General features: G+C 48.4%; 3 protein-coding genes and 1 long non-coding RNA gene across 13 annotated transcripts; 3 read left to right on the top strand and 1 right to left on the bottom strand.

Moving 5' to 3' along the window:
• Window positions 1-5,534: 5,534 nt before the first annotated feature.
• LOC128083847 (uncharacterized) lies at window positions 5,535-20,690 on the top strand. 3 transcript variants are annotated; one of them, XR_008208221.1, is made up of 3 exons: window positions 5,535-5,585; window positions 11,836-15,656; window positions 19,710-20,690. It is a non-coding gene; the product is annotated as an uncharacterized LOC128083847 (long non-coding RNA). The 3 variants fall into 3 exon arrangements; XR_008208224.1 differs by having other exon boundaries at window positions 11,836-15,722; XR_008208222.1 differs by lacking the exon at window positions 11,836-15,656.
• An 18,276-nt stretch (window positions 20,691-38,966) lies between these two features.
• JADE2 (jade family PHD finger 2) lies at window positions 38,967-95,156 on the top strand. 3 transcript variants are annotated; one of them, XM_052689911.1, is made up of 12 exons: window positions 39,246-39,337; window positions 44,824-44,881; window positions 46,606-46,691; window positions 54,875-55,032; window positions 66,638-66,807; window positions 74,076-74,287; window positions 76,888-77,055; window positions 77,942-78,058; window positions 83,408-83,869; window positions 85,946-86,063; window positions 89,657-89,785; window positions 91,360-95,156. In XM_052689911.1, the coding sequence occupies exons 2-12, from the start codon at window positions 44,824-44,826 to the stop codon at window positions 92,202-92,204; spliced, it is 2,523 nt and encodes an 840-aa protein (XP_052545871.1). In that variant the 5' UTR covers window positions 39,246-39,337; the 3' UTR covers window positions 92,205-95,156. The 3 variants fall into 3 exon arrangements, with proteins under 3 accessions (XP_052545873.1, XP_052545871.1, XP_052545872.1); XM_052689912.1 differs by lacking the exon at window positions 39,246-39,337 and adding an exon at window positions 39,498-39,639; XM_052689913.1 differs by lacking the exon at window positions 89,657-89,785 and having other exon boundaries at window positions 38,967-39,337.
• Window positions 92,997-117,060, bottom strand: SAR1B (secretion associated Ras related GTPase 1B). 6 transcript variants are annotated; one of them, XM_052689924.1, is made up of 9 exons: window positions 116,498-116,617; window positions 112,290-112,363; window positions 109,472-109,591; window positions 108,710-108,775; window positions 108,038-108,141; window positions 107,423-107,554; window positions 100,464-106,266; window positions 95,748-95,869; window positions 92,997-95,648 (listed from the first exon to the last, which is right to left on the bottom strand). In XM_052689924.1, the coding sequence occupies exons 2-7, from the start codon at window positions 112,345-112,347 to the stop codon at window positions 106,150-106,152; spliced, it is 597 nt and encodes a 198-aa protein (XP_052545884.1). In that variant the 5' UTR covers window positions 112,348-112,363; window positions 116,498-116,617; the 3' UTR covers window positions 92,997-95,648; window positions 95,748-95,869; window positions 100,464-106,149. The 6 variants fall into 6 exon arrangements, with proteins under 6 accessions (XP_052545884.1, XP_052545888.1, XP_052545887.1 ...); XM_052689928.1 differs by lacking the exon at window positions 116,498-116,617 and adding an exon at window positions 116,922-117,060 and having other exon boundaries at window positions 92,997-95,869; XM_052689927.1 differs by lacking the exon at window positions 116,498-116,617 and adding an exon at window positions 116,842-117,059 and having other exon boundaries at window positions 92,997-95,869.
• A 200-nt stretch (window positions 117,061-117,260) lies between these two features.
• SEC24A (SEC24 homolog A, COPII coat complex component) lies at window positions 117,261-139,708 on the top strand. The gene is made up of 23 exons (XM_052689907.1): window positions 117,261-117,442; window positions 122,311-122,826; window positions 124,460-124,627; window positions 125,329-125,406; window positions 125,728-125,891; window positions 126,450-126,622; window positions 128,241-128,343; window positions 129,050-129,176; window positions 129,485-129,594; window positions 129,960-130,072; window positions 130,839-130,957; window positions 131,542-131,597; window positions 131,889-132,095; window positions 132,286-132,406; window positions 132,905-133,063; window positions 133,281-133,454; window positions 133,946-134,056; window positions 134,275-134,450; window positions 134,873-135,010; window positions 135,354-135,458; window positions 135,592-135,684; window positions 136,204-136,307; window positions 136,683-139,708. The coding sequence occupies exons 1-23, from the start codon at window positions 117,370-117,372 to the stop codon at window positions 136,795-136,797; spliced, it is 3,303 nt and encodes a 1,100-aa protein (XP_052545867.1). The 5' UTR covers window positions 117,261-117,369; the 3' UTR covers window positions 136,798-139,708.
• The last annotated feature ends 673 nt before the right edge of the window (window positions 139,709-140,381 follow it).

Below are 140,381 nucleotides of genomic sequence, written 5' to 3'. Positions count from 1 at the left end.
CGGTCAGGTCCCAGCCGCGCTGCGATCCTGAGATGGCCAAACCCGGTGCCAAACCCAAGGCACGGGACCCAGATCCTCACAACTGCCATCAGCTCACGGATGCAGGCAGTCCCAGTGGGATTCTGCTCTGTGCTGCAGGCTGAGGGGTGTAACTGCAGCAGCTTGAGGTGCTCTGAATGCAGCTTCGTTTGGGTGGATTTGTATTACTAGTTAATTCAGCGTGTCAAACATACGCACCTCCAAACTCCAGATCAGGAGCTCCCTAATACAGAAATTACACAAGAGAGGAAGGTTCCCCGGTGGTTATGCTGGCATTTAGTTAATCAAACAGATAGGATATAGACAAACAGAAGAACATTTCTGTGTTTTGCCTGTGAAGGTTCTGTGGGAATACTGTTGATGTCTATCCAAATGGAGAGGAGAGGAGGAGCCTTATGATCTCAGACTTCCCTACCTAGCGTTTTTACTTGAGCATTTTTCTGTTTGTGTAAGCTCTCCCGGGCAAATATCATGCTGTATTTGTTTGGAGTTGGTTTTGGTTTTTTTTTTGAAGAGGAAGGATATAATCAACAGATGATCTGCTGTAACGTGTGAGCTGGCGAGGAGGCATTCTCCACCTCTGCTTTTGATGGAGCTCCACAGCACAGGAAAGAATGAAAGAGGCATCCCTGCAGTGACAAGAGAAGGCAGTGACCTCCAGCTACAGACCCACGGCTCAGGCGTTTGTGTGCATGGAGCCTCAGCTCGGGTCTCTGCTCCACAACTCAGCTTTGGCTTTTCTTTAAGCCACTGGATAAATCCATCATCCATGTGCCAGGGTGTAAGGCTGAGCATTGCACCACTCACTGCTATGAAGCCCGGCTTGGATCTAGCCCTTGGGCCACGAGAAAGTCATGTCAGCAGTGCTGGGCAGTTTAGGGTTTTTTATTTCATAAAAGCTTTTGGGTTAAAAATGGTCAAAAATAGGAGAGCAACATAGAATTGCGTGTCATTGTATATCTGTGGGCAGTTCTGTTCAACATAAGCCTTCTTTACAGTTAATCTCTAGACACTCATATTTTTTTTTCCTTTCTTCTCTTGCTGAAACAAGGAAACAAATACAAAAATTCATTGCCTTGATACTGAAAGATAAATGATGTAAAGGGCAACAGAAAAAGGAGCTAAACGGAAAGAAAAAAGCAAAACCAAAGAAGAAAACCCATTACAAAACCAGAGGCTTTTCTGCTTCTGAGATGGCTGTGAATTCAAAGGACTGAAGTTGTCATTTTAGAAAATAATATACCCTGGATTATGTGTGTGTGCGTACGTAGGAGAGGAGAGAGCTTTGTGAGCTGATTATGTTAGAACCTTAAAAAAAAAAGTGTGAGGTTGTAATACTGAAATTGGGTGGGACTCAGGATTTTATTTTTCTTTTTTTTGTGTGCAGCTCCAAACGTTGTTACTGCACCTTGAGTTTGTCTCATTGCACAGCTGCCGGGAGCAGAGAACAAAAAAAACGCAGAACTTTTAGACTCTGATAATGACTGTAATTAGCATCACAAGGCTGTGGAAATTGCAGTATTCCCTAAAGGTTTCTTGTCGTTCTCTCATGTTTCTGTGCTGGATGTGAAGATTTTCAGCCAGGATACGTGCTCGGTTTGGTGCTGTCCCACTAGTGGTAGCATTGCAGCCTCCATGGCTGTGTTAATCCATTCTTAATGCCTGTATCAGTGTCGTGTTTCTGAGCTGGTCTGCGTGAAAGCTGTATCCTGCCAGAAAGTAAACTGACTGCTCTTAAACACTGCCCATTGTTCAGCATCCAAATGAAGCCTTTTTCTTTATGATGTGGTCAAAGCACGTAGCGTGGGATTTTCTGAGCTAGTGAAAATGTTAGTCAATGAGAGTGTATTTTAAAATCCCAGTATGAAAATGTTTTAATCAGGAATTCGGTGATGTCATAAATTATTTTTGCCCTTAAACGTGTGCCAGGGCTGGGTCAAAGCCCAGCATAAAGGCAGCATTATGGAACGATGGTGCTGACTGATTTATTAGAGCCGCGCAGCGGAGGCCGTCAGCATTGGAGGTAGATGGGCCCAGCCTCCACCTGTAGCGTGGAGCACTCGGTCCTCAACCCTCACAACTGAAAAGATCGTGTGTTTCTTGCCTTGTTTTTTAACTTTGCCTTATTAACTGCCGTGTCTGATTAATTTCCAAGCTGAATAATTTTGACAGCTGCCGATTTGGTACACATGCCACAGGCAGAGCCGTGGCGCTGGCAGGGGGGCTGCAGCCCCAGCAAGGAGCACATCTGCACACCTCACAGGAGGACCTCAGTACACGTGGAGCAGGGACCTCTCCATCACAGCCAGGTCAGCCCGGGCTCTGAGCCCCGCGTTGGGCCTGACCCGAGATAAACCACTGCTCACAGATCTCTGAACCAAGCCTGAGCTGAACTTTGAACTGCTTGGTCTCAGCATCAGATTATTCATAGCTTTTCATTGCTATCATCACCATTTATTCCTTTCCTTACGTTGCTGTTCAGTCAGTCCTCACAGCCGAGGAGAGAAGGTTGGGTTCAGGATGGTGTTCAGAGCTCTGCCCCACAAACATAGTGCCCAGTGAACACTGATGTTTCTCTTGTTAATCTGTGGTCACTGCTGTTGTGATGAGAGCGGAAGGAAGGAATTTCGTTCTGATATACAGCACTTCACCCCGACTGAGCGAGATTGTCTTCAGTGGCTGACCAGAGCCAGCAAGGAGACAGCACTGCCATGTCTTTTGAATTAATTATGAACCACACAGCTCTTGCTGTTATCTGCTTACACATTGTCTGCCTCGTGATGGGCTGCTGAGGGATTTCCATTCACTGTCTGGTCCAAATGTACTGTAAGTCCAATTTCATTAATCAGCCCGCTCGCTTTACTTGTTAAAAGGGTCATTGTGTTTGTTATTACAGCGTTTTCTTTGTGCTCGCTTTCCCCAAATTCCAGTAACTATTTTGTAGAAAAGTTTGGAAGTGAACTTTTGATGCCTGTGAAAACTGCTTCGTTGACTTTATTGACTCCAGAGCCTCACGTTCTTTATCCACAGAGATCTTTAAAAGGACACAAAAAAGTTGCAGCCAAAGCTTATAGAATTTGGTACTTATGGTTAAGTATTATAGACCAATGTCGTTCCCATGGAGACCTAAAGGAATTTTTCCATTGGATTAAGTGGTAGCAAAGCATACCCTTTATTAAGTGGGATAAGAAGTAGACCAGAGAGCTCAATTTGTTTTTGCTGGTTTTGTTTGCCTGCCCTTCTGTAGCACGAAGTAAACCAGAAGAAATGACAGATATTTGCGCTGTGATTCATCTGTTTTGTCCTTGCTGCGTTTGGAGATAAGGCTGTGTTTGTGGTCATGGAGCAGCAACCCAGCAGGCGAGGGCAGCTCTGTTTCACTCCTTGCTAGTGCCTTTCTCTGCAATCTGGAGGTGAGGGGAGTGTTTCAGACACTGCTGCTGTTAGGGAGAGGTCAGCAGGACTGCAGCTGGGCGCTGCGAGGTGCTGTGCTGCCTGCAGGTCGTGCACCAGGTGTTCCTAAGGGCTCCTGGAACAGCAGATTGTTCAACCACTCCAACTTGTTAGCAGTGAGATTCCAAGTATTTACAAAGAAATCCCAAATATATTCACATTTAGAAGGAGTTCTTCTATTCTGGAAGGTTGAGCTGTAGCTCAGCAGCTGCCAGAAGTCCCCAGTGAGTGGTGGGTGAGGTGCGGCCATGTGCTGCTGCTGACCCACAGCCAGCTCCTGCAGCTCATGTGGGTGCAGACCCTGAGCGTTCCTGCACAGGAAATTGTAGAGGACTGAAATTGTGCATTTTGGTGCTGAAATTTGTTGTATTTTTATTTGTTTGTTTGTTGTTGGGACTGTAATGAGATCCAGAACTACTGAAGCCAACAGATCTGTGATTGATTTAAATGGATTGAGGATTTCCTCCATAATGAAGTCCTTTCACTTTGGATCACTGAGATTTCTCTTGTTCTTTCTTAGTGCCGTATGACACATTCACTCCATCCTTGCCTCAAACAAAGAGAATTTTTGCTATCATAGCTTCCCTTTAAATATTTTCTATTTGACAGCCTACTGAAAAGGCTCCAGAGGCAAATTCTTGGTTTAGAAGTTGCTATTTATGTCTGTACACATCTGAACATCGTTATGGTTTGCATGTTCTGGATTGCTTGCCGTTTTCTTTGTAGAGATGTATGAGTCTAGTGAGAGAGCGCATTATTTTAAATGAGTTTGAAGCATGCTTTAACCGTCTCAGGGTTCTACTTGTTGCTCCTGACTCCCTTGATAAAAATTCATATCAATATAAGCAACACCGCAGGGAAAATTTGTGTGTTGGTGTTATAAACAAGGGGAAGATGCTCTCAGTGCGTGATGTTGGATTCTTTCAGCATATGGCACTGGAATAATGGTGGGCTCTGTGCAGACAGGGCTGCTGTTCCCAAGGGCTTTCAGTTGGGGTGTAGGGCAGGTGGTGAAACTCCATAGGGCACAGAAGCACAAGAGAGTAACGAAATGATAAGGATGACAAGGATAGTGGCCTCCCTGGTCCTAATCAGCTATCCCAATTGTTAATGTTTGTGGGCTTTGTGTTTTATTTTGTTTTTTATGCTTAGCAATTGCAGCAGAAATGCTAAGTCAGGGCCTGAAGCAGTGATGGAGCACCTGGTGGGAAGGCAGGGCCAGCCCAGGGGAGCTCAGGTGCATGCAGTGCTGCTGAGCTACCTGAAAGGCTGGAGTGAAGGAGGATTCACTCCTTCCCAGACCTCTTTTAAGGGGCAGTGGAGGTGAGGGGCTCTTGCTGGAGTTTCCTGCCTACCAGAGGCTTTCCAAAGGTAAGCAGCTTTGTTTCTATGTCCATGGCTGCTGCATTTGGGCTTGTCCTCATTTGCTGCAGCCAGAGACTTTGCCATCCCACTATCATCTCTGTACTTTCCATCGCATAATAGCATTACAGCATTTTGTATGCTTAATAAGAGAGCCCTATGGAGTTTATGCACACCTGAAGTAAGAGCCTGGACTGCTCTCAGTGAATGCATTTCAGCTCCAGGAACAATCTACACAGTGTGGTTTTCCAAGACCAGAGGATCTCCCACCTCTATTTTTGTACAGTTCTGTAATTTTAAAAGGATTCTGTGAAGCATTCTGGAGTGCTGGGAATTACACTGCTGCATGGTTTTGTTCTTTCTTAGAAGCTGTATTTTCATATGACATAGGTACAAGTTCTGGAGGATCAGCATGAAAGCAGCCTGGCTCTCTCTCTGCATGTAAAGGAGCTTGTGCATCCATTTAGAGAAGGATGGACTCAGAAGTCTTGTAATTATGTCTGCCTCGATGTTTTGTGTGCATGGTAACTGTATGGGAACTGCTGAGTCCTGACCTGAACCACTGATGGAGCACCTGGGGAAGGACCTGGGAGCACAGGTGAAGGCAATTCAGCTGTGATTGGAAGGGCTGCAGCCTGGCTGCACCTCTCACACCCCATTTAAAGGCTGACAGCCAGTAAAGCTCCCTCCTTGGTGAAGCTTCCCCTGCAAACCTGGAATCTTCTGATACGGTGAGCAGTTTTGTTCCCTTCTAGCACCTCTCTATCGTGTTGGTCCTTCCGTCATCACACCCTTGTTGTGACATCGTTCCCATCGTATTGATCTGTCATGCAACTCTATGTGTCAAGTTAACTATTAGAGGATGTTCTGATCCATTCTGAGAGATGGACCCTCCGTGCTGATACGACTTGGCACCAAGACTGGTGGGAAGCTCCAGTAATACCAGCAGGGGCATTGAGCTCAGGTGTGTGTAGGAGAGGAGGGGAATTCCTTCATTTTGCATCACTGTAAAGCATGCAGTACGTCATTGTAAAAGTCTGTGCATCAGTTTATCCGACATTAATTGTCTTCCTGCTGACTGCCTTCTGTTGCATTCATTTTTAAAGGATGAGGAAAATATTTCAAGTGAATGATCAAAGGAATATTTTACTCCCTTCACGTTCAGAGTATGGAGTCTCTGAAGGATTTATTCAGGAAATGAGTTATTAGGGCCTGACAGCTCTCTGCAGCAGCACTGAGTGAGCAGGTTATCTACAGATTGCGGGTACAAACATCCCGTGCTTTGATGAGTACATGAGTAACGCCGTTAGAGGAGTTGGAAAGCAAGAGTAGGTTGGGGCTGGAGCTCCAAGTCACTTGAGCAATTACCACGAAGCCTGAAATTTAGCAACCTAGAGCAGGTACTGCCAGGCAAATGGACATCTGACATCATTCTTCACTGTTGGGTTTCTTAACCAAAGAATGACAGTGTTTTGCTTTGTGGGGAAAGCAATATTGGCTCGGCTGTGCAGTCTGTTTGCCGTCAGTTCTGTGACTGGAACTCACCTGGGGTTTGGATGCTTTCTTTTCGCTCAGCATTGCCATCCAAATGATAGAGGCCCTATCTGTGAGCTTTGGTGGTTGGAATCTCTGAGACCTTTGATTGTAATTACGCTGCTTGATGCGTCGAGATCCTCAGAAGCGTATCGCTTCTGGAGATATCAACCTAAGCTGCTTAGGTGATATAAACCTAAGTAGCTTAATAGCTTCACAATGCCATATAATGTATTGGGGATCTCCCCGCACAGAGAATCTGATAGGGGAAATCTGAATTGTGGTGACAGCTTTAACAGCAAGGAAGGCAGCGAAGGGAAGCGTGGTGTGATGAGCCAGGTTAGGTGAGCATGGGGCTGCCTGCAGCTGCGTGAGAGGCTCCAAGCAGAGCTCAGGGCAAGGATGAGGTTGGTGCTGGGGGCAGTGGTTATTCTTTGGAGCTGCGGGAGGAACAGCTGGGAGCTGGCATGGCCTCCCAGTGCTGTGACTGTGCAAACACGTGGATGTGCCACAAAAGCAGCTTTTGGTGACAGACTGAAGTATGGCACATGTCAGTAATACAGACTACTGAATTCTCTCTGCTGTGCATCTCTTTTCCCGTGTCTGAGCCTTCACGCCAGCAGCTGTTCCCTCTCAGTACTTGAATGTATAATTCCAGAATTCATCTGGCCCAGTTTATTTTCTGATTCTGACACCTGAAACTGGAGTTACAGGACTCCCCTACGGCAGTGTCCTCTTGGTGTGGGATATGGCTGCTCATAGCACCCAGCTGTGCCCAACAAACTGCCTCCAAGCTCTGCCTCTGCATGGAGCTGCATGGTATGGGCAGCCCAGGGCCACTGCTGTGCTGACTGCAGGGATGCTGCAATGGGATGCAGGGATCCCCAGGGCCCAGCTCTGCAGGTGTGCCTGTTCCTAACCCCATGAGTTCCTGGGTGCTGCAGGAGCTCAGATTGGAGGTGGTGGGGCTGCACTGAAGTCCATGTCACATGCTTCAGAGGGGCAGCTACTTACTTATAAAAACCCATCAGAGCTGAACTGTGCCCTGATTGAGGCTATACTGGGAGCCAGACACGTGACTGTGTTGGTGTTTGCATTATTTCCTGTGAAGGTAAAATCCAGGCATTTATTTTTCATGTTTTTGCACAACACAAAGCCAGCAGGCTGATTTGTATTCAACTGCTGCATATTGAGGCTGGTCATCAGTCTTGTAAATGGTAGATAGGAGGAACAGCTACAGCAGAGAAATATTTCCTCTGGTTCAGTGTGGCTCCTGAGCGGGGTCCTCTCACTCCCTGTAACCAAAGCAGAGTTATCTGTCTGGCATTCCCTGTCCCACACTTGTGGTTATTTATTCTGTGTTGGGCAGGAAGGAAGGAGACGTGTGCAATCTCCATTCTTGTTAACAGGAATTGTGCACCTAATTCTCTGTGCATTGTGCCGAAAATGAACTGGTAAGACGTGTTCTGCATCAGCAAAAAGGCTGCCTTGTTCAGCTGGAATGAGAGCATGCATGCTATAACTTGGGAGTGAAGAAAATCACTGTAAAGATTTCTTTAAACACAGCCTGTAGGGTTTTTCCCTAAATTTCTGCTGAGGATGAAGATTCTGCTGTGTTTTTTCCCTCCTTTCTCCCACTCGATTGCAAAGCTTAAAGCTTTCATTGCGTGCGTTTCTGCTGCTTGTAGCACTTTTCATTCAGATGGCAATTTTTCATCTCCTCGCTGGCTTATGGCTAAAACAGTCCTAACAGGAATTGGTGTTATTTACTCCCCAGAATCAGTATTTCCATTTGCTCCCGGTCTCTCATCCTCAGGGGAAGGGTTTCCTTCTGTCTCACCTCGATGGATCCATCTTCCCAGCTCCCCTCCTTCCTGCAGATGATGGCTCTGCAGCTGTAAGCATCATCTGAGAGCACCTTTGTGAGACATTTCCAAGTTGTTACTAGCTAATGCGTTGCCGAAATCAGGGCTGAAATGCTCCAGACTGGCTGCTCAATTAATGAAAATGCACTGGAGTGCCCGTACATGGTAATGCTGAGATGTGTAACTGATTGACTGTGTCCGAAAACTTTGCAGAATGCTTCACAGAAGTGCTGTGAAGTGCTGATAGTCACATTGCAGAGGCTGCAAACAAGTGTGAGGGATGGACAGAGCCCTCAGGGAGCCACCAGAGTCCAAGGAATAGGAAGTGAAGGTTGTGGACGTTTGTTGCATCAAATGTATGAATGAATTCATGGAGCTGTTGTATTATTTAGTGCCTTGCTGTGTAATGACTTGGATCCATGCTCTGTAAGGGATGAAAAATCTGCAGCAGGAAGGAGCAGAGACAAATTTAAGTGCTGTCAAGAGGACATGTGGCTGCTGGGTGCAAACACGCTGAGGGCAATGGAACTGGAGGACTTGTGAGCAGGGAGCCCAGCAGGCATCCGGCATGATGAAAGCTGAGTGATGGCTTGGGATCTGAAGGGCCTGGAAGTGCCTGGAAATGTTTAATGCTCTGCTTGAATCTGTGTGTATGCTTGGGTTATCTCTGAGTAAATGCCTTGTGATTCTTCTGGATTCCCCCGGGAGCCCTGCTTGTAGCATCCTTGTTCACTCATTGTCCCTGAAGGGTTAAACTATAAACTGAAGTACCCTTAAGTGCAGAGCTCAAGTGAGGGTGGTTTCTGAGCACCCGCAGCCCGATGGCGGCTGGAATGCAGCATCACTCCCCAGCAGTGAGAGCAGCGGGGCTGCGGGAGCCGCTCACAACAGCCCTGTTCTGTGGGCATTACTCCTGGTATGGGTTGGGGTTGGTCTGAGGGCTGGTGCTGGTGTGAAGTGGAGAAGTGGCATTTGAGGGCTAGGTAAAAAAAAAAAACCACGTGGATGTCACCACAGCTGGGATTTTCCCTTGGCTGGGGAAAGTGCCTCAGTGCTCGTGGGTTGTAGAGCTGCTCCAGGATGGGCGGCTGTGCAGAGGCTGGTTGCTCTCTGTACTGCTCTGATGGATCTTATGTTTCTTCCTGTGGACGAGCAAGTGAAACTCAGACCTCCGTTCTTAGCTTCAGGCTCTACCAAAGCCACTCGCCTGCTGAATCCTGTTGGCTGGGCATTCCTGGCGCTGGGCACGGGGCCCCAGACCTTCCCAGGCAGGTTGGAGCTGTGGCTCTGTGAAGCCAGGAGGAGCTCCCAGCAGCAGAAGCCTCGTTAGTCTGTTTCCTGCTGATGGACACAGACCTAGCAAGGTGCTTTGTGCCTGATGCCGAAGAGTCTGGGCAGGCTGCTGGGCTGCCTCCCTGCTGGCTGTTTGGGGAGGGTGGCTGTGCTTCTGCTGGTCTCAGCAGTTCCCTATGGGAAGGACAAGCTGCCTTGCTGCTGGGGTTTAGCCCCAGACGGGGCTTGTTGCATGTATGGAGAAGGCAGGTTATCAGCAGCCTTGGGTCCCCCTGGAAAATCAGGATGACTTCGAGTGAAACCATGGATGGGAAATGAAGACAGCTCTTCCCTCCAGCTCCACGGCTCCTGCAGGCCATAATTATAAGAGGAGTGAAGCTCTGCTTCCTGGCACAGGAGGCTGGGAAGCCAAGTGCAGCTGCGGTTATGCCTGAAGTTAGGTCCGTCAGACATCAGCATCATCTCAAGACAGATGTATCTGTAAAACCTGACTCTCAGATGGTATCTGGTGAAAGGATGCTTTGCCTTTTACTTCTGAGCTTTTCAGTGCAGTTACCCTCCTAGCTTGAAGAGTTGCTGCTCTGAGACTGCATTCACCACATGCCCATGCAGATGGACCAGTTTTATTTATTTTTGTCTGCCTTGTTTTTTTGTCTTTGTCTGGCAACTGCACTATAAAGGAAGGCTATTTGTGAGGTACCTCTGTAGTCACAGTGCTTTCATCCCGCTTGCTTTCCTTTGTGCAGGATGCTTGTTACTGATGGGCCGATTCCACAGTCACTAATTATCAAACATCCACTACAAATACTTTCTTCTTTGCCACCCTGGGGAGATTTTTAGAATGCCAGATTTGTTTGTTTATTTTCAAATCAGTGTAGAGCTAAACTTTCTGTGTTGCCCCTGCAGAGGTGGTCAGCCAAGCATGCAAAATGGGTTGAAATCAGCCCCAGTGAGCGGCTCTGACATGTGGCTTTCACTGACCAGAGTTCTCTTCTGCTCACAGTGGTTGCCCAAACTCAGCACACCAGGCTTCATAATGATTAATTGCTCTAAACAGGTGTTGAAAAAAAGTGGTATGGACTGACTCCATGTATGCATATCATTTGAAAGCACTGTGTTGTGGTGCAAACTGTCAGTAATCAAATTTCCATTACCTGGCAATGGGTGTGAACAGGCAAAAATACTGAGTCAACAGAATGCCAATTCAAGATCTGCAAGTATCCTGCTTTAAATATGGCAGCAGGGTTAGGAGATGCTTTCCCAGGAGGCTGTCTAGTGAGTAAGCACTACTCAGTCCTTTGTATTTTTTTCCTTTCTCCTGAGAAACACCTATTTCTATCAGAGCACGTCATTGGATAAATGAGATCAAGGTCTCTTGTCAGAGCCTATAGCAAGGATTTGGCATGGGTAGAAGTAGTGAGCAGGGCTGTTCTCTGAAGGTGGGAGGGAAGGTGATTTACCCTAATCTTGCTCTAGAATTGCTCTAGAAAATCAAGGATAATCTTCAAGAATCTTGGGAGAATGATCAGTGATGGGCTTTGGTTGGACAACAGTCAACTATGGAATCATAGAGTGGTTCTTAGTGCTGGGCTTGTGGTGTGTTTCTGTTCCCTCTGCGCCTTCGGTTTTGGATGCAGTGCAGTTGCAGGTGATTACTGGTGCTGGTGAAACCTTACCTTCTCATTGAGAAAACATGAGCAGCAGCTGTCCCAGCAGCTTTGTGTTCACCTGATCCTGAGCTCTGGGTCACCAGGAGGGTGGATTGCTTCTGAGTTCATCACAGTCTCTGTGTCTTTTTCAGTTTTGTAACTTTTCTGGTTTTTGCTTCAAAGCTGGATGTCTTAGCTACATCACTCAGGAGTTGTGAGACTTAATTAATATTAATGGAGCCCATTATGGGAAGTTAGCCATAGACAGGAGTTTCTTTAAAAGGTGAAATCATAATAATAACGATGAGAGTATCTGTGTTGCTTGGATACTGAGAGCTGCCCTAGCCTGCTCCTCGGTGTTTGCCTTTCATTACAGTTATTTTCCCCCCACCTTGTGGAAAATGACTTTTAAAAGAGGGTAATTATTCCATTGACAGTCATGACTACAAAGACGAGTCTTTTCCCTGAGCTTCATTTTCTTGCCATTTGGTGTTGGCTCTGCCAGCTGCAGGCTCCACGGATGCTTGTAAGCAATAGTCCAGTGAGAGCCACAGCTGGCAGGCAGTGGCAGAGCGTGCTGCATCATTGCTGGTTTGTTTTGGGAGCATCTTAGGAGTGATCCTTGCTTCTCATTTTTCCAGTCTGTCTTCAGGACTGGTTTCCAAGCAGACAACACATCTGCCAACCCAGCCATCTCCCAGCACAGACCTCGGCCATTCATCTGTGAACACGTGTTTCATCCAGATCCACAGCTGCATGTATTCCACAGCTTGTAGATACAGCCTGGAAAGAGAGCGACTGCTTGTTCTTGAGAGAGCTGCAGCAAGAGTACGTGAGCATCAAAAGAATCACGAATCAGCTAATCAGGAGTTCCGATTGTCTGGGTATCAAATCAGTTGTATTTAGTGGAATAAAGTAGGTAGTCACCACTGGAGCCTGATTACCTTTTTAAAGAGTGCTGCCTGATTAGGTTAAACTTTGTGCCATTTATGGCTGATTTTGGATAAATGGGAAAAGTCAGAGATGGGATCAGACATGTAAGCTGGTCCAGATTTTGAGAGTGAAAAATTCAGACTTGAAGCCAAACCAAGATCCATGTTCTGCTCCCAGATCCTCCAAGCTGGAGCTCTTTGGTGTTCTTGTGTAGGAAATTATTTGCTACCATGCTTCATGTAGAGCCATGGAACTAACTTAACTCTTTAGGCCTCGTGAAGGCATGTGTCCTCAGTACTGAGCTTTAACCAAATAAAAGGTGCTGAAATACTGAGTGGTTTGGATGCACACAGATGTGCATAAGAAGGTATTTCATCAGTTCCATGGCTTTCAATCCAGCATCTTTGCAGGTCACCACATGTATTCTGTTTAAGCCTTTTGATTAATTACGCCGTACCCAAACCATACATATTTATAGCTTGCAGAACGAGATAAATTCTCCAGATGTGGCTTCCTTTTAGTTAAGTGGAGATGAATGGAGATCAAAGCCTTTGATGTGCAGCCTGCCTCCAACTCACTGCTGACACCGGCCGCTGGAAATCATGCACTGAAGGGAGCTGGGCACTCCAAACTTGGGTATGAGGCAGCTAAAGCAAAACCTATGGGGAAAACGGTTTGTGGAGGATAAATCTATGTGCGCCATTGGGTCCCTACTTGTGAAAGTGGAAGGCAGTATTCAATGAACCCTTTACTCTTAAACAACGCATTTAAGTAGATCAATTTTATGTTCCAGCCCAGAAATGATTTAAGGCTTTTCAGTGCATGGATATCCTCTGTGATACACAGAACTGGCAGAAAATGTCATCGTGAGCTGCTTTATAGCCTCAATTAAGGCTATTTCCATTGCTCCAGATGCGTAAAGCAGACTTATAGCTGAGTTCCTGCTATAGAGAAATCCCTGGTGTGTCCTCGGATCAGAGCTGCCAGCTCAATGATGTCTTCTTCACAACCCTTGGAAAAAATGATGGATAGCCAGGGAGCTGCAAATTCAGATTGAGCTCTCACACTACGATCACTTACAGGAGTCTCAGCCGGTTGGAGCCATAGCACAGTGCTTACCCAGTGGCCAAGTGGCTGCTCTGCCCGTCTCTGCCACTTTGGAAGCTGCCTGCATGATGTGCCAAGGGAGCTCTGGCTGCTGTGCTTTGCATCTTGAACTGCTCTGTACAATGAAGCTGATACTACAAAAAAAAATCCAACCCAAACTCGAAGGCACCATGGAAGCATTGGCCTGAAGTGACCCCCAGCAATCTGGGCCAGAACCTGAAGATGTGGATTGAGGGCTTTCTCTGAGACTTATGGGCAATTTTTGGATGTAAAAGATGAGCAGAAGTGTTGAAGGTGGAGCTCTTGAGCACCTCATGTAGTGAGAAGAAAGGAGATGAAAATCTGAAAGTGGAAGACTGGTGATGCTGCCAAAGGACCTCTAGTGTTCATGGTCCATAGAAGGAAAGGGAAGCTGGTCTTAACAACAGGGAGTTCCATGAGCTTGGGGAACTGATGGCTTCCATGGGAGGGAAGAGGCCAAAATGCCAATTACTCCAGTGCATAGAAAATACAGGAGATGCAGCTGGTCTCCTGAATCAAATTCCTTATTGGCATCAGAGGAAATAACCGTGAAAACTGGTTGGTCTGTAAGATTACTGCAGATGATCGTAAAGAAATAGCTCAAATCTGTAAAGGAAAAACATAAATGAAGAAAATCCAATGTAGCTAGTAATAGACTTTAGGGGTAACAAGAAATGGTTCTTGAACCCACTGATAAGAGGAGGGAGAGCAAATTAAAGATTTGTCTGTTACTTCAGCGAGAGAAAGAGCTCCTAATCAATGAAAATAAGGAGTTTATGTTCCTTCTGTCCAGTCTTCAATAAGAAACAAATGGTGTATAAGCATGTGCCACAATTAATATTAACACATGAAAAAATCAGTCTAGATGAGGGAAGAACAGACTAAAGAGCTCTTAGATAAGTCAGAGGTTTTTAAATTGGCTGGGGCTGCCTTAATCCTACAGTACTGAAGAACTGGCTTTGGTAATCTCAGAACTGTTAATGGTATCTCTGAATTCATGGGAGGACTGGGGTGATAGCAGAAAACTGATGTATTGCTTATCTCTGAAAGGTGGGAGAGGTGAGGGAAGAAGGAGCAGGAGAGTAATGCAACAGTCAGCTTACCCAGAACATCCAGAAAACTGCTGCAACAAATAATCACCACCCTGGAAAATAAGATGAGCAGCAGCCAGTACAGGTTTGCTGAGAACAGATCGTGTCAAAGCACTCTAATTTCAGTTTAAAGACTAACAGACCGTGTGGCTAGAAGGAAAGCAGTAGATGTCAAATATATTGACTTCTGTCAGGCATTTGACAGTGCAGATATTTTTTGTCCTCTTGCAGCACTTTCATTTCCTTTATATTTTTTAGGAAGATAATTTAGAGGAAAATTAAAACTGGGCATCACCCAATTTAAAGCATCCTTTTAAGCCTAATGCTCCAATGTAATGTCCGAAGTTCATGGTGAGCCTCAGAGCTTGTAAAGGCTGCCATGGTAAGCTCTTCCATGCCTCTCAAGAGCTAAGCTGGGGGCTCAGATCACCTGTTAAGTGACAAAGTGTTGTGTCTTTGCAGTCAGTGAGTACAGGGAAGGGAGCAAGCCATAAAGCATCCTCTACTGCAGACCCACCTGGAGCAGTGTTTGACCCTCCAGACAGTAGCTAAAAGTCAAAGGCACTGCCTGGTAGTGATGGATGTTATTCATTGCCAGGAACTCTGAGGCTTCTGCAATGCCACAGGTGCACAGCCTACCCCAAGAGAGGTGCTCCAGTTTTGCAGCGATGCTAAGGTTGCCATTTCCCATCAGCCTGTACCCTCTGCAAGGTGCCTTTACTTCTACCATCCAAGAAATGCCTACAACCAAAGCTGTACCCCCAGAGGTGGCTGCTTCTCACTGTCATAGCAGTGGGCAGCACCAAGCAGCACATCTGTCCAGGGCAGCCCTGCTCCTTCCTCACCTGGGCAGTGCTGTGCTGCAGGCAGCTGCTCGTGGCCTGGCCCTTCCTGTGGCAGGCAGCAGAACAAATCAGACACTTTGCATTTCATCAACCTTCCTGGAGAGCGCTGCACAATTGTTCCCACAGCAGGATGCTGAGCAAGCCGGCCTCAGTGAGCACCACCTTCCTCTGCATCGCTTCATCTGTCTGGAAGAAAGGAATCAAGGGAAGGAAATGAAGACGTTACATCTGTAATCATATTTCACAGCTGCACAGCAATTTTCCTCCCGGTGCATTCAGCAGCTGGGATGCTGTGACCTCTGCCATAGCAGGCAGCAGCCAGCCCATGGCTTACTGTGCAGCTTATGGAGGAGTGCTTTGCTTAGAGCAAAAGACATCCTTTTTGTTTTCAGGTGTTCTCGCAATATTCCCTGGCAGAGGTCACCTTGCAGTGCTGGAGGGTCAGGCAGTTGCTTCCCTTGTAAGGTGAAGGGCAGCTGTGCTACTGCCTGTCCCCTCCCTGGCACATGTTGGCTGGCTGGGGCCTGGCAGGTAAGTGCAGTGTGGGGGATCCTATTCTGAATGAATACCCACTCCAGCTGCTCTCTGTGCTGGGATGGGCTGTAAGGTAGCAGGCTGAGCTGAAGACAACATTTGCTAAGGAGGTGAGTGCCCCTGTGCTGCTTTTCTGGCACAGCTGAAGTTGGGATGTTAAAAATGAGTTAATTTCTTCACAAGGCTCAAAATATAATATTAAGTGATAAGGATAATGTATCCAAGCTGAAGCCCTGCATACAGATCCACATTTGTAACTTCTCTTAGCCACACACTGCAAATGGTCACCTAAATTTTGAGCATTTCAATACTGGATTTTAAACCTATTTGGTTTGTAATATATGACCCTTGTTAAAAAGGCTCAGGTTTATTTGTCTCAGTTATGTATCATCAATGCGTTGCCAAAATGAAGTAGACTATAGGGTGAGATATTACCAAAGTGTTCTTAACAATACTTGCACCTCGTACTTCACCAAATATTTATGGTATGGCTTTCTTATGCCTGATTCCTTTGTTGAGTGGAGCAGAGCAGCAGATCCCATGTGACACACCATGCGGGCACTGGCTGCAACCCAGCGGGGCTGCGGAGCTGATGGGCATCGGTGGGCAGACTTCTGCTGTGTTTGTTGGGGAAGCAGTGAAAAGGATTACAGCACAATGCAGAGGACCAAAACTTCAAGATCACTTTTGCTTGCCTCTGTTGCTCCTTAACTGGGCTGCAGTTGTGGTGCTTGAACAAAATGCCATCTGTATGATGAACAGCCTTTGCTGCTGGGTGTGATGTAAGTGCTGCTGGACTTAGGAGAGCTGTGGTTTGTGAGAAGTCAGACTCCTGCTCCATTGCATCTGCATGTCAGCAGCACTGGAACGCTCATCAGGGACATTTTTCTCCTTAACAGCCAACTTCTGGTCATGCTTAATTACAGCAATCACTTTTTATTCTGCTTTATGATGATCCGGTATCATAAATCTTCTCTGCAGTTAGTAGAGAGGTGGTTTCTTGTCAATCCTGCAGTGCAGAAAGACTCTTTGCCTTAACTCTAGATGGAAGGAAAGCTGAAAAATTCCCTCTGCCTCTTGGAGCAGTTTCTTGTTGGTGCAGTTCTATCCTGCTGGCAGGAGATGAACAGCAGTTCCCCCTTCAAACCCTCCTTTGCATGTAGGTTCCTCAGGTTGCTCACTTTGGTTAGCACTGTTCCATTGGATGCTGCCAGCTGAGGTGCAGGCACACAACCAGCTGTAGGTCCATGTTGGGGAACCTGTGGCTCCTGACTGCTCTGTTCTGAGTACCCCTCGTGGAGACCCCTGGAACTTGCAGGTGTGAGTGGCAAACAGGTGGGACTGTGGAAGGTCATAGAGTAGCTTGGGTTGGAAGGGACCTTTAAGATTATCTAGTTCCACCCCCTTGCTATAGGCAGGGATACCTCCCAGCAGACCAGGTTGCTCACAGCCCCATCCAGCCTGGCCTTGAGCACCTGCAGGATGGGAGCATCCACAATCTTGCTGGGCAATCCGTTCCAGTGACTCATCACACAGTAATGAATTTCTTCCTAATATCTAGTCTAAATTTTCCTTTTTCCAGCTTAAAGCTATTTCCCCTTGTCCTGTCACTACATGCCCTTAGCATGATGATCTGGTTTGTAAAATGGGTGATGCAGTATGGAAGTAGGAAAATCTCTCAATCGCCTTTTGCAACGTAGCCAGCAGTCTGCATGCCTCTGCCTGGCTCTACCTGTGTGCAGCCTGCGTCCCTGGGGGGGACCATTGGCTTCATCTGTAATGAAAAAAGCATACAGCCTAACAAAAGCCCCAAAGCCATATGGTTCAACATCTGATTTGTTTCAAGTCACTCAAGTGACAAGCTGAAAACCCTCCCTTTCACATATGCTTAGGAGTTGGGGTGTGGATTTCTCCAGAAAAAAGCCTTCTGCCTGCCTTTGAAGGCAGGGCTCTGCCTTTGATGTAGCAGTGAGCAAGGAGGTGGCCGTGTGCTGCGGCACAGCGATGGCTCTGCTCCCTCCCAGGTAACTGCCCTGCTGCCTTATTTACAGCTCATACAGAAAATGAGAAGCAGAGCCTTACAGAGCGCTGCTAATCTTGACCAGGCCGGGTTTATTGTAATACGAAGCACAGTGTATGCAGTGTCATATCTGCTCTGCTGTTAAGGAAAGGGAGACTTTTCATTCTAACAGACTGAAGGGTCAGGTGAGGGAACAAGTGGGCACTTCTGGCCCTGAAATAGCTGCTTCTGGAGGCTGCTTGGGGCAGGTTTCCTTACAATGGGAGCAAGAGCAGAGGGATGTGATGTGCAGCCCTTGGGGTTGGGCTGCAGGGAGGAGCTGCAGCCATGGCTGTGGGGAGCTCAGTGCTTGGGGCAGTTAGGAGCCTGCAGGAAATGAAGATTAAAGAAGTGATAGGGATGGTTCCATTATAGGAATGGCACAGCGTGAGAGATGCTGGGGCAGGACCTTGGGGCATAGCAGGGCCTTCCTGGGTGTGCAGGAGGGCATGGGGCTGATGTCCTGCAGCAGAGCTGTGCCCAAATGGAGGCAAAAACAATGACATTCAAATCCCAACTTGGACAAAGCGATGAATCTAAATAACATGAGGCTTATTGCAAATTGAAATTCGAATCTAAATTTCAACAAACGCTGCCAGTCGCTGCTTTCTTTGGTATGGCAGCCCTCTCCTTCTCCCCAGCTCCTTTACCAAGTGAAGCAGCACCGTAACCATCCTCAACCTACTGTAGTGTGGCTGCGCAGCCATGCACTGCTCATCCCACACCAGGTCCAAACCCAGTGCTGTGCCCAGGGCCATGCGCTGCCTGCAGGCTGCAGCTCTCTGCACTCTAGTGCTGGCATGGAGCTTTGTTTTTCTGAGGGGGAAATTTCCCTCTCTTTTGGTTATTAAATTGTCTGTCCTGAGTTGAAGAGTGTGTTGCAGCTGAAATGCTGAAAAAGGCACAAAGCTGCTAATACAGAGCTACAGCAGCAATTTGGTTTGCTCTCACACGGTAAATAAGAGTTACCTGCTATTCTTTGATCAGCCTTTTTTTCTGTTACGAACTGAATGTGTTGACAAATCGTGTCACCAAAAAGAAATGCAGGGCTTTGATGAAATGAAAGGAAATGAGCGTGTGCTGGAGGCTTGGAAATGCACCTGGGGAGGCTGGGTGGGATGCAGTGTGGCTGGGGGTGCCGGGGAAGTGGCAGAGATGGAATCAGAGTGCGCTGAGGGCAGTGCCTGTAAGAGGGAAGCAATGGGCACTGCAATGCTCTGTGGTGAGGGAGCAGGAAGGGATGGGGGTTGGACCTGTGGCTTTGCAATGGGAACTGCGTGAAGCTTTAGTAAAGTGCCAGCAGCAGTGTTGGAAGGGTTTGGTGGTGGTCAGCATGGGAAGAATCTGGGTTTCTGTGAACCATTCCCCAGAATGCTGGATAATGCCAAACTGAGAGGTTTCTGTGTCTGCTTCTTGAAAAGCTTGGTGTTGGTGCTGGGGGACAGAGGTGCCACAGAGGAGTGGATGCTGGGGGGCACTGCTTTGGGCTGGAGCTTTGCACAGCTGAAGGCACTGAGCTTCCAGCACTGCGCTCACCCCAGCCAGCTCCACTTTCCTCCTGCAGCTCCAGGCTGTGGGTGCAGGAGATGTGCTGTGGCAGCATGCATGCAAAAGTCTCTTCCCTTGGGTCTTCCCCAGATATATTACTCTAATATTTAGGGAGTTGTCTAAATCTGACTTGCTGCCCAGCTGGGGGCATGGATGTGCTGACCCAGAGGGCTCTGCTCTCTCCTTGGCTGCTGTTGCTTTGCGAGCACCAGCGACCACTCCTAGCAAATCTAATAGCACTTCTTATCAGTTCTGAGTTTGTCACCTCACCTTAATGAACGCTGATTAATTAATCAGTATTAGTGAAATTATCCTTTACATAGTCAGATACTCAAATTAGTCAGTATTAAGTAGAAATCTTTGTTGCATTTTTGCAGTGGTTCCAGCATGTGAAGCGCCAGGAAAATGCAGCATAGTTGAATCCCTGTGTAGTGTGAGAGAAGCTAAGTTATGGAACAGGGCTGAGGAAAACTGAGAGATGTCCTCTGCATGTGAAAACATTCAGGAAATCATCCTTTGCTATTTACATCTGTAGTTGCTGGGTGTCATTTGCAAGGCACGTTCTGCGTTCACCATGCCCAGGTCAGCCTTGTGTTTGAATGCTGTCCACAGGAGTGTCAGCCCAGCAGGACTTATGCCTGCACAAACAGAACAGCAAGGCCTGAACATCCCTTCCCATGCCATGTGCTGGGACAAACAGCCCGTGGAGAGCAGCAGGGCGTTCCCAGAAGGGCTGAGGATGTGGCCAAACAGTCCTGGCAGCAGGTGCCAGGGTGGAAGTGGCTGTGGTTCCAGATAAGATGTCAGGTGCAGTGTGGGACTGCTGGGGAGCACTCAGGGCAGTGCTGCTGGGGCTTCTGCAACGTCCACACACCTTTAAAAATCCATTTCTAAATACTTAATATGAATTGCAAACGATGTAGTTGACACTAATATCTATTTCTCTTGTCTGTAAAGTGTGGTACTCCAAGCTGAATGCCTGTTTTGCACCCTGTGAGTGGGGCTGCTGCTGTGCTGTAGCACATTCTTGCACAGTTCATTGCTGGAGCATGTGGTTTCAGCACGTCCTAATGCAATAGGTGCAGATTGTTCCTTGTTTTGTGTACATATGTGTGGAACTGAGAATGATAATTAAATTGATCCTTTCTTTCTCACTGAAAGCTGACAGTTGACCCTCGTGTATAGATTCATTACTGCATATACTGTTTCTGTGCTGAGGCACTTTTTTTTTTCCACCAGTCTGAGGGCAGCTCTGCCCAATGCTTTCAGCTCTCATTGCCTTCTCTTGAAAACAGAAACAGTCATATGAAAATTTGAAAGTACTGAAAAACTTGAGATGCTAAATGGGAGCTCTCTAAGTGGAACGACACCAGAGTAGGTAGGAGCATGCACTGCTCCTTCCCCAGGACACTCCATCCTGCCTTGTGCCAGCAGCCCACCCTGAGCACATTCTGTTCCTCAGCTCCACTGGGTGACGTGGGCAATCAGGCTCTGCACCTCGTGGCACAGTTGTACACTCCATCCTGTACGGCTCAACAAATGCATTTGAGCGCAGCTTTGCTGCAGCTCTGCCAGTTTTCCACTTGCACAGGTCCTCAGCAAAAGGTATGGATCCATTTGTTGAAAACAGCTGAATCAGGAATGGAACATCTGCCCAGGAACAAACGTTTTGATGAGGCCATGGGTGGCAAAATGTTTTCTGTGGTACTTTTTTTTTTTGCCTGAGGCACCTCCCTTTTGCTGTCAACATAATACATCATCTGTCTGGGAGCAGTAGCAGTGAGATGGGATTACTGACAGCTTCTCTGCTTCTTTATTCCTTGCCTCTCATCACAGCCACTGCACAGCATGGGGAATGACAGAACATGGAGCTCCTTTGCTGGTGCTTTGCTCAATTAACCCACACAGGGCTGGGGACTGCCCTGGAGGAGGATGGAGATTAGCCCTGAAATCCTTCTGATCCTGCAGGAGTCCTGTGTACTGGAGGGGCCTTTCCACCTGCAGTGAGTGCAGAGGTGTCCCTGGGCTCCTTCCTAGGGGCTGGGAAAGGGAGCTGTGGGAAGCCCACCTGCTGTGTCCCAGGAGGTGCCGGGGCTGCAGGAACCAACGCATCGTCCCAGGGGGGAGATGCATTGCTCCATCTGAGCTTTGCTGCACTGCCTATGCAGAACAGCTCTTTCTCCTCCCCTCGCCTTAAGGTTTGCACCTTTGCTTTGTCTGCATCTACTGGATCTTGCAGGAAAGTCCCTGGAGTAGGGTCACAGCTGTGCAGGAGCTGAGCACCTTTCGCCATGGAAAAAGGGTCAGAGCTGGCAGGGGAAAGCCTCTGGGTGATGTGAAAGGGCCTTGAAGCTACCTGACTTGAGGAGAAAGCCAGGAGGGGTAAAACAGTCCATGACCTCTCCATGCTGGCCTGATTGGAGCTTGAAAAGGAGCTGTGAAGCCCTGCTGCTCGCTGCTCGAGCGGTGACCTCCTCCCTATGGAAGTTAATTCAGCCAGGAGCAGCCTGAAAGCTCTCGAGATCCGTATCTGTAAGGGGCAGGGATGGCCCTCAGCCTTCAGGAGAACAGCAGTGCTGTGAGGGAAGTTCCAGGAGAGATTTTGCAGCTTCCTGGAGTTATCTCAAACTTTCATCTCCAAATGCAAAGGCTCATACAGACTTTGTATTCTGTTAGTGTAATACCAAATGTCCTCGTTCTTCAGGTATTTATAGCAACTTACACAGCTCCCATAATAGCTTTTTTGGCTCAGCACCTCACAACAGAGTGCATTGTTATCCCCTTTCCATGGATGTGGAATTAGGGCACAGAGATTCAGCCATTTCTGCTGGATTTCCCATAGCCCTTGAGCAGAGCCCTGACCCCACAATGCTGTGAGATGCCCCAGATGTGTTCAGAGCTCTTGCTCTGTGCCTCAGTTTCCCCATCCGCAAAAGTTGCATTGTAACAGGTTAACCAGCAGACTGAAGTGGTTTAAAGCTGAATTACTTTCTGCTAGCATCATTTCTTGCACCCTGATAGCGCAATCAGCATGATGCACTTTTGCATTATAATGTGGTGATGATGTTATGCTGCAGTGTATAAATTAAACTCTTCAGTATTATCCCCTACTGACAGAATAACTTGATAGTGGGAATGGAACTCAAGCTTGTCCTGGATTTGACTGGGAGCTCGGGGAAGATGGGTCCCCCCGTAGAACCAAAGTGGTGATACAGAGGTGGAGCTCCATAATGTTTCCATTAATGCTGCCATAGGAATGTCTGCAGCTCACTGTGTCTCATCCTGCTGGTGCTGAACACACGTGTAGCCATGCGCCTCCTCCTGCAGGGCTGCAGCCCAAAGCTGTGCCTGCTCTGCAGAATTGTGCTCCAGCACATGTAGATCAAAGGTCTGGAAGGCCTTCGGTGGAGATGTGCTGTGCAGATGGGAGCTTAGAATTTCTAACGGGGAGGTACAGATGCAGGACCCCTTAAGGATTGCATTCAGCGCAGTGCAACACCTCTCTATGGCCAGGGCCTTAATGTGCTCCGTTTCATGGTGGTGATTGGTTGGATTAAGTTGTACTGATACAAGCAAAGTAGGAATGAGACAGTTGCAATAAATGCAATGAGCAGCACTTGCTCTGTGCCAGCTGCAGAGCTTTGGACACAGTGGGCATGCAGGGCTGGAGGTGCTGGGCAGCACTTGGGGTGCCAGGACAGCCAGCTCTGTGCATCTGCTGCTCAGAGCAGACCCTGCTGGACCAAGGGCTGGGGGCACCCCTGGGCAAGCAGGGCCCTGCAGTGCAGCATCAGTGTTTCTGACCTGCGGGATGCAAAGGAGGAAAAGGTGAAACGGCGAGGGCAGCAGTAGAAGGAGGCTCAGATTACATCAGGGCTGCCTTTTAATTGCATCGTTGAATTCCAGTTTCTAACTCCCCGAGACGAGACATCAAACAGAGTGTTAAAATTGCTCGAAACCAAGCTGCAAGTCTCAACACCAGAATGCCTATTACACTTATCTGTGACCTTTTTAACGTTAAAACCACCATATTATTATTATTTTTACATCTCCACGTTATTATTAGGCTTCTGAAATCTGCTGCAGCTTGATTTATAGAAACTGCTTAGTCACTGGCACCGGTGCTGTGCTGTGAGGGAGGGATGCTCCGAGGTACCTTGGCAGCCCAGCAGCCCCATTGCCTGGGCAGCCCTGTGCCCTCGGCTGCTCACAGTCTGCCTGCTGGCAGCCTTCTTCTGTGAAGGCTGTGGGGAAAATGACCCCACACCCACTTAATGAACCTCGCTGATCAACAGGGTCACACGAGCTTCATTCTTCACATGAAAAGCAAGCTTTGGTTCTGCTGCATGCTTCGCCAGGAACTCTGCCCTAGATTTTAGACAGGTTGTAGGCTGGTGAAGTTGAGATTTGGGTTTTGGAAGAAGCGCCTTTGGTGACAGAAGCAAGAAATGCTGTTAGAGAAACCTCCTGCTTTTATTCTGGAGCGCTGCTGTGTCCTCTGCTGCCATCCAGGAGCCCTTGGAGTGCTTCCCCACAGATCTGTCTGCAGAGCCAGGATGGCGTGGGCTGCCTGGTGAGGTGCAGGCAGCCAGCACAGGCTGGGATGAAGCTGTGGGTGTCCCTGCTCATTGCAGGGGATTGGGACCCAAGGGGCTTGAAAGGTCCTTTCCAACTCAGCCATTCAGTGACTCCGTGGCTCTCAAAGCCCAAACAGGGAAGGGTTCTGTGCTGAGCCATGTGCTGCTGTCTGTGACCCTGCTCAGCTGAGCTCATACCCGGAGCAGACGCTGCAGGACAGGCCCTTACATGACAGCACTCACCCTGGGTTTTACATACATGAGACCATAGTAAGTGCTAATAATTGACTGCAGTCTAAGCACACCAATTACAGACCTGTTTCTCGCTATTATTTGCTGACTAATGGCTGTGTTGAACTCTTCATAAAGCAAATGCAAGATCCCAGACCTCAGCTCTGCACCATGCGTGCCTGTGTGGCTCCAGAGGGATGGCTGCTCCCCTTCTCCTTGCTCACACCTTGCTGTGCTACAGAGCTGCCATCTGGACCTCAGCAATAGGCAAAAGGAGAGGGATAACAGATCCCAACTGCCTTCATCCCAGTGTCTTCTGTGGGTAGGTTTGAGGCTCACTAATGGAGCGTGCCTCCTTGCAACACACTGCTGTCTTGGAGGTCCAAATGGGAAGGCCAAAGAACACCCCTTGGAGTAAGGAGCTTAGGCTTACATGTCCTTTGCACTGGAATAAGCCTTTGTTGAACATACTTAAGGAGCTACCAGAAGTAAAACAATCATTGTGCTTGGCAGAGTCTGGTGGACAAAAAGAGGCACAGATATAAAGTCCTGAACTGCTGAGAGCAGTTGGAAATAACGGATTAGTTCTTCTCTCCTGACTCAACGCCTTTATTCTTTCAGACACGATTTTTTATTGCCCGTGCTCCTGTAATGTGTTGTGGTGACTCAGTGAAAGGTCTGCAATAATGTTTCATTGCTGGGAAGTCACCAGATAGCCACAATTCATCGCCCAGCTCACACAGTTACAAGTGCTTAGAATACAGCCAGAAATGGGCCGTAATCGATAGCAGAGGATAACATAAGAGCTGGGGAAAGCATTGCAGAGCAAGTATTGAGGAATTACACACTCAGAAAGCAATGTTCTGGACACGTTCTGGGAATGACACGAGTTATCCAATGCAGTACCTGGTGGGATAGCTGTGCTGTCGAGGTGTACTCTCACCTTTCTATTCCAACAGACCACCCCAGCCCTGCCTGCTCTGTATGACGGCAGGGATGTCTGTGTGCTTCCTGTCGAGCCCCTTCCTGGGGACCTGATTCAGTGTGCTCTCTCTGCAGGGCCATCTGAGAGTCACGAGCTAAGCTTGGCTTTGTAGCAAACCTGTCGACTTAAGGCATTTGGGGACATAAATCCAAACAGATCCGCGTTTTGTGTAACGTACTGTCAGCCAAGTCCCTTTTGCTAAAAGGAATTATATTCTAAAGCAAACACAAAACAGCAAAACTGGGAGAATATAAAAATGGAGTGCTGGCTGTGCAGCATCGTACAGCCCTGTCCCGGTCTGGATCCATTTCTCAACTATTGTCTGCTTTCAGCCCAATAGTAAAGTCATATTTATTTACTTGGCTCCGCTGCGTTAATGAAAAAGCCACTTAACAAAACAAATAGAAGGAAGGACATTTGCAACCAATTATGGTATTGCTGATCAGTCAAATTGTGCTGGAAATTACATGTTGGAGTTCATTCGAGGCAGCTGATCAATTACCTGGTAGTTTGGCATCGGCGCGTGGTATCAACTTAATAAATCAATTTAATTTCAGCCGCTGTGCCAGAATATATATATGTATATTCAATATGACATCAATATTATATAATGATGGTTAAAACTAATTGGCCGAGCGCTGCGCTTTCTTATCTGCTTTGCAGCCCCGCCGCAGCCCAGCGGTGTTCCAGCAGCCCAAAGCAGTGTGGAATTTGGCTAGCTATTCTTTAAATATACCCCTGGGCACCATTTAAAATGGTGTTTTTAAAGCCTTTCTTTTTTGTGTGACCACAAGGGAAGCTCTCACTCCAGCATGTAATTCAGGGCTGGCCCAACTGCCGGCGCGCTGCAGTGGGAACGCATTGCTGCTCTCCTGCAGCAGCAGATGCACACCTTCATGGCTTTGTGCACAGCTTCCTCCTCTAACTTAGCCAGGACATTTCGGCTGCCATAACACAGGCTTGGTTTAGAGGTGAAGGCTGAAAGGAGCAGTTTCTGCTGAAAACAAAGTTTGCTTGAAGTACAGGGAGAGATTCTGAGATGCGAGGGCCAGGAGCGCAGTGGTGTGCAGGCATGAGAGGGCCTCTCAGAGCTGAGCTGCAGGTGCTCACCCAAAGCAGACAGGACAGCCCTGCAGTTCTGCAGGCACTCATACCCGTGGGGATGGGGACATAAAAGGATGGAGTGCGAGGATCTTCCTTGGGTTGTGGTGGGTAATGCTTTGCCGAGAGCAGAGAGAGAGAACAAGGAGAGCAGGAAGGAGAGGATCAGCCCATCCATCGCCTGCTAAAAGGGAGGCCAGTGCTGTGTAGCTTTGGGGGCACAGAAACCCCAAATGCTGCGGGCTCTCTGCAGACAGGGGTGGCTGATCCACGTCCTTGTGCTGCTCCTCCTCCAAACAGCCCCAGAGCACCACTGGGCCCAGTGCTGGGAGACACAGTGGCAGCAACAAGGGAAGGGTGGGAGCGGGGATTTGGGTTGCTCTGCTCTGTAGCTGTGTTGCAGTCTTTGGGGGATATTGGAGTATTTTTCCAATTTATATTTTGATTACTGTGTATTTACTTTGATGTCATTACCAATTGGCATCACAGAGCGTGGGTGGCACCCTGGCTTTTTGCTCTGCCAAATGCTTTATCATCTAACAGCAGCTTCGCACAGATGAGGCTTCTCCTGAGAGTTCCAGAACTTCCTAGCAAAAAACATGATGAGAAAGTCTGGTCTTGTGGTGGTTTATCCTTTCTGACTCTGCCCATCACTCAAATCAGAAATGGCAGTGGTCTGTGGAAAAAAGAGTAATAATTAAAAAATAGATGCTTACTTGTATTTTTCCAAACCACCAAGCCAGTCTGCCCATTCCTGAGAAAAGACGCAATCAAGTCATGGTGTCCTTAATGCCAGAATGCAGAATAATGCCTAGATGGGGTTTTCAAAGATTGTTTTGCTTGTTCTGTCAAATGCAGATGATTATCAGCTGGTCTTTCCTCTGCCCCAAATCTCTCATCTGCCTGCATTTCTTTGCATGGCTTGAGAACATTTTCCTTTTATATCAGTTTTCTTTCACGTGAGAGTTCAAAGATGAGATGTAAAAGCGTTGGATTCAGATGGGGGAGTTGGATCTGTGTATGCACACAGTTGGACTGGGAGAGCATCCCATCCCAGTGTGGTAGGATGTGCAGGAGGTGTGAGATCCTGAGTGCAGAGCAGCAGCACTTCCTTAAGGTTTCATTTGATGTGAGTAATAGAATAACTCAGATTCTTTCAGGAGCAAATGCAGACGTCTACAAAGCAGCTTCTTCTTTCTGATTCTCTTCAAACTGAAAGCCACCATCACACTGTCTTAGCTCTCACCCGCCCCAGCAGCAACCGCCTTTCTCTCTGCAGAGAGCCCTTTATCACGGCTTTGGCTTTGGGTTGGTGTGTTTCCATGCAGGTGGGACAGACACTGAGGAGCGATGCACTTTCTCCTCCCAAACACTCCACGTGCAGTGGGGAGCATCTGCCAGAAGTGCACGTGTTGCTCAGGTTTGGGAACATCAATGGGAATGCTGCTGGAGGTGGCACTCAAGGTCCCATAGGGTGCTCTGCTGTCATGGGTGTTAGCAGGGAGCAGTGGCTCTGTGCACTCACTGCATCTCCTCCTGACACTTCTCTCCCAGGCAGCACTGCAGGTATGCTGGGAGCTCTCCTAGTTCTCACCTTGCAGAAGTGGCTGCGTACAGAATCTCAGAATCACAGAATGGCCAGGGTTGGAAGGGACCTCAAGGATCACAAATCTCCAGCCCCCCGTCACAGGCAGGGCCACCAACCTCCACGTTTAATGCTAGTCCAGGCTGCCCAGGGCCCCATCCAACCTGGCCTTGAACACCTCCAGGGATGGACAGGGCATCACAGCCTCTCTGGGCAGCTGTTCCAGCACCTCACCACTCTCTCCATAAAGAACTTGTGTAGCTGTGTGTGCTCCCACGTGCTGTCACAGCTGCTGCCACTCAGCACATGGAGGTGAGGATGATGAAGGTGAAGGGACTCACTGAAGCATGCAGCTCCCGGTGCTCCAACAGGGACAGCTCTGCCCAGAGCACAGCACCGGAGCCCCGAGGCAGCTCTTGGCTGCAGGTGCCACGGAGGGATGGGTATCTCCAGCAGCACTGCGCTCAGACGGTTGGTCCCTGATCCCACTGCTGGCACGTTTGCATAAGAAGGCAACTGGGTGAGTAATACCTGCTCTGCTGGAAGGATTTTGCGGTAAACCTGTTGCTGGGAGGACGTGCTTTACTCAGAAAACCAACGATGAAAGCCTGGGTGGCAACATCTGTCCTTTGAAAGTGACAGAGCCCAATCTCTTGTACAAGCAACTGTGTGATTATCAGAATAACTGATCTCACCGGTGCCTGCACGAAGCGGAGCGGGCGCAGCCTGCAGCCTTACTGCCTTCTGCTTGTGCTGCTCCGACAGCAACTGCTGCTAATTGCGGTGTGTTTCTTAAGTGGAGATAACCAGGCCGGTCCTGAAAAGTGCTATTAAAGAGCCGTGCCGTGCTGAAGGTGGTTGTTGTGCAGGCTGAGCAGCATGCAGGGCTGGCGGTGCGTTTGCTGGACTTCCCTGAGGAAGGTGTGTGTCTGCACAAGGGAAGAACAAACTGCAGGAGGATTTTCTCATATGTAAGCTGAGGAAATAAGTCATCTGCGAAACAGCCAACAACTTTCAGTTACTGTGAAGATCGGAATCTCACTCCCAATTTCACATCATGGTAAAATCCAGGCACTTCGTTAACTTAATGCTCCCGAGGTTTAATTACCGCCGCTCTGTAATCAGAATCAAATGCAATCTGCAGCTCTGAGCTTCAAGAAGAAATGCGGGTCTGCACCAAGCAGTCAGTAAAAGAAAGGTGCATGCATGGCACCTGCTCAGGTTTTGTGCTCCCTTCACAGCTGGACTCGCAGCTCTGCTATTGCTGAGCATCCCGCCAGGCCCTGAGGTCACCCCAGCAGTCACTGAGCTCCAGAGCTCCTTGTTACTACATTTTCACTTCATCTGAAATTTCTATCTATGTGTCTCTTCCTCTGGAGACCTCAGGGCTCTGACACCACACCTCAGCCCAGCCTAGGTCTCACCTGGTGCTGACCTCCCTCTACAAGTTATCTCCTCTTTTCCAGTGCACTTTCTGAGCCCAGAGCTCTGCCTTCATCCTCTGGTGAGAGCTGTGATGCTCTGTGTTTTACTCATCATTTTGCACATTGGGTTTTAGTGAGCAAAGCCGTTATCCCCAGCACACTCATCCCACAAGAAGCAGCTCACTTTGCAGGCAGCCCCTCCCGGCTCAGGGAAGCAGGAGATGCCCTATTAACAGTCCTTACACAAACACAGTGCTGGCCTGGCCACTGCCAGCACTTTCCATCTAGGAGCAGTATTTGTTTTTCCATCCTCTTAATCTTACAAATTGAATGGAAGCTGATAAAAGGGACTTCCTGAATATTACGAAACGTTTGGTGTCTGTCAGGATGGAAGACAAACAAACCTGACCTTGAACTTGGAAGGTCTCCCCGTGGCAGGTAGCACTTCCAAAAGTCCCTGTGAGCAGCAGCTTCTCTCGGGAGCAGCCTCAGCCCCCCCCATGCCCATGCTGCAGCCGGAGCAGCACATCCCTGCTCCAGGGGAGGAATCCTGTCCATATCTGGCATCGTTTAGCCTCCGGGGATTAATTAAAGGCTTTTTCAGTTTTTCTTTCAACCCCCACAACATTCGTCTCTGCCTCACTGAATAGGGAAAAGGGAGAGGCATTTTCTCTGGTGAATCACCAGGCTGTTTCAATTTTCGGTTTTACATTGCAGTAATATTTTGTTCCTAGGGGAATCCCACAGGAAGGCCCAGCTCCAGCCTCTCAGCATCACAGTGTTATGTCACTAACCCGAGCTGCAAATCTGCAAAGCAAACATTCCCTGCACTTGGCAGTAGTGGCCCTCCTTTCCTTCCTGCTCCTTTCCCCTCTCCTTGAGGTGGATTTGGGGCTGTGCTGTGGGCTGGGGTCTGGGGCCCTGTGTGCAGTGATGCTGCAGGAACAGGAGGGTTTCCTGCATCCCAGAGCTGCTGGGACTGAGCCCTGAGAGCAGCAGAGCTCTGGAGCAGCAGGATCCTGCCCAGCTCAGGCTGCTGCTGCTGGATGCGATAGGGAGAGAAGAAGCAACCCAGCCCTGGAGGCTCCCTGGCTTGATGTGTGTTGTCTTCCACCCTGCCTTCTTCCTTTTAGGTCTTTCCAAGAGCAAGGCCCCAGGCAGGACATGTGGAGTCTTCCACACAGGATTCCAGTTGCCCAGTGCTGGAGGAGCGGGGTGCTGAACTCCTGGCTCATGCTGTGCCCTGCCTGGTGCCCCACAGCTCCTCTGGCTGCACCGCTTGTCTTCTGACCCCATTACCTATTCCAATGTGGATTTCAGCTGCTTAGACATGATTATTTTAAACCCCTTCTATCTGATTACCACCAGCCCAGCCAGGGCAGGGATGCTGCTTCCTGGGGGATCCCCAGCAGCACTGCAGGAGGATTTGCCTCAGCTGTGCGCCTGTGGTGCTTGGCCAGCGCTGCAGGGACTGTGAGAGCCTCGGGGGGACCCTGCTGTGCTCCTCGTGCTGCATCCTCACAAGGCAGAGGGTTTCCTCCTCGTTGCCACGGATAGCACTGCTTACCCCGGTGTGCATCAGCACAGGGATGCTTCTGGGAGCAGGGTGACGGCCAAGCGGGGCTGCAGCGGGTCAGTGAGGAAGCGATGCAGCCCCGTGCAGCCTTCCCAGCTCTGTGCCTCACGCCTGTTTTTAGGTTCCCTATTGTCATCCTAAAGCTGTCCTCCTCCTCCTCCCCCTTCAGCGGGCTGCGGGAGCCTCCAGCTGGCCCGGGAGCTTATCAGCTCTGTCTGGCTGAGTGTTAACAGCTATTTGCATAAGTACCTGTCCTCATCATATGCTGCTCTGTTTCGTGGCTCGCTGCATTTGTTTATTTTTGCTTGGCAGCGAGGCACTGTGCGCCTGGTGTGCCCAGCAGATGCCAACACCCCAAGGGCACACGCTGTTCCCCTGATCACCCTCTTCATACGCCATGGGAATCTGCTTGAAAATGAACCATGAAACTTCCTGGGTCCTGTTTTCGCCTGGCTGTCCCCCTCTTTCACACCTTGACAGCTGTCCCTGTCTGGATGTTGCTCCCAGGAAGTTTATTGCAGGAGAGGCATTGCACCTGGCAGGTGGCTGCAGGATGGGCTCCTGGTTGCTTTCTCCCTGAGATCCTTGCAGCCCTTTCTGCACCCAGTTGCACCCAGCACAGCCATCACTCCAGTCCTGCTCCCAGCACCAGTGGTGACCATGGAATCACCTCCCAGGTAGAAGCCAAGTGCTCCTGTTTCTGCTCATTAGCTCTGAAAGGTTTTTCCATCCATACTAAGAAAGTCATTAATGTTAAACTTCCATTGCCAGATCCAACCGATTCAAAGATTATAACCACTGTAAAATGCAATTGTTTGAAGTCCTGGCATGCAGTTGTTGCCTTGATGGTTGTCCGTCATCCCTGGAGCTCACCAGAAAAGGGCTCAGCAGCCCAGCAGTGCTGGGTAAAGACTTATTTCCAAAAAGCAAAGGTAAATTTAAATCAATGGCTGCAAAGGGGCTGAAATCCTATCCTACAGGACAGCTGACTTAATGAGTTTTCATCCTGTCCTTGCTGTGCTATTTTACAATCTGAAGTCCTCTATGCTTGCAGGACGGCAGTGCTCAGGGTGAGATCCTTCCCAGCAGCACTGGGAGACATTTTTTCCCCAGCAGCAGTGAGGTGCTGGCACTGCTGCCCATCCCTGGTGTTTTCTGTGGCCGTGGAGGGGCTACGGCCCACTGTTCTGGTGGGGATATCCCTGCCCATGGGTTGGGACTGGGGGGGCTATCAGGTCCCTTCCAACTCAACCATTCCACGATTCTACTATTCTGAGTGCAGCCATGGAAGCAGTCCTGCCTGTTTGTTCAGCCACCCAGCCGCTCCTTGTAGGTAGAAGTCGTTTATTTTAGACGCCGCACCTGCAGAACCGTGTGTTCCCAATGTGGCTCACATTCGTCATTTAAAAGGCTTTTGGCAAAAGCTCCCTTGAGCAGCACTTGATGTGCATCGCTGCTCTGACAGCAGCAGCGGACAGAGAGAACTCTGAGGAGAAAAACGAATAATTCAGCTCAGCTCGGCAACATCCAGTGTGAGGTTCTGACGTGCTGCCTGGGATGTGATGTGACAGGGGCAGGCTGCAGTGTGCTTTTCAATGCAGGGAGGTGAGTGGAGGAAATAAACAGCAATTTGCTGTGAATGCGGCTGCTGCAGAGGACCAGCGGGTTAGATTGTCCAAAAGAAAATGCAGTGAGCAGCAGAGGGAGAAAACAGAGAAGGGAAAGAAGTGAGCAGACGATGCACCACAGACCATAGCTAGAACAGGAGCAGAGCCTCGGAAGGACGCGTTTATGAAGCCAGGAGAGCCATGCAGGAATCTCACTCCTTCCTTTGGAAGAGCAATGCCTGACAGCTCTGGGGTGGGCACAAGCTAAGCAGACAGGATCAGCAGCTTCATGCTTCAGAGGAGCCTGAGGTGGAGATCCCGCATCTGAGACCTTATTGACCAGCCCTCTCTGACAGCCCCTTGTGCCCTGTCCTCATAAACAGCACTGCACGTGCACGCCTGGATCCAGGCCCTGCAGAGATCACTGGGCTTCAAGAGCCAGCTGGCAGGAACGGTATGCCAGCACATCTTACCACGTCCTGCCTATAGGCAGACCTGATCGGTTTTCTTCAAAATGAATATTGTATGAAGTTGTAAGTCCCAAGAACCATCTCGCTTCTCATCCCTTCCCTTCCTGCCCAGTACTGCCCCAGCACAGTGCTGAGCCATGCATGCACCGCGTGCTCGCAGCCAGCCCCATGAGCAGCCCCTCTCCTTCTTATTTATGAACTCGGGATGAGATAATGGTTTTCCACTTTGAAAAGAAAGCTCTCTCCTTCAACATTTATTTTCTATAAGTGCCTTGGCATTTATATTGCAACAGGAGACTCTTCGGTGACATTACCTGATAAATATCACGTTATGCAGCTGCAATTTACAATGCATATATTTTTTACGGCGCTTCTAAGCTAAATTAAATGCTGCTAAAATACAGTACTTATGGAAAACAAATGTCAGTTGGAACGGTTCTGTTTTTCAGGGTACACTATTTTTTTAAGAACCAGATACCATCTTTATCCTGTCAGGCAGTAAATTATGCACTTGCACTTTCATAAACTCCCCCCTTGGGAACTCAGTCAATGAAATGGAAATGTCTTTTTCACACCCTCCAAGTGCAGAGGCACACAGTGAAACAGCTAACTTGGTTACAAGCCGAGCGTCTGGAGGGAATCCGCAGCACGCGTGGATTAATTGTGGCCTCGGTGTGTATTGTTCAGCACGTGCTCACGTGGTGCATTGAGCCGTGAATCAGACCTTTCATCTTTTCTGGTTTGTTGTTGTTTGTTTTTGTTTTTAACTGGGGGTAACTGTGTGTTCTGCGAGGCGGTGAGACCTGCAGGTAGGGGCTGCCTGCTGCACTCAGAGTGGGATGGGACCGGAGGAGGGATAAACCTGGGGGGGGCTTTGGGCACTGCTGAGCAGCGTGGAGCAGGGGAAGGAAGGGCCAGGTGACAGGGGGTACAGCCTGGGATGGGAGGGAGAACTGCTGTGCTGTGAGGGCAGCAGAGCCCTGCCACAGCTGCCCATACAGGCAGGGAATCTCCTTCCATGGAGACGCCTCAAACCCACCTGAGTGCCTTCCAGCATAGAGCAACTGCTTTGGGTACCCTGGGAGATCTTCAGAGGTCCCATCCAACCCAACCATTCTGTGTTGCTGTGCTGTCTCTCCAAATACACTCTGCCCTCAAGGGCACTCTGTAAGCCATGCTTCTCTCAGCCTGGGGTCTGTGGGAAGAGCGTGCCATACTTCATGTCCTTCCAGACAGAACAGAACCCACAGAAAGCAGAGAAACCGACCGGAAGGGAATCCTGCTATCGGGCAGAAGAAGTTCAGCACACAAAAACATGAGCATCCTTACACAAAACCACTTACGGAGGCATTCCTTAAGGACAACCCCTCTGGGCAGAAGGAGCCTGCCATTTCCCTGGAAGATATTAAAGCAGCTGTTGCTAGAACATAGCGAATTTTGAGCTATCCATCAAGAGATGGACTTTGTAACGTTGTATCTGAGGCTTTTTGTTTGTTTGTTTGTTTACAGTTTATTTGGATGCCAAATTTCCAGCTAGTGGAGGTAATTGAGACTGCAAACCAAATCTCTCTATCCACTGATCTGCCAAATCAAATTCTCTTCTCCTGTAAGAACAGCATTTTTCCTTAGCTTCAGAGAGGAAAAGAATTACGCAGAATGACTGACAAAGCAAAAGGATTCGTTTGTGTAATGACCGTAGCAGCCATCTCGCCCTTGATCTTTCTGTAGCAGTTCGTTCTCGAAGATGGGAGTGATAATTATTATAATTTAGAACAGAGCTTGCTCTTTTTCCTTCTACTGCATCTGCTTGCTGTTCTCCAAATTAACACGTTTTAATCAAAACTAGATATCCCAATTACAGCTGGGGTATTGGAGAGCCCCACTTGGGGTATGGATGCAGTGAGATACGTGCACCTCTGTGCTCCCCCTGGAACAGCCACGTGCTGCCCTGCTCCTTGGCAGGAGCTGAAGTGGCCAAGGGGTCACTCTGCATTCTCCTGGCTACTGGGAGAGGATTTCTAGGGGAGTAAGTGAGCAGCCATGTGCTTCTGAGGGTCCTCATCCGCTCTCTGTCACCAGAGCCGGTCCTCCAGTGTGCCAGGTGAATGCAGCAGCTAAGGAGCCAGGCTTTCCCAGCACTTTCTGACTAGCTAACATAGGGGTAAATTGATTGTTAGCAGAGGTCTCCAAAATAACACAGAGTTTCCATTGTATCTGGGGACTTCCCACACTCCCTTGGACCTGGCTGCCATAGCAGATACTGCAGAAACCCAGTGTGATGGCAGCAAGGCACTCCTCTCCTGACAGCACAGGAGTTTTCAGGGCTCTCAAATCCTCCTGACAAGTTTTACCAAACACAAGTGTTCTGACATGAGCTCTAACATGAAATGCCCCATCTCTGGAGGTGCTCAAGACCATGGATGTGACGCTGGGCAGCCTGAGCTTTTTGGGTACCCAGCCCAGGGCAGCACGTTGGGGATCAGTAGGGTCTCTTTGTGCCTAGCCATCTTATGATTCCATTACACGCTCATTCTTCAGAAGTTTGAGCAGCTCTGTAATCACAGCTGTATGGTGAGCCCACTCACCCATGAAATCAATGTATTTCCTGCAGGTTGTGCCACACTCTGCTCTCTCCACATCCCAGCAGCAGCCCCGAGGCGATGGAAGCATCGTGGTGCTTCGGGGGACTCTTGTAGGTACGGCACTGAGCCCTGCGGGTTCCTTCACTTAAACAGCTCATAATTCAACATAGGTGCTCACTGTCGAAAGGCTGTCTGTATTTTTCTCTTAGGTATGCAAAAATAAGCACCGGTGAGTGAAGATGAAAGGAAAAGGTTGCTGGCTCCTTCCCCAGAGATCGTATTTCTTACTTGTTGCATAACTGCTTATTTTAGCATCCATCAGCTGAGCCTTTGTTGTGTAGACAATTCTGTCCTTTTAGAGGATTTGTGCAGTATTATTTCTCCCCAAATGCTTTTTTTGTTGCTTTTATTATTAGATTTATCTCTTCTCTGACAACACCGTGTCAGAGCTCTCTGTAACGCGTGCCATACATGCTATGAAACAGAGCATCATATATATCATATGCTTGTGACTCTCCTGTAGTAGAACCACCCACAGGGCATAAGCTCTGTGTATACTCTATGTATGTGTTACATATATAGACTCGTATACAAATTTGGGATCAATGGACATATATGGTAAGCAAAATCTGGTCGGTGATCAAATGCTCAAAAATGAGAAGCGTGAGAGTTCTTGGTGCTGGTGCAGCTCCAAGGATGCTCATTCGTTGAAGCAGAGAACTCTTTCACTGCAGGTTTCCTTCTGTGCCACTGGGTCATGTGCAGGATGGGCACTGAGGGGCTCAGCACTTTGGTTGCATTGCGATTGCTCTGCATGCAGTCCTAGGCCTTAGCTCAGCATGTGACAGAACTCACAGCAGCAGAAAATGCAGTTCCAGCATCTCAGTGGGCAGTTTTAGAGCCAAAACAAGGCACTGTTGGACAGGGAGGTGGCTTAGTGAGCGTGGGGTCAGCAGTTGGACAAGGTGATCTCAGTGGTCTTTTCCAACCTTGATGATTCTGTGCTTCTGTGGTTTGCACTGAGGCTGTGTCTAGGGGCACTCCAGACCCAGGGTTCTCAACCACTCTGCACAGCTTGGCAGCTCTGCATTTCAACATACTGGAACATCCTTTAGTGGTTTTGCCCCCAAACCCTGCAGAAATGGCCAGCAGGGGGCTATGGGGCTAGAGGTGTGCATGGGGAAGCCAGCAGGCAGCCCTGAAGACAGAATTATTAATTTTCCCATTGCTTCTCCAGTGGTGCTTTCCACTACACTGCATCAGTGCTGCATCCTCCCCAGGCACCCACTATGGAGATGGGTTGGGACAACATGTGGATGGATTAAGGTCAGTTTTGACTAATTCAGGGCACTCCTGAGCAGCAGTGTCTGCATTCCCAGAGCGCTGAGCGTGCTCTGGCACTTCAGACATGCAAGCACAGCACCCACTGCTTCCAGCTGCACCACAGCGGGTGTCAGCAGTTCAGTTTCAAGCTACACAACCCTCAGCACTTCCATGTTTGTTTCAATGACTTTGTTAGCACTGCCCCTGTGGCAAGGGCAAGGAGAGTCCTGTTCTTTGGGACAGTCCCTGTAGCTCTTGTTGCTGGGGCAGCTTTTGGCTCAGCAGATAAAATGGGACTTAGTGGCTGTAGGTCTTCCTCTTGATTTACCTACAGAGCAGGTCCAGCATTGTATGGAAGAGTGTGACAACGTAACTCAGAACTGCATTAGGATTAATGAGAAGTAAATAAAACAACCAAAAAAACTCTGTACAGAATGCCTCCATTCTAATTTGGGCATTCCCAGCCTTCTGGCTGTGTGGCACAGTGAGTTCACACTTCCCAAGGGCAGCAGTGGGATGCTGGGGGTGCTGGGAGCCTGCTGAGGTCCCACTGCTCCCTGCTGCCAGGAAAAGCTTTTCCTAACCAGTGCCTGATGGTCCCCATTCTTCTCTGGGGCCGCATCCCAGCAAGCAGGCTCCCCAGAGAAGATGACAACATCTTATTTCCAAACCAGAAATAAGCAGAGTGCTGCTCCATCTATGGGGAACTGGGAAATATCCCTTGTTCCCCCAGTATCCCCACACCATGCCCCGTGGCCATCCCAGCACCTCCAGGCCCATCTGCTGCTCACCGACCCCCAGCCTCCTCCCAGGCCTCATTCTCCCCCCTTTTGCCATTTGCTTTCTCCTTTCCACCCACCTTCTGCTCCTCATCCCAATCTGGGGTGCCTGGGGCTGCAGGTGCCCCCAGAGCAGCTTTTAGGAGATGCCAGCAGCCAGGATCAGGCATGTTTATACCATGCATTGTGAGCTGCTTTTTTGAGAGACCTCCAACACCACCAGTTTGGGCACCTTTATCTAAAAGCTCATATAAGGCTGCCTCACGGTCCAATTCAGGGCTGTATTTCCAGAGCTACAACACTTAAAAGCTGATAATTAAATGCAGCAATCCCAGCTGTGACCGAAGCAGTGCTCTTCTCCTCCTCATTCTTCATCCTCAGAAGAGCCACTGGACTTTAAACCATCAGGAAATGCCCAGCACAGGTTCCTGAGAGAAAAAAACCGCAGCCCAATTCATGGAAGTTTGGGAAATTCGGGCACTCAGTGATGCTCGGCGCGGTGGTCCCAGCGGGCGGCTCGGGGTTGTGCAGCTGCCCGCTAAAGGTGCCCGTGGATGGAGAGCCCAATTTTCACCTCCTTCTGGAGAGCATTGCCGGACCCCTCCCGCACAGTGCGCGCACACCACGGACCGTTCCATCTCGACTCCCCGTTTCCATCTCTAAACAACCCCCCCCCCCTTCCCCCCGCGCTATGGGGGCAGCCTAAACCCCCCCGGGCTTCACCGCTCCGCACCTCCGGGGGCACCGCGCAACGCAGCTTTGCTCCCCCCAGGGGGGGCCGTGCCGCAGCTCCGCTGCCCCAGCCGTGCCCCGCTCCGCACCGCTCCGCACCCGCGGAACTCGGCCGCGCATTGCGAAGTGTTGCGTTGTGTTGATGGGGGGGGAGAGGGGGGGAAACAGCTCCGCGCTGCCGCCCCCGCCCGCTCCGCGCCGGGCAAGAACCGTCTTTTTGACGCAGGAGAAATGGCAAATTTTAAGTACGTCATTAATATGGCGCCAAAAGGGTTTTTTTTTTTTTTTAAGTATAAGCCTTTTTTTTTTTTTTTTTTTTTTTTTTTTTAAGGTTGCAGCAGCAGCCCCGTGTGTACGCCTGTGCGTAACCGGGAGAGGGGGAGTGGAGCGGGGAAGGAAGAGGGAGGGCGGGTGGGGGGGGAGAGGAGGTAAAGAGTGAAGCGGGGGGTGTGTGCGGGGCGGCCGCGAACGGGACGCGGGGCGGTGCGGGGCGGTGCGGGCAGCGCGGGGCTCCGGCCGCAGCCATGGGGCCCCCGCGGCCCGGCGGGGGCTGAGCGGGGAGCGGAGACACCTGGCCCCGCGCGGAGCCCCGGAGGGGGGGGGGGGGGGTGAAGAAATTAAGGGGGAAGATTTGGGGCGGGAGGGAGGGGAGGGTGGGGGGTTGGGGGGAGCGGCAGCACCATTATCCGGCCCCGCTCCGAAAGTGGCTTCTCCGCCTCCCTCCTCCCGGAGCCCGAGCGGCGGGGCGAGGAGATCCTGAGGAAGTGCGGGGTGAAAAAAAACCCAACAGAGAGCACCCGCGGCGGGCGGGCAGGGCTCGGCGGGCCGCGCTGCGAGCGGCCATCTCGGCTGGGAGCAGCCATGGAGTTCCCGGGCGGCCGCCCCTGAGCAGGGCCGGGACGGCGGCGATGACAGCGGCGTGAGGGGCTCTGCGCATCCCCATCCCGTCCCCGTCCCCATCCCACCCGCCCCGCCCCTCCCCGCCGCCCCCCGCTGCCAGGCGCAACTCTCCGCGGACGCTGCTCCGGCAAAGGTGAGGCTGCGCGGGGGGAGGCGGATGGGAAGGGATGGGGAGGGGGGGGGGGGGAGAGGTTGGTGCTGATGGGGGGGGGGGGGGGGGGCATTTCGCAGCGCTTCGCTTTTTTTTTTTTTTTTTTTTTTAATTATTTATTTTCCTATCTCCTCTATTTATTTATTTATTTACTCGTCTCTCTCTCCTCCCGGCTGGGGGATGTGCGGCATTTCCAGGGGGCGGATTGCGCATGTTGGTCCCTTCCCCGGTTTTAAAGTGCGCGAGGCGAGAAGCGGCGGGGATGTAAACACGAACTTTTCCAGGTTCGCCCCGCAGCTTTTTCTTCCTTTTTTTTTTTTTTTTCCTTCCCCCCCCGCAACCCCTTCCCTTGTATTCCCCCGAAATTAATGACTGCGGCAACGGTTGTGCGGACGGACCGCTCTCCGCGTTTCCAGGGGGCTCTGCGCGTTACCGGTGGCGGGGGGGTGGGGGGGAGGGAAGCTCGGGGGGGGGCCGTAGGGGCTGTGCCCGGCGGCGCGAGGATCGGAGGCGTGGCGGCCGCCTCCTGCCCCCCCCTTCCCCCGCCCGCCCCAGCGCTCCGCCGCCCCCGGGGCCGCCCGGCCCCTTCCCCACCTGCCACCATCGCGGGGGGTGGGGTGGGAATAACCCTCATAGCTGTGAACCCCGAGCGCTTGCGGAGCGAGGAAGGGGCTGAAGGCATCTGGAGGAAAAACCCTCAGCTCGTCCCCCCCTCTGCCCCCCGCACCGAGCGGTGTGGAGTTAGGGGCGCTGGGATGGTCGGGAGGGAGGGGGTTTGCTTGGGAAAAATCAGAGAGCTCCGGCTTTCCCCCGGGGGTGAGAGGAGATCGTAGGAACGGGGTTTGACCTTTAAGCGTTTATTGGCTACCGAGGTTAAAATAAGCTCAGATAGGAGCAAAAATAGCTCGCAGAAAGGTTACATCAAAGGTTACGTTTGTTTTCCTTAGGAAAATTGAGGCTGATCTCTAAAAATGAAGCCTTGGAGCACAGAGTGGGAAGGGGACGTGCGAGATTTCAAAGCGGGGAGATGAAATTCATGTGGCTGCTGATGGGGTTTGGGCACCGAGTTCGGAAAGTCGGGCAGGTGGCCCCGCACAGAGGCGGGCACAGGGCCGGCGCGGGGCACTGAGTGCGGGGTTTGGTGCGGGGGGCTCCAGTGTGGCTCAGCCCCTTGCGGTGCGGAGAAGCGGGATGGGGATGGCCCCGGGATGGCCCGGCTGATTGCCGGTGCTGTGTCGGAACACGCTGCAGGCAGAATGAGTAATGAGAGGGTAACAAGTCAGGAAAGGAAAGTTAGAAATGTGAGTAATAAAGTTAGAAGAAAAAGAAAATCCCCTGCTAGATTTGGGGCAAAAAAATGGCAAAGCACAGGAAGTAAACGAGGGCTTGTTTTCATTTAAATTTAAATGAGATTAAATGGTGCCCCTAGGAACCGAGACAGCGGCGCAGCTGGAGCGAGAGGCGGCTCCACCTGGGCGCGGGGCTGCGCCGGCAGCCCTTAACCCGCACCCCTCCATCCGCCGCTGCCGGCTTCGGGCTGCCCGGGGCTGCGCTGCGCTCCCCTGAGGGTTCGGGACGGAGCAGCGCTGCTCCCCCCGCCCCGGGCGCGGGGCTGCGAGCCCACACGTCCTGCTGGGCTGTGGGCACTCTGCGGGGGCATCCCCGCTCGGAAAGTACGTCGTCTCGTCGGGGAAGTGGGGCCGTCCGGAGCTCCACGGTCGGTGATGAAAAAAGGCAGCGCCGCCAGGACAGCGGAGCGGGGCTGGAAGCTTCCCACCGCCCCCCCTCCCCTCCGTGAGCAGCTTTCTAACAACGTGCCGCTTTCCTAGACAGAGCCGGGAAACGGTTAACGCGGGGGGAGCGCCGGGGGCCGCCCCGTGGCTCCGTGCCCCCCCTCAGCCCCCGCGCCGGGACACGCCGGGGCGCACCGGGATGCGCCGGGACGCGGCGGTCCGGAGCCGGGCGGGTGCGCGTGCCGCTGGGGGCACTATTTTCTGTTTGTGTTCCTATTTCTGTGCCGGAGGAACAAACAGGGAAGTGGTTTTCTGCAGTCTCATTGCAGCTCGCAAACACAGCGCATATCTCAGCCGCTGTTGTTGCTCAACTGTCACCGAGCGGAGGTCGCGGTGCGGGGAGCGCGGCGCATCCCGAGCGCTGCCACGAGCCGATGGTCGAGCTCTGCTTTTCCTGCGGATTGTGCGGATTTCTGTGCTGTGTTCCCTGTAGAAGCGACAAACCTGCGCGAATTTCTCTTATCCCAGTTCGGAACCGTTCCCTCGGTGACCCAAAGGGCCGCCGCACGAGGTGCCACCGGGAATTCCCGAACGCACGTGTGATGCACAGGGCGCGGAGCTCGCAGGGAGCTGGGAAACCTCCGCGGTTCCCCTGAGCGAAGGGGCTGAGAAGGGGCTGGCAGAGGGCGAGGAGATGGCCTGAACCCTTTCCTGGTTACGTGGGACCTGGCGAACGGCAGGACAGGAGCTCAGGGTTTGGGCAGGTGCTTCCGAGTCTGCCTCCGCTTCTCTGCTCCTCTTCTTCCCGTGGGCCGGGCAAAACAGCATCCCCGAGAACTCGCCCTCGTCCCATAGCGGCGATGGGGATGCTTCACACCGGCACTTCCCTCGGCGGGAATGCTCGATGCAGCGGCACGGGGTATGGCAGCATCCCCATCCGCCGCTCACCCCAGCTCCGTTGCCCATCCCGTGGCTGTTTCGCCCCAGGTCCTGCCGATTTAAATTTGTTTAGGCTGATGGTTGGCCATCGCGTTCCTGGGTTTTGCATTTATTTGCCTTTTTCAGCTGGAACAAAGGCGATGCTGAGCATGTGTTAGTTCGCAATCAGTCCGGTTTTCGGGTTTTGCAGGCATTGGCGCAGTCCAGTCGAGTTGCAGACACTTCAGGGGGATGTTCATTTGTTTATAAAAGAAACCCACATCTGTTTCTATTTGAATCTTTTAAGCGAGCATACATAGAAACCTTTCTCCTGGTTTCTGGCTCTGTAAAAGCCAGAGTTTGGGCCAAGTTTGACCTAAGAGCGACCTTTTCAAAGTATTACAAATTTTTTTGGTATTTGTTTATGACTTTAATAATGATGCCATGTGGAGAACGGGTCAGTTAAAGGTGAAATTAGCTCCTAATGTAAACGGAGGATTAATTTTGGAGCAATGCACTGCGTTTTGTGGAGACTTTGAATGGCTCTGTAACACAGAGTTGGAGGCTGGTGGGGGGAGGAATGGGCAGAGAGAGCTCCGGGGTGCGAGGGCTGGGATGCGAGCAGCAGGGGTGGAGGGATGTCAGCAGGGTGCCCAGCCACCATCAGACCTTATAGCCCTGAGCTCCAGGTGGGGAAATTGCCCAATTACCCTTTTTCTACAGTAAATTCCTCTGTTAAGTACCGCAGTTTACTACTGTTTGGTGGGCTCTGGAAGATGAGTTCTTCAGGAAACTGCATCCTGGAAGTTACTTTCTGAAAGGTCTGCCCGAGCTTTGGGTTTCAGCTTTGGGTTTCGTCCCCTGTTTCTCTTCCTGCAGGAGGTTGGTGCTGCTTTGTGCTGTCCCCTGCCCGGGCTGGAGCTGCCTTTTGGTGCTGCTGTGTTCAGAGATGCCCATACTTGGCTCAGTCAGGGGTTTCATTCAGAGCAATTGAAATGCAGTTTGGTTCAGAGGATGCTCTCTTGATTCCTGTCATATGGGGGCAAAAATGATTTGTTGAAATAGAGCCACAATTTAACCTGTGGTGTTGAGCCGCTTCTGCATGTGAGTACAAACTCATCCCACAAATACCCCATGGTCACAAGCAGCCCCAGCCCTGACCCCTGTGCTGGGCTCTGAAGATGCATGGCAGGCAGTGATGCCGATGGTGCTGCCTTGCTATAAAGCCAAAGATAGGAGAACTGGAAATATCTTTGGGCCTCAGTAGCATTCCTGTGCTCCAGCTCAGGTGGTTCTTTCACCTGTTGGTGTTGGTTTATGGGCTATCAGTGTTGGGCAGCTCCATGGATCAGTAAGCACAGCTCCATCGCTGTGCTCCAAGAGCCAGCCAGTGGAGCCAAGCACGCAGGCAGCATTTCCACTGAAAGAAAGCAAGCTACAAATAAATCTGCCTTCAATATCCTCTTTCCCCAAGCGAAACCTAACGGTTGCTTGGAACTCAGCTGGTTTAGTAACAGCTGCTAACCTGGGAATCACTGGAGGAATGCATCAGCATTGCCATATTCTCAAGGAACGTTTTTAATGGCTTTTTGACAGGGCAATGCCTTGCAACAGCCCCAGTAGTTAAAATGTTTATGGTGGTGCTTTGTGGTATTATCCCTTCTATTGGCGTGGTGAAGCACAGTGTACAGATCGTTGGGTACAGGTGCTGTGAGGGCCTCATGGGAGCAGTGGGAAACTGTGCCCAAGTGGAACTCCTCTGGTGTGTGTGGTGTGCTGCTGCTGAACCACACAGGGCACTTGTGTCCTTCCCCTGGAGCACAGAGTCTCTGTGCCTCATGTTCTTACAAAGCGTTCTTACAGAAGGCACCAGGGAGGATTCCATGGGGTTGGTGCCTGCAACCTGTGGCTCTCAGCAGGGTGGTCCATGCATAGCGCTCCATCAGAGCCCTGGAGGTGGGGCCATGCTGATCACCACCTGCTGAACCCTGAGAAACCAAGCTCTTCACAAGTGAAAACCTATGCTTTCATTTTCTTTTTGTCCTCCTTTCCCCCTCCCTCCCCCCCATCCCTTTTTTTTTCCAAGCACCTGCTAACACAGGTGCTCACACAGGTGCTTCCCCTTCAGCTCTGCCTGCTCAATTCCCAGGTAGAGGGAGTGCTGCTCTCAGGTATGCCTGCCTTGTTCTGAGACCCCTGCAGCGCTGCCCTGTGCCCATCTCATCCAGGAGGAGCAGTGGCAGCAGCTGGGAGCTGCCCAGCAGTGCTGGAGGAGGTCCGGGCTGCGGGAAGCATGCTTCAGGCTGCAGATACATCACAGCTCTTAAAAGAAGTCAGTGCAGCCCGAGTGGGAAGATGACTCAGAGGGTAAAACCCCAGGCTCGTTGCACAGGGGTCCTCTTGAATTCAGTGCTGCATGGACTTCCCCTACAGAAATATGAAGAATGCACAGAGTTTCCATTCCTGTAGCTGTGCACTTCCCACAAGCACAGCCCGGTAGTTCTGGGCACAGCCTCCGGGCCCTGCAGCCTCATGGGGCATCACTCAGTGTGGAGCTGCACGGGGCCCTGGGGCTGTGTGTGCTGCAGAGCACTGCTCTGAGCAGTCACTGTGTGTTCGCTGTACTGCCTGGGAGCAGGCAGAGCTGGGGAAGAAGTGCAGCCACGTGCTGATAAATAAAAACCTAGTGGGGATTTTGCATGTCCTTTTTGGAGCTCTGGGTGCCCTGTTGGGGGGGTGGCACCCAGGGCAGGCAGGCAGGGGTGCGGAGAGGGGGTCTGGGCGTGGGGTGTAATGTACTGTTCTTTTTTGTTGCAGATGGAAGAAAAACGACGGAAGTACTCGATCAGCAGTGATAACTCAGACACCACTGACAGTAAGACCTTTAATTTGAGACTTTGGGTGAGACAACTGAAGTGGTTCACCTCCAGGAGGGAAAGCGTTGGAATAATTACTTTGTGAAGAGCTGAGGAAGCTGTGTTTGCTCCATTTGCTGGAGATTTGCTTCACAATGAATTGCACGTGGGCTTGGGTTTGTCAGAAGTGCAGCACTGATGTACAGCAGAAGCTGATAGCAATGGAGATGTTGGGCTGTAGGCTTCTTGTTCTGCTGGAAGTCCCCCACTCATGCAGGGAGCTGTGCCATGAGCCCCATCAGGCCTCAGCTGAGCTGTGCTGGGAGGCTTCTGCTGGGGTCAAGGCGAAGCCCAAGCCTTCCAGTTCCCTTCCTGTGAGCTGAGGAGGGATGTGGGAAAAGGGACAGGGCTCAAGCCAGCAAAGCTTGCAAGCCCACGCTTGCTGTCAAGCACATACCTCACTTCATCCTCATTCAGCAGAGCACAGAAGCATGTGCTCAACAATAAACATGTGCAAATGTGCTGAATTTTGGCTATAAATAGAGTGCTTTCCTCTCCTACTTATTGCAGGGCTTTGCCCGCTGCAGCAGCACCGCTGAACCACGCTGGGGGTTGAGGCATCTTTAGCATGGCATAAAACATCGTGCCCTTATCTCTGTTGGACTTTGATACTTGTGCTGCAGGTGATAGTGAAGCTGTTGACAAATGCTCTCCTGCAGGATAACTGTAAACAGAAGGATGACCTCTTTGCTGTGCCTTTGCTCAGAAGGCGTGGTGGTAGTGGTGATCTGAGCCTGTGTAATTGCAGTGCCACGTGGCACTGGTTTGGCATTGGCTTATAGGCACGGTGTGGTTTAGCCCTTCAGTGGTAAAAGCAATGTTCAGTAGACCTATTGACAGCCAATTTGGTGTGCTCCCAAAATACTGTTATGCATCTGGAGGGATCCAGTTGTACAAAAGATGCCACCATCAATTAGTTTATCATTTACTGTCACCAAATGAAAACAGCTTTTTTCTTGGTGCTGGCAGTAGTAGTAGTAGTAACACAGTTGAGCTGGAAATAGTAATTAATAACAGAGCTCCCATTGCATTTCAGGCTTCAGCAGCCATTGCCTCATGGAGGTGGTAGCAGCAGTGGTAGTGCTGCACGAGTCAGGACAATGAGAGTCCATTCATAATAATCCCGGAGAAAAGCAATCCCAAATCCCACAGCAAATACTCTCCTACTACTGATGTGTGCTGTCGTGTGCAGAGGGGGCTGCTGAGCTGCACACAGTATGGAAGTTACTGATCCTGCTGCTGGCGAGGAAGTTTTATACTCGTGGTCAATATCTTTTCTGCCAGAGTCTGAAGTCCTTGAGTGGTTCAGGGCCTTCACTTGGAGCATCCGTGCTGGAACAGTTCAATCTCCTCCCTGAGTGGTGATTCCAGGAGATCCCTGGCTTACTCCCTGATGGAAGCCATTTGTTCTTATGGCTTTGGGCAGTTCTGATGTCTTCTCTTGAGAACAGTTTTCTTAAGTTCAAGGGGCTCTGTTTCACCATCTGTGGCATCAGAAAGGGATGCTGATCTGTTCTGATGAAGCACCCTGAGATGTGCACAGCTGTAACGCCACACTGGGGTTTATCATCTCCTAGCATTGTCCAGGGTTGGCTTGGGGCTGTAGGGGCAGCAGTGACACAGACAGTGACGCAGACAGAACTTGGTCTCTTTGTCGGGTAACATCTCTTCTGCCTTCTTGCAGGTCACACCACATCCGCGTCCAGATGCTCCAAAATCCCCAGCACCAAATCCAGCTGGTCCCGGCAGAAGGAGAAGAAGCCCTCTGAGGTATACAGTGTGAAGTGCTGCCCAGGACCTGATCTCCTGGTTCTCAGAGGGGCCCTGTTCATGCAGATGGGGTTTGGAGGTGGCCCTAGGCTGATATCCCGGGCTTGGTGCCCACCTGGTGCCCTTTGGCTGTGCCTTGCTGCCCTTGCATGGCTCAACTCCGTTTCCAATAGACATAGAAACTATACTGAGCACAAGCTGTTATTGTAGCAACTGCTCTGCTTAGTGGCAGTCATCTTCATTCCCAGAGCGGTGTGAGCAAAGCCAGAGTGACATTGCTCACACGTTTCCATCCAGACCAGTGTCCAAACAGAGCTAAGTTTAGCTGAAGGTGGAGCTGGCAGGGCTGCAGCCTCCCTGAATGCAGGCTGTAAATCCTGCCTCTAGCTGCTGCGCTGTGCTGCTCCTGGGCTGTGGCCCGGTGAGCACAGACCTTTGTAACATCCCCCCTTTGTTTTGAGCTGAGATTTTGAGGTTTTCCTGTGGTCACTGCCTGAGTTACAGCTGCGCTTAGTTTTTATCGCTGTGACAGATTTACACTGATGTATCTAATGTGTTGGCAGTGGACAGGGGTTTAAAAAGCCCAGGTTGCTTGTGCCTTAAGGGCTAAGGAGCTGCTGTGACTGCTGAGGTACTTGGGAACTCTACAGCAAACAAAGAGCCCAGGTACAGGTGTCAGTGCCTGCTGACAGCTGGGAATGTTGCTTTGTGGTTATCAATGTGTCTCTCAGAATGAGCGATGGGGGGTTCTGTGAGCTGAGGCCCGGGTACAGAGACGATGTCTGGGGTATCTCCCCCTGCTGAGACACCATCACCCCTCCATGAGATGGCATTAAGGATCGGGGTGAGCCAGGTGTGCACCCTGGGGATGTTACTGGGCTGTGTCTGCTGCACCCAACGGGACGTTAGGGCCTGTGAGGACCAGGTTCAGAGCATGCAGCCCTGGAGCAAGGAAACTGGAGCAGAGCTTGGCAGTGCAATGCTGGAGGACTGTTCTGGGTTCATGTAACTGTTGAGGCAGAGTGATCCACAGCAGCACATTAGCATTGGAACTGCAGGGACCTGGGGAAGGCGACACGCAGTGCCTCACGCTGGAGATGGGCCAGGACGCTCAAGCTGACAAACCAACTATAAAAGTTCAGTGGGAACCTGAGCAGATGTGAGCTGTCTGGATCTCAGCTGGAATTCCCCATCTTGCATCTTCCCTGCAGTTGCTGGGTGCAATGCCAGCTGGGTTCAGCTCCGGGTGGAAGCCAAGGGCTTGGCTGGGCATCATCGGCACGGCCCAGGGCACACAGCAGGGGTGTGGATGTCTCCTCAGTCAGCGTTGGTTTGTGGATTTCCACTGCAATAGCATCTTCCAAACCATCCCCAGCTGCCTCGTGTCCTGCTGTGGCCTTGGCACCCTGGGCATGCTGTGCCAGTGCTGAGCTGCAGCAGTGGCCCGTTTCTGTCCATTGGACGTGCTGCAGGGCCTTGTGCAGGGAGATTTTTGGGCATAGAAGCAGGTGGGCATCCTATGCTGGAATGGCAAATGTGGAGAAGAGCAAAACTGTCAACGCGCTGCTGTCAATCCTGCTTAACATGAAATAGCCAGGTGCCTTGATCATCATACTGAGGTTGGAGAAGGTAACAGGGAAAGCACAGTGAAGCTATTGAACATCACACGCTGCCATACAGCCTGCCTCGGTCATTTTGGGGTGATGCAGCTGTTTCAAACACCAGCCTAGACTGAGATTTGCACATGGCTGCTGGCTTTGCAAGGATCCAAGCAGCACTCTGTGCACTGCCAGCTCCCCAGCACAGGCAGCTCAGGCACAGCTTGGGATGCAGGGACAGTGGTGTTGGGGGACAGCCTGAGGATCACCCCCGACTTCTGCTGTCCCTCCCAAAGTTGTGTCCCTGTTTCCCTGCAAGAGGGCTAGAGAAGGAGCTGCCATCTGCATTCCCCTGGCAGCGTTCACAGGAGATAAAAAAAAAAATCAGAAGCATTAGTGTTACATAGTTATTAGCTGGGTCAGGGGGTGATGTTTATTATGAAAGACTCTGTGAGAAGGGATTAACTACGCACATTAAAAACCACCCAATACGAGGCATCTGGAAAAACAAGCTTCTTTACATGGAAAAGTACTGAGCTGTTTGTAAACATCCGCGATGGTGGCCATTGCCAGGGAGGGTGATTATATTTATCTGTGCATGTCACTGGGCTCTGTCCCGATGTGTCCCAGACTTTGGGCTCTGTGAAAGCTCACAAAGGTGGCAGCCGTCCCCGTACCCACCAGGCTGCTGGCAGGGAAGCCTCGGGGCTGAGGATGGAGTGAGGCAGCTCCTTGCATCAGCAGTGCCTGATTGCGTTAATCTCCTGATTGCATTTATCTCATTAGGGCTCATTCATCCCTGGACATGGGCTGGAGAGAGCAGGGTTCCTGCAATCCCAAGTGCTGCTGCCCCAAGCAGTTCTGTGGGGTGCAGGGATGCTGCTGGTGGCAGCAGGGTAGAGGATGTGCTCTCAGCTCCTCCTGGTTCTTGATGCTGAATCTGGAGCAGGGATGAGATGTGCCTGAAGTATGGATTTTTGCTTCTCGTGCAATCCTGCCCCAGCCATAGGGCTGCGGGGATGCAAGCATAAGCCTCGCTGGGTTTGATGGCTGTCGTCAGCCCTCTATCCTGTTTCTGGCAGGGAACAGTTGTCAGTGTCTAAGCAGAGGATATAAGAACAAGGCAAGTGTGTAATGATGCTCGCCGGTTACATCCTGCAGCTCCCAGCCATCAGCGGCCTGGGGACTCTCTTGGATGCTACATCTGAGTCACTGCATTAGCCAGGATGTTAGTCATTAGCTTCTGAACTATTCGGGATCCAGAGCGCTGCCACGAGCTGCACTGCTGGAATGCTTTGTGGGGGCAGAGGTACCTGCTGCCCTGGGTCGCCCTGCTGCCTGCCACAGCTCTGCTGTCAGCTCTCCCCGTGCAGCTGCTGCTCATCTCGCCCAGTGTCAGCACTGCCCCTCTCGCTCAGACCCATCCTGTTGGGGATCTCAGTTCTGCAGCTGCATGCTGTCTTCAGGATGAGAGGGAAGCTGTGGATTTATGCAGTTTACATTATTTTCTGCTTTTCTCCTTTAGATATGACTTCCGTGTTGGGGAAGATGTCTTTTTCCATCTCCTTACAAGCACTTAACCCTTTTTAAACGCCCTCATTTTTATATCATTTACCTTCTAGGAAGCAATTATTGTTGCACCGCTTCTCTCTGTGTTGAAATCTTTTCCCATTGCAGTAGGTACGTGCTGCTACAGGGCGCTGTGAATTTAGTCCCTGGGCTCTCCGTGCTTTAAGAAAGACATTTGTAAGAGGCCATGTGGCCAGGCAGGGCTGGATATACTTCTACTGTGCTGAATGAAGAGAAAATATGCCACTGTTGAAAGGTTGGACTGCGGTGCCTTTGTCGCTTTTCCCAAGCCAGCGTGGTTCTAACAGATTAATGCCATTGTCTTTTGAATGCTGAGAAGGGCAGGATGAAAATGCTTCTAGTTCCTATTTTAAATTCTCTTGTTCGTTGGGTCTTTAACATTCAGCATTTCAAGAGGAAACAAGAATAGATTAAGAGATAGCGGCCTGGATCCCAAATGAACACGAGAGTAAGTATTTTTCTCCCCACAGGCAGATAATATCACGGCTTACAGACACGCATCAGGCACTGCCACGTTTCTGAGCCCTGCTACTGCACATTGCTGCTCTGCTCCTTTTGGAACGGGCCAGAAGAGTGTGACAGAATGCCTGGGAAATGAGATGGGGTGGGAGCCGGGTGGGCAGCCAAGGGCTGGACCCGCAGAGGTGCCAGCTCCAGCTGATACGAAGACAGTTTGTCCAACCAAAAGATATTCCCAGGGCTCCCATTGTTCTCATTGTTTTCTCTTTCTCTCAAAATCCTTGTGACTCATGAGCTACAGCAAACAATTTTCTGCTTGAAAGAATGAAGGGCTCGTTGCATCGCTGAAGGGAGGAGAGACCTGTGGGATGGGTGAGACCTCGTGGAATGGGTGGTGATGAAGGAGTGGTGTCGAACCAGAACCTCAAGAAAACCTTTCGTCTGAGCTTCCAGAACTGCTTCATGCTGAGAACCAGCTGTGGCTGGTTGTGTGCTGCACAACCACAGAAGAAACGGTGCCTAATGCTCCCAGTGCTGCTTTGGAGCTTACAGGGATGCTGCTGCACACGCTGGTTGTCGGAGAGGGCTGCGCTCTGCAGCGTGGAGCACTTGGGAGAGGTTCATTTTTGCAGAACCTTTGGGGATGCAAACACCAGTGTGCACAAACAAGAACCTGTACAAGGATTGCCACCACTGTGCAGAACCCGGCGTGGTCCCCAGGCTCGCTGCACTTCTCATAGCTAATTAAAAGCAGCGCTAGACGAGTGTTTCTTTAGTTTAGATTTAAAGACCAAAACAGATTCAGCTTCTTGGCTCTCGCCCAGCAGCTGATCTCATATAAGTGGAAAGCAGTTAGTAAAGGATGTGAATCTGATGTTCTCGGGTCAGCGTGTGGGGCTGGTGGGGTAAGTGGCAGCTTTGGCCCCGCTGTGTGCTGCCTCTAAAAGCACAGTCCTCGCGTTATGTGGAGCTGAGCAGTGGTGAGCTCGGCTCATTGCTGAATTGAGGAGGTTTGTAGGCGAGTGTAAAGACCTTGACATTGATATGGGGATCTCAGAGAGGCTGTGGAAAGGTACAAAGGCAGGGCTGATGGGCAGAGATGAAATGCAGAACTGGAGGAGGATGCTTTTTGTGCAGTGCAGGCCCACACTGGGCTGAGCCCTGGCTACAGCCGCAGGTCACAGGAGGGGACATTCGGGTTGCTGGCGCAGTCACTCAAGAATACCCTTCTTGGAGCCAGGCGAAGTGAGAAATTAGAATGTCAGAATCAGAAGTTATGTTGTTTCTCATTAATGTAGTCTTTGGTTTTAGTTGAGAGAGATCAATGTGGCTTTTGCTTCACAACAGTGAACTGCAGAAATAATAGCAAAGATGGATATATCCTTGGTAATGTGATGGTTCTTGAATTGCATTGATTTCTCATGTTTCTGGTCCTCTGGGATGGGCTGCCAGCCCAGCATTGTGCGTTGAAGGGATGAGGAAGTGGCAGCAGCGGGGGGTGTGGGCAGCAAGTGACATGATGGCCCTATCACCCTTTGGGAAGTCACCACTGCCCTGTGTGCCAGCGGCGTGGGTTGATGCCTTGTAGGTCAGCTGGAACCCAGTGGTGAAGCTGAGGAACACGGCAGAGGACAGGTGGAGGTCTCCATGATGGGATTCTTTCCTGGAGAAGCTGTTGTGCTGCTCGGGCGGCTCTTGGCAGCACATGGAAGGAGGCAGGTGCAGGTGTGGCTTCTTCACATTGTTCAGCGGAGCATCATCCAGAGGTACCTGGTGCTCCCAAAGATCCATGGGACGTGTATGGCAGGACTTGATTTAGCTAACAAGAGCTACAGGAGCCTGTAACCCAACGGTCAGGTTGACCGGGTGTTTCTGGATGTAAGAGCTCTGCTGGCCATTGGAATCACACAGTACCATGAAAGCAAAGGGAAGTAATTCACATCTGTAATTCTTGACTGCTGGTTCCATATGGTGTATGACAGTTGGCTGCTCGGTCCCTCTTGGTGCTGCCATTGGCTCCAGGTGCCACTGAGGTGAGCACCCACCGGTCCCTGCAGCATGGCTGTGGCACAGGGCAGGTGGCAGCCAGGCTGCTGAGACAAATTGTGGGTTCCTACGAGAGGGAAGAAACAGTAAACAGTGCTATTGAGGGAAAATTGCTTGTTTTCTGGTACACAACTTTCTCTTCACCGCCAGGTCCTCAGTTCATCAGTGCCCAATTTGTCCTTTATTTAGTTTTCATAAATAATTCAGAAGAGTTTGAGTAGAATAATTGAGTCTTTTCCCAACTCTAATCCCAGACAATTCAAAACAAAAAGACATTTAGATTACAATTTGTGCGTATTAGCTGTTGGGAGATTTCCAGACAACTGATCTGCTTTCCTTTACAATTTCTCTGGCGTTCTATCATTTCTAAAGTGTTCTGCTTTGATAGTTAATAATTTGAGCGTTTCCAGTTCTTCATGAAGAGACAGAGGCATCGCTGTGATAAAGTGCTGGCGTGCTCACTGCCTTTGGAAGTGCGAGCTTATCTGTTTTCCAAGAAGGACTAAATAAATGAAGTGGTAAGATTGCACATCCAGCCCGCGATGCGCCTTATCATCTTTGGGGAAATAGATACAATCGTGCTTATTTGGCTTAAAATTAAAACTCTGCTTCTTCGGGGATGCGAGCTGAAGAGTCAGAAGGGGTGGATTTGGGGAAGAGCCTGTGCTGTGCGGGGGGCAGGAGCTGCAGGGAGGGCTGTGCAGTGGTGAGGTGTGCGCAGTGTCCTGGCCGGAGCGTGGCCGCATGCTGCCATGTAGCAGGGAGCTGCAGCAGGCTGACCTTGTTTTCTTCTTGCTGCCTGGTACACCAACACGCAGCTCTGCGAGGATTATGACTTCTTGCAGACTCCTCGTGCTTAATTAGTGTTGATCTTAATCTTTTTTTTTTTTTTTTTTTTTAAATGCACTGACAGCACAGCAAAGCGTTTCTGTGGTGCTTGTAGCAAGGAATTTGTTGCAGTGAGAGGCTTAGAGGAATTTGATCTTTCTGACATGGAGCCCCTGTGTGACTGCAGTATGGAGGCTGTTGGTTGTGTTCATTGAGGGATGTGCTGGGGCTGTGCTTGGGCTGCTCAGATCTGCTTTGTAGGGTTCTGAGCATCAATGGGATGGAGGTACCTGCACAGTTCCAGGAGGTCCCAACATAGAAAAGGTTGTTTATTGTGTTTAACTCTAATTGGGTTATCAGCTGAGGCTCTGGGGATTAAACAAACTGACCTAAATCCCAGTCTGAGTGGTCTTAGTTAATGTCTAGTTTCCTACATCTTAGCTGATTTAGTTTCCAAAACACTCCAAAGAGTGTTATCACTGAATTGAAAATGCAAAACCATCCTCTGGCCTCTACTGTGGCTCTCACAAAGCAGCCCTCGATCTGAGGCTGACACTGGAAACGGGCAAAGCAGCACTGAAGGAAACACCTGGTCTGTCCCAGTTCTGCAGAAGGAGCAGTGCTTGGAGCTCGGTGGTGTCCCAGTCTGGCTGCTGGCATCATTGACATCATTGCAGCTAATAGCAGATGGTAGAAAGGAGAAACCATCCATTTTCATTTACGATTTATTTTTACCCTGCAATAGACAGGATTGCTCGCGCCGTTGCTGTCCCCTGGAAGGAAAGCCTTATTTACCGCAGTGGGTTATTTTGGAATGCTTTTCTCATCGCAGTGCACTGGGGAAGGCTCTGCAGGGCCAAATGAGAGATGGGAGAGAGCCCATTCCCTGCCCAGGAGTGGGGGTTGTCACACGGAGGGCTCTGTATCTTCAAGCGGGTTTAATGGGTCAGGAGAAACCTCTGCGTGTTTGGCTGTGGGCATGGACACAGGCATCTGTATCACCATTTAGCCAGAGATTTTCCTGTTCACTAAGCAAAGAATTTTTTTCCAAGACTGTAAACTCAGCTTTGCCCTCGGGTATGAGGGAGACAATGAGCAAGTGAAACGGCGTTACAGCTCAGCGATGCCTTTGTGTTTCCACCGACCCATCAGGCGGCGGGGAGCCCATCTTCACGTACCAGCTCCAAACTCCTCACCCAACCCCAGCCTAGTTTTCCGTAGCCACGGCTCCAACTGTGGCCGGAGCAGCAGAGCTGCTGTGGGGATGTTCTGATGCTGATGCTCCCCACTGCAGCAGTTCTGGAGATGGAATTGCTGTCAGCTGTTGCCATATAAATCTCTCCAAATGCCTTCTGTTGATTCCAGTAACATCTGGAGTTACCTGCAGGTGTGCAGTGCCAAAACTGGGACAGGGTCACCCAGTGAGGTGGGCTGTGCTTGCATGCCTGTGGGTGTGCAAAAGCTGCTCATCTCCTTTCATGTCAAGAGTAAGAGGAGCATCTCTTGCCCCAGTTAAAGTGGTAGAAAGCCCATTGCTGTGAGCACCCGGAAAAATGCAGCCCATCACGGCGTCAGGCCAGCGTGGCACATCTGTCACACTGTTGCCCATGGCCATGCCCCATTTCCTGCCCTCCACCCAGTGTTGGTGTTTTCCCTTCGCAGGTTTTCCGCACGGACCTGATAACGGCCATGAAGATCCCCGACTCTTTCCAGCTCAGCCCTGAGGAGTACTACGTGCTGGCAGACCCCTGGCGCCAGGAGTGGGAGAAGGGCGTGCAGGTCCCAGCCAGTGCCGAGGCCATCCCTCAGCCCGTGGTCAGGTAAGCAGCATCCCTGCGCCTTGCGTGCTCGTGGCTGGGGGTTCTGAGCTGGGAAAACCAGAGGGAAGCTGTGAAGATAATATTAGGTTGGATATTGGGAATGATTTCTTCTCAAGAAGAGCGGTCTGGCATTGGAACTGGTGCGGGTGTTCCAGAAACATGGAGATGTGGCACCGGGGGATGTGGTCGTGGGTGTGATGGGGTGAGTTGTGTTGGACCTGGGGATCTTAGAGGTCTTTCCCAGACATAATGGTTCAGTGATTCAGTGCTCAGAGATGTGGAGCTTCTCTCCTATGGAGAAAGGCTGAGGCTGTTTGGCCTAGAGAAGGGAGACCTCACTGCAGCCTTCAGAACTTGAGGGGTGCTTGTGGACAGAAAGAGGGTGACTTCTTGCATGGACAGTTAGCAATAGGACAAGTGAGGATGGCTTTAAATTAAAAGAGAGGAGATTTAGATTGGATATTAGGAGGACATTCTTTACCCAGTGGTGGACAGTCACTGGCATTACTGTGCAGAGCTCTGGATGCCTCATCCCTGGGCAGTCTGGCCAGCACGTGCAGGGTGGGACTGGGGAGGCTGTGAGGTCCCTTCCAATCCAGCCCCATTCTACGGCTATGATGGAGCTGTATGTCATGATGTGGGGGTGCAGGAGCTGGGCCCTAAATTAAAAACTTCTGTGAGCTGTTCTTCTGTGTTGTGAATGTGATGGGGATGCAGAGATTAGAGGGCTGGGGAGCCCAGCATTAGTCAGGCATTTGCGGGACCTTGCACTGGCCTAGATCGGGACCTTGTTAGCTGTTTTAAAATGGGGAAGTTTAAAGGAGGCACTAAAACAGCTGCTGAGGCACAAAAGAAATATGGACGAGCCACTGCCCCATCACAGCCACGGCTGAGGATGCTGTGGGGGGAGCAGGGGGAGCCATGGCACAGGCATTGTGCTGCTGTGGGGTGGGCTGGGGCCGTGGGCTGCTCACAGTGAGGGGTTTGGGGCAGCACTGGTCCCATGGAAGCTCCATTCGTCCACAGCTGCTCTTGCAGCTGCCGGCCCAGGGTCTGATGCAAACTTTTGTGCATACCCCCCCAACCCCCCAGCTCTCCCCAAGGGAAAACAGAGAAAGAAATGAAACTTTAATGAGTCTGAACACATCAAAAGGGAAGTTGTAAAGGGGGCTGTTGAGTTGATTTAATCCTTAAGAAAAGAGGAGGAAAAAAAAAAAAAAAAAAAAAGGAAAAACAACAAAAAAAAAGCAGCAAGTAGAATATCTTTTTAAAGTTGTCTTTGATAGCTAACCGCAGCTTGTGCTCGTGAGTGCTCTGCTCCCCAGCTGAGGATCATGCTGGGGCTATTTCCAGCTGAGAAGTGATAGCTTGGCAGTGCCCTGCTGGAGGTGCCCTTCTGCAGCTGACCCCAGCAGCATCTGCCTGGCAGTGCTGTGTCTGCTCCTGGGTAGCCGGCTGTGAGCTCTGTGGGCAGATCACACCTCTGTCTGCTCCCCTCCCCTTGTTTCCAGGGCTCCTGAGCGCTGGCAGCTCTGTCCTGCTTCCTGTAGGGTTTCTTTGCAGACCAGAACCAAATCACAGAGGCCTTCTGCTCATGTTGCTCTGTCTCTGTGTGGGTCTCTGCCCAGAGGACAGCTGCATATTTCCCACCGCAGCAAGATGAGCTCATGGCTGTGCAGGTGCCTTTTCTGATGCATCCGTCCCTTTTCTGTCAGGGCAGCACACATGGTGTGGGGTACTCTGTCCCTCTGATGGCATCACTGCCCTAAGTCCTACATCAGTTAGTGCTGTGGGCTGGTGATGCACTGAGCTTTTTGCAGGCTGGAAGCTCAGAGTCCAATGGCTGCTGCTCCTCCAGGGCAAGAGCTGGCACAGCTTCAGGTGCAGCACTGCCAGGGGCAGCATTTTGCTTTGTGCCGCATCTCAAAGTGGTGTCACAGAGCATTGCCCATAGAAGTGGGGGGAAATGCACTGAAAGGTGCGTTGCACAGAGCTGCTGCTCTTCTAATCTCTTGCCTGGGTGCTCAGAAGTGCACTCTTCCTCCTTGCTCCTTGCCTCTAGGTTGTGCAAATCCAAAGCTGAAAATGAGATTTTGAAACGTTTTATTTTGCTGGAGCTCTAAAATGTCAAAGCTGTGGGTGAAGCAGAAGGGGAAAGCGCTTTCTTTTAAGGCATGCTTTCCTCAGAAAGCAGCTGCCTGGAAATGCCTTCACTGAGAACCACCTTAACACGGGGTCCGTTGCAGACTGATGTGAGGCACAGAGGAAGAGCATCCTTTGGCCCCCGTGTCACTGTGCTCTGGTGCCTGGGGCTGGATGCCACCAGCCATGTGTGTGCTGCCTGCACAGCAGAGCCGCTGGGCAGCGTGGAACATTGCATGCTTCCTCACCACAAACCTGACTCATCAGTGCTTAAAAGGAGGTTCATTTTATGCAGCAGCTTGCTTGGGAATTGCCCACAGCCTCAAGGGCAAAGCTTGGCTCTAAAAGCCATTGAAAGGCAAATGAGAGCAGGGAAAATGAGGAGTTAGTTTCTCCCAAGAGTGGTGTTTCCCATTCGTCTGGGTCCCATAGCCAGGAGGTGCCCTGGGCAGCCCAGTAGCAGGGCTGAGCCATGTAGCCCCAGGATGGGTTCACAGATGGGGGAACCCCAGCACAGACATTACCAGGGTGCTAGATGCAGAGTGGGACCATCACAGCTTGAGGTTAAGGGCAAGCAAGTAAGGTGATAAGTAAGTAAGCACCGAATGCAGTTATCCTGGTGGTCTGAGAGCGTCGAAGTATGGGGACCATTCAGTCACCAGCTGGGAACAAGAACCTTTGGGGCAACCAAAGTTGTTCCAGGGAAGGTTCAGGTTGGGTATTAGGAAAAATTTCTTCTCTAAGCAGGCACGGACACAGACTGCCCAGGGAGTGGGGAAGTAACTGTTCCTGGAGGTGTTCCAGAGCTGTGGAGATGATGGCACTTGGGTACGTGGTCATTGACCATGTGGTGGGAGTGGTCTGGGTTTGATTTGGGGATGTGAGAGGTTTGTTCTAACCTCAGTGATTCTATGGTTTTATGAGCTCTACCTTTCCACAGTTATGCCATGATGAGCTCTGGAGGAAGATGCTCTTTGCTTTCTGCATGGTTTCTTATATGGGGCCACAGAGCCCTTCCCTCACAGTGGGTACAGAGCCTGACCCCAGCTCATCCTGGTGCACCAGAAGCATCGTTCTATGCGGCACTGGCCCCTATCTCTGGTGCTGTGCACCTGTAAGTCTTTAGTTCCTTATTTAGTGAATCGTTTAACATCTCCCTTCCCTGAGCTGACAGGGATGTGGGCAGGACCTCGAGGCAGCTCTGGGAGCTCACATTAAGCTCCATCAGTATGTGCTGTATACTCTGCTTCCTGTGAATGTGCGCACAGCGGGAGGACGAGCAGGAAGGCTGCTTCTTGCTGGCAGGGTTCCCAGATATTCTTGGCGTCGCAGATCTCTCCTTGCATCGTTGCTGTGGCCCTGTTTGAACAGAAAACAGAAAGTGCTGTGGCAACAGGAAGGAACAAATGCTGGTGGTGGGTCAGTGGGAGAGGATGAACGGCTGCCACGCCATCCGGGCAGTGATGTGACCGTCCCCTTTAGTCTCCTCTATCCCATGTCCTCCAGAAGCACAGCTGCAGGTGGAGCAGAGCTCTGGCTGTGCTGTATGATGCTGCTGTGGGAGCCCTGGCAAAATGTGGGGCTGCCAGGTGTTGAACCCAGGAAGTGCCCCAGCATCTACCACAGTTCTGTTGGAGTATGGAGCCAGCACACTGCGTCCCAGCCGGGGCTGCGCTTCCTTCCCTCCTTCCTCCCATCCCTCCCTCCCTCCCGCAGCCGGCTGCCTGCTGCCTGTTGACTCATCAGCAGCTTCCCTTGGGCTTTGCTGCAGAAGGGGCAGGCAAGATTCTGCAGCACTCTGTGTGTCTCTTGGAGCCGTGCTGTTGTTTTAACATGAGATGCCTGGGTTGTATTTTTTTTGTTTGTTTGTTTTTCCCACCCACTGTGGTGAAATTGTGTGAGCTCAGGGCTCCGTCAGGTCCATGTGAGTGGGTTCCTCTCTCAGGAGCTGCAGCCCCAGTGGGGGTGTCAGGTTTTGGGGTCCCCACCGTGGGAGAAAAAGCACAGGAGCATCAGCATGGGCTGGGGCACAGCACTGATTTTGTATCCAGTGCTTGGAGAGGGGATGAGCATGATTGCCTTCCTTTGTTACTTCTAATCATTTCTGCTTTACAGCCTGCTTGACAAATCCTCAGGTACGCTTTCAGTGAATCCTCACCTTTATTAGTTTGTTATGGGAAACATGCTAATCCAGCATGTTCTTGCCTAGTGCTGAGCCACTTGGACATGTGTTCAAAATGTTTGCTTGTTCTCCCTGTGGATGTCTGTGACTTCTGCTGGATGTGGCACGTGGCATATCCCAGCAGTAGATGTATGGAAGGAGAGGGCTGGTTTCCACCAACCTTGGGGAGCTCCGTGGAGTCTCCACATCTCATTCCATCACCTCCCATCTCCATCCTCTACCTCATCCCTTCCCCACCCAGAAGTGGGTCCGAGCTCTGCTGCAGTAATTATAGCTCCATCCCCCATTGTGGGTTAGTGCACCTTGCCTACCTGCTGAGTAAGATGAGAAGCTCTCAAGAGCCCCTCAGAGGTGTGAGAGGGCTGGGATGGTCCAGCAGCGGTAATGATGGGATCAGCTGTTCTGTGTCCAGAGCTGCTGTTGGTGATCCCATGGAACTCAGGTGAGAGCTACACTTCTGTGAGCTGAGCTGAGCCTGCAGGACCGTGTCTGCTGCACCTGGCTGAGCTTAGGGAGGGCTGGTGGTAGATTGGAGTTTCTGCAGTGCATTTGAAGAGGATCTGGAAGATGCACTGAGACATGTGTTGCTTCGCAGCAGTGTGGTGGTGGGAAGGCAGAGGTTTCCTCCAGGCCACCCTCTGCCTCTGGTGACTCGGAGCAGGGACTGTCAGGGTTCAGTGTTAAAGCAATGATTCAAAGTGCATTGCAGAGCCTGGCTGCTGCCCATTCAGATTGCTCGCAGCCTTACTTCCACTTGGGTGGGTTTGTGCACAGAGGAGACCTGTGTGCCTGCACTGTGCTAAGGGAGCACGCATCCCTGCGCCCCAGCTTCGGTATGAGCTTCAGCTGCACTCCTTTGGTGGTCACGTGGGGTAGGTTTAGGATTTGGGATTTGGGACTTGGGATGGGGAAGCTCCTGCTTGCAGAACAGAGGATGCGGGACTGCTGCTGTCGCTCACGCCTCCTCTGCTCCCCATTAGTAGGTGTCTAGAAATAAAAGTTGGGCTATTTGCATTATCGAAATAATTGTGGAAGCATTATCTGCTTAAGACAATTAATTCCAGATGCTTTAATGTTAGTAGCATGGCTGAAGTTACATGAATAAGCAGCATTTTTTGTCTTCAGCAAACATACGTATGAGTCTCCCTGCCTTCACTGATAGCAGCCCTGAGCTGTGTTACTTTGCTTCCCACCCAGACTCTGCCATGCTCTGGTCAAGCGGAAAAACATCTGTACTCTGTTGGTGGAATCAGAGCTGAGACCTGAATAATTCATCTGTTGAGCTGAGTCTCGGGGAGATTTGGCTTGGAATATAACTGTGAGAGAGACAGGAACATCAGCGCTGTAGTCTTCATCTTGTCTGCTGGGTATCGGGCTTTTATATGGTGATAAACAGCTCCAGAGCAAAACTGGAAGAGCTGTCTGGGCTTAACAAGATGGCTGTTTGGTTCCTCCTGCTTGCTTGTTTTCCTCTTTTTAATACATCAAAGAGGAGTGAGTTGCTTTCTCCTTAGAGAACTGCATCACACCAGAGGGCTGGAGGGACCTACTCTGCTCACAGGCTGCTGCCAGAGGAGATTTGAGATGCAGAGGACAAAAGGGAGTGTTTTCCTGATGGTCCCTGTTAACCGTGGCATGGAGATTCCAGGACAAGTTACAGAACCTGTGTGCAGTGTCTGCATCCTAAGGGCCACCCAACCACCTCCCTGCTGTTTGTAACAAAACGGGGCTCTCAGAAGGGGATTTGCAAACCTGAGCAGCCCGACCGTGGCCAGAGCCACAGTGCCTAAACAAGGATTTTTGCAGCCAGGACATGCGCTGTGCCAGCAGCTGCAAGAGGAGCTGTACAGGGTGCACCTGCAGAGCAGCGCGGTGGCAATCGCTGTAAACTTGTAAATGCTTTCAGAGCCTGTAATGCTTATTTATTGTAGCAACCTCTGCTTGGGGAGCGCTGGGAAAAACCTGGGCTGGTCCCTGCCTGGCTGGGGACACCGAGGTGCCTGGCTGGCCCCCAGCAGGATGGGATGCAGGATGTGATACCATGATGCAGGACGGGATGCAGGACACGATGCGCATCCCGCAGCCAGCCGGGCATTACGTCACCTGCAGCCTCGCTCACTGGCTGCTGTACTGGAGGGCAGGCCAATGCTGCAGGCAGTGTTAACCCTTCCTGAGCAGCCTGGGCAGCACAAAGGGACTGTGGCTGTGCTGATAGTTACTGGTGTTTGTGCAGTCATGAAGGGGGGGCTTCTGGGCACAGAGCTGCTGTTCCAGGAACTTGGTGCATCCACCCAGGGCTAAATCCAACTGCTTTGTTCCCCTGAAACAGCAGCAAGGAGCCAGGCAGGAGCTTCAGTGCTGAGCCATGCATGTATCCGTGCCCAGGTGTTTATAATGAGTGCTTTGCTGAAGGTTTGGGTTATACCAAGCAAGAGGGAGGCAGAAAGGAAAAATACCGCAGTCTTCAGTTGCAGTGCAGATTTCGGTCAGCTGGGGACCGCAGGGATGGAATTGAAGGTACAAAGCCCTGAAGCCCAGCAGCAGCAGTGACAAACGGTGCAGTTACAGGGAGCTGCTCACTGCCATGTAGATGTACCAGGCAGGTCTGTGTGGAAAGGATTTTCTTGCTAGAAATGTGCTTGGTAAGGTGCTGGCAGCAGGCTGGCCTCACAGCAGAGGGAAGCACAGCCGAGGGTTTGCATTCCCCACCTTTGCCCCCCTGAGCTGATCCTGATTCTCTCTGTTACGTGTTTGCAAAGACAGCTGCCAAATCTTGAGTCCTCTGGTGTGGGAGCTGGGTGGGAATGCTTCCCACACTGTGCTGCTACAGGGGCAGCATCCTCAGCCACCTGCTGGGACCTGCACCCACATCCCAGAGATGTTCCTCCAGCTGCCTCCCCTCCACCTGTGTGCTGCTTTCAACATCAGGCCAGCTCATGTAGAGCCTGATTGCTGTCATATCTCCTTGGATTTCCCTTTTTTTTTTTTTGGACTATCATTTTTTGGCTTACGGTGTTACAGACTTTCATAGGAGCCATAGAGGTGGCATAACAACCATTAATTAATCAGGGCTTGGGCACATGGAGGGTCACAGAGTGCTGTTTGTGGTGCAGCCCCCAGCCCTGTCACCCATTCACCATTGTGCTCCTTTTCTCACACCTGCTCCGCTATTCGGAAGCAACAGTGCTTATACAATCCATGAGCTTAAGTTGGTAAGAAGCTAGGGCATCTGGTCTGACTGCCTTCTGGATACTATTTTAATAAACAGAAAATGAAAATCATCCCTTTAAATTGTAGAATGCCTTTTTAAAGTTGGAGTGTGCTGCAGGAGAATTCCCCCGCGAGCAGAGCTGGCAGCACAGCAGGATCAGCATCCTCTGAAGGTTGCTGGCAGAATTATCTTTCCACTGACTTTCCTAAGCTGATTTATTTATGGACACTGGACAGGACTAATTTAGACTGGAATGTAGGTAGTGAGAAGATGAGTGGCTGAAGCCTTCGTTGTCATAAGGCAAAGTATTTTCGGAAGGGAAGTGCTGTGTGGGGTTATTTATTATTTCTATCTGGTATATTAAAAGGGAGAATATAGGGGAAAAAAAAGCCTTCTCCCTTCAGCCAAACTGAAGCATTCCGTTTGCAGAGATGATTAACCATGGGAATTGGCTGAGTGTGTTTTATTACCACATAATCTTCTCCCAGGATAGATGTGATCCTCGAGAGTGTTGGGGTCCACTTACTTCTTTCCCTCAAGTGCCCTTGAGACCCACTTGCAGACTAATGGCCTCAGGTTTGTTGTGCTTTTCTGGCTGATCCCAATTTTCAGCCCTTCGTTTAAATAAGCTCTTGATTGATACAAATACTTTTAAATGCTACCTTGCTAAATCAAGGCATAAACTCCTGCTTGCTTTCATTTTTGTTTCCTGCTTTGCTGTCATGCACCTCCTGCCCATCTTCCCATTTTGGTGCACTCTGCAGCTCTGGCTATGATTCATGGGGCCCCGTGGTACTTCCCATCTCCAGCCTGGGGTCACGCTCCATGTCTCTCCTCTCAGCATCTTCTGCACATCACAGAGCCTCTGCACCTCTTGCTGTGTCCGTGTGCTCCATGAAAAATCTTACTCTGCTGGGTGCCTCAGTAAGGGCAGTGAGGTGCTGGCACGGGTTGCCCAGAGAGGTGGAGGGACCTGGTTGAGCTGTGGGTGTCCCTGTTCATTGCAGGGGAGCGTGAGACAAGGTGACCTTTAAGAGCCCCTTCCAAACCAAGTGATTCTGTGACTCTGAATAACAAGAAGCTCCTTGCCATGTATATTAGTGTATTAGGAGGGAATGTGCTGCTTCTTAGGAGTGCTGTTTCACCTGCTGAAACTGTGTTAAGAGATGTTCGATATCAGTGTTCACTCCTATGGGACCAATGAGTGATGGATGCAGCCTTTGACTACGAGCTCCCCAGGACCTGTTCTTCGGGTCTGGGAGGTGCTTGGCACTGCTGCTCCAGGTATGTTTCAGATGCTGCTGCTGAGCAAGCGTGTGGGGCACCGTTAGGTTTTTGTGTTTTCATTAACTTGGTCTTGAAGCAAAGAGCAGTCCTGTGAGTTGTATTGCACAGTGAGCAGAAGACCCTTTTCACTTTGCAGTGTGGGGAGCAGCCACACTCCAGGCATACTCGGCAGCAGTGCTGTTAGCATCAATCCCCACGTGAAGCTTTGTGATTGCATCACTGAGCTCTTTGCAAAGCCAGGCAACGCGCCTCGAGTACCTGCTGCAGGGCTGTGCCACAGGCTGCTTGTGTAACGGGGATTAAGGAGGTCAGGAGGCACAGCTCTGAAGGAGTGCCCAGTGCTTCTGGGTGTCTTTTCTCCACTGCTCAGAGCTTTTGACTCCAAGCCCCCGTGCTGAGCCTGCTGCTGCTCAGCCCAGGGCCTGGTGCTCTGCAAACCGCCCTGATCATGGCTCATGGGACAGAGAGTATCAGTTCTGCTGGGAGCACGTGGCTCCAGGGTATTCAATGGGGCTGGGAGCTCCTTGGAGGAGAGTCCTGAAGCTCGTTGGGAGCACGCATAGTTTCAGTGTTATTACTGCTGTCTGCATTAAATACATTAAATACAGACTTTGCTGAATCCCCAAGCCCTGTCCTAGATTACAGCGAGCTCATTTTAAAGTCTGGAGCCTCACAGAACTGTGCTTTCATGGCTTTACTTTCCGATCCTCAGCTGAGATTTGGAGGAGCTGCCCTCGGAGTGTTGAGGAGTATTGTTATTTTCAATCCACTGATGGGGAAAGGAAGGCAGAAGAGGCTGGGTGCAAGTCGTGTAAAGTTGCAGAACCTGATGGTGGTGGTGCAGGAGGGTCGGAGCCCCAGGCCCTGCACAGCCATTGCTCCAGGCAGAGCAGCAGCTGGGAAGGGACGGCGGTGCTGTTCACTGTGTTTCTTTGCAGCATTTCTCTGTGTTGACGTCTGGCTGTTAGGTGATATTTTGGGGCAGAAACGTGAGCTGTGCAAATACTGCAGCAAGCTCCAGCTCCCAGCTTTGCGGAGATCTGTCATCTGGCACCGCAGGCTGCTTCTTATTTCCAGCTCATCCTCTGCTTGCATGTCATTACGTGTGACACTGTTGACGTGTGCATGGCAAGTGTCATCCATGTTGCTGCTGACTTGCCAAGAAGCGCAGGCGAAGTGACAGCGAGTGCTGGGCAGGAAGCCTGCAGTCGGTGCTGCTGCAGTGTGCTTGCTCCGAGCAGCATGGGATGTGGGACATGCAGTGTGGGACATGGAATGTGGGACGTGGGATGTGGGACATGTCCATGAGCAGGCATGGGGCTGCAGGCATCACAAACCAGGGCAGAAACGGGAGCTGGAGGCCTGCACATAGCAATCAGGGCTGCCCTTGAGCATCTCACCCCTGCAGCCCAGCACTCATTTCATTGTGCTCCAGTCAGTGAGCAGTAATGGGAAAACTATTGCCATGAGGAAAGCTGCTCATCATGGATATGATTTGGAAGGGCAGAGGGAAATGACCTTTCAGGGCACTTCTCCCTTGGCTGGCTGACTTGTGCTCTCAGTGCTGTGTTGTGCAGATGCTGTTGGTGCTGTATGAGCACCAGGGCTGGCTCCCTGGGCAGGCAGCTGGTTGACATTGGCATTTCCAGCCCAGCCCCAGCTGCCTGCATGGTGCTGAGCTGAGAAGGGGGCAGAGAGCAAAGCCCCAGCTTTGCTCTCTGAGGGACGGGCGTGCTGGCTCACTTGGCACTGGAGGACACACGTGGGAGGCTGCTGGCAGCAGGCATGCAGCAGTGCTCGTGAGGCAGAGAAGGAGCAAGGATCCCTGCAAAGTGTAAAAGTGGCTTAATTTCTCACAGCGTGAAGGGAAATCACGTAACTCCTGCAAAGTGAGAGGGTTCCTGCAGAGACCCCGACACAAAGCCTCCCGGCCGCTGATCCTGGCTGTGATCCGCAGGGCTGTGCTGAGCGTGGGGGAGTGGGAGAGGTTGGTTCTCATTGAAAAGCATCCAAGGGGCTTTAGGAGGAGTGGGGCATGATGTTAAAGCCTGAATGTGGCAGCGGTGCCAGCGTTATTTCTGTAGTGATCAATGTGATGAGACTGATTGATAGAGGCTGAGGCATATGGAGGCGTGAGCTAGCAGAACGAGCTTCATTCCAGATCAGTAAAAGCCAATCCTCTGTATGAGCTGTGCTTATTTAAGTCTATATAGGGGCACTTTTTGTCTGTGTCTCCCATGGTCATTGCAGCTGGCATGGCTTTGTGTGGGCAGAGCAGGCAGGCGAAGTGCAAACTCCCTGCCCATGGGAACAGACTGTTTATCAAAGTCAAAAGTGGATATTTTTCTGGTTTTACATGTTGGTTTTTTTCCTCCTTGATGACATCAAAACTGTTCATGAAAAAATGAGCCTGAGCCGTTTGTTTTGGTGCTGTGTCCAGTTTACCCTGGCACACAGCAACCCCTCCTCTTTCTGGTGTGATGGCAGTCGCACAGCTCCATTCCCGGCAGACAGAGCTGTTTTCTTTCTGGTTGAAGCAGCCTCAACCCTTCAGGTCCCCTCCTCTTTCCTCAGGAGCTAGCAATGAACGCTTTAAGTTACTCACTGCTGATTCCTTTCACCTTTTTAGCAGTGCTTCATCTCCCTCCTGCCTCAAGCTGTGCTCTCATTCCTAGAGTCAGACTATCAGTGCCATAAGTGCACCTTCATGGCCAGACATGGCCACTGGGCTCCCAGCGGGGTGCTTTGTAACTGTCTCTCAAACTCTCATTCCTCTCTTCCAGAATCATACCCCAACTGGAGAACCTGCCTTCCCCAGTGTCCCCCAGCAGCCTGCCGGGCTCTGAGATTTCAGAAGCCACGAGGACGTACCTGCAGGGCATGAGCCGTTACGACCTGGATGAGCTGGATGCCTGCTGGTTGGAGCTCGTGAACATGGAGCTGAAGGAGATGGGTGAGTCCTGCAGGGCTGGCCGCTGAGCAGGCATTATGTTGTTTAAAGTTATCATCAGCACGTCTTGGTTGAATGCAGGTAACTGGGCTGGGAATTTGACCGTTGTGCTGTGCATGGTCTGTTGGCATGGGCTTTGGGTGTGTAGTCCTACCTGGGATTGGAGGGATTTCCCAGTCCTTGTGGTGTGGTTGCTGCCATACAGGTAAGAATAACAAAACAATAAAACATTCACCTTTTGAGTGCAATGAAGGCTGCAATGTGCCTGCCCATTGCTCCCACTTCCAACAGTCTTCAAGGGTGAGACAAGCACATTATCAAGTGCTTGAACAGACCTGATGCACTGCTGAAGAGGACAGACCTGGTGTTGTGGAGCTTGTGTAACTAGCAGGTCGCAATCAGCATTGTCCTCATTAACTGGGCCTCTGTTAGCAGCGTTATCTCTGTCACTACACACCTCAGTTTGGGTTCACTGCAGCTCAGGCTGAGCCTTCAGACAGAGCAGAGCAATCGGTGCTCCCAAAAAAGATAAGTGGTGCTCCTGTGGGTCCCCCTCCCACCGAAACTGAGTGGCTGTCAGGGGCATCTCTGGGCTCCAGGATGGGGCTCTGTATCTATTTCAGTTCCCCTCGCACACACTCCTTTAGTCTCTAGGAAGGCAGAGGGCAGAGAACTGCCTTGTCCAGCTCGGTTGGGTTAAACTTGGCTCGCTTTATTTCTTCAAAGTATTTGGTTACAAACACAATGCCTGAAATGGTTTTCAGATGTGGGGCTCCCTGGCTGATGGATCACTTGAAGGCTGAGCCGGGGCTGGTGCCGCGGAAGCGGGTTGGTGATGCTCCAGCAGAGCCAGATGTGTGCTGGCTGCATCCTTCCCAGTTATGCAATGTGGGGCTGATGAGTACCAACCCAGAGCAGCTCCCGTGCTGCACCTGGCTCTGCAGGCTGCATGCTGGGCTGGCACTGCGTGTGTATGGACACACGGCACCCAGACAGACGCACCTGGATCTGATGTCAGGATGCAGCCAGTGCGTTGCCAGTAATGCTCTCTGCAGTTCTGAGCTAGCTGCATTTTGTTCCTGCAGCTCTGTCATTCATCAGGAGATGAGCTTTCACAAGAGCGGTCCTGTGGGGGTATCCATACAGAACAGGGACTGCAGTGCCTAGTGAGCCCTCTGTAATAACAACTATGGATGGTAGTAATGAGCCCAGGGGATTGCAGCAGCGGTAATGTGAAGAGACTCACTGCCCATCAGCCGATTCCTCAGTCCATTCCTGTTGCTAAAAGAGCTCTGTAATTACCGTGTGAGCCTGAAATATGCTGGCAGCTTGGGAAAACAGTGTTTGCTGTGTGAAATCTACTGCAAATGTGGCTGCAGCCCAAAGCTGTGTATGATTTCTCCCCATCCCCAGCCCTCCCACGTGCACATCAGGGCTGGCTCTGGCGCAGTTCTTGCAGTGCCCCGAGCACGTGAGGCACAGGTCTGTGGCCCTCCAGGGCTCAGCCTCTGCTTCCTTCAGGGCAGGGGCCATCGGGTGCTCAGCCAGGTGGGAAATGGAGCTTTTGTGCCCTTCATCACCTCACGCAGAGGGCTGCAACGTGCTTAGGGTGGTCTGCAGGTGATCCGTAAATATCGCTTTCTCCCGGAAGCCCTCGACATTAATGACATGCTGAGATTTCCAAACCAGCTTTGCTAATCTCTGAGATCATTGACATGACTTAACTGGAGAGCTGCAGCCTCTCCCCCAATTCAGAGAAGTCAGAAGTTATCTCCCAGCCTGAAGAGATATGCAGAAGTTGAAATTCCTCCTGGGTGTTTAGCTGAGCTGCTGTCATTGGGCAGTTCATGGGCACAGTGTGTCATCCACAAAGTATTCAATGACAAAGAAGGAGCGTGATCTCTGACTGGCTCCTGAGCAGCCGTGGGGAGGAGAGCTGGAAAACACCTATTAGCTCATCCCAGTACAGCGCTGATCGCTGAGCACAGCACATGCCTTTTCCAGTCCTTTTTAGGTCACCTCTGAGATGGAATTTTATCACTGGGATCAGATAAACCTCCAGATAGCTGCAGCTATCTGCCGCTGCTGCTCCACTCTGAGCTAGGTGGGCAGCCTTTCTGAAAAGGGAAAGTCTTTTTTCTCATAAAATGGTTTTAAATACTTCTAAACCATCCCCACCAGTAATGTGGTTCAGTAGCTGGGACTGTACTTGATGGAAATGCGCTGTCTGAAGGATTTCTGAGTGCTAGGGGTAAAATCAATATTTAAGCGAGCCTGAATGTTTTATTTGTTGCTGCTGCAATAGGAGACAGTGCAAGAAGTGGATCTTGAGGTTGTGTGAATGAAACCCTGAACCATTTTATGCACACGCCGCTGCTGGCAGCACAGGGCTGCCCTTTCCGGGTGAAACCATGCCATGAGCCTTTGTTTTTTTTCATTAAGATTTTATGCTATATGTTAGGATCTCTGTTAAATACAAAGCTGTTGTGAGAGTGGGGCTAGAGAGACTTCAAAGACTGGGCTGAAAGATCCTTTTGCAGTGATCAGCACTTCATAAAAACATGTGGAAAATCCTGAAGAAATTGCTAAAAACGTTGCCGGAATCAATTTTGCTGAAAGCAGAATAGAAGTTTCTAAGTATTCCCTTGACTTAATCCATATGGTGTATGCTGCTCACATATGCCCACCACAGTTTCTATCTTGGGAGCTGGAGGTGTTCCTGTTATTTTATGGCAGGAACATGCAAAGGTCACATTTATTGCTTTTGAAGCTCCAGGGGGAATTCATCACTGCATACTTGAGATATGTCTGTGTACTAATTAGATCATGCCTCCCTCAGCGGAGGTGAAGTTGGTCAAGTAGATGTGCAATAAACCCGGGCAGGCAGAGGAACCGTGGGGAAGGCAAGCTCGCTTGAGCAGAAACTGCTGTTAAATGTACGATAGGAGAGCAGGGACGCCCTGCCCAGGGCTGTCCCATCAGGACGTGGGACCTGTTTTCCCCAAGGCGTTGTGTTGGATCCCTAGGGCAGGGCTGCAGGTTGGACATCTCCAATAACACCCCAGCACAGCTGTGCCCAGCTGGTGCCACCCTCCTGCAGGTGCCCATCACCGTGCTCCGTGCACAGCCACTCCAGTATCTGCTGTGTGAAGTTGCTTTGGTATTTTTAAGATTTGGGGCGCAATTTCCTGCCGTGCTCTGGCTGTAGAGAAGTAACCCAGTGCTATACTGGTGCAGCCAGACAGAGAATACTGCAGTGGAACTACTGCCACGATGGGACTGCTCTAATGGGACTGCTGTGATGGGGCCTCTGGAGCATCAAGGGGCTGCCTATCCCCGGGAGGCATTTCCCAAGACCATCACACAGGAGGATGTGCACAGCCCTGTCCCTTTTGTAGTGGGTTCCATTTCCTTTACTCAACAGCCCAGCTTTCTCCTTTCAAGTGTCTCCCCACATCCCACAAACAGGAGGGGCAGCTGATGTACAAAGGCTTCACCGAGCCCTCCGCCACTCGTGTTGCCTTCACGTTCCTCAGCCCAATCAGTTTCTATGTCAAGCCGCTGTTCTGCTATTTCCATAAATTCGTTGCAGTAATTGCAGCAGTTCCCAGCAATCCTCGGCGTGCTGCTGCTGGGTGGAGCGAAGAGGTTTTAATCAGAGTGCTCCAGGACAGCTCTGTCAGTGCGCAGCATTAGAGGAGAGAGACAGCAGATTATGAAGTGGCTTCTAAAACATTTTGTCATCGTCTTAAATTTGAGCAATAATTGATGTCGGTGGGTGGCATAAAGGGTGATAATTGGTTCCTGTAAATCTCTTAAGTGCATTAGCAGGCTGTGTTTGTGACAAAATATCTCCAGGTTTCACTGCCTGTGTTCAGCTCACGCAGGCTGCGTGGTGCCGTGCGCTTCGGCGGTCCCACTCCACGTTTTTGGGTCTGTTGGTAAATAAGATCGATACGAAGTGAATGAGGAACGGGCCCATCTTCCAAACGCAGTGTGGGCTGAGGGAGGCTGTTGGGCTGCAGATGTGCAGGGCAGGAAGGCGCAGCGGGGCTGCAGATGGTTCACCAGCAGCAGCTGTAGGGTTGGGGAGCACCGAGGAGTGCACACTGGGTTGTGCATCGCCGCCTGACCTCGTGAGGTTCCCTGGGACACAGCCCTGGGGCTGAGCAGGAGCTGCATCCTTTTACCCCTTCTGTTTCAAAGGCATCATCTCACAAGTGCTTTTTTTGTTTTGTTTCTTGAAAACGGAGCAGTAGTTTTGTTTACTCAGTTTTTATGCTGAAAAAGAGACTCCGAGGTTTATGGCTTGTGGATCGACTAATGGCCCAGCCTGCAGCCCTGATGAGTCTTTGTTCGTGAGCTGTTTCATCTCCAGGTACACTACACAGGCTAAAAGGATTTATTGTTTCGGCAAATTGATTTCAGCGGAGTGCAGTTTAGTCAGAAATAGGTCTCTGTTCTGTGAGAGGTGGCTCTCCAGCTATTTTTCCTCCCTGCGCAGTGAATAGGCTCAAACCAGGATAAGGAGTAGCTGAGAATTCATTTAGCAGAATATTGCTCCTTCATGCCACATAAATTATGGTGTTGCAGAAATAATGATAGTGGAGGCTGGGAGCATGCAAAGGAAGTGTTGGGATGCTCAGGGTGGCTGCCCACGAACACCCAGCTCTGGGGCAGGAATGGGGGAGGCTTTGTCCCAGTGGGGATCCCATGGTGGCTGCATTGGTACTGGTGTTGCCTGCGGGTGTGGGAGCTCCTCCTGGGGCTGATACTGAGTCCCCAGAAACGTGGGAGGCAGCGGGAGCCAGAAGGGAGCATCGCTTTCTAGGGAAAAGGATAGGAAAGCCTTATTTCTGAGTATGTGGGATAATGAGCAAATTCTCATTTCAGTGCCTCATGCCCTATAGAGCCTCAGAGCCACATCTTCAGATGAAGGGCCTTCCAGGAGCTTCATCTCCTGCTGTAAACCCACCTGAGCTTCATCTCCTGCTGCCACCTGAGCTGGGAGCATTTCAGTGGGGTGTTCTATCCATCTGAGCCACTCATGGCTGGGAGTGAGGGGAGCCAGGAAGACCCGCAGGTTTGGTGAGGTTCACAGCTGAAATGATTGTTGATTGTATGAAATATGTTGGACCACAGTGATGAGCATGAGCGTGCTGCAAGTCCACAGTCTTGGCTACAGTTCAAGGCATGGTTGCGAGCTGAGGTTTATTCCTTGCACTTGTTCACCTGGAGGCACCCAGTGTGTATCCGAGTGGATCCAAGTCTGGTTCTTGGCACTTCATGCCCTGGAGCAGGTAACAGTATTATTGCATACTGCACAGGGAGTGTTTTGGTGGAGTGTTGTTTTTTTTTCTTGGTTTTGCTTTTTGATGGGCCGTGATCAATACAGACGGTGTTTTCTCAGCCAAAAAAATGACAATTTTATGAATGGAGTTTAATAGCGGTGGCTTTATATGATGCAGAAGGAGATAAATGGAGCGCAAATGGAAAAGGAACTTCACCCTCAGGCCCCATTGTTTAGTGTTTCATAAGCGATTAATCGCTTCATCCCCATCAAGTGCAATTGTCAATTCAATAAGCTCTGAGGTATTCTGAATGGCGCTTGGCAAACGGGTTCCTAATGTAATTACATCTAAACGGAGTGTGAGAGCGCGTGTGTGCAGGAGGGAGGGAGAGAGCTGTGTTTTTTGGCGTGACGACGTAACAAATACGTTGATGTAAGCTGGTGAGGAAAGCCGTTCTGTTGCAGGCGATGACTTCTTGTGGCACTGGGATGCAGCCTTTCCACTCAGTGGAATGGGAGCTGAGCAGGGGCATGGTGGACACCAACCTCCTTCTCTTGTTTTCTAGTGATACTTGAAACATGGGAAGGAATGGGATTTAGAATAGTAAATGTGATATCTGTGTGTGATACAGGCTGTCCAGAGAGCTGTGGGTGCCCCATCCCTGAAGGTACCCAAGGCAGTGGATGGGATACTGGGCAGCCTGAGCTGGTGGGGGGCAGCAGCCCATGGCAGGGTCCCTAGGTGGTCTTTTAGATCCCTTCCAAACCATTCTACGATTCTATGGAAATGACAGCTTGTGTTTCTTCCTACAGCAAAGGCGTTGGGGAGGTGTGTTTATGAGGGCCACTGTTGAGGGAAAAAGTGTGCTGGGCTGGGGGTTCTCAGGCCCCACAAAGCCCTTTGGTGGGGCTCGTGGCTCCCAGATCCGGCTCAACAGAACAGGCCCAACCGGCTGTGTGTTGCAGCAGGGCTGCTGAGCACTTGGCAGGGAGCGATGGGGAGCAGCTCTGTCTGCGGCGATGGGATCCCTGCCTCCACACAGATGTGTGCAGTGCCAGGCTGGGTGTTTGCAGAGACTTGTCAAGCCAGGGGAAACCGTGCCAAGGTGAAACATTGGGGAAGATCTTGAAAAGGCAGACAATGGTGCGTTTGCTTGCTGGTCTTGCCTGCAGGTCTCCTTTGCCCCTTGACTCAGATTTTTTGGCAGATTGGTGGGGGAAAGGAGCAGCTCAGCAGCCTTGTCCTGCTGCAGAGCTTGTCCCAGCATATGGACTGAACTCTGCAGCCCAGCAGAAGCCCAGCAAGGTGAATATTTCCTTGAACTCTCAACAAATAACCACACATCAGTACTTCCTCAGTCCCTTTTCTCCTCTGTTTATAAAGGAGATATTGTCTCCTGTTGCCTTTTAGTAAGAAAGATCCACGTGTCCACTGCTGGTTTCCATTAAAGGTACTGGTATGGCAGGGATAACAGGCAGCACAACCAGTCTGAGCTCCCACCCCAGGTCTGATCCTGTGCCCATGGACCCAGCCAGTTAAAAACACTTGTTTGTTCTCAATAACAACCTTTGGCTTCCGTTTTACAGTTCCATTTAATTGGCCTTAAAAGGGTCAATTTTCACAGTCTTAGCAATTAAAGCATTGACTTTGTGTTGCCAAAGCTTGTCTGAGCCCTCACTGCAGAAAGCATCTTCGCAGAACTTGTCTTCTTGAACGTTTAAGCTGTCAGACCTAATTATCCGCATTGGTTCAGCTGAATGGATTTCTCTCCTCTCAGCCAGCAGCAATATTTTGTTACTGTCTATGAAACATGAACTGTATCCCGAGTTAGAAGCAGCCGTTTCCTGAATCGCAGACCTTCCCACCGTGGTGGATTTCAAGTTTTTGACTCGAGCTGAAGTCTCAAGTGCCCCCCGCCTTGCGTGACGCTGCGGGTGCTCGCAGGGTGCCATGTCCCCATCTCTGCTTTGTGCCTTGCAGAAAAGCCAGAGCTGGATGAGATCACCTTGGAGAGAGTGCTGGAGGAGCTGGAGACGATGTGCTACGAGAACATGAACATCGCCATTGAAACAGAGGAGGGTCTGGGCATCGAGTACGACGAGGACGTGGTGTGTGACGTCTGCCGCTCGCCAGAGGGGGAGGATGGCAACGAGATGGTGTTCTGTGACAAGTGCAACGTCTGCGTGCACCAGGTGAGCTGCAGCCCGAGAGCCGCTTCCCTGAGCGTGCTGCCTCCAGCTCCTCTTTCCTTCAGCCCTGTGATCTTTTATTCCTCCTCTTCCGTGAATGTGCTCGTTGTTCCTGGTCCTTGCCAAGCTGTGGGATCCTTAGCACCTAGGGACAAGCAGCATGGCTGCTGGCTTCCCTTCAGTCTGCACGTTTTGTTGGACCTTCCTTGTTGGTGGACCTTCCAGCTCCACCAGCTTTGTTGCACATCACAGAGCTTCTGTCCCAGCTTCCCTGCTCTGTGAATGTATGACTTCATTTTATTTCACCGCCTGGAGGAAAGCATTTTATGTTTTCAGAATTGAGTGTAAAGGCTGCAAGCCTTTGCTGGCGGGAAGAAGGAAGAGCAGCAGTATCTGCGGGCTCCTGTGCACACATGCTGGGAGCAGGACAGTGCTCGGCTGTGTGCTGCTGCTGAGCATCCATCCCTGCTGTGGGGGCTCCAGGGACGCTTTGCTGGGTGGGCTCCAATGGGAAGTGCAGGAGTGGCGCCCTTAGATGTCAGCATCCAAAGCAGAGCCCCTTTTTACTCTCCTTTCTGAGAAGGGTGTTTTGTTGGCTTTTTTTTTTCTCTCCATTTTCTCATCTTTTGGGCAGCTTTTCCATCAGCATTTCCTGGAGGTGGGAGAGTGCTGGAGATATGTATAGTTGAGAGAGGTGGGTGTTTTGAATGGTTTCCATCAGTGAATCAGATTCCACAAAATACCAGGATGATTTGGGGATGGTTTGGAGTTGGTTTCTTTTTTTTTTTCTTTTTTTTTTTTTTTTTTTTTTGGTGTTTCTTTTTTTAGTGAACTCAAGTGGAAATTTCTGGCCGTGGGCTGACGTGTGCCCATTGTGCAGCAGTGTGGGGGCCAGGCTCCATCAGGACAGACGGATGGACCCGGCAGCAGCCCCAGTGCTGGGAGCAGCATGATGCTGCGGGTTGGATTTAAAGGCTGTTGAAAGAAATGGCTGATTTTATCTTATTTTTGGGGCACATACTCGGGTCTGAACCTCAGCACCCACTTGGAAGCTTTTAGAGATCTCATCTCTTTCCCCATTCACATAGCAACAAAGCCCAAAGCCTCCAAGCAGAGGAGGTGCCATGGTCAGATATGCATGCTGGGGTTGTTTGTTTGGTTTTGCCTAATACCAAATCAGGTGCTTTATAAAAATCTCTTACAGAAATGATCTGTCTGTCCCATTTGCAGGTGCTTTGAAACACATTTAAGTCTCTGTGAACCATGTAGACCTGCAGCAGTCATATTACCTCCTTTATTTTCCCAATAGTATGTTCAAAAAGTGACTTTTTCTCCATGGAAGTTACTACTGTCAGAGTCCATTTATGGTTTGGGGCAACTTAAAATTGTGCTACAAAGTCTCTCCCCGGCTGTGAGGGCTGAGCATCCCCTTTTCCCATGCTGGTGTACCATACTCATGTAATTACTTGTTATTAATCATCTCTCCTAACATAATGGCACAGGCACAAGCTTCTCCACTGCTCTCAGAAACCCTCAGTGCTGTGAGACTTCCTGCAGCCTCATGTCAGTGGCCAAGGCAGCTGCCTGCTACTCTTTAAAACTCCTTAAGTGCAAGTTATAGAGACCTGCTGGTTAAAGACTGTCCAGTTTTAGTGGTATGTAACTTACAATCATAAGTTACTGCTGAAGTGGGAAGTATTTTATCATTATCATTATGTGACACAGCTTATCATTTGGCTCTTCCCCAAGTACGGAAGAGAAATATTTATTGAGCCCCTTGGCTCGTCTGTGCCGTGTGTTATCGCAGCAGGTCTGCTGGCTCTGCAGGCAGCAGAGTCCTTTTGTTCTCTTCTGCTTCCCACTGCCTTGGCCACAGATATGTCCTCGTGTCCTTTGGGTTTATCACTCTTCCTGATTGGGGCTCCTCCCTTCTGATTTATATTCATTACTGTCAGTTTCCCCTTTTTACTTTTACGCAGTTATTTTCACTTCCCCCTTTGGTCTGTGCTGGGTGTTTAACCAGTGTGGCCATTTTTCCCAATTGTAGGGTTGTGGCTTCACAGCCCTTATCTACCCTCGAGGTAGATTCACCGCCCCATGCCTTGTGGGATGGGTCAGCTCAAGGTGTGTTTGTGCTCCTCTCATGCTGGTTTTACATTCTCATTGCCCATCCTTTGCACACAGAGAGCTGCTGATGCAAACCCCATGTCTCTGGGTCACTGGACCAGGTCACACCCAAGCTGGCAGTTCTGTGAGCCACTGTGGTTTTGGAGTTGTTCAGAAGTGCATGTGTAATAAGTGAGCAGATGTCCGTATCGTGGAGCTGCTCTCACTGCTTTTGCTCCCGTTTGCAGGATATAAAGCACATTTGTACACTCAGCTTTTAATTAAAACCCAGAACATATTGATACAGCATGAGTATCCATGTGAAAATAAGGAACGTGACAAGGAAGGAAGAACTTAAACTGGCTGCTTTAATTGCAGTTTTGTGTCTGCTGTTCTTTACCAGGACACCCAGATGCTGTGGCGATAAGTGTGCCATGCTGCAGGAGGATGCTCACTGCAGGATGGCCAGGTTAACCAACCTTCCTCCTGTCTCACAGGCATGCTATGGCATCCTGAAGGTCCCCATTGGCAGCTGGCTGTGCCGGACCTGCGCCCTCGGCGTCCAGCCCAAGTGTTTGCTGTGCCCGAAGAGAGGGGGAGCACTGAAGCCCACTCGGAGCGGGACAAAATGGGTCCACGTTAGCTGTGCCTTATGGATACCTGAAGTAAGTAAGATGCTTTCCAACCTTCTCTTGAAATATGGCACAGACATGATTTCCAGGTGTAGCGAAAATGCAAAGCTTGAAGCAGTGATGGAGCACCTGCTGGGAAGGCTGGGCCAACCCAGGGGAGCTCAGGTGCATGCAGTGCAGCTGAGTGAAGGGCTGGAGCCAGGATCCACCCCTTCCCAGACCTCATTTAAACGTTGGCAGTGGAGGCAAGGGGATCCTTGCCTGCGTGAGGCCTTCCAAAGTAAGTAGATTTTCATCCTTCATTCCTGTATCCATGGCTGCTGCGTTTGGGCTTGCCATCGTTTGCTGCAGCTCAGAACTTTGCTACTCCACTATTGTTGCTGTACTTTCCATCATGTTATAGCATTACCCCAGGTCTGAGCTTAGATATCCATCAACAGCAATTCCAGTTGGGCTCATTGAGCCCTGCTGAGGTTGGAGCTGCAGTGCCCATGAGGCACCAAGCTGAGTGTTTAATTAGCAGCCAAGCAGCTCTCCCCATTAAGGAGGACACTGGAGGGTGCAAGCTGCTGCCCTGCTCATGGGAAATACCCACGCTCCCCAAGGAGGGGTGAAGTATCATATTGTCCTCCCTTGATGCGAAGTGCAAAGAGGAGTGCCAGAGAGACAAGGACATACCAGCATTCAGAACAATAAGGGCAAACACTAGCTCAAATTGGCAGGCAGGTGGATGCAAAAGAAAGTCCAGAGCATTGTCTATAGTTGTTTCTGGTTTTTGTGTTGGTTTTTTACCCAAGTTAGGAGTGACTTGAAAAATAAGAAACAAAATATCCACCCCTCATTCTGACTGCCTCAGATATCCCTGTAGGAGATTTGGGATAGTAACAGGTATTGACGATGTCTTCTATTTTGTGACCAGGTTAGCATTGGATGTCCTGAAAAAATGGAACCCATTACAAAGATCTCACATATCCCAGCAAGCAGATGGGCTTTGTCCTGCAGCCTCTGCAAGGAGTGCACTGGGACCTGCATTCAGGTATGTGAATCAGCAGCAAGGAAACTCAGACCCCATGGTTGTGCCTGTAGTAGCCACAAGAGATTCTCGATTCTTGAGTTGGTGGACGAGATCCAGGCTGGGTTCATTCCTGGCCTGAGTCCCAAGATCACACCTAAAAAGGAGTGTGAGCACCAATCAGACATCGTCAGCTGTTGTTGTTTGCAGTCTTTTAATGTATTGAGTGCTAGGAATCTAGATGAACTTTCTTTTGGGTAATGCAGTGATGTTGCTGTGGTGACGCTAATTATCAGGACTGCAGATGACCTTAGTTGGAGATCAGGAACCCCCAGCGGAAGGGCTTGGCGTGGCTGCCAGGAAGTCCATTTCTCATGGGATTTGAAGCCTGAGCATTTCACAAGCTGTAGGGTTGGATGTGAAGCCTGTCTCGAGGGGGACAGCAGGAAGCCTCAGGATCAGGCAGCTCCCCCCCCCCCCAAAAGCCTGCTGGCTTGCAAAATAGAGTATTTACTGCGTATTACATTCCCAGATGTTCTCCTGTTTTGCTGCACCTAAGCTGAGCACCGCAGACATCCGATTTCCTGCTCTTCCCACAGCAGCAGCACGCTGACGAGGTGGTGAGGTGTTCAGCTAAAAGCAGAAGCTCAGGACTCTCCTCTTACAGAAGTGGGACAGAGCTTCAGGGCTATGCTCTCAGTGCAGAAGCTTTGCTGGGTCACTTGCATCAAGCTTCACCCTGGCGGTCCCCGGGGATGGGCTGGGATCTGCAGCTGTATGGTGCCGGTGTTCATGCTTTCCTTGGCAGACCAGATGTGGAAGCAGTCTTGGCATGCAGTAGGGACATGGAATAGCCATTAAGCGTTGAAAAATAGGGAGAAAGGTTTGGATGCATCCCAATCCCAGCTAATCAGCTCCTGTACAGCACTGGGAGCTGCGCCGCGGGGGTGGATGCGTGCGACAGTGAGTACTGGAGAGCAGAGCAGCTGGCTGGTGGCAGGAGGGTGATGGAACAGGGCTGCGGGCTTTGCTGCGTTGGTGTGACTGCCTCAGGTTTAATACTCTAAAGGGAGCTATTTAAAAGCAATCCCCTTAGCTTGAAATGAAACCTCACAATACTTCTTTAAATCTCTAGTGTTGACTCACTTCTTTCTTTTTTCTTTTTTCTTTTTTTTGATGGTTCTGGGTGGATCTGCTTATTCACCCTGCCAGATGGAGATACTGTGTCATAGCGGCAACTGCTTTCAAAGAACGGAAGGGCAGGGAGAGGAGGCAAACAGGCTTGGCAGCATCAAAGAAAATTCAGCTCCTCCGGGGCTTCATCCTCTCAGCACCGGCATTACGTGTTAGCAGTGCAGTCCCTGGGACTGCATGGATTTGCATTAAATGTCACTTGAAATGGAACAGGAGCTTTACTGTCCGATGTGACTTCATGAGGCTGTCACTGGAGTGTCTGCTGATGCTACCTGAGTGCTTTCAGGGCGATTTTGTTTCAAGGAAAAGGAGGAAAAAGAAGCAAGCAGTGCCTTTGTTTGAGGATTTGTGGAGTAAATCAGCAGGCTCGCTCGTAGATAAATAAACATGTTCCATACGCATCAGAGGTGGAGAGCTGTGTTTTGAGAGCTGATGTTTATGGAGCATATTTTTGATTAGTGCCTGTTTATACAGGTGTAATCTAACTACCTTTGTCAGCGTTTTAGGTTTATGACACAGCTCTGAAAGAAGAGGGTTGTTTGCTGTTCAAGCACTCAGCTTTCACTCCTGGCAGCAGGCGCTGATGCTCCAGGTGCCCGCAGGCTGCAGAAGGTCCTTGCTGCTTCCAGGACAGGTTTATCTGAGTGACTGGAACCAGGCTGAGCCAGGACAAGAGGCAATATCCCTGGAAGGGAGCTGGAGAGCAGGAGCCTGTCATCCCCAACAGGCATGTGGGTGCCTACAGACAGAACTGCAGCTTCAGGAACCTCCACTGTTGTCAGAGACCAATGTGAGGCATCTCTGTGTGTTGAGGTATTTCTTCCCATCTAGATTTGACCGCCAAAAGGGAAGCATACCTTCTGCCCTCTCCAACTCTCTGTGCCCTCTCCAACTCTCTGTGCCCTCTCCAACTCTCTGTGCCCTCTCCAACTCTCTGTGCCCTCTCCAACTCTCTGTGCCCTCTCCAACTCTCTGTGCCCTCTCCAACTCTCTGTGCCTCTGATGTTGCTGCTTGCACATCATTACTTCTCTTGTTTTTCTGGTAGAAAGCTGTAAACCTGCTGTAGTTGATCCAGTGCTCCTTTGTGCTGGATATAATAATACAGCCCTGAAAACACACTTTTCCCATCCTCTCTTAAGGGGAAGTCATGACTTTATGTGGTGGTTCTTGTGGTCAGACATCAGGATGTGCCAAGGAGCACTCAGTATCCAGCAGGAATTTTCTTGTTTGCATTGCTGAACTACAAGAGAGAGTGCCAGGAGCCAGGATGTGTGCAGCCCACGTCCTCGCACACTTGTGGACAGAGAAACCCAGTGCCCTCCTTGCTGGAAACAGCAACTGTCTCCTCTAAAAGAACTTGCTTTTCAGGACAGCCCGAAGAGATGCATCTCTGTTAGCTGGTGGCAGTCTTCTGCAATGGACATCATCTTTTGCTGATATCATGCAAAAACTTGAGAATTGTGAGCGGGGGAAGAGTGGTGTGGGTGCTCACCAACATCCTGAGCCCTAGCGTGAAGTGGGGCCCTGTCATCCTCCAAGGACACAGCGGGGCTGAAATTGCATGTTCTGTCTGAAAAGTGCCACCAGGAACCAACCCATCTGTGGTCACTAAAAATCATATGGCATTTCTTTGTGAGGATGCAGAAGTGTCATATCTGATGGCTTGGCTGGGGTTCAGCACTGGTAATTGGTTTTTCCTTCCTAAATTTCCCTTGCAGTTCTGTTGGAGTAGCCACTTCCTTCCACTTCTGCCCCAGAACTGCAGCACAGCACCGCTGTAAGCTGTTAAACATCTGCTGGGTTTCATGGTTAGCAGTATTTGAATTTCATGGGCAGATAAAGTCATCCCTCTACTTCTTCCCACCAAGATTTGTTTGAGGACTAATTAACAGCCCGCATCGATCTCTGGGGCAGCCTTCACCATCTCAGAATTTTGTTTGGGAATGGATTTGCTTCTACCTGGTGCAGCAGATGTTCTGAAATCCTGGAGCTAAAGGAACTGTGGGACAAGGAGCAGGATTGGATGCAGAGCGGGTCAGGGAGCACACTTTGTACGCCCAGGCTGTTCCACACAGATGAGTCCGTCCCGGCACCACTGTGCTCACCAGGGCTGGGATGGATCGATGTGTGCCTACTTCTGGCTCAGACAAGGTCACTGAGAGCTCTGGCTGGGTATGATCCTTTGTTGCCCTGTCATTGGAGCAGCCTCATTGTTTTGTTTGCGTTTTGGGCGCAGTTTCTGACAACTGCTGCTTGCCATCTGCTGGAAGAGGAATCCAGGGTGTACGTCATTCACTTTGCTTTATTCCTGAGGTGTGATCGCCCCTGCTGCTGGTGCCGTCCCAGTGAGCCCTGGATGTGCTGACAATGCCATCACGCTGCTGTGGGTTGTCCCCAGCACAGGCTGCTGTGTCCCTGTCTCTGTAGGTATTTATGTGCACTGCAACACAAAAGGATCTTCCCGATGATTTAATTTGAAGCACCCCCAGCTGTTACACCAAAATAGACACAACAGTATGTCCGTGGCTATATATCTCTGTGCAGTAAGATTACCATCTTGGCTACCAGACAAGAAAACTCAATCAAAGGAACTTACAGCTGGCAAAGGCTTCCAACCTTAATGTGCCATTAAAGTGAGGAAGAGGGACTCCATCAAATGACATTGCGTCTCCTCCTTGTAGTAAATCTCTCTCCGTGACTGCAGGAGCGAGCGTGTGCACTTTAAAAGCCAGCACATGATATATTAACTCCTCCAAAAGCTGGCAGCCACCTTCACAAGCAGTTCCGGGCTGAAATTAGGAATAAGAGGATGTATTTGAATAGAGTGAGTTGAGCTGTTTGTATTCCGTGTCAGCACCTGGAGATGTGAGTATGGATGGATGTGGCAAGTAGGTGGATGCCAAGTCCCAGCCCTGGTGGCAGCCATGTGCCACCACCTGCTCCACCAGCAACATATCACTGCTGGGAGACTGCATATCACTGCCCAGCATCCACCCCTGGGGCATACTAATGCTTGGCAATCCAACTTCTGGTCCTTAGATACTAGCAACATTTCTTTTCTGTTCATTTTGAGCATGAAAGTGCAGCACAGCAGAGCCCTGGTGGAACCCTACAGCATCCTGGTGGTTTGTGTTCCGTGTGCAGGGAGGTTCGTGGCCAGGCTGCTGCTGCACCCCGCTGCCCTGCCAGAGCAGTCCCTGCATAATGCTGAAATGCTGTGCTACAGTAATAGTTCACTTAAAATGCCTCATTATTGCAGTTTAAATGGTCATTAGCAGCTGGAGGAGACTGATTTCTTACGGGTTATGGTTGAAGCAATTACCTGACATTCTGAGCCATTAAAAAACAGTTAATGAACAGAGGGGGAGAATGTGCTGATGTGGAAATTGGTGATGTTCTGGTGGTGGGTTGCTTTTTGTCTGTAGGAAACCAGGTTTGGGGTTCATCTGTTTTGCTGTCTGTGAGATTCAAGTAACGGAAGTGTAAGGTAAGTTAGGGAAATGGTTAAAGCTTTCATCTGGTGCACATCTGGTAAGTCTAGTCACTGAACCAATTCTCAAACCTTATTTTGTGAATATATAGAGCATATTTGCTCTGTATATGGCAAATTTCATTTTTTTTTCCTATTTTTTTTTTAAATGGAGCGAATTAAAGTCTGTATAGCTTCCAGAAGAGTAAGGGATCGTAACCTGGAGCATTGGCTGCTGCTTACGTACTCCGTTCACTCCCAAACCTTAACACCTGTAGGCTGTCATTAACAATGGCATAGGAATGGAGTAGGGTAGGGAACGGGATGAAATAAAGATGGAAATTTCTCAGGATAAATCAGCTTTCAATCTCTGGGCATCCCACTGGCCGTGTGTTGTTGGTGTGTTGCCGGAAGAACTGTCAGAGTCTTGTATTTGTGGTAGGTGAAAGGCATCAGGGCTTGTCACAGAGAACACAAGCAGGTTAGGTGAGGAGGTGCCTGGTGAGCCCTGGGTTCCTTCTGATGGGGATTTTGGTGCCCACCCTCACTGGTGTGTAGGACTCAGGCAATGTAGCCTGAGCAGTGCGTGTTACTGAGCATCCATGGCTTGGGGGCGGTGCTGTCCTCCTGAGGGCATCACTCCTTTAGTGAAGCTGTGTCTTGTGGTCCCGCTGTGCCCTCACCACCAGCCCTGTCCTTCTCCCCACAGTGCTCCATGCCCGCCTGCGTCACCGCATTCCACGTCACCTGCGCCTTTGACCACAACCTCGACATGCGGACTATTTTAGCAGACAACGATGAAGTGAAGTTCAAGTCCTTCTGCCTGGAGCACAGCACCGGTGCCACCAAACTACCTGAGGAGACGCGGACAGAGCCTGATCAAGCCCAGCTGGACCTGGAGAAGGTGACGCTGCGGAAGCAAAAGCTCCAGCAGCTGGAGGAGGACTTCTATGAACTCGTGAAGCCTTCCGAGGTGGCAGAGAACCTTGATTTAAGCGAGTCGCTGGTGGATTTTGTCTATCAGTACTGGAAGCTGAAGAGGAAAGCAAACTCCAACAAACCGCTGCTGACACCAAAAACGGATGAAGTGGACAACTTGGCTCAGCAGGAGCAGGATGTTCTCTACCGGCGCTTGAAGCTTTTCACACACCTCAGGCAAGACCTGGAGAGGGTGAGTGTGGCTTTTCCTGTAATGGCAAACCCTTGTGCTCCGTCAGGGCTGTTGTTGCTGGAGGGACGTGGTGGTGCATCCCTGTAAAGAGCACTGTGCTGAGCTGTCCCAGGAGGCTCTCACCTGGCCAGGGTGGATTTGGGATGATGGCAGCCCTCAGCAGCTTTCCAGGCAATATTTAGAAGTGAACCCAGGGTTGAGATCTGCAAATGTGCCAGTCCCATTTCCTGGGTATCCTGATGTGGTCCTCCCCACTTTTCCTCCTTTTCTTCTTGGCTCTTTTTGCTTTAAAGCCTTTACCAAGAGCTGGCTGTTTAAATGAGCTGTACAAAAAGCTGTATGGTTCCCAGGCTTTCTTCCCAGCATCTCAGCTTGGCTGGGGGAAGCAGTGCGGGTGGTGTTTTACTGTCTAAGTGTGTGTAAATACCAGCAGTCTCTAAGCAGAGTGCAAGTGATGCTTTCTTCCAGCAGTATAAAATTGCAGAGAGGAGATATTGCCAAACACTTTGATATACTGCTTGCCAGAGGCAGTTGTTTTCCTCATAAAGAAATTTCAGTTTGATGTTTTCTTCCATCCAGAACAAAAAAAGAGAATGTAGTAAAATATGAAAAAGCAAGCTATGTGCTGTATATTTACAGCCAGGAGATGGGGGAGCGGGGGGAAGAAAAGAAAAAAGAAAGAACTTTTCTCTCCTGTACACCTGAGTGCTCCCAAACTGTCCCCAGGCAGCAGTGAGGCCCCAGGCTACTTGCTGTATCCACGTGTGGGTTCATAGCTCAGCTAACCCCACTGAAAGCATCCATGCATCCTGGGGGAGCACTGCATGGCTGCAGCCCTGGTAACAGAGCTGAGCTGCCCCCAGTTATGCTGCACACAGTGGCACTGAGCTGTGGCACTGAGTTGGCACTGGAGCTGCCTGCAGCTGCACGCCCATGAGGAACAACTGATGCCACTGGTTTGCATGAGAGCTGCAAGCAGTGGGGGATGCATCCTGCCCCCGATGGATGTGCTGGTAGGGGTTTGTCCTGGGGGGGCTGGGGCTGGAGAAGGGAGCATTAAGCGCACTTTGCTAGGGAAAAGCTTATCTCCTTTGCTTGGTTGTTTGCACTTAGAGCTTCCCTCTCAGTTGGTAAAATGTCATGAGCTGTAGTACAAAACAAAGTGAGACTGTAGGTACCTGTGGGGCAAACGTAAATCAGTGTGTGGAGGGGAAGGTGCTGGCCAGCTGTGGGTCAGGACAGCCAACCTGCATGTGGTTACTGGCACAGTCTGATGTCAGCTGGGTGTTCTGCTGCATTTGTACATGATCAGCACCTGCAGTAGGGCAGTGGGCAGTTCTGCATGGCTCATGCAGGCAGCACAGCTATGCTGCTGCCCCACACTGCTGGGCCTGGCTCTGCCCTCCTTGCCAACCTCCATGCTGGATGCAAAAGAAGAATTCATGGATAATGAATTCAATAGCCCAATATTCTCCAATAGCCCCACAACTTCTGGTGCAAGTCCTGGTGTGAGGGAGCCCATGATAGGAGGAGATGCCCTAGACCCCAACTGCATTACGGTGCTGCTCCTGCAGCATCCCAACCTCTGAGACATGGAATCCTTTAGAAACATGAACTGTATCATTAGGCCTGTGAGCAATTGATGGGAGATTACAACAGTTTATGCATCCACACTGTTGCTGCGTGATTTCTGGTAAGGTACCTGGGGATCTCTTGGCTCTATTCCCTTTTGGTGAGTATTGCTCACTTTATGCACTGACGTTCAGCAGCAGCGCAGGTTGAACAACGCACTGCAGGTTAATCCTGACTGCTCAGGGCCGGTGCCCTGGCCTTGTTTTCCTGCCTAAGAGTTGTGTTAGAAAGCATGGGTGCAGGAGTGTGAATCCTGCTTGTGAGCTCAGCCTGTGAAGGAGAGGTTACAGACTAACATGGGTGTTTGTGTACAACCCGGGGGAGGCTGGGACAAGGGCATGGACGCCGGGCACAGAGCTGTCCCCAGGCAGCAGAACAGTGATGCATCTTGGGGACTCATTTCCAGCCCTGCTAAACCAGATGCTGTTTCTTGTGTTTCTGTAGGTTAGAAATCTCTGTTACATGGTGACGAGACGGGAGAAAATGAAACACACCATTTGTAAACTCCAGGAGCAGATCTTCCACCTGCAGATGATTCTCATTGAGAAAGATCTTTACCCAGGTCAGTACTGCTTGCAGGACCTGTTCAGTGCCCTCCTCTGAACCTCAGTCCCCCAGCAGAGAAAGGCAGAACCACCCCTGCCCTGCTGGGTGCTTCCAGCGCAGCTCCTATGCTGATTCATCAAACACTTAGAGCGTTGTTCTCAAGCATGCAATAATGCCTTACCGTGGGTGACTGAGGTGCCAGCAGTCCTTGCTGTCACACATCCCTCCCAACCCTCGCTCAGATGAATGCTGTTAGGTGCTGGTGCTAAAAAACAGAATCCCAGGGTTCACATGAAGGTGCTGCTGCAGGAACACTTGGTTCTGTTCCTTGTTTTGAAAGCACGGAGCTGCTCCTCAGCACTGCCTGGCTCTATGAAACAGCTCTGGGGTCTGTTTGGTTTCCTCTGGTTGTGTCAGAAGTTGAGCTGTGGATGGGATGGCTTTTACCTCCTTCAGCTCTGCGGCCTGTAGTTTTTCCTGCTCCTCATTCTGGTTAGTGGGAATGACACACGTACTTCCTGCAAAGCCTCTGGCACCTCTTCATTAAGAAATACTGAAATAAAGTTGCTTTCCTTCTGTCTTTTTTTTTTTCTTTTCTTTTTTTCCCCTTTTGTGCCCAAACCCACAGCCCTGCATCCCTCCTCCTTTTTTCAGTGGCAGCACAGGACCAGGCTCTGTGGCTGCAGAACAGTTTTTCCAGAAGCAGCATCTGGAGCTTTGGCAAACGCATCCGACTCTTGTTGTGTTTGTGGCTTTGGAGTTGCATTTGAAGCCATCACATGTTTGGGGTTTCTTCAGGAACTGTCTGGGCTGAGCTTTCCTTTACAAAAGTTTCCTTTGACTGAAGTTTTGGAGGCCAAGACGTGTGCGTGTTGAGACGTGTGGGGCTTGGATCCTCTGCAGATTGCCCTGCGTGGCCAGAGCTGGGCAGCACAGGGCCCAGGGTGTGCAATGAGGATGTGGGCTGATGGCAGGGGCAGGTTGCTGCTCTCCTGGTTAACAGGTTTCACTGGAAGGGCTGCTTCAGGAGCACAGCCTGCTGTCACGTTGGCTGTTTGGGGAAGGTGGCTGAACCCAGTTCTTCAGCTGGATCCTTTTCCAGGAAGGCTTTTGACAGGGTGGGAATTTGCCTTCCAGCACGGCACTGAATGGAGCTGGAGCACCAGAGCATGGGGTGAGAGCTCCCAGTGGGGTTAGGGGTGCAGTGGGGGGAACTGGAATACCTGTGAGTGTTTAGCCTGCCCTGAGGACTGTAGTTATGGGGTGATTCTTACAGCAGATGCAGGCTTTGTAATTGCGTTTCGATGGAAGTGGTATTCTCATGTAGCCCCAAACACTTTGCATTTACCCGTGAGCTTTATGCTGCTGAGCCAAGCTGCTGTTCACCTGCTGCGTGCCTCCCTGGCGCCTCCCTTTCCATGGGTCAAAGGGCATTTTGATGTTTTATTTTCTGTTGGCAGCACAGCTCCCCACTGTGGGGTAGCACATCCCACCCCTCAGGCCATCCTTCCTCCAACCCTACACACTGCTCCCATCCTCAGTGTCCACATCCCACCTCTGCCACCCTCATCCTGCACAATGCTCTCAGCACCCACGTTTTGCTGGGCCTCCTCACTTCAGGTGACTTAGAGCTCAAGATCCTCAGCAGCTCACAGCACCAAACCCATGGATACCATGCTGCTGCGTTCTGCATCGTTAGTGACTGGAGAGTGGTTTGGTGGCTGAGTGAGTTGCAGTCAATGGAGAATGGTCCCTGTAGCAATCCCTCTGTGCTGCTCCTGACTGGATTGCTCTGCATGCCTGCAGTTTCTCAGAAAAGGAAGAAAATCTGCATTGTTTTGCCCGGACAAAGCTGGTTTTTAACTGCTTTCATTGTAGCTATAACCAAAGTCTTTTGGGCTTATCCCAGAGATGGTTTTAGCTCAGGTTGCTTTTGGAATGGCTCCCATATGAAGCGCCATTCTTGAGGGGTTTATTTTTTCTCACTGATAAATGATGATTTCAGCAGGAGATTTTTAATAAAATCAGTGAGAACTGCCCATGTAAGATGAACCCATCTCTCTCTCCCTTATTTTTATTGCATGAAGCAGACAGAAAACGCTGTCTGGCTTTGAAACATGGTTGCTATTTTGACAGGTCCCTCTTCAAAAAGTAATGTTCACGTTTTTCTTTAGATCCATTGTGCTGTCCAAACAAAGATATGTTTTCATTTTGCAAGCAAAGTGAAAAATGTGTCTGTTCCTCTTGTTATTTGGCAGGAATGCAGCGAATACCCATTTTGCTTTTGCTTTTCTTTCTTGTGGTGAGCGCTGTGCTTGTGAGGGGTTCTGGCAACCCTGGGAGTGTAAATCCCCTGTGCATGCAGGTGCTGTGCAGATGCCCTCCTCTGCTTGCCCCATGCATTTCCAGCCCAGCTGGAAGGAGAGGGGCTGTTCTCTGTGATGCCCCCATCACAGCAAATTGATGCACTTGCATCAGGAGCAGTGTCCGGTTCTTAACATCGTTGCTTTGGTAGCTGCTTGGCTTGTGCAGGTCTGAGCTGTTGGCCAGGCTGACAACCTGCATGGCTCACCTCCATCAGCTGCCCAAACGCTGGTGTAAGAGCAGTGTCCTTCCCCCTTCAAAAGTCAATATGGATGTTTTAGCACAGAATTCTCTGGGCCTGAGAGAGTAACTAAAAACCTTTGGAGTATTGCGCTTGGCAATACAAGTTGTACTTTTATAGGGTATGTATTTGTCCTGTTTACCCAAGAGGAATAAATCCAGTAGAAATTCAAAACCATTTAGGAAACATTGATTTTTAGCTGAACGGCTGCATAGCTTGCAGTTACATTCCTGGCTTTCCATAGGCTGTGTTGCTCATCTTTCCTCCTCCGTTTAGCTGTGTTCAATACACTGGTTTTATAGCTTTGTTTTTTTCCACCACTGCCTGGTATGAGTGTAAACAGTTACCACAGCTGAAAGGTAAAATCACACCAAGGTTTGCTATAAAATGCTGCCAATGCTACATGCTTTGCAGCTCAGTCTGTCCTGCAGCTGTGTCCACAGCTAGCCTGGGCCATGCACAGGCAGTTTCCATGATGTGCCCAGCAGGTTCAGAGGGTGCCTGGTCTCCTGGAGGGCTTCAGAACAGTTTGTGTGCATTCCTGCTCTCCTGGATGGTTTCTGAATGGAGTTTGGGGTTATTTCTCATCTCCTGGTGAGTTTCATAGTGAGGTTTGGGCTTGTTCCTGATCTCTGTGAATCTTCCAGAGCAAATGTTTCTCATCTTCTGGAAGGTTTCAGAGCAAAGTTTGGGGGTGTCCCTCTTGTTTCTCCCTACAGCCCCCAAATCCATTCCAGAAGGGTGCCCTGGTGGCTGCAAAATTTCTAGTGAGCCTGCTGCCTTCAGTGGCACCGCTTCTGCGGCCATGCCAAGCTCACAGCCACAGCCCAAACCTCTTTTATGTAGCCTACAGGATTCACGTTTCCTTAACCTATAGAGATGTGAGCCTACTTTTGGCTAAGAAGTAGCACAGCCTTCGTCCCTACAGTGTGTGCCCTGTGGAGCTGGCTCATCCTGGTGCCTCGTCTCACACGCAGTTTTCCTTTTTCTTTAAAAAATGCCAGAACAAACTGGGAAGAAGACAAAGGGTAAGAAAAGTGATCCGAGAAGGAAAGGAAGAGATGGTAGAAAAAATAGCCCTGAGAAGAAAGAAAAAAGGAAATCAGTCAACGAAACTGTGTTGGGACAACTGGGTAAGTCTGATTTTATGGGCACAGAGCTTCTCGTGGGCTGGTGGCTCTCCAGAGGCTCCTGCTTTTGGAGAGCAGTGTTGAGGAGCGCGGTGCAGCCCCCAGCCCATCCCATGTGGGATCAGCCCCAGCATGCCACGGCCACAGCGCTGCAGCAGAGACCTCACCCTGCTGGGTCCAGGCTGTAAAACAGCCTCGGGGTTGCACAGTGTGCAAGAATAGCTGCAATTGCACTCAGTGATAAAATCAGACTTACCCACTTCAAAGCAGGGCAGATCCTGTACATCTTCTGTGCCATTTTGCTTGCATGAACCTCCAGCACCATCATTGCCATTCCAGCAGATGCTTCTCCCACCTCCTGCTCTGCTCCATCAGCTGCATCCCCACCAGCAGAGCAGGGGGAGTTTTCTGGGGCAAGCTGTCATATTGAATGGGGGCCTACAGGGTTGTGGAAAGAAACTGCCTTTCAGTCAGTCTGGAAAACCAGGCAGCAGAGAAGAGGAATGAGGTCTTGCAGAGCTTCACCAGGGTCTTGCAGTGTGCTGGATTTTACAAATTGCTTGAGGCATCGCTTGGGGCTGCCGTGATGGGGGAGGAACCTTGGGGTGCCTTGAGCTCATCGTCCCTGAGCTGATGGGGGTTGTTCTGTAGAATATCAGGATTGTTCTGTAGAAGGACCATAGGGGAACTTCCTTGGGGTGACAGTTCCTAGGCTGGGCTCGCTGCAGCTTCATAGCAGTAGTTAACTCCTGGGGTGCTTACCCATGCAGTCATGCATCATCTGGGGGGATGTGTTCACTGTGCTGTGAGTCAGAGCACCACTGCTCCATCTCTGCATTGCTACTTTGACAGGCAAGCACTCACAGCAAAAATCAGATCTCATCTTTCCCCCAGCCCTGAAGGAAGCTGTGATGTCAGACCAATGGGTTTCTGTTGCAGGGATTGAAGCTGGTTGTGCCTGGGTGCCTTTGGCATTGCTTCTCAGTCTGCTGATTTGGCACGTCCCAGCCCATCATGCTCACTCTTGCTCTCAGACAGAATTATTAGGATGCTTTTCAGCTTTTTCCATTCCAGCCTGTCATCTCTGCTGCCGCTCTTTGATTCTCATGCTTCCAAGTGCTCGGTGAGAGCTCCCAGACCCTCCTCCCATCTCACCCAAGCCGTGCTGCGTTAGGGTTCACTGCCTGTTCAGGAGTGTGCTGGGAACTGGGTTAGCGCAGTGCTGTGGGCAGTGGGGCAGCAGTGGAGGTCAGACAGGATGCACCCCTGGGCAGGACTGTGCAGCAGCTCCTGGGAGGGGATGCTGATCCCTCCTTGTCCTGCTGCCCTTGCACTGCACCGCGGGTCCAGGCTGCTTTTCAGTGCTGCAGGAAGATGCTCTGCTCAGATCTGTATGTGGTGTGACCCTAGGGTCAAATTAACACAGCAGCAAGCCCCCTCCTGGTTCCTCACGAGGCACGCTGAGTCATTTTGAGTTTATCCAGCATCAGGGAGTTTTGCTGAGCGCTGTGTGTTCTTATTCAAAGGGAAGAGCTGCTTCTGGTTCCTGAGCCAGTTCTCCACCTTTGTTTTCCCAGGCTTGTCGACTTCCTTCCCCATCGACGGGACCTTCTTCAACAGCTGGCTGGCGCAGTCGGTGCAGATCACGGCTGAGAACATGGCCATGAGCGAGTGGTCCCTGAACAACGCGCACCACGAGGACAGCACGCCCGGCCTGTCCGAGGAGCTGCTCCAGGACGAGGAGACGCTGCTCAGCTTCATGATGGACCACTCCCTGAGGTCCCCCTTCAAACAGAGCGAGGCCGCCAAGAAGGTGAAAAGCAAAACGAGAACGAACACTAAGAAAAAGCTGCCCAGGAGCGGCCTGACCGCCGTCTTCAGGAGCCAGCAGGAGGGCTCGGAGCGGTGGACTAACCACACCAGCGACCTGTCAGACGATGCTGCCAAGCCCTGCGCCCAGGAATCGCGGCCCGGCAGGTCGGAGAAAGGGGCAGCGAGGCCCGCGGACCGCAGGGGATCAGGAGAGGCAAAAAGGGCAGCGAGGAAGGGGCCCGGCCCCAAAGGCAGCGACCCGCCGGCCCCGAGGGGCTGCGCCGGAGAGGAGGAGGCGGTGGTGGCGGCCAACGGCGCTCGGCCCGAGCCCAACCCCACGGCTCAAGTGCCTGACCCCGTAGGTAGCCCGAAAACCGTCGTGCGGTTCAAATTACCAAAGGAGAGCCGAGGGACTCGGCGCTCGCAGCCCCCCAAGACCGATGGCCCAGGAGGGCCCCCCCTGCACCGCTTCGAGGCCGAGACGGACGGCTACTTCTCCGACGCCGAGATGAGCGACTCGGATGGGGAGCCGCGGGGCGGCCGGGCGCAGCGGGGCCAGCTGGAGCCGGGCGGCGAGGAGATCGTACGGATGAGCATCCTGGCTTCCTAACGGCACGCGGCCACCCCGCTCCTCCCGTCACAACTGCCATGGCCAATTTCTGCCTAGTATCACAGCGAGAGGGGGATTTTTAATCTGTATATATAGTTGGAAATTCGGCACCGTTGTCTTTCTCTTCTCTTTTTGCCTGAGATACAGCTTCAGCATCACCGACGTAGATTGCCGTGACAGTAGTTGTCCCCTCCGGCTGCCCCGCTCCCTGCGGAGGTGGCCACGCGATGGGCATTATTCCAGAGGGGCAGATCTCCCTCCTTGGGCTGTATCGGGGTAAAGGCAGGGGCCGGGAGCTGAGCAGGGAAGCCAGCCATGGGCACGTGCATTGACAAGGGAGGGAAGTACACGATGCTAACATAAATAACGACAAAAGCACAACGAGTTTGGTGGGGGGGAAGCGCTCGGGGCGGGAGAGAGCCACGTTACGTTTGTGTTTGTAGAAAAACCTCAGTCATTGCTTTTTTTCCCTTCTGATTGGAAACCATCCCAGGTTGTTCCTGTCCCCGAGGCGGCACCTCGGCCGCGGCCCCCAGAAGCAGTTTGCTCGGGTTCATGGGTTAGCGCTCAGCAAGCTGGAATGGAGGCGTGGGGAAGGACAGAGAGGGAAAAATCTTTTAGGAGCACTGGGGGGACTGGGCAGCCTGCACCCACCCGAGCCTCCCCTGCACAGCAGCGTGCTCAGCCCCAGGCACTGCAGCCAGGGGGAAGGAGCACGCTCAGCCCTCTGATTTTCCAACGAAACGCTACAGTGGAAATGGTGAATTTATTCCTCCCTGTCCTTTATCCTGGTTTTTTTTTTTTGTTTTTTTGTTTTATTCCTTAAATCCTGGTTACGAGCTGTTGATTCCTTGTGGGAGGGTGATTCACAGAAGCTGACATTATAAATATGACAATAATTTAATGCATAAAATGTCCCCAATAAGCCTTAAATGTTGTTCAAAGCCCATGTTACCGACGAGTCAGGCGAATTTCCGTGTTTGCACTTAATTGCACCATTACTTCAGTTTTGGCTTCAAAGGTCACAGTGAAGTCGCGCTACGTGTTTTATTGGAGTGACCCCAGTGTGAGCTCAGGGAACAAAAAAAAAAAAAAAGGAATTCACTGAAACTTTTGTTGTTGTTGTTTTTTAAAAATAATAATAAAAAATGTTTAAAAAAGAAAAAAAAAAAAAAAAAAAAGAAACTAACTAACCTGGGACACTTCTGCAACTGGTTAAACCCATCACTTCAAACAGAAAACCTTACTACAGTTGTCCAACAGAACAGTCAAATCTTTTTTGTGGATGCCAAAGAATACGTTGACAGTCGAGCAGCACAGCCAGAAACTGGAAACTTGTCACTAGGAACAATTGGGAGTTATTTAGCAACCAAGGACTAAAGACACACTCATGCACACTGCTGCGGCGTTAGGTTCCAAGCTTGCTGAAGGGGTGCTGAGCCCACGCCCCTCCGTTTTGATTTCCAGTGCTTTTTGCTCATTTCACTGTGAGCTTTCTTCTGATACTCTGAGACTCCTTTAACCGACTGTCCCGGTGTTTTAGAGTAGATGAGCTTTATCAGCCTTCAGAGAGTCCTTACTAGCGGTCAGATTGCAGCCCGGCTGACCCCAGGCAGCACGCAGCCCCGGGTGCCCCCCGAGCTGGGATGGAGCACCCAGAGCACGGCTGCACCGCGGGGAGCAGAACCACGGATCGGCCAAACGGGAACCACCTCCCATAGCAATTCATCCACCGAGGTTGGAGGTGAAAATCTGCTCATTAATTAAGGCTCGGTATGTTCAGATAATGTTAAATACAGTAAATAGGACTTAGTTTATCTTATCAGGCTTGCTAGCTTTAGCTACAGTATCCTAGTATAAGAGTCATACCAATAATCAATATGCTGCCTTTTAATGAATCTTGCTTCCGTGTGCTTCACTCAGTTATGGTTAAACAAAAGCAATCCACAACTTTTCACTGTACACAGCTCCACTCATCGGCTTCTGCACTCCTCGTCTTCTCAGTACAGGAAAGCAAACGGGGGACCCTGCGGAACAGCCCCAGCCGCGCGGTTCGGCACTGGGTCGGGAGGAGCGGGGGGGCTGCGTGATGAGAGCGATGCACAAAGGGCCGTATTTTGTTTTTGATGATGCTGTAAAATGTATTTTGAGACGAAAGAGAATCTAAGGGGTTTATTTTGCTAGAGAAAAATATTGTCTTTTCAGATGTATAAACCGCAGTTTGCACTGTAAGAGCGCCCGTCGCCTCGGCAGCGGGGCGGCCCCATCCAGCAGCCCCGGCACCAGCACAGCGCTGGCTCAGCCCCGCTCACAGCCCCGCTCCCCAAACCCAAACCCATCCATCCTTCGCCCCTCTGGCCGTGCCTGGGGCTGTTGGTTCCTCCGGGTCGCCCCGTTTGCTCCACCCGCACACAGCCCAGACCCACCCCACGTCAGTCACAGGAAACGATATGAATGTCGCAGGAGGAGGAAACCCTTCTGTTTTCTTTGTTTCAAAGAACGTGATGTGCCATTTGTTAATAGAAAAGAGAAATATTGAAAATATATTGAAAAGAGCAATTTTAAATTATTTTTGGCTTATGTTGCAATATTTATTTTCTTGTATTAGAAATTCCTTTGTAGAGAAAAAAAAAATGTATTTTTCATTAATGCAAAAACCTATTTCTCCTTTTTGTACATTTTCCATGTTAGTTAATCCTTAAAGCAATATAATGTTATCAGACTCGTTCTGTGTGAGACTGTATTATGCATGCTCTTTGTGTTGCCTTGGAATAGCTCTGTCTGCCATTATTTTCATCCTGTTTAGGTACAGTGTATGCTTTAATACACATTGGGACCATGGCCCATGGCTTATGAGAGAAAAACAAAACCGAAACAACAAAACGAAACCTTTGCATTCCTCAATGTGTTGGCAAATGCAGTCAATAAAGCAGTGTTTTACGTGTGCGTGCATATCGGCGTGCTCTGTGCCACTGAGTGGTGTGGGTATCTCTGCCCAAAGGGTTTGCACTGAATTTCCATCGCTGGGCATCGGAGGTGCTCCCAAGCCATGGAGACGTGGCACGTGGGGACGTGGCTACGGTGGAGGGATGGGGTTGGATGGGGGATCTGAGAGCTCTTTCCTACCCAAACGCTTCTGTTCTCTGAAACACCAGTGGGATGGAGATGTCCCCGTAAATCCGCAGCGATGGATGTGGAAGTGAATGAATTTCCCCTCAGCTTCCCCTGGAAGGATCGCAGTAGGATCTTCTTCATTGTGTTTAATGAAGTGCTGGTGGCACAACGTTGCTTTCTTTCCCCATTACAGCCACTGCTGTGCTGCTATGTAACCACCTCAGATGTGACAAGAGCGCCTTTGGTATTTATTCTTCCACAGTGAATACGTCGAGGGGAGGCATTTAGTGCTCTAAAAATAGTTCCCTGGCTTTGGATTTCCATGTAGGGCTGTGAAATGATGCGTTTGCCATGATTGCAACAGATGAATAATAAAAAGCTCTAAAAAAAAAAACCAAAAAACAAAAAAAAAACAAACTTCCAACTTACCACAAAACGAGGGAAACATCCAACGTCAGCCCAAGGATCTGGCTGTGATCTGCTGTCCCAAAGCACCCCCAGGGGCTGCTGATGTCTCACCCACCCAGGCGCTCCAACCGCCTTCCCCATTCCTAAGGCAAAAGCCAGAATACTCACAAGTGGAATGAGGGTGGTTTTAATGCAGCCTCAGCAAGCCCATCGCCCACCCATGGGCTTTATTCATGTAGAGAGCAGAGCAAGTGGCAGTGGAGTCCTGTGGGGACTGATTGCATTGCTGAGGGTCTGGCTGCCCTGGGTCCCAGCACTCTGCTGAGCATCACATGCGTGGTTCGGTGCAGGAGATGCTGCTGCACCTTCAGCTGCAATTGGGATTAAAATAATGGACCACGTGTGTATTTTAAGTGCAACTTTGTACAAAGCTGAATGGAATGAGTTGCCTGCCCACTTTCCCAAGCTTGCCAGTGAAATTCCCTTCATTTGCCCATCTTGGGGCATTCAGTGTTTCTCAGGTGGAGCAGCAATGCAGAGCACACAGGTGCTGTGCGCTGTGTTCTATTCCTGCAGATTTTGCTGTCTTCTAGGTAATATTTAAGTATTGAGTGATTCCTTATTTAACTGCCCCTTCTTATCTGTGTGGCATGAATCTGCAGCTGTGACATTTCAGGGTTATTGCCTTTGCAGCATCTGTACTAACAGAAGGATGAGAAATGTCACCGTGCACATGGGATGCGCACATGGCAAACACACACCGAGCATTTGGGATTGTTTTACACGGAGAAAAAAGACAAGGGATCGTTTCCCATGTGAGGAGCCCAGCAGTCACAGGGAAAAAAGTTACAGGTTGGCTCCAGGTGATGCTATCACTCCATTTCCCATGAGTTTGGCCTCGGGAAGAGGTTTTGCAGTGCAATCACCTGAAGTCTGCCCCGAAAAGGAGGGATGTTGGGATGGCAGCCATGCTGCAGTCCTGCAGATGAGGGTCCCATTTTGGGGTGCGGATGGGATCCAATGAGCATGAGGTCCCCAAGGGCACAGATCAGGACTGTCCCCATTCCACGGCACAGCATAGTGCTACCATCTCAGTTCTGCTCTGAGTTTTGACTCATCCCTGCCTGACAGTCAGAGCGAAACTGGCAGGGGGACACAAAGCCCCAGGTGGAGGCAGCAGTGCTGGGGCTGGAGGGCTGCAGCAGGGATGTGCACTGCCCCCATGTTGGGATGAACATAATTGGAGCAATGGCACTGCCAGGAGTTGGCTTTCCACCCTGTGATGCCATTAGATTTAATGCTGAAGGCAAACCCCAGACTTTGGCAGCCCTGACCCAGCACTGTTCTTCACCCTGCTCCTCTAATGACTGTCCCAAATTCCCTGCAGCCGACCAGGAGGGTGCTCTGCACCCACACCATCACATGCAGCAATGGCTCCAAATTACCAAACCAACCATTTCCATGGATGGAAGTGCAGGCAGCCCAAGCTAGGAGGAACTGGGGGCTTCCAAAGAGACTGAACTGCTTCAGGAAGGACCTGCCAGCACTCCACGTGCCATGGCAGTGGACACAGATGGAGCTGGAACAGCACAGTGATAGCCTGAGCTCTGTGCTGCAGGAGCAAACAACTGCTGCTCTGTAGTGTCTCCAAGATGGAAATTGCTCCCTGTGAATCTCCCAGTGAGGAAAGGAGCTTCCAGCATGCAGAGCTTGGCTTCTCCTCAGCCTCTATCCAGAAGCAGGACCCCATCTCCATCCCCACCCATCTGTGTTCCCCCACGCTGCTGCCTCCTAATGAATGACCAAAAATCAGCAGCTCTTTTTGTGTTAGATACTGAACAGACATAAGATAGTAACATCAGCTTAATTACAAAGTAATTAAGCCCTCATCTTCCTGTTATCTGCAGCTGTCAAGGACAAGCTGAGAGGATCTGCTCATCTGTAAAAGCAGTCTCTCGTCCCTGCCGGGTTTCGAGGCATCAAAATAGGGGGAATTCTGCCTGCAGCGTGAGCTTGTCATCATTAACACTCAGTTGGGCTTCATTCTGATCTCTGGTGTGGAGCAGCTCCTGGGGAATGCCAAGGTGGAGAGGCCAGATGTGCCAACCTCTCAACATGCTGCCCATCACAACACGATGACCATCTCAACGTGACGACCATCACAACACGCCACCCATCAGCCTGAACACCTGATGAAACACTGCATTACAGTTTGAAAGATTTCACTTAGGATTGTTTCACTCTGACAAAAACCCATCTGCCTTGGTGGAATACCACTGCCATCCCATCAGCCAAAAGGAAGAATACCTTCAGCAGAGAAGAATATCCGGTTCAATTAAAGGAAGGATTCATTTTTGCAGGTAAAAAAGTGCAATACAGCCAAAGCTGGAGTGATCACACCCCTGTGCTCCTAAAGAGGGGCACCACTGAAGATGCTGAAAGAGCACAGCCCCATCCTGCCCCACACTTGCTGCTCTCTGGTCTCAACCAACCTCAGTGTTCAGTGTTCCCCATTACGTCCCCAGCGCTGCAACCAGCGACTCACTGCCTCCTGCAGCAGGTGCTCTCCTGGCCTGCAGCCTGCTGGCCTTCCCATCCTGCCTGCAGCTGATGGAGCACTGAGTTCCTCATCAATGCCACCAACATAATTTTTCTTTGGCAACTTATTGACCAACATCACAGAATCATTAAAGACCTGCAAGATCCCCAAGCCCAGCTCCAGTCCATCTCCACCATAACTGCGTCCCCAAGTGCCACGTTCCCATGGCTCTGAACACCTCCAGGAATGGGGACTTTCCCACTCCCAGGCAGCCTGTGTCCATGCATCACTGCTCTTTGCAGCTCCCTAACACCCAGCATGACCCTTCCTTGGCACCATGTGAGACCATCACCTCCTGTCCTATCGCTCTTACCTGCGAGCAAGTTGTGCTGGAACAAAATTCTCTTCTCCTGCTACCATCAAGTTTGACTCTCTGCTATTTGTCTTCATAGAAAATCAAGCAAACAGCTCGAAGGATGCTTCGTTCCTCGGAAAGAATTCCTCTTGAGGCAGCATCGTGCACCAAAGGTTTGGAAATCATTGCAGAAGAAGCCAGCGGCTGTGAGGTGACAGATGTAAGGGCTGCTGCCACCTATGGATGGAGAACTGCGGGAGCAGCCCGGCCTGCCCGCACCCATTGGCGCTGCGGGGTCTGAGCTTCCTCCTGCACAGAGCAACGCTGCAAGCAGGGGGCCGAGGGGAGCTGCTGTCCCCATGCAAACGCATGGAGTACAGTGAAGGACCTTTGCTGGGAGTTTGCTTGGTTAATCTGGCTGCATCGTTTTCGTCGACAGCCCGTTTCTTATCCTCCCCTTCACCTTGCTGTTCTGATGTATTGAAATCCTTTTCAGGTGTGCAGATTCGTGCTCAAATCGCTATGCTGGTAATTTCTGCACTAAAACTGCGCTGCGTGCTGCTGGCCCATGGAAGGTAACACATCCACGTGTGCTGGGACACAGGGAGATGTTGGGCTGTGTGCTCTGCAGAGGTGATGCAGCCACACACATACCCACACCAGCCCTACCTTTTCCCCCCAGCACTGTTACTTTTAGGGAAAAATGTCAGCCTTTCAGCACAGGGTTAAAGACATCCCCTTGCATTACTCCTTTTTGCAATATCACAAGCTTCAGCTTATTGAAAAACCTGTTTTTCTTTTATCCTGAGTCATTGTGCACGAAGAAACCATTGTTTTAAAGGTGACTCATCCGTTTGCATCAGCAGCTGCCATGCCCCCCAGGGGTACACAGACTCCAAGCAGGCAGTGGCTGCCAGCCCATATGTCCCAGGCTGCAGGCGCTGCACGCTGGCTCATCCCTGCCAGCCCAGCCCTGCACTGTGGGCATGTTTGCTTTTGTGGCCTTCCTTCACGAAGAAAATGCATCTTGCTGACAGGTTGCCTGCTGCTTGAGCAGGGAAACCTGTATGGTGGCACATGTACCTGTTGCTGAAATAGCCAGGACTACTGAGTTTCCTGAAATCAGTATTCCAGTGGGTAGAAAACTGCTTACTACCAAGACACACCAAACATACTGGAATTACAGCGGAAAGGAGGACAACATCCAAATTATCCACTTCATGGTGCCTTCTCTCTTATCTGCTAACATGGTGGGAATGGTCAGGCACGGGCACAGCTGCCCAGGGAGTGGTGGGGACACCATCCTCGAGCTGTTCCAGAACGTGGAGATGTGGCATTTGGGGACATGGTCAGTGGGAATGGGTTGGGATTGGATTTGGTAACCCCAGAGGTCTTCTCCAGCCCTGCTGGTTCTGTGATTCATGCTGGTGCTTCCCGTCCCATTGCTTGACCACCTTCCAACAAACATCTTCCAGCAGCACCACATTCTACAAGCTAAGCCCAAGCAAACCCCAGGGACAGCTGACCAGGTCACACAGGGACGGCACCAGCATCATCACGTGGAGCTCATTTCATAATTGCGTGTTTACAGAGACATAAATAGAATTCATCCAGCAGTCACATGCATACGGATCTGTTACACATTCCTTGCTGCCTTCAAACAAACTTGCAGGACCTCAGCAAACTTCAGCTAACCATGACAACTGCAGCTTTCTGGTTTCCCCTCGCTTCTCCCAGGATAACAGCAAACACAACATAAATCTTTTCCTGGCTCTCTCTCGTGTTCTGTCTGACAGCAGCGAGGAGAACATAAGCAGAATTCCTGCTTTGGCAGATTTCTTACCTGGGATTTCAAGCATCAACCTCTTGAGAAATGAAAGCTCCCCAAAGCAGCCTGGGGGAAAAAATAAAAAAAGTCATGCTGCTTTTGAAACTGAGGAGACAATTCAAGTTTGAGATGAGGAAACAAAATGGCATTACAGAAGTAGTAACAGCAGATGGCAGGACTAGAGGAGGAGTAAAATAAAAGAAGTGCAAATCACAGCCGTGCTCTCTGTGCAGACACACTTCCAGGCACAGCCATCGCATCACCGCTCCTCCCGGGGATGTGTGCTGGAGCTGCACGGAGAGCAATGGGTGGGAGGCAGCCAACGGGAGGGCTGGATCCATAGGAACACCCGTCATCCTTAGGCCAGCTCTAAAAGCATCTCAGATGCCCATAAAAAAGCACAGGCTCTATAAAATCTTATGTGGTGCCGTCAGCTCTGCCTCCTCCCGCTGTGCCCCAGCACTGTGCCCCCAGCAGCACCCAGAGCTCCAGCTGCTCTCCGGCTGTGGCCACACAGCTTCCCCTCCACGTGTTTACTCGCAGTAAAAGAAAAGATTTCTCTCTCCCCAGCAGATTCCTTTTCTCTGATTTTTCCCTTAGAACCTACTGAGCACTTTCACTGGATGTCCTCTGCAATTTTGTACTAATGCATCTCAGTAACATTGCTTCCAAAAGGTTTGCTTTAAATTCCTTAGTTTCAACAGCAAGACGAGTGGTGGCACATCCAGGAGCCTTCCTTCCACAGCTCCACGGAGTTGAACCCAACCCAGGATCCTGCTCCAGGAAAGCAGTGAGGAAATGGCGTCCAGGCCCTGGGCTGGAACCAAACATCTCAGCTCAAAGCCTGGCTCTGAGTGCCAGCAGTCACAAGAGCCCCAAATCCCATCCAACATCCTGCAGCTCATGCTTATCTCTGGTCAGAAACCCAAAGCGATGCCCCCAGCACTGGGATGCTCCACTGTTCTCCCCTTTTGCTCTCTGACAAGGGGCCCACGTTTCAACCCAGATGATTTCTTCCTTCCTCTGTCCCACAGCTGTCCCCAGCCATTAGCTGCCAAGGAGCAAATGCCATCAACAGCTCAGCTTCCCCACCAGGACACAGCACAGCAAGAGTCAGACTGATCCCTTCCCAGACTGACAGCGGTCACAGCACACCCCTGCCAGGGGACTCCCAGGTTTGGGTGCTCAAGCACAGTTGCACTGCTGAGAGCAAATGCACAGCAAACGTTTCCTCTTCTCTCTAGAACACGGGCAAGCAGGGTGCAGGTTCACTGAGGCAGGTTCACTGAGGCACTGCTCCACTTCAGACTGCTGCTGGTGGCTCTGTGCGCTCCCTTCACTCAGGCAGTGACCAGGTATGACAAGTTCCTTCTGGACTTTGTTTTCCTCACGGTTAATCAAGGGCAAGAGCCCTCTGCAGCACGACGATGGCTAGGCAGCATTTGCATGAAAAAGCCCTGAGATCCTAGAATGAAAACCGCATCAAGGCTGTAAAGACAGTTACTGTTTGTAAAACTGGATCCTTCTATCCCACTTAAATATCACAACAAAGGTAATGTCATGATGCTTCTTTGTTGGTGGTGGGTTTTTTTTGGTGATGTTTTCTGCATTAAGGATCTGCTTCCATGCAGACATGAACAGAAATACTGATGAAGAACAGGTTGAGCTGCTATTACAGCCAGCTGAAACCCCCCCCAGTCACTACCAGAATGTGTGCTATGCCAGAACACTTCTTCTTGCCCATGGACAGTGTAATTATTTGACAAGAATTACCTGCTTTGAACTCCTTTTCTTCAAATCCCAACACAGAACTTTATTTTCTGATACTTACATTTTAAGCCTGGGATGTGACAACACAAATAATAAGAAACACCACATTAAGGACATGTTTAAGACCACTTTCATCTTTAGTTCTTCCTCTGCAGTTTATTATATAAATTATGCTTTTAAACATTCAGAGCACTTACATTTCAAAACAGAAAATGTTTAGTTCCACGCTGAGATACTAGTGCAAAAGTGGTTTATCTAAGTGCAAATAAGTTACACGTCCCCACCGACAGCCAATGGATTAGGCTGTTTGTAATGCATCTCAGAAGTCCATAACTCATGATTACAGTATTTACACTGCGGCTGAGCATGTTGTAGTCGATAGAAATATTGGACTTTGGTTGGTGACAACCAAACACGCTGACAGTACAAATGAGAGAGAACAACTCTACTTGAAGCAGACCTGTGAATTCACTGGGACTGAAGAACAACAATATCGTTTTTCTGAGTTGAGTTTAGTTACAAACAAGCAGATGTCAAATGCTCGATTTGCTGCTGAATTCCAACTATGAAAACACGGCAAAGCTCGCGTACATGCAGGTATTATATTCCAGTGAATGCCATAGGTCATCTTTGGCACATCATAGACAGTACCTGAACACTGAATACAGCATGAGATAATACACTTCATGAAATAGTCTTGGTCTGGACGAGGGTAAATGAGAACAGTCACAGATCTTTCCCACCTCCAATGCCAATAAATGTTGCTACAAAAATGAATTAAACTAAGACTGAAATGCAGCAATGGCCCTCGGTTGCACAGTGCATACTAAAACCAGTGTCTAATTAAATCCAAGCAAAATAAATGTTATTCAACTCACAGATGCTCCTATATGGGGTCACTGCAGTGAAATATGGGCCGTTTTGTCTGCAGTTGTTGTTAGTATTTTAGAAATCTGCACTCATTTGTTTTAATGTTGTGGTGCAAAAGCAAATTTGAGACTCCACAAATAACACAGTTATCAATGAATTTTCTTTTTCACGTTCTTTAAAGTGATGCTTAATTGAAATCTGCATAGTCAAGAGTGCAAACGTAATTCACAAAAGTCAGACCCAGATGTGAACGTTGCTTCTTTTGTAAGTTAGTAGGACTGGTCACAGTCACAGCAATAAGCAACCTCCAGAAATAAAGGTACAGGAGATGGAGGGGTGGTGGGGATGAAAACCACCAGAAGAACTCTCACGAGTGTATTTTTCTATCAATAAAGTCTTCACACAAAGATACACAACATCCATTCACATTCATGTGCACAACAGAATGTAAACTACAGAGGAAATATTTCCTCTCCAGAAAGAACAGTGAGATTATTGGTGACTGTTGTTCAGCTGTTCCCACAGTGGGAACCATTACGATACCCAGACAGAAAACAAAAGGTCCAAATTTCTTCATGCCCTTATTACAACCACATTTAAACTAGCATCTCACCGTATGAAACATGAAATCTGAGTACTTCTGTAACGCTAAGAATTACCCTTCACACACTTTTAAAGCAGCATCACCTCTGGTCTTTTTTAGCTCTTCAGACTATCAGCCCTCTCCTTACAGCTCATGTTATTCACAGTAGGTTGAGTGGCAGCTGAAGAGGTCCCCTCTCTCTTCCAACACCCGTGGAATGGCTCAGCCTATGGAAGGGGTCTGCAGGCACTCCCCACTCAGAGAGGAGCACGAGAGCAGCACAACTCCACTTCCAGCTTCATTTCCATCAACACAGGCAGCACAGTCCCAAGTCTCCCCCTTCAACACAGCTACGTGACCGCAAGAAGCAGTTCTGAATATTTACACTGTTGCATTATAACCATTATGAGAAAAACATGTGGGGTGGGGAAAAATCTGTGTTCCCCATCATGTGAGCAAAGACTCGCATGTTGTCTACACACCTGTAAGATGACATTTCTTATCTACTGTTCGACTTGTGCAACGCGGAGGCACTGCTCTGCAGCAAAGCACTGGTTTAAAGGCAGGATCAACTCATGCTGGTCAATCTACCCCACAGCCTCACTTCTGTTCTTCACCACGCACAAAGTATGCTTAAAATTTTGCAAGATTGTGCTGTAACTAGTGCCAGCTATCGTCTATATTAGGTTATGGATTATTCATCTGATTCAGACGCACAACCTTGGACTGAGGGGAAACCATCATCATTATTTAATCACACAAGCCCTGATCCGGGAGGGGAGTACCCCTTATTTACTCACCATGTGCCTATTTAGAGACTACGGGCTCACATTTAAAGTCTGCAGGCTTAAAATACGAGATTCAAACTCAGTGGTTTAAGAGAGAAAATTATGTACGAAACCAAGAGAGACAGAAATTTGTTTGCTGCTACTGATGTTGAAGAAACAGGGCCTAAAGCATTTTAGAGAAGTTCGACAACAGTGAGTAAAAAGCAGCCCCAGCCCTGGGATTCTGTAAGAACATCTGTAGCAGTTCAATACTTTTCACCCTTGTGAAAAGTGGAAGAGCAAAGGTGAAACACACTGCACAGTGAAAGCCAAACCCACCGCAGCGAAACAACGATCCCAGGGCTGAAGCCCTACCTTCATCAGCTACATCTGCTGCACACAGAAACACAAATCACAGTTCCATGGCAATGTCAGCCAGTGTCAACAAGATGTCCATATATTTACGTGCGTCACCTCTCCTTCTTAGAAAATAACCTGCTCAGGGAGCGAATGCACTGGGAGGTGGGGAAAAAACAGTCAAAAGTCTGGAAACATGCACTGAAGATAATGGAATTTGACCCCAGAAACAAGCCACCTGGGCACGCAACAACTGCCATTCTGACCGAGCTTCAGGGCAAAACTGCAGAAAACAATCCATCTTGTTCCAACTCAGAACACCAAAATAAAACTGTCCAATTAGGGGTGGGCTGACACATTTTCACAAGCGACAGCAGCGATTTGTTTTGTTTCTGGCAATGTCACAGACAAATCTTCTGGCAGAATCCAAATCTACTGAAACCAAGAACAGAACAATTCAGTGTAGCACTAATGGTGATTGTAATTTCTGTGTCATTTCAGGGGTGTAAGTCAAGGTACCAGCAGAGTAAGACCGCTTTTTACATTAGTTCAAGATCTGCATCGGCACAACTGATTTCCATGATCTGTACTTTTTAAAGGTGGTAGTTATAAGGGCATCAGATTAGAGTTCCATTAATGTAAAATCCTAAAGGAAATGCAATTTGGTAGTCTGAAGGAAACAGTTTACTCTCCAATATACAATGAAAGTACTTTGTGGCCTTCTGTGCTTCGGGAAAACATCCCCCATATTCAGATCGTCAGACAGCCTCACTAGTTAAGACACATTAAAATGAAACATTTTCCATTAAAGTTGCCAAAAACTGGATTTAAATTTATTGCATGACGTTGCATAAGAAAGTATATTATTGAAAACTGTAAGGCATCATGCAATTATCCATCAGCTAATTATTTATTATTCCTTGAAAGATGGTTATATACTCTAAAGTTATAAAACCAGTTTCAAAAAAGTACATAAAAAAATTTAACATGATAAGCATTAAATATTTCTCACGTTTGCAGTTTTTAGCTGTTAAAAAGTGCATTCAAACATACTGTACTGGAAAGTTGCTCTGTCCAAAAATGGTGCTGGAGACTTGTTAAATTAAATGTTGCAAAAGAATGCTGTATGGGATTAGAAAGCTAACATGTGGTGGTACTTCAACTTACAAACTTGCTTGAAAGAATGTCTCAATCCTCACACTTACAATTTAGCATAGGAGATACAATTATGTAAAAATGGATGCTTTTATAACTAAACAGTCAAATGAATCCAAGTTGTGTACACCGAGTGATCAAATAAGGAGCAGACTTAATATTCAGACATGGGACAGGATGCACTAATGTGATCTTGGCATTAATCAATGTACTGTGCCATCCAACGGAATCCTTCTCCATAGCCTTGTCTCTTTAGCACGCTGCACATGAACACTTCTAGTGGCCTTGCATTCAGTTCTTTCAATGGTATACTGCCCTGCAAAGAGACAGAAGCACTCCAAATTATAGGATCTCTACAAAGAGACAGCTGCTCTGCACTGACACTTGTTTCTACACAATGCCATTCTTTACCTTACGGTTGATGTTAGAATCTTTGAAGAAAGTGACTCTGAAACTTCTGCACACAATGCCAGCCTTACAGTCCCTGAGCATATTTTCATGTGCAGCCACATTCAGAGAGCATGAAGTGCGTGGCACCTGAGTGCAAAAGCAAGCATCTGTATAGAGAATCTGAGAGCTCAGACTCCAGTTTTCAGAGGCGGTTCCCTGCAATGTTTCTAGCAGCTTTCCAAGCAGATAAAAAGAGCATTTGCTACAAACTGTAGGGCTGACCACAATCAGAGTGCAGGTTGCTTTCTTGCCAAGAGCAGCACAGTGTGACAAAGCTATTCCTCAACTGCAGGCTCACTACAGGATTCTTACTTCACAGACTGCATGCGGAGTTGTAAAATACAGAGCAAGATGCAAAACAAAACGATAAAAAGAAATGAATAATAATTGTTTATATTCCATTACACCTATTCTAAAGCTAACCCACGCAATTCTTGTTTCTATGTAATTTCTTTTTAATTCCTTGTACCCAAAACTCCATTACAAGCAGTACACTGTGTTTACTTCAAAGAGAGCTGAATTACCACAAAGATGGGCAATATAAATCTGCTAGTAGGAATGTTTTTCCACTGCCTACAAACTCAGATTTCTGCAGAAGTATAACCCTGTTTCTAAATTTCAGTTAAATATGCTAAGTAATGAATTGTACTAAATCTGCAGTTTAAATGACAAAAATCACTTACTGGAGGACTCTATCAAGTTTTCTCTTCCAGTTCCTACTAGAACTGTAGCCTCTGAAAACATGTTCACCTTATAAAAGTACTGCACAGAAGTAGCTCAAGTACTGAAATCTATGCTTAGTACAACTACATTTTCCCTGGCAAAATGTGTTATTGGAAATGATGAATAGAAGCTGCAGTAGGGATGCTTCTAACACGCACAGCATTTCTTTCACACAAACCTATTAAGTACTGAGTATATAACAAACTAAAACCCATTTATTTTGTGTAGCTGAGTGAACCAGAATCAACACAGAACTGTAGGGTAAACATGAGATCTCTAACAAAAAAAAGGAGCTTTACCTTTCCTGTTGTCTGGCCATACAGACCAAACATCTCTCGTAACCTCTCTTCACTGATGGCTTCAGGTCTGTCAATCTTATTACCAAGGATTAGGATAGGCACATTAGCAATAGTTTCATCTGTCATTAGTGACTGCAAAGGAAAGGAGAAAGGGGAAAGAGACTATTTTAGGAGATAGCCTGATTTAAAGCTTTTTTTTCAGGATGTAGTTTGATTTAGGGCTTTATATTAAGACAAAATGTTAATAACAATGTGGTGAAACTCGGTCTTTCTAAGAAGTAAGGGCAGCAAAATTCACTGTTATTTGGTGCAATGAAAATAACTGATGGGAGTTGTTCAATCTGCTTGCGATAAAAGAAATTAAATTACTCATTCACAACATAGAAAACATCATAAATGGAGCAATACTGATTCCACTGGCAGAACAGAACGTTCACCTACGTACAGTGCACACGGTAATGAGCAGGAAGAGGGTGACAGAACCAAAATACAACTAGATGGGACTGAAGATGCTAAAAGTGAAATTGTGGCAGGAGAGCTCTCTTGAACACGGGGAATTGGAGGTTATTTCTTAGAGGTTAGAATCCAGATTTTCAACAGCCCAGTTAAACTTACATCGAGCTCTTCCTTTGATTCAAGCAGTCTGTCATGATCTGCGCAGTCCACCAAGAACACAATGCCATTGATGGCAGGCAGATAGTTTTTCCACACTCTGCGAGCTACAGGGAAGAAGTGAAATAAAACCAATGGAAATTATCCCCAAGCTTAGAGCGATGCAACTCAGGAATGGAGAAGCCACACGTATTTCTGAAGTCTTAGTGTACATGGCCAGTCTTCAGGATGCAAACCCATGTTTTATAAAGCTTGAGATAACGGAGCAAATGCATAATTCTCTCTGCTGTTATCACCACTCTATCTCACATGCACACACTGATGGACTGAACCTTTTTGTGTTTCCCCAAGTATTACATCAACAAAGGTTAGTTTGAAGCACAGAGGTTGAAGGTATACACAAGAAATTCAATGTTCTAAAACAAAAACTATCTAATCCTCCTCAAAATAGTTACCATCAGTCAAAGAATCCTGATCTACTGCAGCTCCTGCCAAATTGTATTTGGGAGCACAGTATGTGGCAGAGACAGGAACAGAGCAGTGAATGTTTTTAACACTACCAAAGAGAGTGTGGGAAGCTGATCTCTGCAGTATGGTCGTATTTCTGATCTGAGACAAACTGACTGTAAACAACTCTAATTCACAGCAGTTAAATGAGTCAACATATTCTCTTACCTTGAGCATGTCCACCCAGATCAAAAGTAGTGAAAGTCATACCAGCAATTGTCAGCTCTTCTGAAGCTACAAATACACAGAATTACGTTCTCTGTGAAGATCATATATCACCATATACATACTACACAGTATTCTACTATACGTAATAGCCTGACTACTCAGGACACTGATTTCACTTTCTCTTGTTATTTTCAGTATTTTGTTTCTCAAGAAATATAGCAGAGAGATACAATTTCTTTCAAAATCAGTAACATTTATGTAACAACAAAATGTAATTAAAACAGATGTCAGAAATCTACAGTGTTAAGAGAACAGCAGAGAATGTCTGTCTGCACGTGATTTATCTCTCCCCCATTTCAAAGGCAATAGGTAGCTCTGGCATTTGGTTTGCCACATAGATGAAATTTCACATGCAATACTGGCAGAGGTCACTCCTTGTTGTGTCCTTGCTTAATTGCTCACCTTCTCCTAGACTTCACCAGCCCATGTTTTTAACCTCTGCTGAACTTTTCCTCCTGCAAGGCTACCATGGTAACAATCAGAGTCAATGAGTCAATGAGAATCAGAACAGTGTATGGAAATGCTAACCTTCCAAATATCCAGAGAAGCTGCCCTCAAATGTTTCAAGTCTCAATTTCTCACAGCTTCTGTAATTCAGAATTTCTCAATTCCATTACTCTTTGTCTCCCCCCAATTACTTGTAATGTATAATCAGGTTTCCTGCAGTACTTTCTAGCAAGGGAACTAGGAACGTTAACTTACTGGGGTGTAGTGTGGGGACATGCTGTCCCAGCCTGTCATCTTTGAGCATGTGCAGCAGTGTAGTTTTTCCAGCATTGTCCAGTCCAAGAAAAACTAGTTTGCCTGATTTCTTGTACAGTCCTGTAACAAAGAATAACCTACTGAATTAGTTCTATCAGTGGGAGTATTATCTGAGCAGCACTGTCCAACAGGAACCCACATCATGTACATATAAAATACAAACATTTAGAGTGACAGCAATGGCATCTTTCAACACTGCTAAGCATAAGCTTCTCTCAGATTCTGTGTGGTCTGCTAATCAGCAAGACCAAGACACCTTCCTACACGTATGTCCTACAGATTTCTGTTGGCACAGCTGTGACAGTCAGTAGAGAAGGGGTGTGTGATTGCTAATGGAAGCGTCCATGTGCAGTCACTATTTCTAACATGAGAGATGATTCCACTCCCAGGAGAAAAGTTGTACAGCCATGGCACAAAATACAGACCTGTCAAGCTCCGCAGTGCACTTTATCAAGGCCCTTTATCAGCAAGTGCTCTCCTACTTGTACAGGCCACATTCATACTTGCTCATGTGCTTATCACAGCTATGCTTGCTACACACAGCTGATGTGATGCTGAGTGGCATCTGGGGAGAGAGGCACATGACTGATGTAAATGTGTCACACATAATTGCATTTACTTTATCTGAGCAAAGCTAAAAGAAAACTCAACTGAACCTTGCCAGGGCAGCTTGCTTTGCTCTACCAAATGACAAATGACCAAATGAACCTTCCCTCCAGTCCAAGCCATTCTATCACACAGTGTTAACAATGGACTCTAAAATATCAACCATCCCGGGTCAGGAAAAGAGTATATTTTGTTCAAGTCCCTCCTGTTATGACAGAAAAAAAAATTAATCAAACTAGATAATGTCACAGTATTGCGGCATACACTGAAAGAAAGGTTTATTTTACAGCCACTGTGATGACACAGCAGTACTCTGTGAGGTATACTTTACCACTGAAGTTATCCACACATCCTACTCCAAAAAACAATGAACTCCCCTGACCTGCAAACTAGACTCCAGAACCCTGCCTACTGCCAAAGGTTGTGCCGAGTGCCACAGGAACAAGAGCTCTGCAGCTGTTCAAAGGTCACATTATGAGCAGTGCCCTGCTCTGTACCTCGACCCAGCAACAGTATTGCTGGAGCCCTTATTCCTTTCCATAGGCACTGATCACCCTGAGATCTCTGCTCCACTGCATCTTCCTATGGTCACACAGCCTGGCCCGTTTGGGAGCCACATCTGAACTGCTAGAGATCCACAGGTGCTGCCCAGTTTCTGTGCTATTCACAATATTGATTATAAAGTACAGATGCTGCACTCAGCCTAGTGAGGATGATTTCTGATGAGAAAGGTCCTTCCCAGTTCAAGCCCGATGAGGGCAAAAGTGGTGGTGACTTCTTATCAAATATACTATCCTTGCACATACTTTGTTTTTGTCAGATTTTAAATAGCACTGTTTCACAGGGGGTTCCTCAGCCACCCCCGGGGATGCTGTGCAATCCACAATCACATGTGCCTCTATCTGCCTGACCTTTACACTGCTGCTGTTTGCTCACCTTTCTCCCCCCTTCAAGCTAATCTCTGGAACTGCATTCCACCAGGGCATGTTTTATAACCTGCAGGGAAGAATATGCTTTCATACACCGCAGCTTATTTCATTAGTAACCTTTTTTACTACAAGAACTGCAGAGTGTTTTCATAGCTCTTTTTCAAACACAACTCTTATTTCCCAGCTCACCTTCTCCTATACTCAAATATCATTAACCACTAAACTACAGGACAGAGGTGAAAGTACTGATGTTGACAGGGAGAGAACTGAACAAGCATTTCCATATATAAACTTACATCACAGAAGAAACTGCAGTTTACACTTACCTTACAAGTTAAGTGAAACACCACTAAGCTGTAGTAAAACAACTGCATTTTTTGCCACTCTCACACAGGACATGAGAATGAAAGGTTGGGGTTTTTTTAGAATAAGAGGGACATGTAAAGGGCAATTCTCTGCTGCAGGCTTCAGCATCTCTCACTAGAATTAGACTTTTTATGTGCAGGTATAGGAAAGCAAGCTAGCGTGCAGCAATCACTGCTTGGCTAAGTAAGAGGAGATAAGAAAGGTTGGTCAACTCAGTTAAAGTTTTACTGACTAATATTTCAATGGCAGGCCAAGGGTCTAACATGAAGCGAAAAAGTTTAAACTTTCAACTGATAAAATGCAGGTGGCACAGATTGCCATGGCCCATTAATCACAAATTCTTTTTATTTACTTGAATAGAATCCCTGAAACTTGTACACTGCCCTTTTTATCTATGTTATCTGCAACTTCTGCTCCTCTTCTGAGTACTGTAGCACTCCCATTCCTCTTGTGCTCTTTTTCCCTCCCGTTTTACAAAAGCTAATGTTTCACCCTGTATGCTTATGTTCAAAAGAATTCAATCCAAATAATTGAGTCGGATTCTTTAAAGAAGAAAAAAAAACTCAGGAGAAGCTTTATTAGCTGGACTACACCAGTTTAAATGTAGTCATTAAAAAAAAACAACAAGCCTATTATGTTCCTGAAAGAAAAAGTAATTTTCAAGAGGTTACAGGATGAATGTCAGATTGAGTGGAGAATACATTATGGAAATACTCAGTGTTGATAAGTGAAACTTTTTTTTTCAGTGATACTGAATATACACTAAAATAAATGTTATTATTTAACAAGCCCCTCGGTTTGAAGATAGGTTAATAGACATGCTATTAATCCTGCTAAAAACAGCAGGAAAAACTTACCTAAGAACTGTAATACACTACTGAAGCCACTGTAAATCCAGTCAAATATGAAGGACATATCTGAATCTTTTAGTCTGAAATAAACAGAAAATAGAATGCTCTGTTAGAACAACACATCAAACACTGTGAGGTGCTTCCTGAGGCTGACTCCTGAGAGGTTCTACAATAAGACACTGCTGTCTGCACACCTCCTGTCTGTTTGCCTTGTAAGGGGCCCATGGCACTGGAACCACCACTTATGGCTGCAACCCCCACTACTGTCTCGTACAGACTTCTACCACCTACAGCTTAAACTTAAACTTATCTCAAAGCAGAACTCTGGAACACCACATCCCTCCCCCATTTTTGGACGAGGCTCAGGAAAAGAGGGTTGAGGTGAGGATGCTCAGGGTGGCACCAGCTGTGGGCAGATGCCCTTTGACAACAGGATGTACCCTGGGACTTCACAAGATCCCCTTCTTTCTAGGATGGTAAAAACAACAGCATTCCAGTCCCTGGGGGGCAGCAAGTGGCCAACTGGGCCAGCAGCACACAGCCAGCCACAACAGCAGCCTCTGAGGGACATCTCACACCTTGAAAGTTTATAGAACACACACAGCACAGAGGGAGAAGGGCCAGGACCTCACAGAGTCACTCAGGTTGGAGAAGACCCTTAGGATCACCAAATCCAGCCATCACCACCACTACCAACTGCACCTTTTCTGAAGCTGCGCCTTCAGGTAAGAGAATGCTGTCCCTAGGTTCTAGGGCAGCCATGAGCAATTAGTTTCTTAACTTCCATCTTCCTCATTATCCAAAGTGAGGGTAGTCACACCGAGAACACCAGTTTGACAGAGCAAATTAGTACCTAGCTGGAAAAGCTTTTGCAAGACCAAAGGGCAGCTTCCTTAGGAGCATTAGCTAGCTAACCCTGCTGCAGTACTTAATTCCTCCTAACAGGTTGGGAAGTCGGAGTTCAGGTCTTTGAGTTGAGGGCAGCATACCCTGTATGTCAGCACAGTATTTGTGTGCTGGGGCTTGCAGGATGGCTTTAGGACAGCCCTGAGCCTGGAGCGTAGCACAGAGCAGTCAGACCACAGGTCAGCACCAGACCCAAATCCGTCTGCCTGTCCTAACAATCACACTCATGACAACACACGGAGGTTTTCCTCCACACAGCAACAGGTACGTCACGGCAATACCGAAAGAGGATGAAATGTTATTGTTATTTATGTTTGCTCACAGGAACAAAATCCGTTCAGCCCATACTTGCCCTCCCTGATTGAGGATGATGAAGCGTTAGGCTTCCCCATGACTAACCCTGAAACTCTTCCCCACCTCCCACAGCCGACCAACTGGAACAGTTGCAAATTTTAAGATACAAATAAGCTTGTCAATACATAAACAACCAGTTACACAACGTCATGGCTGAAACTGTCACTTACATGTCTAAAAAGCAAAGGTCAAGAATAAGCAAATATGGCAGGAGGACACGTCAGCAGATTTATTTATTGCTTGAACAAAACACCGATCGAGAAAAGCCTCTGTAAGGCTTAGGAAAATGATCTGCCCAAATAACTTGCAAATCAGTGCAAACAGCGTGATGCAAGAGCAGTGCTCAGATTACTGAGGTGAGAATAACCTCACAGAGTTTAGCTGTATTAACCACTTCCTTCTGTGAAGCTTATGGATGAAAGAAGGAAATCTTCACTCACTAAAAACCTCTAACAAGGCAAGGTTCCAAATACAGCAGAACGTGCTTTGCTATCAGCCGGCAGCCCTTAAAGGGAAATACTACTTTTAAAATGGGGAAAAAATTGACAGCAAATTGTAAAAACATACTTGAGCTATTTGGACAGAGATATTAAATCTACTCTTATCGCACAGAAAAAACACCAACCCAGCTCAGGGCAGTGTCACACTGAGCCACAACAACCCGCAGCACACTGCACGGCTGGGCCACGCAGCCAGCGTGCATCGACTCCGACCTTCCGGCCCCCGTGATGCACCATTAAGGCAGAGCAGTGAGAACTATTTTAGGGCTATTTCAAGGACTCCCTTGAAAGTAATGAGTTGTGAGGACCCAGACTTAAGGAGAAATTGAAACGGACACCTGACAACCTGTTGGTACTGACAGTTCACAGCCATCGCCAACTTATCCACTTGTGGATTCTCAGAAACATGAGAAGAGTTTTCTAGCGTCAACAACAGATGGTTGCCACCTCCAAACACCTTTAACAACCCTGGTTAACATTATTTCACAAGCAAAGTGTCACTTGTGTCTCCTGGGGAGCCTCTCCAGCCCATCTTCTGCAAAATGCTGCTGACAGCAGGGATAAGACAGCAAACTTGCTCACAGTTGTTCCATGTTTTCTTTTTCTCCTACGAGAAGCAGGGATTTTTGCCCCTGCCTTAGACCTGCATTTTCCTGGCTAGAAGTCAATTACTACATTCCAGAAACAGAATAATGCTTACTTCTCAAACGCGCAGATAAGAGAAACTTCTCAGATAAGAGAAATGATCACCTGAATTCTCATTTCAAATAAGCTCACCTTAACAATCTAAATTATTTCTGCACAACAACAAAAATCAAAACCCGTAACAAGTTCAGTGAGTAAAATGACAATTTGCTGTCTCAGTCAAATGTATTCTATGACACCACGCTTGAGGAAACAACATGGCCCGAAAATGAGCTAACAGCAGATTTTCTTTGGGTACTTTAATCAGTTTTTTGATAGCGAGTCATCTCTGCGATTTCAGAAAGAACAATCACACAGTGCTGCTACTAGACAGGCTGAATAACAAAGATTATGTATTGCAGGACATATACTTAGCTCTACTGCGTCCTTTATTCCGTGACAATATATTTGTAGTTAGCATTGATCCAAAGCAGATCTGAAACTGCAAAGTACACAGTTTATCTGTCAAGACAGCACTGCAACAGGCACACGAGGCCCTAAAAGCAGCTGAGTAAGTGCTTCAGTCGCAGTCCAGCTCACAGAAGCTGCTCTCAGATCATAGTCTCAAAGCGGGGCCCACTGCAGCAGTTTCTGTACTTATTTTAAAAACAAATCATCAAAAAACCCAACATATCAGAGCACGAATATGAAATTATCTTTGATCTTCTGGGTGATCTATCGTGATCTGTGTTGGAAGAAATGATGCTCAGAACAAACCTTGACAGATCATTAACAATGTGCTAAACAACCAGAGGAGAAAGTTGTAAGGCACTTGCAGGTTACTACGTTATATTACAATACAATTCTTGAAATCACAAACACCAAAGTGAAATCTGAGACGGGACTCAAAAGAAACCACCAAATAATCATAAAAGATTCATGCAGCAGACGGCAGGCATGGGGCTGGTTATCTCAGAGCCAGAGATCAGAGTCTGCAGAGCCCCCCCCAGAGGGGGGTGAGCGCCCAGAGGGGCTCTGCACAGAGTGAGCAAAAAATAAGAAGAAATTAAACGGGAAGGAAATTCAACCACACTGCTTGCAGGCAGGCAGGTGAGGAGAGGGAACTTAAGGGGTGACCAGGATTCTGATTCACGGCGTTCAGAAGCAATGGGCTTTTTCGGATGGTGTGGAAAACAATTCTATCTACTAGCAGGAGGACCGTGGGTTGTTTTCGTGACAACAGCACAGAAATCCGGATGAGAATTCAGCAATAAATGTACCCAAAGCAGCCTGACACAGCCGTGAGAGCCCGAAGAAGACACAGCAGGCACACGGCAGCCTTCATAGCCGTCAGCTCAGCATCTCTGACCCAGAGAACAATGGCTCTTTCTGTTGCTAGGAGTGCAGAGAGAAAACTAATAGTAGGGAGGGAAGCATCGGGCAGAAACGCGAAACTCGTCCATTTTCCCACGACAAGGGGTGTTTTTTAGCGGTATTTGCGACCAAGGAGATGCCGAGCCGACGGGAGGGGCACCCAGCGCGGATCGAACCCTTCCGAGCGCCGCGTCCTATCCGTGCCACCGCCACGGCCCGGCCCGGCCGTACCGAAGCGCCGTTCCCGCAGCCGCTCTCGCTTCCGACGCCCCGCGCCCGGTCGCTCCGCGGCGCAACCCGCGCAGGCCGCTTTAGGCCGGAGCCCGCAGCGGCCGAGCGACGGGGACGAGGGCAGGCCGCGGCTTCGGCACCGCCCGCAGCGCGCCGCGGAGGAGCCCCGGAGGCCGCGGCCGGCATCGAGGCCTCGCCCCGTCGGCTCCCCGTCCCCTCGCTCACCACCGCCGAGCCTCAGCTCCGGCCGCTCCACCGGCACCGACACCGATCGACCCCGCCGCCGATCCCCGCTCCGCCCCCCGCGCGGCGCCTTCCGGGCCCGGCCGTGCGGCACAGCGCGGAGCTCCGCCCGGCGCCTCCCCCCCAGCCGCCGTCGGCCGGGCGCGGATCCGTCGCGTGTCACCGCGTTGCCGTGGAGGAGGCGGAGGGCGGGCGGTCTCTCCTCGCGTTCCGCACCTTTTCTCCGCAGTTGAGCGGAACGCGGGGGGCAGCCCCGATCTCGGTGCCCCGCACGGCCCGCGGCCTCCCGTATCCCGATCGGCTCGAGCGGCGCCGTGTCACCGCACCCCAGCGCTGAGGATCCCGTCCGTTCGCCGAATTGGGGCTCCCACTCCGCGGTGCCGCACGGCGACTCGCCGGCTCTCACCGAGCACCGCGTACGGCAGTGCCGCCCCGCCGACAGCGGACTCGCAGTGGGGACCGAGAGGAACGCGGGGACGTTTAAGCAATTTCTGTAGCGATGACCCTGTGTTTTACACGCGGGCTCCCTGCCCTGACGGGTGACGGGCCGGACACGTCGCACGGCCCGTGGGGCGGGGCGTTCCCGCACGGCGGCACCGCCGGGCCGGGCCCCGCCCACGGCCCGGCCTGCCCCGCCCCTCGGCTGTTCCTTTAAGAGGCCCCGTCCCGCCCACTTGCTGCAGCGCCGCTGCTTCCGGAAGTGCCACGTGTACGTAGTGCGCGTGCGTGGCCCGGTACTTCCGGTGTGTGGAAGCCCCGCCCCTTCTCGCAGCGCTGGGCCGGGCGCCGCCACTCGGGCGGCTCCGCTGAGCCTCTATCCGACCCCGCCCGGCCCGGCCCGGCTCAGCGCCGCCATGGCTCAGCCGGCCCGGCCCGCCGCCGCTTATCGTAGCCAGAACGGCGCGGGCCAGCAGCCCTACAGCAACGGTGAGACGGGACGAAGCGCTTGGGAGAGAAGCCGAGGCGGGGGGAGGCGGGTGCTGCTTCCGCCTCGAGGCCTTCGGGCGCCCGGCGCCTCCCTTGGTGCTGCCACGTCCCCGGGGCGCCGGGCGGCTGAGGGTAGGCCCCAGGCCGCGCTGTGCAGCGGGGCTGGCGGCGGGGAGAATGGCGTCACGCAGCAGTGCGGGGCGGCCTCGGGTCGGGAAACGCGGAGCGGTGTGCGTTGCTCGGAGCCGTCTCGGAGGGTCGTTATTGGGGCAAAGCGACCCTCTTCCCACTTCTTTTAGTGGCGTAAACATCCTTGTGGGCTGACGGGGGAATCTGTGTGTTAGCTAGATGGAGCGTGCTGCGTGCCGTGCTGCCTGTCTGCAGCTCCTCACGGGCAGTGGAGGGGCAGCGCTGAGCTCTGCCGTCTGGGGACGGCGGCGAGGCCCCAGGGAACGGCGTGGAGCTGCGACTGGGGAGGGGCGGCGGGTGGTTAGGGGTGAGTCCTGCGCCAGAGGGAGGTGGGCATGGAATGGGCTGCCCGCGGCAATGGGCACGGCCCCGAGCTGCTGGAGTTTGAGAAGCATTTGGATGACACAGCCATAGGGCTTGATTTTTTTTGGTGGTCCTGTTTAGGACTGGGGGTTGGGCCTAGCGATCCGTGTGGGTCTCTTCTAGCTCAAAATGTTCTGTTCTAAATGGTCTGTGTTAGTCATTACTTCAGGCCATGTCCCCACCTGTGATAACACTGCAGCAGCGAAGTGAGCCTGGCCCTTTGGAACCGAGCTGTACATGTGGCACAGCTTATTGCCCAGAGGAGGACCCTGCCGAGCTCAGGCAGTCACTCACTCACTGTGTTTTATCTTGTCTGTCATGTAAAGCCAATATTGTCTTGTTCTGTACATCCTGATCTAGGAAAGCCTTGACTGCTTTCTTCTACTCAAAATATATCTTTTTGAAGCCAGATGCTGAAGGTGATACCAAATAGCTAGCTGACCTTCTGAGCTAGCAAGAAGGAAGCACAAAGGCAGCCTTGTCTCTGTTTGCTTTGCATGTGTGGAAATCTGTGCTGTTGGAAAGTGTTTTCTGATTTCATATGTACTTCCAGCATCCCCAGAACTTCCATCCTTAATTGGATGGTTATGTGTTTCAGTGGTTATGCTGCATCAAGACAATAAAGTTATAATGAGCTCTTTTGATTTTCCTGCTTTACGGCTGGGTAATTAAATGGTTTGACTTGTCACCCTCTTCTTCTTTCGCAGTGCTTATGACTTCTGAAAAGGCATCTTAAAAACAAGTGTATTGCAGCTCATAGGGTCAGCAGTGTGGGATGTGGATACATAAATCTGAAAAGAGAGCCTCTGTTCTGGAGAGTTTATAGTCTAGGCAGAGAATGTACAGAAAGAATGTTAACTAATGGAGTAACCAAGTGGGATGATTTACACGTTGGCATCATTTTATATTTGATGTGTAGTCAGACTAAGCACACAGTACAAGTTCTTACAAGGTAGTAGTAGCAGGAAGACACATTTCAGGCTAAAGCTGTATGAAAACCAGAGATGAAATCTAAAATTCTGCAAACACAGGGTGGTAGAATTAATCAGTTACAGTATACAGATATATGTATAAAATATGTTGAGAAGGTGCTGTGATCCAAGGCTACCTCAGGAAAAAACATTCTACAAAAGCAATCTAGAGAATGCTGTTATTCTATTTACAATGGTCTGTGAGGAAAGAAAGCTGCCAGCAGAATGATGAACTGTAATAATGGCATCAGCTCTTCTCTCAACCTGTTGCTCACCTTCCTGTTTGCAGGTAACTCCCAGAGCTCGCGTGCTGGGCCTGACAGTGAATGGCTGTAGCAGCAGCACCCTACGCTGACCTGGAAATGGTTTGGCAGTGAGCATCAGGTTGCTTAGTAACAGCCTTCCTCCACTTGTGCTGTTTTTTTTGTAGGATTGGTATTCTCTCTTCACTTAACTGAAAAGCAAATCGATGATCTGTAGCTCATAGGTCTGAAATGTAAGCAAGATGGAGAAATTCTTTTAGGACCTGTTGCTTGTCTTAGTTTGATATCCTGGCATGGTGCTTTGAGGCCACGCAGAGCTTCAGAAGCTTTTGGTTTTGGCCTGCTCTTGGTTTGCTTGGAAGCAGTGGGTAAGGCCCTGTGGAATGGGGTGCTGCTGGGGGTCCTTGCCACGCGATGGAGTGTGTTCAGCCTTGCTCTCCCTGGGGCTGGAGATGCTGTGACTGGTGAGAGCACTGTGCTCGTTGGTGGGCCTGGAGAGAAGTGACACTGAGGTTCTGTATAGCAGAGAACGTGGCTCCCATAGCCTTCCGTGCTCATTCTTTGCTCTTATAAAACTTGAGCAGCTGTCACATGTTTCAGTGCTGCTCCTGATCTCTTTGAAATTTCTTATGGTCTTGTCTGTGTAGAGTTGTCTTCCATTGTTAGACTGGGGGCCTCTCTTATGTTACTAACTCTTCTCTTGTATCCTGAGTGTTGGTGGCTTTGCTGTTTTGATTTAGATCTTCAGTCCACACTGATTTCCTTGTTGGCTTCATGGAGCAGTGCAAGAAAGAAGCAGCAGCCTATGGGGGAATTCCACTGGTGTTGGTTATTGAGGTTTTTCTTTGCACTTCTGACTTCAGAAAGTGAAAACAGAAGTTGAAATTTAGAGTGCTGCTTCCAAAATCTAATTGATCACTAAGTGGCACAGAAAGACCAGGTCATTTGATGTTTGGGTTTCACCTCACTGTCATTCCTTTATCTTCAGTCTTATCCCTCAAACAGGAAAAAAGAGAGCTAAATACTCTGATTCCTGACCAGGCTACAGAGTCGTGCCCTAAGCTGAATAATCAAGCTATAAAATTAATTACTATTTGTTCTATATCTTTTATGCAACGTACTGCAATGTTATATCAATATACTGTGATACAGTCAGGGGCCTGGCATTACATAAGAAACCTTAGTCATTTGTACAGCTAGCAAGTTAAATTTACAATTCATTTTGTAAATCAGTTTTTGAAAACCCATCTGATATGCTGCAGGGTAATTTTCAAAGGTGAGTCAGAACTGTGGGAATTCTTATGTTTGCAAGCTTTTCGTTTGGACATCATTGATTTTAAAGCATTGGTAATTAATAAGATTTATGAGCAGCATTGCAAGGCCAGTGAGCTATAACTGGATTTCCTAACTGAATGGCAGATAGCTTATTGAGACTAATGGCTGGGGAATAATATGTATGTGCTGTTCATGCACAAATAACAGGCAGAGTGAGGATGAGGTCAGCGGTGCTGTAGTAGAACCCCAGCTAAGCAGTCAGCATGGAGATGCAGTGTTCAGGGAGGTGACAGCTGTCTCTGAACTGCACCCTGGGGCTTTCTAGGGAATGAGGAGTTGTGTGGCAGTCGCAGTGTTTGTCCTCACTCAGGTATTTCTGTTGTTTAGCTTGTTTAACTGTCGTGTGTGCCTGCGTTCAAAGTTATGTCAACTTGGATATGTGAACTTCCTCTGCTCTTAAAATGTAACTGGAAAGTTCTGGTAAGCAAAGACAGCTAAGAAACCAGCTGTTATTTTGACATTAAATGAAACTCTGTGATTTCATACTGGTGGCAGCTGTTTCCGGTACCTGTATGCAAAAGATGTCTGTCTACATGCTCATCTTCATAGCATGCTTTTGAAAATGTGTTGAATCTTGCTGTGGTTTCTGATCTAGAAGCTAAGTACTTTTATTTTTCTAAGCTTTTTTTTTTTTCCCCAAAAAAATAATTTTGGAAATCTGGGAAGTAGTACAGGGTAGCAAAGAGGAATTGTACATCAAAATTACGGTGAGGATCTCTTTGGATTTCATGCTTATAACTGTGTATGTGGATTGTCTCTGACATTCAGGCTGTGCTTAGGGGTGGAGTGCAGCAGGGTGGCTGGCTGACATAAATGATACAGCCTTGGAAAGTGCTTGGTGTTTGTGTGTATGTTGTGTCTAGCTGTGGCATGGGTTATCTATCCTTCTGCTGGAAGGATTTTGCTTGGAAATGTTGCCCTTGCAAAATTCTTTTTGTGGCAGCAGTATGAACAACCTGCAGCAGCATCTTTCTTGATGGTGCTCTTACTGTACTGGAAAGCTCACAGAACTGTCTGTGTTCCTGTGTTAGACAAATCTGGTGATGCTCTGCTGGTGCTGTTTGCTGTTTTGAGTTGATCACTTCAGGAAAAAATGGAAAAGATTACAGCTTAGTTCAGCTGTAGCACCCAGTAGATACGAAGCACTGTCAAGTTTTATTTTCTTGATGGGTGAATTATTTTATGGTAAATTATCCTTCACTCCATGTTCCTGACCAGTTGGTTATGTGAGCTGTATGTGCATGAGAAGCTCTCACTAAAATTAGCTGCAGAACCTTTTGTGGATTAGCTCTGTCACTTGAGAAATAGCATGGGGACTTGAGCTGAACCTGTTTGCATCTTTGCTATAAGATAAGGTTTAAGTCAGTGCCAGTCCTTAAACTGGGTGTAAGGACAGGTTCTGCTGCCACTGCTCCCTGGTGCCCCTGCCAGCTGTGTACAAACACATTGCCTCTGTGGCTGATGGCCTTCTGAGTGCTTCTGAAGGTGGAAATAGCCCTGTGTGAATTGCAAAGAGGATGGATTTTGTTCAGCCACTTGCTTCATGAGCTGCACAGTTGTGAAGTCACTGTAAAATAATAATTAAAAAGATTGCAACTGTTGATAACAAAATGCTATCAAAATTGTGACCCTTGTGTTACTTTTATGGCCTGGGGACTAATAAGAATCCAAGGAAGGAAAATTCCAGAGTCACGTCTTATTTTCAGAAGCAATATGCAATGCAAACTGAAAGGTTTTTTCCTTCTAGGTCCTGTTCAGAATCAAATGATGCATTCATCAGATGCCCAGGGATACAGACCATCACTTCCAGGACCGTACTCGCCTCAGACGCCATCAAAGGTTCCTCCACATCCATCTCCTGGACAGTATAACTACAGTGGCTCTCAGAATGTTTCTCAGTTCAACAGTTATCAAGGACCTGGGCAGACTCTCAATAGGCCACCAGCAGCACCTCCATCTGGCTCACCGGTGCAACAGACAGGTCCTGTGCCACAAGTGCTGCCACCTGCATTGCAAAACTCAGCTGCTGTCTCATCTCCTGGTGGCTTTCCTCCTGCAGCTAGCCCGCCAATGCATCCCAACTGGCAGTACAGCCAGGCTCCTGGGAGCCACCCAGCTGCAGCTCAACCAAGCCATTCAGCTCCTGTGGCAGGGACAGGGCCTGCTCAGCCACCGCTGCTGCTATCAGGAAATCCTCCAGCAAGTTACCAGTATGCTGCTTCTCCAGGAGGTCCTTCGCTTCAGAACAGCTATATGAAGCCAGGTAATCATAACTTTCTGATAATGTTCTCTAATTGACTGCTGGTGTCCACCTCTGTGTCCATTTTAAAAAATGATGTTGGTAATAAAATTCACTCTGTAGCAGCCTTTTGCTTGGGCTGTCAAAACAAATACTTGAAAAAATGCGTATCATAAATATCTGGGTGGGTTCTTTAGATGAGCAATAGAAGTTTTTGTGCAAAAGTTGCATTTTGCTTGAGTGGCTGAAGCAGGTAACTTGTGTTCTGGGAAGCTGTGTGTGGGTAAGGCTGTTTCTGTTGCCTTTGGTTTTTTTTCCTTGGAGCGTTGGAGCATTTGTGTGCTTCAGTCACGTGAGGGCTTATGGACTTCCCAGATGAAAATTGGTTGCATTTAGTGTGCTTTTCTGCAGTGTAAAATCTCACTAGCTTTTCTGTGGACTGATTCTGGAAGTTCTCAAAATGTCCTCAGTAAGGATGAGACAACCAGCTTGAGCACAGCCTGGGAAGAAAACTGGGAAGCATTCTGTATTGTTGAAATAGAGGGCAGTTGAAAGAACTTCATCCCAACTTCAGATTTTACAACTGGATAAGAACTGTCAGTCTTTGGAAAGAATTCTGAAAGTGCAAGATACAAGAAGCTGGTCCTTCTGCAGCCTGCCTTCTGCTTTCTCCTCCTGTGTTTTGAGCTGTAAAGTTTTGATAATAATAAGTAACTTCTTAATGTAACTTGTAAGTGTTGTGGGAAACCTACCTTAATGCTCAATTTTTACTTTGCCAAACTGTTGTTTGCTATTAGAGTATTTTTGATCAGCTTTCTGAGCATAACAGGAACCAAGCACAGAAATATTTTACGTGTTAAAGCGAATGCGATGAAATACTTTTTAGCTTCATTAAATGTTTTTCTTGATGCTGACTTCTTGATATATGCCTAGCTAATTGCATGACAGTTTATTGAAATAATATTGTGGAGTCGGTGCTTAAAATGGTAAGCGATGAGAAATCCTGGGAAATGGCTTATGAGAGAGTAATCTTATCTCTTTTGAATGGTGAATCTTCCTGAGCAATTTCCCTGGTAGAGTTCTGTGGAACAGTGCTCACTTTTAAAATGAGTTTATCTGGTTGTGCTGATTATGCTCATCCTTCAAACAAAGATCTGCCAGCTGCCTGCCTGCCTGCCCAGCCTGTGGCAGCCTCTTACAGATGCGGAATCTGTACGTTGCTATTTTGCATCAGGTTACTGAAGTGGAAGGTGAGCTTCCTGTCAGAAGCAATCTGCATTAGGCTCTTGTAGTTTGTTATATGCTGTCTAATTTGGGGATGTACTAAAATTCATGATGTCCAGACTTTGTAATAGAAATCAGGATGCTTTCTGTACCTCTTAAAATTCCTACCAAGAACTGTGAAGAGAGGAGAGGAAAAAAAATACCAAACAGAGACCCAAAAACTAAAGGATCGTTGTTAACAGCTACAGGAACACAGTTTATCAGGAGCATGGCAGAAAGAATCTGAAGTTATAAAACCTGAATGCATGTTAGGATTTATTTCATGCTGTGTATCATGTTAATAAGAGGCGTATCTAGAGTTCGATCTGTGTGTTTTCTTAAGAGTCTTCTGTTGCCTTCAGTTGGGTTGAACTAAAAACTAATCTGTTCACAGGATCTGTACCTCCACCAGTGACTCAGCCTTTAACACCTCTCCACCCTCCCTCGAGGCCACCTTTGGGACCTCCTCCTGTTGGTGGTCCACCTCTAATTAGGCCATCCACAGTGACAGCAGGAGCACCTCACACACAGTCTCTGCTACATTCAGCTACAAATCAAGAAGGTGAGAAACAATTTGCTCTTTTTGTTGAATTTGGATTTGGCAGCTGTGCCCCATCCCTGCTGGTGTTCAAGGCCAGGCTGTGTGGAGCCCAGCACAGCTTGGTCTAGTTAGGTGGTGGCAACGAGCCCAGTTGTCCTTTGGGAGCACACTCAATTTCAAGGTTTTTATCTCAAGTGGAATTTGTGTGACCATATCAGAACTGCTGATGGTTTGTAAACAGTACTGGACTAAGTGTAAAAGTGAAGGGAGTTTGATGTTTCCATGTGCAATCAGTGGAAAAGTAGTCAGGGAACTTGGTACCTAAATTCCAAGAGTCTTTGTGAACTGCAGCCAACATACAGAGCCTTGCTCTGGTGAGAATGAGAAATGCCCTGACACTTTCCCACCTATTAGCTTGGATTTTATGAGGTATGCCTAATGTAAAGGTCTACATGTCTGGCTGAATGATCTGCTAACATTACATGTTTTCCCTGAGAAAGCTTGTAGGTTTTTTCTGAATGTCCTTTGAGGTCATGTCAGCAGGGGAAGCGCATGTGAGAAATAGGACAAGATGTGCACTTAATCGAGTTTCACCCTGAGTCAAAGGTAGATCAAAACTGTGCTGATCTGCATATACATTCAGCAAAGAGAATTGCATCTCACTTACCTTGTTTCAACTTGTTTGTAACTTGTTAATTTTTGCTTGGACTCCTCCTTAATAGGTGATGCTACATCTGCTGCTGGCGATGGGTCTGCGGTCCAAAACAGCTATGATGCAATAGAAGGAGGTGGCCTCATGGGTAAGGTTTGGGAATTAAAAATCTTTGCCATTGAGTAATTTGTTTAAGAAGAGATTTGTTTGGAAAAGATGGAAGTTGAGGTGTTTAGGTACAGATGTCTACTTTATCTAATGTCTGACTTGAAACTAAGTGTGATTACTTGAGGCGCTGACAGTTTGACATTGACACGTAAGAATTATAAAGCAGTTAGCATTGTAAAATTGATGACACTTGTCAATTGTTTACACTTAGAAATTAAACAACAAAAGGTCCTTCTTTGATAATGAGTTGACCAACCTGCAGTTCAGCAGTTCATTTGAGGTATGTCTTTTCTGCCTCTAGCAACCCCACATCCTTCTGCACCTGCAAATCTTAAGATGAATAGAAATGTAGGCTATTCTTATCCTGCATTGCCACCAGGCTACCAAAATACTTCTCCACCTGGAGCACCAGGAGTGCAAGCATCTGCTTTGCAATATCCAGATGGATCAAAACATTTCCACCAGGTGAAGTTCTTGTTTTGTTTCATGTTACTAAGCCAATTCACTTGAATAAAGAATAAAGAAAAGTGTGGTGATCTGTGTTGTATCTCTGTGGGGTTATGGGTGACAGTTTGGTGTGCAGTTTGCTCAAGATGACAGACATAGCCAGAAACTTATGCTTTTTTTGTTGCTTTGTTAGCAGTCTAGAAAAATGATGCTAGCTCTTTCTGAAGTGTCTTATTTTTAAATCTGCTTAGAACATCAGTCTTCAAAAAGTTTTCTAAGATATCCTATAGCCATGCTTTTCATACCTCTTGTCATTGCTAGCTGAAGTGTGTTTTTCCTGTGCTTTCAAACCAAACTGGCCAATACTTTTGCCAGTGCTTGGCTTCTGTATTTCAAGAGTTTTGTGGTATGCCTGTGGTAATTTTAACCTCTATTGTGTTACAAACCTAAGCAGCAAGTAGCATTTCTAAACATAATACAATGACAGTAAACAGAATTTGAAAGAAAAATGTTTGCTTTTGAAGTGGACTGTTTCACCCAAATAATCAGTGTTAACTTGTGAAATTTTGACTTTAGCCTCCCCTAGGCACTAATCACTTAAATGCATCTTTGGGTAGCCTGAGTTTACAACAAGAGGGATTAAGACCTGTGAATCTTCTTCAAGAAAGAAATATTCTTCCTACAACCCTTCTCCAGGCTCCTGTCCCAAACTTGCATGAAGACATCCAGAAGCTCAACTGTAACCCAGAGTAAGATTATCTGTCCATTTGCTGTAACTCACCAAAAGAAATAAATCACTAGTTGTAAATGTAGCTTCACTAAATATTTTTAACTTTGTGAGTTGAAAAAGATTGAAAGCAAGCTTCACTCTGTTAAGGTAAAGGTGGTAAGTGGTTAAAGCTCTGAAGTGAGGGAATGATGTAGAATGTATTTATTATACTTTTAAGTTCACTGATAACTGGTTTTTAGCTGTTGACATTGTGGTCTTCAAAGTGTCCCCTAATTTCTCATGTCATAGTATATAACCAGTGCCATTGGTTCCCTTGGATGTGGGATCAAAAACTGGGGTTTCTTTGTAAGCTACATTTTGGTTTTTTTTTTTTTCAGTTAGAGAAAAGATTTATATGTATTATCTAGAAAAATGATCTGGGAGATGTTTGCTAAGGCCTTAAGAGACTGTCAAAATATGGTGCTTAAATGAGTAACATAGCATTAATTAACTAGTTGTGTTCTACTGCAGGTCTTTTGGAAGCATGTGTATCCAATTGCTGTTGCTTTTTGTTGGGAATCTAAAGATAATTTAATGGGATTCATTAGATAGTAATGAGGTGTTCTACAGATAGTGAAATCTGACAAATAGTTCTGACTTGTATTCCTTTCTCTGGATTCAAGATTGAGGCAGTTGCAGAGCTGACCCTTTTCTGGTGCAGGCATCAGGATTTTAGTGGCCTGTTGTCTTTGTTTTTGTCTAGGACAGTAACTCTGTCTTCAGCTCTATAACAAGCATCTCATAACCATCACAATCTTTGTCAGGGTTCTGAGCTGCTGCTAAGAGCATTTTCTAAGCCTCTGTCACCAGGAAATTGTGTAGAAAATACAAGTAAAAACATATTGCTTGCAGGGCAGCTATAAATAGGTAGAGTGTAAAAACTTTGTGCTGTAGCTGGCAGTGAGTGTGATTGAGATCTTAAATAAGAGTTAACTTGAGGGAGGTACGTTAAGAAGTTTGTGAATGCAGAAACAGCTTATGTCTGTACTGAGAGCAACCATTTGAAACAGTGGAGTAAATGGAATGTCAAACAAGAGTTTGCACTTGGAATAATCCCCCTGAGCAAACCAACCAAACCACGTACGACCAGGCACTCCTGCTTTGCAAGCCTTTTCGGAGAGGTCGGGGAAGCAGCACCTTTGAGAAATGGCTCACAAACAGCCATGCCAGGTTTGCACGAGTATTGTGCACATCTGCCTTTGTGGAAACCAAGTTCTGGAGTTACAACTGTGCACTTGTTTATTGTTTTAACTTTGCTGGTTCAGATCAGTGTATAAGGCCATCTCAGAAAGGGGTTCAACTTTCTGCTTTGTGTATCGAGATTAGCTGTAACTTAGAGCATTGTTGGGCTAACCTTTGATTTGAATCACTAAAGTGGCAGCAGTGCTGCATAAAGAGTGTCTGTACAGTGTAATGAAAGAGCTCAAAATATACACTGTGAATAAAGTGAAACAGTGACAGAGTTGGAGAGGGTATTTTATTTGGAAGTGGACGTTCACCATCATCAGCACTGGAAAACGTGGAGGATGTTATGTTCCACTGAAATAATCATTTTATTATCTGAAAGTAATCAAAATAACCCTTTATCTTCTGTGTAGGTTGTTCCGCTGTACTCTGACTAACATTCCTCAAACTCAGGCCTTACTGAATAAAGCCAAGCTTCCTTTGGGGCTCCTGCTTCATCCCTTCAAAGACTTATCGGTATGACAAATATTTAGAACTTTGAATGCTGAAATATCACTGTAGTTGGCAAATGAATTGCAAAAGGAGGGCAGCTGTGTTGGCTAATCTTGGCATTTAAAATTTCTGTTTCACTGTCATTTATCTGAGACTTTTTCTCCCTGCCATTTTTAAACCTTCAAGCCTCGATTCTTAACAAACAACAGAAGTGCCAAACCTCAGAAAAAAACAAGCTTAGAGGCAACACATGTAAATACATAAAGATATAAGTAAATGTCACTGTTAGTTCGCTGTATTTTCTCAGGTGACAGTTGGTTTTTTTTGTAGTGTAGTTAAGCATTAAAGTGAAAGGGGTTTGACTGTCCTCCCTGAATACTTTGAATTTATCAGTGCATCTTCTGAATGTTGCTGTTTTCCCCAAGTGAAGGAATTTTGCCAGATGTGGTGTTGATTCTGATGTTTGTTCTGTATTTGCTGTGGATCTTGATCTTATGCCATCAGTGTGAAATTAAGGACTGTAGAGGCTTGAAGGGGGAGAATATCAGCCAATAACATTATAGCTAGGTTCTGACCAGTATTATTATTAAGGAACCTTGTGCAGGTGCTTCATGGGTACAGGAATGGACAGAAGTATGCTTTGAGTGGCCAGGAACAGCAGTGTAGATGATTGCCATGGATGAATGGCTGTAGTGTTGATGTTTTAAAATAGGAAGCTTTTCTTTTCCAGCAATTGCCAGTGGTTACTTCAAGTACTATTGTGAGATGTCGTTCCTGCCGGACATACATTAATCCTTTTGTCAGCTTTCTAGACCAAAGGAGGTGGAAATGCAACTTGTGCTATAGAGTGAACGATGGTAGGTTTAAACTTTGTTTTAAACTGCTGTGGTTGAGCTTTGATACCTCATCCTTTGATACCATCACAGTTTTGGCCCTCTCGGTGTTATTGCCTCATCTGTTGTGCTCTGTGGACATGAGAAATGTTCTCCACCAGCAAAGACTCTGATGTGGTCTTCCATGGTACCCTTGCAGCTGACAAAGTTGCTGCCACATCTAATCCAGTGCTACAAGTAGCCTTGCACAATGAGCTCAAAAGAGCTGAATTTTAGATTGTAGCAAAACTAATACTATTATGGGCTAGTAATATATTAATTTATTTGCACAGTTCCTGAAGAATTCATGTATAATCCTGTGACAAGAGTTTATGGGGAGCCTCATAAAAGACCTGAAGTCCAGAACGCTACGATTGAATTTATGGCTCCATCTGAATACATGGTGAGATTTTACTTTGACTTATTCTCTCCCTTTGTTTTATTTCCACAGGGAAGTCAGGAAAAAAAAAATCCTCTTTACAGAGGATGCTTTCCATTTCATTACAGCAGCTACTGCTGCTTGAAGTACATCTAAGAAGCCTTGGGTGTTACTTCAAACAGGTTGTCTTTTATGAACATTTATGATCTTAGTGTTCTCTATTTACAATACGTGGGTGTTTGTGGGCATTTTGAAAGGAAGCCACAATTACAGTTACCAAATAAGTGAAATGTATTTAGAAGTTTTGGTATCATTTGTGTTTGCAGTGGAATTATCACAGCCTAATAAAAATCACCTTGAAAATCAAAGGTTATATTTTCTTCATTCAGTTACGTCCACCTCAGCCACCTGTGTACCTCTTTGTATTTGATGTCTCTCATAATGCAATAGAGACAGGATACTTGAATACAGTCTGCAAGACTTTGTTGGACAATCTTGACTTGTAAGTAATATTTTTGTTCTTAATGTCCTCTTTTCCTCGTGGAACCTGATAGACATTAATGTGGCACTGCTTTCTGCCCAGCAGTTTCTTGCATTTGTGTTGTGGTTACAGCTGCACCAGTATATAAAGCAACACTGAGGTGCATTTCTTCATTTCCTATCTGCTGTGTCAATCCCAGAAAAGAGTACATGTATTAATTGATGTCTTTTCAATTGTACTTTGTAAAAGCTAAAATATAGATATGTATCCATCTTTCTACTTGACTAACATTGGAAAATACTGAAAGCTAACTCAGAATTATTCAGGTGTTGTTCCTTTCTGGAAGGAACCATTGGATTGCCATTCCAGACTTCTAAAGGGGGCTACAACTTAAGGCTTTGAAGTCCAGTGTTAAGTAGGACAATTGTCTTAGCAAAGCATGCTCTTATGGCTTCTCTTCTGGAAGGCTAGATTCTAGAATAAGGTTTTAATTGAAATGAGGAAAAAAATACAAGCACTTATTGCTGTGTTTGGAAACACAGACTTTTTTTTTCCTAAATGTTATTAATCCATTTTTATTACTCGCCTTAAAAAAAGTCTTGATGTCTGCTAGGTGATTCTACTACAAGCTCCTGTTTTTAATCTGACATGACTGAAGTGTTTGCAGTATAGCTGTTAAGCTACTTGCTAGCATCCTTAGACAGGTGCAGTGAATGTATTTAAAAAAAAAAAGCCTTGCAGAAATGAAATTTCATCTTACTGAACACCATCTGTCTGACTCTTTTAGGCTTCCTGGGAACACTAGAACAAAAATAGGCTTCATAACATTTGACAGCACGATCCATTTCTACAGTCTTCAGGAAGGTCTCTCTCAGCCTCAGATGCTTATAGTTTCAGATATTGAAGGTATGCAGTAATAGCTTTAGTGTGTATTAATGACTGTTGCTTTTCATAGCCCATTTAAAAAAGCAGATGTGTGGTGAGTGTTGGTAGATCAGTCGTTATCCTCTCTGTTAATGGCTGTGGAGGAAGGTTTCTTGCTGAAGCTCTGAATGTCTGAGCAAGTTGTGGCTGTTTGTGACTTAAACATGAGAACAGCCTTCCCAACGTGGAGTTTTGTTTGTGTGGCTACCTAAATTTCTGTTATGATCAAAACTGAATTGTACAAATTGTCAGTGACTGTTTAGTGATGTTCTGCTTATATTCTCAAAGCACTTTTTACTTAGGTTAAGGAGCAGAAGTACTCTTGAAAATGTTCCTGTGCATTTTTATTGAATAGATTTTCCTATCCTTCAACACTTTCAGCTGTTATTCTGCAGTGGCAGTGTAGCCACAGCTATGCTTATCAGGGGAAAAAGGTTAATGCTTGTGTGGATTTACGCAATGATGCAGTTTGTTTTTCTAATAGGGATAATGGTTGGGAAATAAAACTTGGGGCAGCTTGTTCTGTTTCATTAAGAAACAACTAACACATTTTTTTTTTCTTCCAGATGTATTTATACCAATGCCAGAAAACCTATTAGTAAACTTAAATGAAAATAAAGAGGTAAGAACTGCATTAGGTGAAAAATGACACGCATGTAATGAGATGTGCTTGACAGTTCATGGTTTTATTTAGTGCTCTTTAATGTCTGAAGTTATAATGTCGAGTTTGAAGTCTTCTGACTTCTGCTTGGCTTTAAACATTTAACAATCTAAAACAAGAGTTTTCTTTTGCTGGGATTTATCTACTGCTATAATACTGGAAGTGTTAATACATATTTATGACTCAGTAATAAACTTGATAAAGAAGAAAACTCCTAAGACTTTTGTCTTAATTTTGTTTTCTAACTTGCAGCTAATTCAAGATCTACTGAAGAGCTTGCCACAGATGTTTACCAAGTCCCTGGAAACTCAGAGTGCTCTTGGGCCTGCATTGCAGGCAGCCTTTAAACTGATGTCCCCTACTGGAGGTAGAATCTCTGTCTTCCAGACGCAGCTTCCATCTGTGGGAATGGGAGCACTGAAATCTCGAGAAGAGCCAAACCAAAGAGCAACTGCAAAGGTTAGGAAAGCTGAAAAGGTTAAGAGAACTGATAGCCCTGTTCTGTATGTACATATGGCTCTTGAGTTGCCTGTTTTTAAAGATGCTACTGAAATAGTGATAAAAGATTAATTTTAGTGCCCTGAAAATAAGCAGTAAATATATTAATCTTATTTCCTTTGTGTCTTGTAATACTCCCTTGTGCTAACAGGACATACACCTGACACCATCAACTGATTTTTACAAGAAGTTGGCCTTAGACTGCTCAGGACAACAGGTCGCAGTGGATTTGTTTCTTCTCAGTGGACAGTATTCTGACTTGGCTTCTCTAGGTGAGCTGTATGAAGTTGTGATGTGACAGGTAACTCCAGGGGCTCTATGTTGAAGATTAGCATTTGGTATCTGAAGAAGTCTTGCATGTCAGGATGCAAATTCATCCTTGATGAGCAGGAGCACTGTGAACAGAATGCAGTGTTTCAGTCTTTCCTTGATTTAGCATCCATGTTGACCCTTACTGAGTGGATTTCTGTGATCCTGGTTGAAATGTTCCTTTTCTGCTTTCTACCACCAGTGTAAGACTGTTGGAATAGGCTTTTAATTTTTTTTTCTCCATGTAACCAAACTTTGAAGTGACAGAGTACCTGTAATTTCAGGCCATGCCTTTATCCATAATTGAATATATAGCTGACTCTGTGTGTTGCTGTCTGTGTAACAAAGCTTTTTTCACATGTGAGCAGTGTAGTAATTAAAGGAAATATCACATTCCTCTGGTATATTTAAAAACATAGCAGCAGCTGTAGATGCTCTGACACTGTGTCCTTTTGTTTCAGGTTGTATATCAAGATATTCTGCAGGTAGTGTCTATTACTACCAGTCTTATCATCACAAACACAACCCTGTCCAGGTGGAGAAATTGCAGAAAGAGTTGAAAAGATATTTAACTAGGAAGATTGGATTTGAAGCTGTCATGAGGATAAGATGCACCAAAGGTTTGTATGTGTTTATTTGGGGTCAGGAGCAAATGGTGGGGGGAGGAGCAGGCAGGATTCACTGTTGTTTGGGAATGATTGATTGGTGTCTTGACCTAATATAAACTTAAATGGTTAGTTAAGAGCCATCTAACAGTGATGTTGTATTTGTGAATGATGTCTGTGTTTCACATCTGGTTATAAATAAAATTGATTCAACCTAATGTTTATCTTTTAGGCCTTTCCATTCACACCTTCCATGGGAACTTCTTTGTGCGATCCACAGACTTGTTGTCCTTGCCCAATGTAAACCCAGATGCAGGATATGCTGTGCAAATGTCAGTAGAAGAAAGTCTTACTGATATGCAGGTTGTTTCTTTTCAGTCAGCTCTCCTGTACACATCTAGCAAAGGTAAGATATCTATATTCTGTGAGCTGAAACTCCTTACATTCAGGTATGATATTCAGTGAAGTCATTTTGGTTAGTTGTAAGCTGTAATTCAGTTGCAGTGACTTAAGCAAAATATTTTACCTATGTCAATAGTTGTAATATGTTCTTGCATGTTGGTGTTACTGCTTCTTCCAGACCACAAAGTCTCCTGAGGAACCTACCCTGGTTTGTGAATAGGTTAATCCTAAAAACTGAACTAATAGTTCATAAAAGCTGCTGAAAACAATCTCATTCACTGTTTGTATGATGAACAAGATTGAATCTTAGGGTTGTTTTTTTTTGCCAGTTTGGTTGAACACAGATCAGCTGGTAGTGTTAATGGGGAAATTATCCAAGTGATTCAAGTATGTAAGTGTAAAAGTTACTGAATAACTAGTAGCACTTCTCTAATTACTTCAAAAAACTGAAGTTTTTGGAGTATTTGGACTCTCCAGTTCTTAATTTTCTTACAGGTGAGAGGAGAATTCGTGTCCACACGATGTGCTTACCTGTTGTAACAGCACTGAGTGATGTCTACCTGGGGGCAGATGTACAAGCTATCACTGGGCTGTTAGCCAATATGGGTAAGCATGATAAGAGCTTGTTTGGATGTATATGGATGACATCCCTAAGGCTTTCAGCAGTAATCCTCTGGATGATAGTAAAAGGAGTGATTCTCTCCGTTTGTAACGCTTGGCCCAGGTGAAGCATCAGCACAGTTGCATGTAATCACCTGGACACAGTCTGCTGTATTGTCATCAAGGTGGAAAAGGTTTTAAACAAAAAATCTTTATTTTTTAAGCTGTGGATCGATCAGTTTCTGCTACTTTGAGTGACGCTCGCGACGCCTTGGTCAACGCTGTGATAGATTCTCTGTCTGCTTACCGCTCGTCAGTGCTGAGCATTCAGCAGCCTGGTCTCATGGCCCCCAGTTCGCTACGGCTCTTCCCACTTTATGTACTGGCACTCTTGAAACAGGTAAGAGATAAAAGGAAGCTGTGCCAGAGGAGGACAACTGTCTGTGCTTGGCACGACAACCTGAAGGAAAAGAGCATGTCATCGATGTACAAAATAGCATCTGTCTTCTTCCAATGCTTTCACAGGACTCAAAATTGAGAAGCTGTTTGACTTGGATTCCTTAGTAAAACCAGTATGATATTTGTCAGAATACTGAGATATCTTAGAGATTGTCAGTGTTCTTGCACATATAAAATTCTCTCAAGATAGAAGTTCAATTTATCTGCTCCCCCAGAACTTGGTGACTAGAAAGATCAGTGTAGAATGAAGCCTGTTGATTGTCTCTTAGGCCTGAGTAGGCATGCTCGGACAGGTGGTGAATGTATTTCTTTGTCTTGGAGTCTGTTATGGTCTTTAATGGTCAAATGTCTGATTGTTTGCAGAAAGCATTTCAAACTGGGACAAGTGCACGTCTAGACGAACGCATCTTTAGCATGTGTCAAGTGAAAAACCAGCCTCTTGTTTACCTCATGCTTATGACACACCCCAGTTTGTACAGAGTTGATAATCTCACAGATGAGGTGAGCACTTGCATTGTTACATGGCCTGTTTGTGCTGGTCCCATAGGCTTGAACTATGTGAAGTTGAAAGAAAATTCTGTTCATGTCCTCTACATTTAAGCTCCAGAGCTCAAATGCAATGTTTCACATCTTCCCAGTAATTGCATGTAGAACTGATGAAGATGAACATGAAGCACACCTCAAAATATTAAGAAGTTTAGTAGTAAATTATGTACTTGAACTGTAATTGGAACTATGCAGTCTAACTTCAATATTCAATATAATGTACCCTTTTCTTATTTAACCTTCTGTTCTTGTGCCTGTGTCGGTGCATCGAGATGTGAACTGTGTTCTTCCTTTCTAGGGAGCTCTCAACATCAATGACAGAACCATACCTCAGCCACCCATTCTGCAGCTATCAGTGGAGAAACTGAGTAGGGAAGGTGCCTACCTTATGGATGCTGGCTCTGTAAGTTGTGGTGCTGATTTTATGTAGTATTCCAATTTGTATTAACTTGCTGTTCTTGCTGAGAACTCAAAATGTGTGGAAGGTTGCTGAGGTGTAGTTTCTCATTAAGTGATTGTTATTGTTTACCTCTCAGGTGATGTTTCTGTGGATTGGGAAGAACTGTGGGCAGAGCTTTATCAGCCAAGTCCTCGGAGTTCCAAATTATGGGTCAATTCCACAGAACATGGTATGTGCTGGCTTTGGTGTATGCTATCTGCGTGGGCATTGGAATGCTGTATTCAAATATTAGCCCTCCAGTTAGTGGTCACTATAAACCTGGATCCAAGAGGAAAAAATAATTTGTTGGCTTTTGAAACTCTTGGAGTTTCTCCAGACAAAAAACTTTAAATCTTCCCATGTAAGGACATGAAGTACAGGTTAGCAGTGATGAAGTTTATCAGAACTCAACCTGTTACAGATGTTTGGAAATATCAGACTCAGATTCAGTGGAAAATTCTCCCTGCAGTAAAACAACTATTGGCAATCACTTGGTCATGACATTGTTGTAGTCAATTGCAGGTGTAGTTTCTGTGTCCTTCACTGTTTCAAGCCCTTGCAAAAGGGATCAGAGTAAAGCTATTCATCACAATGTGTGTCTGGGGCTTCTTTGTACCTGATGAGGGTGAGTTGGGCTGTTTTAGGTGTTGCATTTGCTGCTTTACTGAAAAATACAATGTATGTATTAATGTTACTCTTTACACCTTAGACTCATCTCCCAGAGCTTGAAACTGCAGAATCCATCAGAACAATAGCTTTTATTTCTTGGCTGCGAGAACAGAGACCTTTCTTTCCTATCCTATATGTAATAAAGTAAGTGTTTTTAAGAACCTTTGGGACCTTTTACTACACGTAGTTGGACATTGTGTACTGTACTTTCTTAATACAAGTTTTATCAGTTTAAATGCTGTACTTAACAGCCTTGACAGCAGGTGTGAGTTGTCTTTGATTTGGAACTTCTGCAGATTAAGACAGACAAAATGTCATAAATGAATCTTGTTTGTCAGATAACAAAGTGAATTCTGAGAAGTGTATTTGTTGGGGTTATTCACGAGGGCTACTTGAGATCTTTCATATGTTCTTGAGCTCTGGAAATATCTTGTACTTGATCTGTAACATTCTGAATGTGTAGCACTGAAGATTTTGGTAAATATTTATTTTACTCAAGCACTTATTTTTATTTTGAAGGGATGACAGCCCATTGAAATCAAGTTTTCTGCAGAATATGATTGAAGACAGAACTGAATCAGCCTTATCGTACTATGAGTTCCTCCTTCACATACAGCAGCAAGTAAATAAATGAAACACTAGCCTTTGGCTCACTGGAAGGGAAGATTTCTGCAGTAAAGGACACTTGTGCTTGTAATATCTTCATGAAATCTGTGGCCTGAGGCAGTCGATGAGAGGTTCTCACTGTGATTTCAACGAACTAAAGCAAATAAAGGACCACATCTGAGAATCAAATGTGCAACTACATATTGTACCTTAAAAATCAAACGATTGGAACTGGTTGAGCACCTTTAATTTGCTGCAAATCATGTTTTTACTGTAAGTAGTTGCAGCATGAAGTACATCCACAAAGGCAATACTGAAAAGGTGAAAGACATTTTGTAAAATAAAGAGTTCTTTGTTGTTCAAAATGTATATTTCTGTAACTCTTTGCTTTTTTTATTTTTTTTTTTGCTGCTAGATATAAAACCTCACAAAACTGATCATGATTTGCAGGGAAATTCTCTGTAAGTGCATCCAGTGATCACAGAGCATCTCCGTGTTCAGCTTAGGAATGCTTAAAGTAGCAATGAAGCAACTGTTCATTGTGAAACGAACAAATACTTTATTAAACTTAGAATCCAGTGTTGGGAATGGATTATGGCTGGTAGGATTCAAGGTAAGCTTAACTTGGACAAGATGGCTTAATTTATGGAAGCTTTTAGTAAGTCAGTATTCAAATTTAAGAAAACAACCAAGGAGAAGCAAGCCCTCCTCAGATGAGATGCATTAAAGTCAGTGACTGAGTGAGCAGCAGAAGTAGATTTACAGAGCTTTGTTTTTCTTTAGTAAAATGAATAGTTTCAGTTATTGAATGGTGTGGGAGTGGAAGGTCAAGTAAGGTTATCTCTGACTTTTTATCTAAGACACGTTGTGCTCCTGTTTACATGAACTGAATGTTAGGCCCCTAAAATTCGGCGTGCTTCTGAAATGTTTGCATGATGGCACTTAGAACACAATGTTTTGAGACCACATCCAACATTCTGACACTAAAATGGGAGAACTTTCTCCAAAGACAAGAGCATTGTATTTGAAGATCTGCTCGTGGCTCGAGACGCACTTGAAGTTTCCAAAACTTCTTTACTGCAGCTGCTTAATGAGCCCAGATCCAAAGCCAGCGTGCACCCAATGAAAGCTTTAAATGTGCTCTCAGATCCCCACCAGAGCTCTAAGTGGAAGATGACACCGGGCTTGAAGTGAAAATTTATGTATGAAAAACATTTCATTTTATAGTAGCATATTAATAATTAATATTGGAGATCTGACAGCAACATAAAGAGTATTTTTAGTATTTACATTAGTGTCTGTACATCTGTGATGTAAGGAGAGGGATGTGACAAATGGAAGGCCTTACGGACAGAATCTTTTTGTCAAACGATGTATGTAAAGGTCTTGCAAAGTCTTTCTGGGGCAAGTGACGTGAGCAGGTAAAATATTTATATAAACAAGAGGTCAGCATGTACTGTGACTGGTCTGTTAGCTTGCACCTTGTGATACCAATGTGAGGACATCAGAGGTTAATCATTTGCTACCATTGCAGGCTGTAGCTACACTTGATTATCAGGAGTTGCCTTACTTCAGGGGAAGAGTTCCTGTGGAGAAATTGTCTTTTTGCTTGAGCACGAGAAGGTGAAGTTCAGAACAGTGTCTGAAATGGAATGAAAATACTATAATAGAACCTACTTAAGTTTCCCTGTCTGCTGTCTCTGTGGCAAACAGGAGTGTATTTACTTGAACAGCTCTTTAGAGAATTGCACAGTTTCTAGGCAGAATGCATCAGGTTTTTAACGCTTGGACAGTTGGGTGTTATTTTAGTTGGATATTGTTTTCCCAGAGAAAGATGTCTCTTAATTTAAATGGAAGCTATGCACTTGCATAGGTTATCACTTAAAACTTGTATTTTGGACATATTATCACTCAGATTGCTGAAAATTGTCATTGCATCTAACAGCCCACCCCAAATCTGCATCTTATGATGACTGTATTTTAGCCCCTTTTTTTTAATAAATGTTGGAGATTACTTCATTGCTCTACAGATACCAGGCTAACAGCTCAGGATGTCAGTCTATGGCGATTAACTTCTAGGGTCCCTAAGTTTGACAAGACCAAATGTATAAACAAGGCTCAGATGAACCCTCTTGGAGCAGAACTTGTCTTTTTCACCTTGGATTTTTCACCTTGGAAGAAATTCTGTATTGAACTTTAAGTTTATTCCCTCACAGTGGGGAAAGCCTGCTGTGCTGTAAGGCTGACAAAGGACAGATGGACACAGCTATCCATGATGTGTCACCTCTACCTACCATTGAAAAATGAGGACACTGATGAACTGCAGAGACAGGCAAGAGTGGCTCTGGTTCTTAGATCTCATCACAGCTCTACCACTGCAAATGTACTCTATTTTTCCAGTTGAGGAATCTTTTTAAACTTATTTCTGTATTTGACACGTTAGTGTTCAGCCAACGTTGTTACCATCCATTTTACTTTGCTTTCATTATTGTTTTTAATTTAATATATTTGAGTCTAAGTCCACATAGATTGTTTTGCAATAACTAGAATGATTCACTTTCATTTAGATTTAATTTCTTAACAGTATTTAATAAAAGATGCAAAATGGCTGTTAAATAAGGGACCATTAAATGTGATTTTAAGCTTCTGTTTACTATTATGGATGTCATCCTTATAGTAAATTTAATTTTGTAAAGTAGTGTATGATATTGTATTATTAAATCTTTCCTTTCTGAACTTGGACATTTGATCTTCAGTATGAAATGATAAATCTTCCCCCTTCTGAATTTGAGACAGGATTTTCTTGTCCTCCTTTTTACAGTTTGTAATTTTCACTCTTTTATTCCTGTAAAAAGTCATTTGTAACACATGCAAATGCTTATTTTATCTGTGCTAATTTATCAGATTTGGCTACTCAATAAAATCAATTGGAAGAACTCCCTCAAGTCCGTCAGTGTTTTCTTATCAGTGGAAGTACAGTACGGTGTTTGATCAGTCAAGATAAATAGCATGTAGCAGCAAGTGCTAAATTCCACTTCCAGTAAAACTTCCCTGGTAGTGATTGAGAAGGAGGGGGCGCTCTGAGGAAAGCCACTTCCAGTTGACTTGGAGTTTGCCAGTGGCATTTTCCTGTCCCTTGTCATTCAGCATTACTATTTACCCCTATTTACCCTACTCTGGGCTTTGTCTCATCAGCCCTCATTGGTGCTGCGCTCCACCGCATGGAACCCTGCTGTCCAACGGGGTCTTAAGCCAGTGATGCTGGGTGGAATTCAGCCTGCCTTCAGGACAGCGATTAAATTTACTGTAGGTAATCCCATATCACATTCTACTCTTCTGATGGTTGTTTTTTTTTACTGTAGAATAAATTCCATATTATGTTTGTCAGATTTTTTTTTTTTTTTATGAGCTCTCATCACTGCTTCTGGTTCATTTTAAGTTAATGTGTGAGCCTGGTGCTTTGAAACCTGCCTTTAACAGCCCTTGCTTACAGAATCCTATTTCAGAAACGTTCCTTAGTTTTCTCTCTGTAAAGATCTGCTGCTGCGTTCAGTGCTCCAGCTGCACAGCCCTCCTGGTGCTGGCCTCGGGCAGGGCCCAGCTCTGCTCCTG

The sequence above is a fragment of the Tympanuchus pallidicinctus genome, unplaced genomic scaffold, assembly GCF_026119805.1.
Source record: "Tympanuchus pallidicinctus isolate F22 unplaced genomic scaffold, pur_lepc_1.0 scaffold25, whole genome shotgun sequence".
Taxonomy (NCBI): domain Eukaryota; kingdom Metazoa; phylum Chordata; class Aves; order Galliformes; family Phasianidae; genus Tympanuchus; species Tympanuchus pallidicinctus.
This window is presented reverse-complemented; position numbering and strand designations above follow the sequence as displayed.

What these genes read in the sequence shown, in the direction of transcription:
- JADE2 (XM_052689911.1), top strand. Translation starts at nt 44,824, where the DNA reads ATGGAAGAAAAACGACGGAAGTACTCGATCAGCAGTGATAACTCAGAC. An exon ending in GCAACGTCTGCGTGCACCAG is followed by an intron (nt 74,288 to 76,887) that starts GTGAGCTGCAGC and finishes CCTGTCTCACAG; the next exon opens with GCATGCTATGGCATCCTGAA. An exon ending in GTGCCTTATGGATACCTGAA is followed by an intron (nt 77,056 to 77,941) that starts GTAAGTAAGATG and finishes TTTTGTGACCAG; the next exon opens with GTTAGCATTGGATGTCCTGA.
- SAR1B (XM_052689928.1), bottom strand. Translation starts at nt 112,347, where the DNA reads ATGTCCTTCATATTTGACTGGATTTACAGTGGCTTCAGTAGTGTATTA. An exon ending in AATCAAAGGAAGAGCTCGAT is followed by an intron (nt 107,555 to 108,037) that starts GTAAGTTTAACT and finishes TTTCCTTTGCAG; the next exon opens with TCACTAATGACAGATGAAAC. An exon ending in ATGGCCAGACAACAGGAAAG is followed by an intron (nt 106,267 to 107,422) that starts GTAAAGCTCCTT and finishes GTCTCTTTGCAG; the next exon opens with GGCAGTATACCATTGAAAGA.
- SEC24A (XM_052689907.1), top strand. Translation starts at nt 117,370, where the DNA reads ATGGCTCAGCCGGCCCGGCCCGCCGCCGCTTATCGTAGCCAGAACGGC. An exon ending in GATCAAAACATTTCCACCAG is followed by an intron (nt 125,892 to 126,449) that starts GTGAAGTTCTTG and finishes TTTTGACTTTAG; the next exon opens with CCTCCCCTAGGCACTAATCA. An exon ending in ACTTAAATGAAAATAAAGAG is followed by an intron (nt 131,598 to 131,888) that starts GTAAGAACTGCA and finishes TCTAACTTGCAG; the next exon opens with CTAATTCAAGATCTACTGAA.